The 144,179-nt window shown below is 38.7% G+C and overlaps 7 protein-coding genes across 16 annotated transcripts in view; 4 read left to right on the top strand and 3 right to left on the bottom strand.

Annotated features, from left to right (window-relative positions):
* Window positions 1-3,872, top strand: part of LOC103710179 (trafficking protein particle complex subunit 6b-like) — a 3,956-nt gene extending 84 nt beyond the window's left edge. The window contains exons 1-5 of one of the 3 annotated variants that reach the window (XM_008795815.3): window positions 1-123; window positions 210-397; window positions 2,751-2,868; window positions 2,963-3,197; window positions 3,677-3,705. The exon at window positions 1-123 is cut by the window's left edge and continues 84 nt beyond it. In XM_008795815.3, the coding sequence (XP_008794037.2) occupies window positions 246-397; window positions 2,751-2,868; window positions 2,963-3,197; window positions 3,677-3,705 (534 nt within the window). In that variant the 5' untranslated portion in view covers window positions 1-123; window positions 210-245. Of the gene's footprint in view, window positions 124-209; window positions 398-2,750; window positions 2,869-2,962; window positions 3,198-3,676 lie in introns of those variants that run through there. The other 2 variants (XM_008795817.3, XM_039114234.1) reach the window with 2 other exon arrangements.
* Window positions 3,873-6,183: 2,311 nt separating this feature from the next.
* On the bottom strand, window positions 6,184-12,292 carry LOC103710178 (GRF-interacting factor 1). Its single transcript, XM_008795814.2, has 4 exons — window positions 12,017-12,292; window positions 10,304-10,380; window positions 8,952-9,033; window positions 6,184-6,908 (listed from the first exon to the last, which is right to left on the bottom strand). Exons 1-4 carry the CDS (start codon window positions 12,098-12,100, stop codon window positions 6,504-6,506), a joined length of 648 nt encoding a protein of 215 aa, XP_008794036.1. The 5' UTR covers window positions 12,101-12,292; the 3' UTR covers window positions 6,184-6,503.
* Window positions 12,293-38,188: 25,896 nt separating this feature from the next.
* On the bottom strand, window positions 38,189-57,657 carry LOC103710177 (TNF receptor-associated factor homolog 1b). 3 transcript variants are annotated; one of them, XM_008795811.4, is made up of 13 exons: window positions 57,399-57,657; window positions 56,480-56,729; window positions 53,932-54,043; window positions 52,307-52,395; window positions 52,130-52,198; window positions 51,891-52,020; window positions 50,286-50,444; window positions 49,751-50,114; window positions 44,470-44,582; window positions 43,792-43,942; window positions 42,089-42,546; window positions 41,844-42,012; window positions 38,189-40,018 (listed from the first exon to the last, which is right to left on the bottom strand). In XM_008795811.4, the coding sequence occupies exons 2-13, from the start codon at window positions 56,664-56,666 to the stop codon at window positions 38,618-38,620; spliced, it is 3,402 nt and encodes a 1,133-aa protein (XP_008794033.2). In that variant the 5' UTR covers window positions 56,667-56,729; window positions 57,399-57,657; the 3' UTR covers window positions 38,189-38,617. The 3 variants fall into 3 exon arrangements, with proteins under 3 accessions (XP_008794033.2, XP_008794034.2, XP_038970160.1); XM_008795812.4 differs by having other exon boundaries at window positions 43,792-43,939; XM_039114232.1 differs by having other exon boundaries at window positions 53,932-54,060; window positions 57,399-57,656.
* Window positions 57,658-65,838: 8,181 nt separating this feature from the next.
* On the top strand, window positions 65,839-86,970 carry LOC103710176 (AUGMIN subunit 3). 2 transcript variants are annotated; one of them, XM_008795809.4, is made up of 18 exons: window positions 65,839-66,151; window positions 67,290-67,326; window positions 68,903-69,006; window positions 70,165-70,360; window positions 71,454-71,520; window positions 71,709-71,812; window positions 72,254-72,338; window positions 74,199-74,256; window positions 74,852-74,983; window positions 76,130-76,199; window positions 77,086-77,143; window positions 77,236-77,291; window positions 82,269-82,421; window positions 82,676-82,787; window positions 82,884-83,025; window positions 85,671-85,746; window positions 86,365-86,460; window positions 86,706-86,970. In XM_008795809.4, the coding sequence occupies exons 1-18, from the start codon at window positions 66,057-66,059 to the stop codon at window positions 86,832-86,834; spliced, it is 1,770 nt and encodes a 589-aa protein (XP_008794031.1). In that variant the 5' UTR covers window positions 65,839-66,056; the 3' UTR covers window positions 86,835-86,970. The 2 variants fall into 2 exon arrangements, with proteins under 2 accessions (XP_008794031.1, XP_008794030.2); XM_008795808.4 differs by having other exon boundaries at window positions 65,843-66,177.
* Window positions 86,971-94,188: 7,218 nt separating this feature from the next.
* Window positions 94,189-99,148, top strand: LOC103710175 (c-Myc-binding protein). Of its 2 annotated transcripts, XM_008795806.4 has the most exons (6): window positions 94,189-94,444; window positions 96,036-96,108; window positions 96,211-96,259; window positions 96,787-96,910; window positions 98,679-98,776; window positions 98,877-99,148. In XM_008795806.4, exons 1-5 carry the CDS (start codon window positions 94,442-94,444, stop codon window positions 98,754-98,756), a joined length of 327 nt encoding a protein of 108 aa, XP_008794028.1. In that variant the 5' UTR covers window positions 94,189-94,441; the 3' UTR covers window positions 98,757-98,776; window positions 98,877-99,148. The 2 variants fall into 2 exon arrangements, with proteins under 2 accessions (XP_008794028.1, XP_008794027.1); XM_008795805.4 differs by having other exon boundaries at window positions 94,190-94,444; window positions 98,679-99,125.
* A 3,995-nt stretch (window positions 99,149-103,143) lies between these two features.
* Window positions 103,144-110,197, bottom strand: LOC103710174 (endoplasmic reticulum oxidoreductin-1-like). Its single transcript, XM_008795803.3, has 10 exons — window positions 109,718-110,197; window positions 109,405-109,536; window positions 108,907-109,162; window positions 108,677-108,787; window positions 107,314-107,432; window positions 107,099-107,203; window positions 104,817-105,019; window positions 104,615-104,738; window positions 103,596-103,770; window positions 103,144-103,501 (listed from the first exon to the last, which is right to left on the bottom strand). Exons 1-9 carry the CDS (start codon window positions 109,880-109,882, stop codon window positions 103,621-103,623), a joined length of 1,365 nt encoding a protein of 454 aa, XP_008794025.1. The 5' UTR covers window positions 109,883-110,197; the 3' UTR covers window positions 103,144-103,501; window positions 103,596-103,620.
* Window positions 110,198-133,126: 22,929 nt separating this feature from the next.
* LOC103710203 (protein CHROMATIN REMODELING 35-like) overlaps window positions 133,127-144,179 on the top strand; it is a 12,482-nt gene continuing 1,429 nt past the window's right edge. For 2 of the 4 annotated variants that reach the window (XM_039114229.1, XM_039114227.1), the window contains exons 1-5: window positions 133,128-133,411; window positions 134,931-135,817; window positions 139,614-139,850; window positions 142,054-142,209; window positions 143,216-144,179. The exon at window positions 143,216-144,179 is cut by the window's right edge and continues 796 nt beyond it. In XM_039114229.1, the coding sequence (XP_038970157.1) occupies window positions 133,366-133,411; window positions 134,931-135,817; window positions 139,614-139,850; window positions 142,054-142,209; window positions 143,216-144,179 (2,290 nt within the window). In that variant the 5' untranslated portion in view covers window positions 133,128-133,365. Of the gene's footprint in view, window positions 133,412-133,525; window positions 133,560-134,930; window positions 135,818-139,613; window positions 139,851-142,053; window positions 142,210-143,215 lie in introns of those variants that run through there. The other 2 variants (XM_039114228.1, XM_039114230.1) reach the window with 2 other exon arrangements.

Here is a 144,179-nt window from a genome sequence, read left to right as displayed (position 1 = left end):
GTTACGCCCTTCTTGATCCCCTCCTTCCCTGTCCCTTTCGTCTTCCTTCGCTCGCCGTCACCCCAACCCGCCGGCACCCTTCTCCGACGAACGGCGATCGAGTTGCGTCCGACGCCCTCTCAGGTATCCGCCGCCCTAATCCTAAATAAGGTGGGTAATTATATTCTATATATATATATTTTTATCTTGGATTTTTTTTTCCCTCCTAGAGCAGTGCATTGTTCCGCCGGAAACGGACGGTGGAGATGGGGAGGGAGGTGGCTGAGACCTGCATGGAAGGCATGATCTTGGAGATGGTGTCCGCGTACTCCACCCGCTTCTACGCCACGAAGCCCGACCTCGCCGCCCGCCGGATCGAGGCCATTGGCTACCAGGTCGGCCTCCAGCTCTCCGAGAGGTACGCTTACCACCCTACCTTTTCCTCTCCTCCTCCTTTTCCTTTCTAAATTCTATTTCTAATTCTATGTTAAATTTGCTTGTGCGGGCATCACGTTTTAGGAAGATAAAGTTTTAGAAATGTTTGTGTTTGCATATCTTATTCTCCCCAAGAAGAATAAATTTTATGGAGCAGCCAAGTGGAAGATATTAGATAGTGTGGATTTTAGTTGTGGACATTCTTGAGATGAGGACGCGGCAATGGCTTGTCTTTAGATATTAAATGCTAATAGCATATGATAATAATTGGTGCTTGTGTTTGTAGCATGGATTCTACGTTCAGCTAGGCTTGTGACTGAGGACCAGATTCTAATAGTTAAGCCTTCGTCTAGGTTCTGGAAAAGACCTCCTTATGATGAAGATACTAATCCCCTCTTTGTTTTGTGGAGACTTCCAAGTTTGGAGTGGATGAGGATCTCTTATGTCTCAAGTTTAGAATGGAGGTTTTTCAGCCCAGATGATAAAACAGAGGTTTAGTTTCCTTAAATTCTGTTAATTAGAGAGAATTCTAATTGATAGGGGGCGCTGGAGCAAAAAGCCTTATAAGCTCTGCAACAATAAAGGAGGACTTGATCCCACGAAAATGGACTGCCTCAAAACTACAAGCCTCGATGTTTGAAAGGAAAATTTAATTCATGAATGAATCTACAAAATTCTAGTTTTTGTAAAATGGACGCCCAACATGAGAGCCTTCATTCTCCAAGACTTAGGCGTGGGGCTTGGCTTTATGCACGTAAGATTGAATCTTACTAAAGAGGCTTACTCCCTATAAACTCAGCTTGGGTCTGATCCTTCTAAAGGCTGGAGTTTGGAGCTAAGCTCTTTAATATGCCTCATTTAAAAAAGCTGTCATCTTTGGAAATCAAAATTGATGATGGGACTCAACCTTCCTGAAATTAAAATACCTTCAAAGCAAAGAATACAGCTCGTTGAACTTTTAAAACTAGAAGTTGTTTGATTTAAGCCTCTTGAGCTTAAACCTAAATTCAGTTGGTTTCTAGAATGAACAGTTCAAACCTATGAACCTTGTTTTTGAATTCAGATGTAACTATATGACAATAGGCCCAACTCTATAGGCACAGAACATTAGTTTGTGCCAAGTTTTCTATGCCTACAAGGATGATTTGGGCCCGTCCCTGTAGGTCCAAAATGTTGGCTCAAGTTCATGGTTCTGACAAACATGAGTTCGGCCTTTGGTGCTTCATAATTTGAAAAGGATGCTGCAACATTTACCCCAAAATGTCCAACGAAAGGGTATTTTGGTGCAATAGCTGGGGGTTGGAGTGTTGATTTTGGGGATCAAAATGCCCATTTGGTTTATGGTGGTTCCCTAGAAAAACCAGGGTTTATAGCTTTCTACGGTAACCTTTTTGAGGACACAGCATTTTCCTTCAAGATACATACGGACTTACCTCGTCAGGTTCAAGATTAATGGACTTAATCTTTCTTTAACAAAACTAATCTTATGTTTCTCAAAAAAGATAAGTGGACAATTCTGATAATCAAATTAATATATTTGAACTTAGCCCTGTAAGTCTATTGTAGGTGAGTTCAGCTTTCTAAGTTTATTTACTAGTCAGATTCACCTGGCTTACTCCTCTAAGCTAATTAACATGAGTCTAATTCTTAGAACTTAAACACTCTTGTAATGATTACAACTCAATTTCTTAAGCCCTAGAATGTGACCAGCTGACCATCTCCCAAATATAGTTTGGTCCTTTGAGCCTGACTGAATTAGGATCAAATTCATTCCTCCAGATCCAATCACGTAAGTATGCTCGGTCCTCTAATCTTGGTCCCTTCAACCCTTGTATCATTGAATCTGAATTAAGTTTCAGGCTCAGTTAAACATACAAGATACAACCACAGTTAGTCCTTTGGCCCTGGTCAATTAAAGTTGGGCCAAGCACTCCGAGTCCAATCAAACAATCCGAATAGGCTAGCCCTCTGACCCTTATGAAACTGAACATGGACTTATTTCTTGGAGTCCATTAAATATTGTAACCAGGGTTAGCCCTCTGACCTTGGTTGAACTAAACTTGGGTGCAGTCCTTAGTCCAATTATGCTAGAACCCAGTCCGCTGAATTTGAGTAAGTCATTTGATTATGGTTGGGGTAACTATCTGATGCTTAACAAATTTAATATAAATTTGATCCTTTGAGTCCAATTAAATATGTAAGGCTAGCTCTTACAATTCATATTTACTTTAGTCTGTATAAGAACTGGAGAATCCAGTTCTTCGTCCTCTGGTGATCATATCCTTTTTTATGCTTGAGACTGTTACATTCTTTCCTATCCCCTTTTTTCTTACCAGATATACAACAGAGCGCCCACGGTTTGGTGATCATCTAGAGGCAATCAAGTTCATCTGCAAAGATTTTTGGTCAGAGCTATTCAATAAGCAGATTGATAACCTGAGGACTAATCACCGAGTAATCCCAACAAGCAGATTGTTAAGCCTCAAAGATATATTTTATGTGCTTGTGTTTTCAAGGATATGCATGATTGTATTTTATCATCTTGCAGGGTACGTTTGTGCTTCAGGATAATCGGTTCCGTTGGCTTACACGCATACCAATCAATTCATTGCCCAATAAGATGGATGCATCCCAGCATGACCCTTCTGCACCAACCCCTGATAATAAAGCAGCTCAAGACACAAGCATGCATCTCTATTTCCCATGTGGAATTATAAGGGGGGCCCTCTCCAGCCTGGGAATTCCATGTGCTGTTTCTGCTGACATATCCAACCTGCCTGCATGTGAGAGTAATTACACCTCTGTTTTGGCATTTGGGACTAGTAGAATTTTTTCATTCTAGCTTGTTGCTTCATTGAACTTGTCAATAAAGCCTACTAAAGTGTTGGCTAAACAAAAGATTCTTGAGTAGATTAGCTGGCCTGCCTTGTTCACACTTAGGGTGATTTCACAGAGCATAGCTCAATAAGCAACCAATTTTTCCCTCAAAGATATGGTTTGATGAGCACCAACAGGTGCAGGCCTCTTCAAAGCTGGGAAGGTCAGGTATATATCTGTGAATAGGGTATTTGCTGGTGGGCAGCTGATTGACTCTTGTAAAGTTCTATTATCTAGATGTTGATGATAAGCATAGTGCAGTATCCCTTTTTCTGGAATGTTGATCATAGGCATACCCTGTAGTCCATTTTCTAGAGTGTTACTGATAGGCGATAAGCATACATTATCTGAATCTAATGTGCTATGGTTTCTGACTGATTGACAGGTTCGTTTGTGGTACGCATAAAAGCTTAATGCATGCTGGTGGGAGAAGGTTCACCTATGGCTTGAAGGATTCAGAGAAATCTTTGTCTAATCTTCTTCCATGAAATTCAATAAAGTTAACTCCATTTTCGTTCTTGATCTCATAAATAAACCTATGATTTCAACAATAAATTTTGCTTTACCTTTTACTGGAATCAGCAATAACTTGTTTTGGTTTGAAAGAACAGGCTGCATTATTTTGTTTTTTTCATTTTTTGAGGCAATTTGAGTTACTTTATATTGAAATTCCTATCTGTAGCATATGCAGATGTTGCTGCACTAAGAGCTAGTGTTTTTTCTAATCTAGAATTTTAAAATTCTAGATTAAAGGGATAGAAGCTTTTTTGGATGATTTTAAGGTGTTTGGTAAAAATTTTAAAATAATTTTTTGGCTCCTCCAAAAACTAAAAAAAATATCTACTAGAAAAAACTTTTAACCAAAATAAATGAAGTGGATAAACAAACAATTAAATCAATGATCAGAAATACTGAATCTTTTCATTAAACTTGAAAAGAGAAATGCATAGGTTAGAAATAGACCAGAAATGCACTGCAGGCAATGAACAAAAATGTAATATTCTAAAAGAAAATTCTAGAGAAAACAACATAAAGCACATAGAAGCCCCTCGAAAAAAAACCCAATAAAAGTTTTAAAGTATATGGATGGTCACATAAAGTAATTTCATCCGAAGAACGCACAGGATGTTTTAGAACACTTTAGCACGCAATAAAGACAGGCAAAATCATGATTTAGCACAGGGAAAAGGAGAAATCCAAGCAGTCAAGAAGATTTTTTTTTCCTTCTCAATTAGAGATTAAAGTGTGAGCAATAAAGAATTATAATGAGCTTGCATGGTCCATAACTCCAGTGACCTAAGGGAGCCCTAATCCTGGAGCTATAAACTTTAGAAGATGGAGAAAGGGGAGAAAAGGAAGAAGAAGAAAAGAGGAATATATGCTATCATCGAAGACAATGATACATTGTATTCTTCATCTTCCTCAATGAAACCAGCAAAAAATTAAAAATTTATCTCCCTTTTGGCATTTAAGATTCCTGATGAACAATACAGACTTTGACACATTATTATATGATCAAAACTTTCTTTTTTTTAAAAAAAAGGGAACAAAAAGGTCCTAATAATGTATGCAAGTAATAGGTAATCATAACTAATGGATCCAACATCTGCTAGCTAGGTCAAAATCCAAATACACTCTTTCTGTAGACTTCATATATCAGAGTTACAAATGTCTGCAGAGTTCCAACTTCCACGAGCCAGAATTCTATGAGCAGACTGCAATCCTTTTTTCATAAGCTTTCACTAAATGCCCACCTTTCGATATTCTATATGTATTTTTATACCTTCTACAACACATACTAACCCACTAATTTACATTTCCATCACAGATTAAAAAAAAAATTAATAAAAAAAATCTTATATTATTTGAAACTTTTATTAAATTTCCATCAATTGTTAACATCAACAGCTTCCCATATAAAAGGCTGATGTGGACCAGTAAAGAAAACCACCAGGCCTCCACACAGGCGCACACTGCACACACACCATTGTGCATTAAAAAAACAAAATAATGAAATATATCAGAATATGGAAGAGGAAAGTTTTATGATCATAACTTTAAACATGAAAATGATTCAGAGATCATTTAATTGTTTATTTGATTAATACGAAAAAAGAACGTGAACATTCAGCTTCACGCAATACCAAACTCCAGACTCTGAAATTGACCTGAGAACTGATAGCTTGACTCTGCATTGAGTACAACACAAATTACTGTAAGAATGAGACCTTCTAAATCATAAACAGCTCAAACTACACGCCGAGCTACCAGATTTTGCAAGGTGCACCGACTACACCCCTTTTCTGTAAGCAAGTTAATGAGATAGACCATTCTCCCACATAACTAACTGCATGAAAGTATAATAACACAAATCAATTACAGCATGTCAGGTTCAGATAAATGTAGTCACCAGAGGATTGGTATAAAAGCATTAGCAAACATTTCAGAAATTATTATCCAAAAACTTCACCAAAACAAAATATTCCCTGATTTCTGTTCCGACTTCTTAAGGTCACATTTCTCATTTTGGTGATGGATACTATAAGCATCAGCTACCGCCGATCAGGTTGCTGATGATAGCCATATTTCCATCGAAGTGCTACTCTTGTACCTAGAAAATTTTCTGATACCCGTCACTTAGCTATCCTCTCACCCCAAAAAGCTTCCCCTGGTGCTCCTTGAACATTTAAGTTAATAAGCTGTGCACAGTACAATAATGGCTCCACAGTAAGCATATACATATTGCATCAGATTGTTTCTTCAATGATTACAGATCAACTGGTTAATAGCAATAAGTACCATGCGAAGAGGAAATATTTTCACAGAAGAGCATCCCCAAAGGAGGTTGCCTGTCATTTCTCCATGCATGACAGTGAGCATACCACAAAGCAATAGCCAAAGCAAAGCAAAGCAACATGGATTAATGAGATCACCACAGTACCCTACTTTAACAAAAGGTTCAATAGCCAAAGCAATAGCTATGATCCCTCAGCCTACAAATTTACAAATCTAATGCTTAGTGCATCTCACACTAAAGAAAGTCTGAAAGACAGGTTCATGGTCCTCATCAACATTAACATGCACCACTACCAAGATCAGGATGACATGCCAATCATCCAGATTGTTCCAACCAACATGAAAATTTTGCCTGTTAAGTCCGCAACCTTCCTGTGGAGTTTAAAACTCTCAACTACTTCCACCACGGAAACCAACTAGTTCCCTTCCTCTTCCGATCCCTTCAGGTACAGAGGCTCAGTGGCATCCCCGCTTTGGCCACCTGAGTTGCCACCATGTCCTTCGGTAGGCAATGCATTCCCCACTTCCTGCTTTGCAGATCCACTGCTGCGGCCAAAGTCAGGAAATACACCAGCAGCCAGTGTCCCATTACCTCCAATGCTGGTCTCGCCATGAAGCATGTTGTACCCGCTGTTCCCTCCAGAGCTCATTCCAAGCTGGCTATGCAGTGCTGCTTGCTGCTGTTGCTGCAATGCAGACATTGGTGACTGAGCATACAGCATGGCGGACCGAGCAGCCATGAGAGATTGGGGTGTCATCTGCTGGGCTTGCTGGTGCTGCATATACCGAGGGCCTGATTGCATCACAGCATTCGGAGGAAACTGTAGGAAAGAAGACAATAAACATTAGATATACGATCATCAGGTCACTTTTATTTTTTGTGGATGTTGAGGTCCTACGGGCCAAAACTGACTTGGATATTGTATCAAATTCTCAAAATTTAAAAATGCTATCATGGAAAACTGTGAATCCAGATATTGGAACTCCCAGAAGCATCACATACTGGTGCCTCCCAGCAGTCAGAATATGGCGTTTCTTTCCAAAAAAGTTTTTGAGAACAGTTTTTAGGTGTGAGCATAACATTTCTCCATCTCAAATTTCTTCCATGACCCCTCAATATCTACACACACATATAACATGTATGTATATACAGTGATGGGCCGAAAGCAGATTTTGCATAATTAAGATGGTTACAATCAAAAAATACAAGTTTCAACTCTTTAACAAATTCTCTTCCAACAGTCTAATTCTGAAAAACTGAGCTTAAACACTACTTATCTACTTCAGGTGCAGTTATAATGAGATGCATATGGTTATAACATTGTATGAATGGGTGTAGTAAATTTTATCCTCCATATCTTCCATCTTTCACATACCCTGATCCCTCTCACCCCTGCACACCTCTTGAAGCACCATGAGCCCCCTAGCAACTACAGAAGTCCCCAAGCAAAATATATCCAGGGGAACAATAGGCTCATTTCATTGGAGGGAAGCCATGCCCTTTGTTCAACCTTGGCATATGGTTGATGCTAATGAACCAATATTTGTCAACAAGCAATTGCCACTGAAGTATGCATCCCAAGATTAGGCAACATCATAAAAGGAGTTCTCCTTCAAGACATTTGTGGGATTCACTTATGCATACTTTTTCTAAACACCACATAAGGCATGGAGTGCACTTACATCAACTTTGTAGACAGCTGACAGTGTCATATCCATGCATTTGATTTGTCCAGTTTATGTTTACACTTTCTTTCATTACTTTGCTCCAAGTGTATATTGTCACTCGATAACGTGGCCTCCAGTTGTACATCAGTATTTCATCTTCATTGCTGTTTACCTATTTACAAGAACTAATGGTTATCTTTGCACCAATAGCAAAAGGTAGGTACGATGTCAATTTACAAGGTGGCAATGGCATGCAATACCAAATATAGTTTCCAACCAATCCATTTTTCAGCAATGAGCAAGGAATTGCCGCCTTTCCATTGGATTACCTAGGAACTCGTGAGTCAACTCGCTATAGCTTGCTCAGATAATGTGGTAGTCTTTATTGCCTAGGTCCATGGGGATCGTCAGGTTTTTCAATAAAGAAAGAACATGCGAACTGGCTAGTAACAATGAGGAAGAAAGAAAGCCACAGTTATATGAAAAGTGAACAGTATGAGATATTCAGTACACAAACCCATAGAGTTAAAAGTGTATTCTGGTGATGAACCATTTTTCTTTGTCATTATACTAGGCAAACAATATAAAGCACCAAAGATCATAATTGGAATTTATATATAACAAAGTTTAATGTACCGACCCATACCGCATAGTATTAGGTATATTGGTCAAGTATCAGCACAATAAGGAGGTTTAGTACGGTACTGTACCGAAACTTGGTATAACTGTATCTCACATCTAGCAACATCCCATGTTGGTACAGGGTTGCACCATACCGACCGGTACTGCACCGATAAGCTATTGGTTCGATACTTGGTGCTGGTAGAGCAAACTTCATACATAATAATTGCATATTTAAAGGAGATAGGCACGGTATACAAAAGAAAACATTCGACAATATCACTAACATAGTTTTACACCTTAGTGATATGCATATCACTAAGCATGTCTTCCTTCATAGCTGTACTAGGCAAGGAATTAACTTTAAAGCATCAAACATTACAAAAGGAGTTTATATATGAAAGTAAAGTAGTTCAGATACTCATGCTAGAAAACTATATATACCCATTTCCTGGAAGAAATAAATATTATAAGCCAAATATCATACTTAGGCTTCCAAAGAATCTCCTGATTCATGATTTATATGACAAGACGAAAAGAAGGATTCATGATTTAACATCGACAGTGATTTATACCTGGGCAATGGTGGGAACTTGGGGTTGACTATCTGCAATCGCAGCAAGGTACATCAGATTTCTTTGAAGCTTAGCTTGATTCCTGAAACAGTAAATAAATGAAAAAGTTTATTATTAGTACAAAATAACAATATACATGCATGTATCTAGTGGAAACATTTCAAAATATCTAATCTAGGATAGAAGATGGAGTATAGAGCATAGTTTTGTTTTCAAAATTATAAGCACTTGTAATAATTAAAAGATGACCAGAATATAGGATATAACTAGGTAATTTCATTTTTTTAACTCAACCAGCAGAAATGGAAGAAGAAAACAAGCATGTCATGTAAAGTTGATGCACGGCCTTGGGAATAAAACTGCTTCAGATACAACTCTGTCTACAAAGGACTGTAGAAAGATGTAGTATCTTCAACTCCAGCTAGGTAATGTACACTGTTCTCCAAAGATGAAAAAAGAAACATGACAATGTCATAAGAATTAAAAAATAAGAGATGAAAAAGGGAAGAATTTAGATTTAGTGAGAGAAATCTTAGCATGCATCCAGTTTCATTAACCCCAATCGAAAATCAGAGAGAGACTTCTCTGAAGTTGTTTCATTCTATATTTGTTCTCCTAGATCATGATCCAGGGGAAAAAAAAAGCCACAAAGTCTGCTTACATTGTTCGTTATTCTATTTATCTTTATGAAATACTGTAGAAACATAAAACAAAATTTAACTAACTATTTCATGTTATGCGCAAAAGGTAATCAGCTGTTGAAGAACAGAAGTGAATAACTTTGACAGCATCTAAGTCAATTCAAAACGAGCTATATTAATTTTAGTTACTTTAATATCACATTATGATAAATACTGGATATATGTAAGTTACGTGTCTGTCACAGCAATGATTACAAATCAGCCTTGAGTCATCGACTTGCAAATCAAATCAGGATTTACTGAATAGCTTAGTATCTTTGCAACATCTGCCTTCAAACTGATGTCAACCATCACGTTTTTCACTTAGATCGCATCAAGATCGGCAGGGTAATCGAAATCTCATCTATTGCTATTTATATATCACAGGATGTTTTTAAATGTTTAAACATCATTGTAGGAAACATTTAACGTCGAAGCTAAACTAGAAGACTTCCATCTGTCTCGGTAGACCATGAAATTGCTAGTATGTAGCAGAAGAAATTAACTATAAATTAAAAAAACCTTGCTTTCAGGATTAACGAAGCTTTCTATTTGGCAGGTTTGAATACTTCAAATAACTGATTGTGGGTGAGAACTTCAGATGGTCAGATTTGATTTTAACAATGTTATCTGCATGTGCCCCTATTGCATAACAAAGAGATCCAAACTTACTCAGCACATTCATCAGCTTTCCCTGAGTTCTGATTGTCAAGAATGGCCAGAATCAACTGCTTATTCTCATCCAAATACTGCAACAGAACCAAGCAAAAACAAGTCCTGATTGAGACTCAAAGGAAAAGTATATCACATTAGAATGCAGAAAGAGAGAACTCAATGGAAAAGTAGACCACATTAACACACACTCACACAGAGAGAGAGAGCTGAAGTGAACAGGCTACTTCAGAAAAGACAACTAATAGACGCAAAAGGTAATTGTGATCAGTGAAGCATTTTATGTTTAGACTTAACTAGAAGTTAACGAAAGAACAAAAATGAAACCAGATAGGCATATAGATTATAGGAGCATCATAGTAGCGCCAATCAATGCAAAACAGAAGCTCTTGCAGCAATAGATGGCACATCATATCTTTGTGCACTGCCAAACATCAGCGAAACATAAAATATTCTCTGAGAAGCAGAGCAAACTGATTCAAAATGCGCCAATCCACACGTGAGACTTATAGAATTCCCATAAAGGAAGAAAAAACAAAATGCACCGTACCTTATAAATTCGATGCTAATAACTACTGAATCTCATAAATAACCAAACTGGCGACTATATGATCCATTGATGATCATGTCGCACTCAGATGGCTGTGACAAAAATCTAATGGATAGGCTCAGTAAGAAAATATTTTCGATATGCAAGTCAGTTAAGATTTAGGAAAAGAACCAAAACTAAAACAGAAAGTTGCACAGAAAAGAAATCAAATAATATCAACCAGAAGTAGGCCCACTCGTGAAAAGAGCTCCAAAACTGACAAATTAAAAAAAAAAAGAGTTCAAAGTCACCAGTGCAAAGAAGCAACCAATGAACTGCCAAACTTCTATGATAAGTGAAAGGCACCCAAAAAGAAACAGAACTCAACCAATATGCACCATCCCAGGCAGAATGAACTAAAAATGCCAAAGAAAAAAAGAATGAAAGATGAAAGATGAAAGATGAAAGCACAACTCACTTCTTGTAAAAACAGGAATCCTACCTTCTCCACACCAGCAAAAACCCGCTGATATTTTGCAAAAATAACACTAATCGATTTATAAAAAAAAAAAATTCTATTATGGCAACAAAGATTAATCATCGGCAATCTAACCAAGAAAAAGGGCACACATCTACCAAACAACCAAAGAATCCGCTATTGGCTTACAAACAGTCGATAAACAGACCAACTCATCTGAAACGCAAAGAGTAAAGCAACTAATGGAAAAACAGAAAAAATAAAAAGAAATAAAAAAACAAAACATCCCCGTATGACAATGAACCACCAAAGAACCCCCTGTACCCAAAAATCGCACGAATCACCAATGAGAAGCTCAACCAAGCACCCAAGAAAAAGCGACCTATTTGCCAATGAATCAGCCAAAAAAAAAACAACTTTTCCTAAACATCCAAACATCAACAATCAACAAGAAAAAAAAAAAGAAACAAAAAGAAAATGATCTGCAAAAGAAAAAAATATATCTCTAAAAGCAATACCACCCAACCCACCTGAAATGCATCACCAGATACATCTCATCACACCCCAAAAATCCGATCAAAACCGGAACACCGCCACAAACCAAAACAGAAAACCAGATAAACATTCAAACAACAAACAGATTAAAAGAAAAGAGGAGACTTTTTTCCCTCTAAAAAGAGAAATGGAAAGTGGAAACGAAGAGGACCTGCTGGATGATATCAGTGGTGATCTGATTCGGCGAGGCGTAGGCGGCCATCATCGGCTGCATCTGCATAAGGTGCTGCTGCATTCTCTCTCTAAAAAGCACACGCAATCTCTCTCTCTCTCTCTCTCTCTCTCCCTCCCTCCCTCCCTCCCTCCTTCTCGCGTTCGCGTCGCAAAGAAAGAGGCAATAAAATGAGATGAGAGCAGGTGGCGAAGCAGAGGGCCGGGTGGTGGTTTTTTGGGCTTTGGGAGGGTTTTTTCTTCTTTTTTTTTTTGGGAGGTTTTGCTCCCCTCCCCCGTCTAGTTGCTTTCACGCTCCCCTCACCGCGTAACGCCACTCCTTCGCATTCCGATGCACTATTTCTTTATACTTCCGTTAGCTTTATAGCCGTTGCCGCTACTTATTATACGGTGGATGCTGGCAGGTGAGCTCACCTGAGGTGCTGGGGATTCAATGCTTTCTATTTTTGTCTCCCTCTCCGACCATCACGTGCGAGGGGGAGGGGGGGAGGAAACCTACGACCGTAATCTTGGATCACATGCCTGTTCGGTCGGTCGGACCGCTCGGTCGGGGATGGGGTTTCCATAATTTTTCGTCATGCCCGTTCTGCCGCTACTTCTGCTGCAGTTTCTAGGGGGCGTATTCATTGCTCTGGGCGCAAGATGTAATACTGTAGAAGGGAAGGTGCCTTGTGATTTAGTTTTCTAATTGCTGAAAATAAAAAAGAGCATAGTTGGTGGTAAATGTGGAGCTAGAGTGGAGATGAAGAGCATGCGACATGCACTTTGTTGAAAGAGGAAAGGTGTGGCATGGAGATACCATGCCAGGGTTTTGTATGTGTCGGTCCATACTGGTCGAAGCAAATTGATGCAAATTAATGCAAATCTGTAGAACATCTTGCTCTGTAAATTTTTTGTTGCATATACCTAGACGTATGATCGGCATGATGTTGATGATTCAATACTGTACATGCTATTTCAGGACCGGCACGACAAATAGTATAGTGCAGCATTATGCTATGTTAATTGCTGATCGTCTAGTGTGAATTTCTTGTTAATTAATAGCAAAGCTAGGGCAACAAGTGCTATATTAAGAAGCATTTCTCATAATTCTCAACTTAGAAAAAAGAAATGCAAAAAACTTACTTGTGGTAGTAGGTAGGATGGTTAGCATGCGCTACATCTTTTTTCCAAAAAAAAAAATCAATATTTAACCGAGCATGACCATATCCAAGATACAAAGCTCATGGTCTTTAGGTTTATTCATCATTTCTTTATGTTAGTCGACAACAATTGATGTCAATTTGGAATCTATGGGCTAAAAGCATAAATTGTAAGATTTGAAAAAATAAACTATGAATTTGATGGAGGCCTAATTTTCCAAAAAAATGCATTGAGCTTTTTCTATAAAAACACAAAGTGTTAAATAAAAAAGACATGCAATAAACTTGCTTGTGGTAGGTAGGATGGTGAGCATATGCTACATCTTTTTTTCAAAAAAAAAATAATATTATTTTCCATTATTTGACCAGACATTTTCATATTCAAGGTCCAAAGTTCATGGTCTTCAATTTTATTTATCATTTCTTTAAACTAGTCGACAACAATTGATATCAATTTGGAATCTATGTGCTGAAAGCATGAATTGCAAGATTTGAAAAAATAATCTACGAATCTGAGGGAGGTCTAATTTTCCAAAGATTTGCACTGGGATTTTTCTATAAAAAAGCGAAGTATTAAATAAAAACACAAATGCCAAGTCATTGTTATCTTCATATATGATTGTCTTTGTTGTTCATAGTTCTCATGAATTTCAAAGAACCATTCAACTGAATAATTGGGAGGATAAAACATGCTGCTATCTTAGGAAACCAAATCAAGGTGGTTTCATGACCATGTTTTATAGAACATACTCATGACTCCTTCAATACATGGATATAGGTGATATTTCATAGATAAATCCTGAACCATAGGAGGCAGCCATTCTGATATTTGAGTATAAGGCTGCCTCTATTCTTTCATGTCTTCTTTCCTCAACAACTTGATAAGCTAGTTGACAGATTGAATTTTATTTCAAAAACAGAGACAACAATATGTAGATTTTACAGCAAAAAACATGTATAAGCTTGCACCATGAAATTTAATTAACTTTCGCTCTTCCTTGTCAACTCTACTCAGGCAAACAGATGCTGTCACAGAGCATGTTGTCACCCATCTCCTACGATAAATAACCAGTTCGTATGACTGTTTGGTGATTCATGAAGGCTTCAGGGGGCAATTGCAAAGCTACCCCAAGGCAAAGCGGGGTCTCTTTGCAGGAAAAGAAAGAAGTGGAGGAAGCTTGCTGCAACTAAAGCACCAGGCTATAACGACTCATCATGGTTGCAACTTTTGGGGTTGCCTCCAAGCTCTGCTACTCGATTGGTGAAGTGCTCTTTCTGCATCGCTTTATATGCCGGTCGGATCATTCAGAAGAGCAAGAGAGCAAAAGGAGGAAGCAAGAGAGATGCTCCCGGTTCCCAAACATGATGGAGTTGTTAGGCTGGATAAAGGCTGGCCGGATGAGATGGGGATGGGATGGGATGGATGGGATTGGAATCTTTTTATCCCATGCATGGAAAGCAACATTTGCCAGCGACTGGACTTGTCCTTTTGCCCGGCCTTCTTAACTAATAACAACATGCTTCAAATCTTCTCTCTCACCGTCCCACCCTGTTCTGTATCTTTTTTCTTTTTTACCTTCTCTTTTTTACTTTGTCTTCCATGTTTTACTGGAAGTAAAAACACAGAGGGTCCCGCGACCCCGAGACAGACATATGGCACTTCCCAACTCAATAGGCTTTCACATGAGACTCTACTGTTTAGGGAGCAGCTCTGCTGTCTCCATTCATACCGGGTACAGCTTTGATGGCTGATGCATCAAAATATTATTTGGACGGTATACAAGAAAAACTCCGAGTCATATGGCACCAATGTCAGATGACCATGCCAAGATTGGAGTTGAAAAATAGTTGGTCCCACTGATATGGCTAACAAGCCCCATTATTCCATGTCTGCATGAAGACTCTACAATTACACCGGACTTTTGAAGGCTTCATCAAGGCAAGTAATCTTTCTGCTCGTTAAATGTGTGAGAATGGTATGGGCGCATATCACTGAGTAGAACTTGGGTATTTAAAAAGAATTAAGAAACCCAAATGATATCTTCTAACTAGCATTTTGGATGAAATCTTAGGTTGTTACAAATAGTATCAGAGCGGATCCGGCCCATAACCTATGTGGAATAGAAGACACTGCAACACGGATTCATTGAGACTGACTATGGGCCAATCATAGTGCTTATGATTAAATTTGAATAGATTTAAATCCTTAGGCTGACGTGGACGTCAGACCTTAAACGGAAGGAGTACGTGAGAATCCATATGGGTGTATGTTTAGTCTCGGCTAGTCTTTTTGGATGAGATACTGGGTTGTTGCAAAATGCCCTACTTCAAAGGCTCTTCTTGGTCGTTACAAAATGCATTGGCCTTGGTTGCCTGATCCTTGTTGACTTTGGTTCTGTCACGAACAAAATAATATGGTTGTGCACCAATGATATCTAGATTGACTATAAGTTGCTACAACAATATAATAAATGGACACCTATGATGTCTAGAGTCTCATGACACTCTTCTACATCTCAACTAAGAATTAAGGATTCCACTCAAAATCCTGAACTCCTCATTGGAAGCTGGAGGTGAGTGCTGCAATTTCTGACCTAGTCCTCGTGGCATCAAAGTCTTTGCTCTACTAGTCTAAACAAAGGTCTCAGGAACATGTGATTGCATAGTTATGTGAATGGATACTACAGGGGCACCGAACAGTAACGTATGGGCCCCACTGAAATGCGTCCCCCCCCCCTCCCCCTCAATTTTCCTACAAGGGAGCAATTGATGGCCAAGTAGCACGGTTAAACCAAGCTCTGAAACGTGAAACACTTCACCGGTCCCAAGTGGAACCTCCTTTGAGTAATCCACAAATTTCTCGGTCTCCTAAGAGCTTTTATTCTGAAGAAAAAATTAAAAAATAAATAAAAATTAATGTAGACAATCATGGACAGTTTTGTGAGGGTCCTTATGCATCTTGTTTGCCTCTGTTATCCGTTGAGAAGATCTTACATACTTATATAGAAATAAAAAATTTAAAAAATATATTTTAGATAACTTTTTTTGGACGAGATTCTAAACTATAATAAATAGTATCAGAGCAAACCTAGTCTATAGCCTATATAAATTTAAGAACATTACAGCACAAGTTCATTGAGGCTGATCACAGGCATCGAACAATAACTTACGGACCCTACTTAACTATATTCCCTACGCAATTTTCCTAAACGGGAGCAATTGATGGCGAAGTGGTATGGTTAAACCAAACTCCGAAACGTGAAACACTTCAGCGGTCTCAAGTGGGACCTCCTATGAGTAATCCACAACTTTCTCGATCTCCTAAAAGCATTTATTCTGAAGAAAAAATTAAAAAAAATAAAAATTAATGTAGGTAATCATGGACAGTTTTGTGAGGATCCTTATGTATCTTGTGCTGCCTTTGTTATCCGTCGAGAAGATCTTACATACTTATATAGAAATAAAAATTTAAAAAATATATTTTCGATAACTTTTTTTTGGACGAGATTCTAGACTGTAATAAATAGTATCAGAGCAAACCTAGTCTATAGCCTATATGAATTTAGGAACATTACTGTACAAGCTCATTGAGGCTGATCACAGGCGCGGAACAGTAACTTACGAGCCCTACTTAACTATATTCCCTACGCTATTTTCCTACATAGGAGCAATTGATGGCGAAGTGGTACGGTTAAACCAAACTCTGAAATGTGAAACACTTCACGGATCTCAAGTGGGACCTCCTATGAGTAATCCCCAACTTTCTAGATCTCCTAAAAGCATTTATTCCGAAGAAAAAAATTAAAAAATAAATAAAAAATAATGTAGGCAATCATGGACACTTTTGTGAGGATCCTTATGTATCTTGTTCTGCCTCTATTATTCGTCGAAAAAATCTTAGATGCTTATATAGAAATAAAAAATTTAAAATATATATTTTGGATAACTTTTTTCGGATGAGATTCTAGGCTATAATAAATAATATCAGAGCGAACCTAGTCCATAGCCTATATGAATTTAGGAACATTACAGTACAAGCTCATTGAGGCTGATCACAGGGCGCCGAACAGTAAGTTAGGGCCTTACTTAACTGTATTCCCTACACAATTTTCCTACAAGGGAGCAGTTGTTGGCGAAGTGGTACGCTTAAACCAAACTCTAAAATGTGAAACACTTCAGTCTCAAGTGGGACCTCCTAAGAGTAATCCACAACTTTCTCGGTCTCTAAAAAGCATTTATTATGAAGAAATTAAAAAATAAATAAAAATTAATGTAGGCAATCCTGATAGTTTTGTGGGGATCTACCTCCCTCCGTTATTCGTCGAAAGGATCTTGGATGCTTATAAAGAACTAAAAAAATCTAAAAAATATATTTTGAATAATTTTTTGAATAAGGTTCTAGGCTGTGATAAATTGTATCGGAGCGGACCTAACCCATAACTTATATGAATTTGGAGACATTGCAATACAAGCTTATTGGGGCTGACCACAAATCGATCGTAGTTCTTATCTTTAGATTTGAATAGATTTGGATGTTAGAGCTTAAACGAGAGAGCATGTGAAAACCCGTGTGGCGTATGTTTAGTTCTACATTGGTTATTCATCGCAAAACTTTTGGGTACTTATACTGGATTAAGGAACCCAAAAAATATATTCTCACTAGCCTTTTTGAATGCTAGCTAACTAGCTGGGTCCTAAGACACCTTTCAATGATTTCTGGCTGAAAAATGCTAGCTAGGACATTGTTTCTTCTCTGATTTTTTGGAGAGAAGCGGCAATAATGAGTATTTGGTGGAGATTCGCTCTTCTTTTTTGAACATTCAGCATACTTGCTATTGGTTTCAAGCTCTACCACAATTGACAACCAGTGTAATTGACATTTGTGGCAATGATAGAAAATGTCTCGGACTATAGCACTAATAGGAAATTAAAAACCAACATCTTTGGTTATTATAGCAGTACAGGTTAGGGCATGTGTAACTCGAACTAGGAGATGGATTGGATACAATTTAGCTGACTGGAATCTGCTAGAGAATTGGTAAGCTGAATGGAGTATGCTATGGATTGGTGCAACACACAAGGAGTTGGTGAGTATTAGCTAGTGATTTATCTACTCCTTGAGCACCATATCAATACCTGTTGACTGCCACCTCCGAAGCAAAGAATGGAGTGATGGCTTTTAGCATTTTCCATCTAACCGGGGCTTAATCCAAGTGATTATAATCTCCTATATTTAAAGAGTGCCATTGCTTTAAATCCAATTAAGGTACTCCAAAGCTTGAGAGAAAAAGTTCAACACTAGAGATATCTTTGCTAAGAAGCTGGAGATTGAGAAATTTTTGCAAATCAGCCCAACCGGTCATCCTAATGTTGCTTGAGGCTGTGGCATGGGCGTGTTGGAAGGAAAGAAACTTGAGGATTCTTCTTAACAAGCAATCTTCCGTTGCTTCTATTGCTACAGAAGGCCTTCGTCTTTTCAACGATATGAATTAGTCCACGCTATGTGATCACAAGCTTCTTGCCTGCATTTGCAGAAATTTGGACTATGTGATCACAAGCTTCTTGCTGCACTTGTGGAAATTTGGCACAAGGTCAAAAAGTTCGGATCCTCTGTGGCGTGATTTTTGCAGCGCAAGGTCCCGTGCCATTATGGATAGCCACCATGTCATCTATCTCGGAGATGAAAAAGATGCCCATGCATTTGTCAATACGATTACAGAGCATCGTGGAGACAAAGAAGAGCAGTTTGTCTCAAAGATGGACGATGCGGCAGCTATCCATGATGGTACCAAGCTCTGCGGTGCAAAAGTCAAGTGCACTTTCCAATATTTTGGCTGATGTCTGAAACTTTGCAATGCCAAGTTCAGGGCACCTTAAACTGAACCATGGAACTCTCTATCTGGCTGAATCCTTTTTCTGTTTACACCTCGGCCAGAGATCCACCTACGGTTTGTCTAACAGAAGCATCAGTGTCTGGAAGTTCAAAAGAAACAGCAACCAATCTACCTTAAATGCTGAGTCTCAATTCAGAACAGTGTATGCTGCTGCCGCCATCTCTTGGGATCGGTTTTCCACCTTCAGAACGAAAAGAGAACGAGGCGTCTTCCACTGCTACTTGACTCGGACGAGCCACTGAATGCCCGATCCCTCCTCCTTCCTTTGTTTCTACAGGTTTGGCGTGTGTTTACTGTAGAACAAAGCAGCAAATTGTCCTCTGTTTTCTTTTGGCTGCAGCCTCTTTCTTTTGGCAGCGACAGACACTGTTGTATTCTCTCCCTTGCATCTTTTCTCAAATTTGTACTTCATACAGCCCGGGTGGAATCACCTCCCTTATCATCCAAAAAAAAAAAAAAAATTAATTATATCTGTTGCTGGAAATTGGACCTGAAGGCGACCGCAGACCGAGGGGGAGGAGCTCCGGCTGATGGTGCGGCGGCGGACGGCTGTCTCCAGCGGACCTGCAAGAAGCCAGTGGCCGGGGGTTCCGGCGCCGGCCCTCCGATGCTTAAATCAAAGAGGGTTTTAAATGAAGAAAAGTAGTGGAGAAGTAATCGAGAAAAGTAATGGTCGGGGCCGAAGGGAAAAAAGATCTTTTGTCTCGAGTTCTCCCCCCTTTTTATAGGAGGGGGTGTAGGGGTTACCTGTGATTGGACGTGATCGTGCGAATTAATGAGCTACCATAAACGACCCGAGATTTTAGGCTGGCTGGCGATCCGTTGAGATCGTGTGCATTTAAATGTTGACAGTCATTGAGGCGGAAATCGCGGTATTTGATCCCGGATGAGGAGGAGGTGGACTTGATTTTCGGTGGAGTGGGGAGGTCTGCTTCCCCCTTTGACGGGGTTTTTCTTGGCCTTGAGGTCGATCGGTCTTAACTCAGCCGAGATCAAGGTTGTGAGCTCTGGGGTCCTTGGTGCCGAGACCGAGTGTTTTGAGATCGGACACTCTGAGGTCGGACGCCCTAAGATCAGGCGCACGGAAAGTATGCTTGCTGTCATCACGTTCGTCATCAAGTGCCGGCGATTTGACCACGTGCTTTGAGTAATCCATTTTTCCCCCAACATTACCCTCCGACTTCCGAGTTCGAGCCGTTTACGAGCTCGAGCAAAGGAAGTAGTTATTTTCATCATGCTGGCGAGATCAGGCGGCTTTAAATTGTTCCATCGTTTTGAGCGCTTTAGGGGTGTCTTCAATGAGAGCACGAGGCGACGGCTTTTTGCCTTTCGAGGCGGTTTCGAGCTGCAGGTTCATGATAAGGCTCCAGTATTTGACAGGACACCGCTTCGATTCTGCCTTTATAGCGATGATCTGAGTTGATACGCTGGTTCGGTTTCTGAGATCGACATGTGGCGTGATCTGGATAAGAGGCGCGGCTTGTCCTTGTCGATCTGAACCGTTGGGAGGGTCTATATAAACCCTGGCCTGGCCCTAAAAGCTTTCATTTGGCCGTCGTAGCTCTTGTCTTCTCCTTTTTTCGCTTTCTTCTTCTCCCGATCGTTATTTAGTTTTCTCCGGGGGTGCCTCAAGGTGTTTTTTGGCGATTCCTCTTGATTCCCCTGACCGTTAGCCTTTTCAGCGAGGTCCACAGTAGGTTTTTCTTTTCACGTTCGCTCAGAGGACTGTCAGTCTTCTTTTTTCTGTTGTTCCTTCATTTTTCTTCTTTTCTTCTTTTTGAACACTGTGAGTGAGACAATGTCGGACGGCGCTTCTTCCTCTCGCAGGACGGAGCTTGAGCCAGAGGTGAGCCACGGTCTAGACGAAGTCGGGTCGAGCCTGACTAGAAAAGAATTGGGCACGATTCGGACCCAATTCTTCTTTCCGCATGAGTTCGAGCTCGAATTCGCAGGGCTATGGGACCGAGTTACTAGGCCCCCTCCAGGTCGGATCGCAGTGTATATGGAGACACTTTGGGTCGGCCTGAGATGTCCCTTGCACGAGTTCATGAGCGAGCTCCTAGAGAGGTATCGCCTCGTCCCAGCATAGCTCGCTCCGAACTCGTGGAGGATAATAATCAGTTTTTTATCTCTCTGCCTTGCTCACGGCATACCGACCTCAGTCAATGCCTTCCACGGGTGTTATATGTTAAAATCTAACCCCGCGGATAGAGGGTGGTTGTACTTTGCCCTTTGGGGAGGAAGGCCGCTGTTCCGAGATGCTCCTACCTCCATTCGTGGATGGAAGGAGAAATTCTTCTTTCTTTCCTCCGAGCATCCGGGGGGGTTTAACCCGTCGTGGGGCCAGCCTATAGTTAAGGCCAACAATAGGGTCCCTGAACTGACCGTGAGCGAGCAGAAAATCCTCGCAGCTTTTCGCGGTATGAAGGGGGATATCTCCCTGAATGACCTCCTGAGCGAGGAGGCCCTGGTAAATGTCGGCCTGAGCTCGGCACGCCCTGAGGGTAAGAGCAGTTGTACCGCTTCTTCCTTATTTCGTTGTCCTTCATTTTATTTATTTTCTCTTATTGTTTTTCTTTCCTCCCTTTTTTTGGCGTCGGTCTGACACCTGAGTTCTTTCTTCTTTTCAGACATTGCAGGGATGGTGACCAATAACGCGGCCCTCCTCGCCAGATATAAGAAGAGGGCAGCCGAAGCCGGGGGGGCTCACCCCGTGCCCAAGAAGAGGGCTAGGCCGGCCTCGACCTCTGCTCCTATCGAGGTTGAGGACCTCGAAGCTGAGACTTCCGAGCTCGTTCGGAAGAACAGCAAGAAGAAGACCGGGAACGTAGACCGGAGGAAGCTCCCCTCATCGAGCGCGCGACTTCTTTCGGGGCCGCAAGAGATCCAGCGGCCGAAGCATGCCCGACCCCGATTTTCTAGCGACCCGCCAGGTCGTCCGGTTGCAGCACTCGGGTCCCGAGCCAGCCAGCGGTCTCGAGGTCCCGAGCTCCTCTCATCATTCTTTGTCGAGCTCTTCAAGGCCCAGCCTCCCGAGCTCTTCAAGGGTCGACGTCCCGAGCTCGTCGGGGCTGGAGGCCGCTCCGAAGGGAGGCCCTTTTGCCTGGAGTGGTCGGTCTTTGAGGATGACTCGGCCCTCCACAACAGTGACGTCGCTAGCGAAGTAGTTCGCTGCGTGTTGCTCCCCACCGACCGAGCCGAGCTTGAAGCTGGCGATGTTGGCAGTTTTGTCGATCAGGCCTGCTGCTCCGCCGTCCGAGTAAGTTGCCTTCTTGCTTTGATTTTCTTATCCTCTTAAGTTTTCGATCTCGGCTCACTTCCATTTTCCTTCCCCACAGCACCTTCACGAAATCGACATGTTGGTCGCCGTGGTGGCCGAGTGTCAAAACAAGGCTCAAAGGATCCAGAAAGGGCAGGAGGACGCCGAGAGAAATCTGGGTGAGGCCGAGGCTGGGCGGAGGAAGGCCACCGCGAGGATGGAGGCTGCCGAGGCCGAGCTTCAGTCTATGGCCGAGCGTCTCGAGGAGGAGGAGGCGTCGCATGCCCTTGCCAGGTCGATGCTTCGTGCCCCAGTCCGAGCTTATGGGCCAGAAGTACGAGGTGGGAATCCTTCGACTGAAGATCGAGCAACTTGAAGCTTGAGAGAGGAAGGTGCTGGAGCAAGCTCGGAACACGGTGTAGATCTTCCGCAAGTCGGCCGAGTTTCGGGAGCTGATGGAGGAAGAAGCAGTTGACGGGCTCATCCGCGGCTTTGAAGATTTTCGGAGGCAGATGCTGAGGATTTGCCCCAAGCTCGACCTCCACAATCTTCAGCCTCGTTTAGGGGCCGTTGTGGATGACGATGCGCTCGGAAGCCCCGAGGATGATGGTGCGCTCGATAGTGTGCTCGAGGGCCCTAAAGCCGAGACCGAGGTGGTTGAGTAGGCTACTCAGGAGGCCCTGTCCGGAGAGGCTGCTGGGGGTCCTCCTGAAGAAGCTTCTAAAGCTGCTCCCGAGGATGCTCACGAAGCTTCACCTAAGGCTACTACGGATGCTCGCAGTTTGCTTCCACTTGTGCATTCAATGAACCCTTATCTTTGATCGTTTGAGTTGAACTTCGCGCATTATTCGTTTTCACAGGCGATTCTGATACTTTTTGGAGAATTCCACTAAGTCTTTGGGGTTGACTTTTGTTGTAGTGCAAGTCAAGGCTGGGCTATCATTCAGCCATTAAAGCTTGAGCACTCTTCGACCCGTAGTTCCTGCCTTAGGTGTTTCGGATTATAGCTTCGATTTTCGTTCAGTGGTACCCAAGGTCGAGGGAGCTCGGGCTAATAGTTGACTTGACGGGGCGTCTCGAACTTGGTCGGGACGTCATTAGGTTGCGCTCGAGGTTGTTGCGGCAGGTCATCTTGAACTTGGTCGAGACATTCCAAACTGGCCGAGGCATCCCGAACTTGGTCGAGGCATCCCGAGCTTGGTCGAGGCATCCCGAGCTTGGTTGGGCATCGTTTAACAGGACCTGAGGTTAAGGGAGACTAAGCTCGCGGTTGGCACAGCAAAACATCCCGAACTTGGTTGAGGCATCCCGAGCTTGGTTGAGGCATCTCATGCTTGGTCGAGGCATCCGAGCTTGGTCGGGCATCCGAGCTTGGTCGGGCATCCGAACTTGATTAGGGCATCGCTAGATTTTTCCTAAGGACTCGAATCATCTCAAGGACATCCTAGAGTTCATAAACAGATTATCATTAGAAGAAGCATTGAATAATTAAGAGAAAATCTTGAGAAATGCCTTATTGGTTGCGTTTTCAGACATCGAAGACCCTTAAAAGGGCTTCACTAGTAGTACATTCGGAGGTTCTCGGAGTGCCAACTTCGAGGAATGGGGGTCCCATCAAGGGACTCCAACTTGTACGCTTCAGGCCGTTGGACCCGAGCAACTTGATAGGTCCTTCCCAATTCGGGGCAAGCTTTCCTCGCTCGGTAGGTTGAGAAGCCTCAGCTTTCCTCAGGACAAGATCTCCTGCTTTGAATAACTTGATCTTCACCCTGAAATTGTAGTATTACGCCGCTTTCTGTTGGTACCTAGCCATGCAGATTCGAGGTGGTTCTCGCAGATCCCTTCATGAACCTCTCGCATGGCATAATCCGCCTCCGAATGATGGAGGCATCGGAGAGAGGTATCGAAAAGCCTGATGCTTGATTCGACGAGCTTCGAGCTCGTCGTCGGGGAGGATTTCACTCCACAGGTAGCTGACGAACGCATCCATCCAGCTCGGTTCAGTTTCAACGTAGAGAACCGATTCAGGCTCCTCGGTGCTTGGCGCTTGGAGATACTCGAGCGTCGTGGTCTTTGGGTGCTCGCTCATGTAGAAAGTTGCCAACTTTGACAGCTGGTCCGCCCTCGCGTTCTCTGCCCTGGGGATGTACTGGATGTCGAAGGCGCTTAATGTGGAGGTGATATCTCGCACCTTTTGGAGGTATTTCTGCATTGACAGCTTTCTTGCCTCAAAATCTCCCAAGATCTGGCTCACGACCAGTTAGAAGTCGCTGAAGACCTTCAAGCTTTTGACCTCGAGCTCTTTTGCCAACTTGAGCCCGGCAATGAGCGCCTTGTACTCTACTTCGTTGTTAGAGGCAGGAAACTCGAACCATAGGGCCTGTTCCGCGACCACCCCATCCAGGCTGGTGAGGATGAGGCCCATACCGCTACCCCCCCCCCCCCCCCCCCGAGGTTGAGGAGTCGTCCACATATAGAACCCATGGTTGCCTCGGGGCCTCCTCTCTTGATGTGAGCTCGGGCTCGGGGTAATCTAGTAAGGTGCACTCTACTATGAAGTCAGCGAACACCTGTGCCTTGATTGCTGGGCTCAGACGGTACTCAAGGTCGAATTTTCCGAGCTCGACTGCCCACTTTGCAATTCTCCCCGCGCGATCCGGACGTTGTAGGACTTGCTTTATGGGTTGGTCGGTTAATATGGCCACAGTGTGGGCCTGGAAGTAGGATCGGAGCCTCCGAGCTGAGGTAAGCAGTACATAGATTGTCTTCTCCAGCTTGGAGTATCGGATCTCGACGTCCCTCAGAACTCGGCTGGTATAGTATATTGATCTTTGAGACTTGTCTTTTTCTCGGACCAGGACCGAGCTTATTGCCACTAGGGAGACGGTCAAGTATAGATAAAGGTGCTCACCTGCCGAGGCTTTGTAAGTAATGGAGGGGAGGCAAGATGGCGTCTGAGCTCTTCAAAGGCTTGTTGATATTCTTCGGTCCACACAAAGTTCTTCGGTTGCTTAAGGATATTGACAAAAGGGAGGCACCGTTCCGCTGACTTCGAGACAAACCTTTCCAAGGCCGCAACTCGTCCAGCGAGCTGTTGTACTTCTTTGACCATCCTCGGTGATGTCATCTCCTGCAGTGCTTGAATCTTTTCAGGATTAGCTTCGATTCTGCATTGAGTCACCATGAAATCGAGGAATTTGTCTGAGGTAACTCCGAAAGCACACTTTGTGGGGTTGAGCTTCATCTGATACCTCTAGAAGGTTGAGAATGCTTCGTCGAGGTCAGCTATGTGACATTCGGCAGTCTGGATTTTTACCAACATGTCGTCCACATAGACCTCCATGTTCCGACCTATCTGATTTTTGAAGACCTTGTTGACCAACCTCTAGTAGGTAGCCCTGGCATTTTTCAATCCGAATGACATTACTTTGTAGCAATAGAGGCCCTTGTCGGTGATGAATGTCGTCTTCTCTTCGTCCTCGGATGCCATTCGAATCTGATTGTACTCAAAGAAGGCGTTCACAAAGGTCAGCAGCTAGTGTCCCGAGGTGGAATCGACGAGCTGGTCGATCATAGGAAGAGAAAAGCTATCCTTTGGACAGGCTTTGTTCAGGTCGGTGTAGTCCACGCACATACGCCATTTTTTATTAGCTTTCTTTACGAGGACTACGTTGGCGAGCCAATTTGGGTAGGAGACTTCTCAGACAAAGTCAGCCTCGAAGAGCTTGTCAACCTCCTCGGCCGCTGCTCGCTGTCGTTCCGGTGCGGAGCTCCATTTCTTCTGCCTCACGGGCTTGTAGGTTGGTTTCATCTGGAGTTGGTAGACCATGACCTCGGGATCTATTCCTAGCATATCAGTGGGCAACCAGACGAAGACATCCATGTTGGATTGGAAGAACTCGATCAAGCGATCCTACTCGCGAGGGCTCAGGCTAGAGCCGATCTGTACGGTCTACCCCGGACAGTCTTTTCTCAAGGGGATTTGAATGAGGAGCTCACCAGGTTCTGCCCATTCCCTCTTAGGCTCATCTCTTACCTCTAGAGTTTCGATGGTCAGTGCCTGGTCCGAAACTTGGGCTGATACGTCAGTCGATTGTTCTGCTCGTCTTGGTGTTTTGATTGGTTGCTTCGCTTTGAGGGTCGCCATATAGCATTGCTTGGCTATCACCTGATCCCCTAGAACTTTGCCGACTGCTCGTTCGGTAGGAAACTGCACGAGCAGATGGTATGTCGAGACTATGGCTCGGAGGGCATTGAGTCCTGATCAGCCAAGGATGGCGTTGTAGACCGAAGACAGACGGATCACAAGAAAGTCCGTTCTCACCGTGCTCTCTCGAGGAGCGAGCCCGGCTGTGATAGGTAAGTTGATCACACCTTCAATCGGGACTGAATCTCTGGTGAATCCGACCAGTGAAACATTCATTCTTCGGAGCTGGCCCTCTGTTATTCCCATTTTTTGGAAAGCATCGTAATATAAAACTTTTGCCGAGCTTCCATTATCAACTAAAATACATTTTAAATCAAATTTATTTACGACCATGAAGATGACTACAGTGTCATCACGAGAAGTTTCAACTCCTTTTAGGTCCTCGTTCAAGAACGAGATGGCTTCAGAGGTGCGTTGACGCTTCGGAGAGACTTTCCTCTCGGTCAGTTCTTCAGCTGAGCTCCCTTCGGTTGGGCCTCTCCCTATGGTGTTGATGGTACCAGCGAGGGGTCTATTGTCGTTTTGACCTTCAGGCGGTGCAGCATTCTCCGCTGGCCTTCCTTCGTCATGCCGGTTCTGCACAAACTGGTTGAGTATCCCACGACAGATGAGTGCTTCAATCTCATCTTGGAGTCGGAAGCACTCCTCTATGTCGTGGCCGTGGTCTTAATGGAAGCGGCAATACTTTCTAAAACGCTGCCGAGTTTCTGACTCCCGCATCGGAGGTGGAGGTTGGAAATAGTCTCGGCCTTCTATTTCCATGATGATCTATGCCCGATTTGCATTGAGGGGAGTATAGTTTCCGTACCTCCTTAGAAGCATCTTTGGTCGAGGCGGGGATCTCAGCCAAGGTGGGGATCATTACTTTCCATTTTTTTCTGGATAAGCACGACATCTCTAACCCACCTCTTATCCGCTCCCTACGCTTGCGAACTCTAAAAGAGTGCTCGACCACCACCCTTCCGTGACGGGGCTGTGCCCGCTGACGAGGCGGACTCGTCAAATGAGGCAGGTTCTTCTCTCGGCGGGAAGACCGACTTCTTGGGCGGCCGCGCTCCTCGCAATGCCTTTTCTGCCCCTTTGAGGCTTGCTCAGGTGCATCCCACTGGGAGGCGATAGCCTCCTCAATCTTTGCATATTTTCGAGCTCGGGCCAGCATCTCAATGAATTCAGCGGGGAAATTATTGTCAATGGAGAAAAAGAACCTATAGGACCGAGTTCCTATTTTCAGCACGGACATGGTAATCGACTAATCGAGCTCGCGGACCTCCTAGGTTGCAGCGGTGAAACGGTCGATGTAGTCTTTGAGGGACTCTTCTTCCTTTTGCTTGATATCGAGGATAGAATCCGACGTTCACGCTGGCATCGGCTGGCGGTAAAGTTGGTAGCAAACTGCCTGCCAAGATGCTCGAAGGAAGACGTGGTGCTCGACTTTAGATCAGAGAACCAAAGCCGAGCCGTTCTTCGGAGGGTTGCGGGAAAAGCCTTACAGAGTACAGCCTCCGAGAATTCCTGCAGCGCCATGAGGGCTCAGTAACTCTCCAAGTGGTCCAGGAGGTCGGTGGTCCTGTTGTAGGGCTATATTTAAGGCATTTTGAACCTCGGTGGGACCGATTCGTCCTCAATCTGGCGGGAGAAAGGCGACTTGGTGGTGAACTCAAGGTCGCCCTCGCGCCTTTCCCTCTAGTCTTGGAGTGCCTCGATCTGTCGCTCGAGTTTCTCGACCTTCTTGTCGAGTTCTCCACCTTGGGAAGTCGCCATGATGGTATGTCCCGGTACTGACTGATCCGGGATCGATTCGGCTTCCGAAGGCTATGATCTTTTATCCTAGTTCTTCCCTAGCGGCTCTCTCCGGGGAGACACTCGAGTTGAAACCTGATGGCAGCGCCGTTCTCCATTGTTGACTCTTGAAGAGTCATGGAGATCTCGGCCTTAGGACACAGGTCCGTCTGGAAGGAGCGCCGATCGGACCTGAACCTGTGGAGGCGGCATAGGAGGGGCCTTCACGCATTGCATGCTTTGGACTGCTGCTGCCAGGGCCTAGACTTGCTGCACCAGCGTGTTGAATTGCTCAGGCTCGATCTGAGGGACTTGATCTGCCAAAGGCCTTGGTTGCAGGTTCTGGACTGAGTGGGGCTTGGTGCGCGATGTTGAGAGGCACCAGAGGCTCCTCTGCTCCTCAATCTCATAGTCATGACTCGTCCCTTCCTCTAGCACCAACTGTTGCTGAAAATTGGACCCGGGGGCAACCGTGGACCGAGGGGGAGGAGCTCCGGCTGATGGTGCGGCGGCGGACGGCTGTCTCCGGTAGACCTGCAAGATGCCAGTGGCCGGGGGTTCCGGCACCGGCCCTCTGATGCTTAAGTCAAAGGGGGGTTTTAATAGAGAAGTAGTGGAGAAATAATCGAGAAAAGTAATGCCGAGGCCGAAGGAAAAAAAGGTCTTTTGCCTCGAGTTCTCCCCTCTTTTTATGGGGGGTGTAGGGGTTACCTATAATTGGACGTGATTGTGCGAATTAATGAGCTACCGTAAACGGTCCGAGATTTTGGGCTGGCTGGCGATCCATTGAGATCGTATGCATTTAAATGTTGACAGTCGTTGAGGCGGAGATTGCGGGATTTGATCCCGGATGAGGAGGAGGTGGACTTGATTCTCGGTGGAGTGGGAAGGTCTTCTTCTCCCTTTGATTGGGTCTTTCTTGGCCTTGAGGTCGATCGAGCTTAACTCGGCCGAGATCGAGGTTGTGAGCTCAAGGATCGTTGGTGCCGAGACCGAGTGTTCTGAGGTCGGGCGCTCTGAGGTCGGACGCCCTGAAATTGGGCACTCGGAGAGTATGCTTGCTGTCGTCACGTTCGTCATCAAATGCCGGTGATTTAACCACGTGCTTTGAGTGATCCATTTTTCCCCCAACAATACCCATTACAAAACTAGGTGATGCGATGTGTGCCAAGGCCGAGGGAAACTACTTTGGATAAATCATAATGCCCATGCATTGCAAGTGACTCGCATGTACGTTGGAGAGCTTGGAAAATTGAAGAGAACGAGAAGAAGTTAGGTTGAGATGGGATCTATTGTCAATGGCCATCTGGTTGGAAAGCGATCAAAGATTGAAATTGCTCTTTTAACAGAAGCTGAACATCATTGAATTTTATGAGTTTGCCTAGCATCGGGAAAAATCGACTAAAATCTTTGATTTTAACTTTGTTTTTCTTTCTTTGTCCATCATTGTTCACCTCATATTCTTATAAAAATCATAAATGCAATGAATCCAATGAACTTTCCCATCGTTTTGCCTAAAAAACATAAAGAAATAACATATGGTTTAGCTTCTCATTTATCCTCAATTTTTAAAAACAGAAACCAGGTCAAGCGTGTTAGGCCTCGTACATGATGCAAAATGAAAATGACAACGGCTTCCGGATACGATTGAGGATGGTGGCATTTCACGGGTCGGACAACGAAGCTTTTTCTCCTTTCATGGCATGCACCCATCCATTTTCCGACGTGGAAAGGATGAGGCAAGCAAGCATTCGTGATTCCAGCCCCTGGTCAAAAGAAAACACAACTCTTCCAATGGGTCGGCATTGACAGCGTCACCATGTTTTGTCCAAATCAATCCAAACATGCGTCGAAATCCCGAACTCACGTTGGAAAGCTAAGCTTCTAACAATTCTTTCCCTCTTTTCAGTCCATTATTGCATGCGGTTTGATCGAACAGCTGCTGCACTTCAAACTCCATGGAACGCTTTGCCGTTTGCATGCTTCTCCTATAATAAACTAAAAATACCATTATCTTCAAACTCCACGTAACCTCGTTACCTCGATGCTTCGCTAGCTTCTTTGACAGTCACAGCTTGGCCCGACCAGATTGCCCAACTCCTCAGGTCAAAACCTTGGACGTTACGACTCTAATCGAAAGGCCATTTCTATATATATATATGTATGTATATGAACTCCTCTCTATCTTTAACCATCCTTTTCCACCACCTTCTCTCAGTAGCCTCTAACCATGAGACCTGTCAGCAGAAATCTCTTCAGGGTGATAGCCATTGCTGGCATCTTGTTGCTTCTTAGCTTCCAAGCCCCGGCGGAGGCCCGGCTATTGGTGGAAGAAAGGAAGCTAGTAAACGATGTGTTCATGATCCAGTCCCTGTCGAAGGGGGCAGATTCATCTTCTTCGTCTTCGGGTTGCACCAGTGGGTCGACCAACAATGGCGGACCGTGCCCAATTCCTTGAGCGAATCTTTTGTTGTGCGTGTCTTCATGTCGATCATATTCGTTGGTAATTTGGATCACTTTTTTTTTTGCTTCTTATTCTTTGAAATTATTAAACATGTATTGAGAAGACCAGAGGCTTTCTCGGCGCTGCAGGCCTTTAGGAGGATATATAGCTGGTGCAATGGAGAGTCTGAGTTTGATGATCCTTTCAATCTTGGATTGATTACTTGTAAATATATTTTTTTAGAGAAAAAAGCACTGTAAATGACATTAATTAATATATTGATTTATTATGTATAGCATTCTATCCGTGCACGGGACGACAACTCTCAAACCAAAAAAAGTTGGGTCAGTGGTTGTAGATTGCCATGGGATGCAATTTAATATAATATATTTAGATGGATATGATGATTTTTTTTTTATTATAAGAAACGTGGATGAATATTGGGCCTGCCAATGTACGTGATTTTGGCCCATCGCCACGGCCACGACTTTCCATCCAAATCCAAAGTCAAAACCATTTGATATCAAAAATGATTTCTTTTTTTTTTGTTTACAAGGAAAGAACATACGATTTCAGGCTCCCAAAATTTTTGCCTGACCAGGCTCAAGTTGACCTGTAAATTGATAGTAAGCTTCTTTTTTTTTTTTGATAAAAATGGCAATTTATATAGCTCTAACGTGAGTTCATCCTATCAAATCATGAGAAAGTAAAGAGTACAAAGGAAAGAGAACGTCTCCTATAGATGTCCAAAAGAATTCTCCAAAATGCCGGGTGACGAAGGAGGCGACCCAGTCTGTTGCCCTGTTCGCCTTCCGAAACATATGTGTTGTCTGGAAGCCGCCCATCTCCTAAATCAGTCTACAAGACTCTCTGATGAGAGGATGGCCATCACTATACTTATCCACACCTCGGATCCAGTCAATCGCCACAGAGGAATCCTCCTCAAGATACACTCGCTCGGCCCCAAGGAACCTCCTCGCATATGACAACCCCTCCCATGCAGCCCGAAGCTCTGCCCCTACAACAGTGAGCCGAGGTATATGCCGACATCCGGCTGCTACCAACCTGCCAAAAGAATCTTTGATAACAAATCCAACACCCCCACATATATCGTCCACCGTTATACTACCATCTAGTAAAGTCTTTGATAGCTGGACGCTGGACTTAGTGGCTCCGGATTGAATTCCACTTTCGTGTAGATCCGAGAGATTGAGGATATTTGGAAGAAGGCTAACATTGGCCATCAAAAAAAGAAAAAGAACGAGTAGAAGAAGAAAATCTAAGGCCAAGTCATGGTCCAAATTCAGATACATGCATAAGAAAAATCTACAAAATCTTTGCATACATGCACTATCAATAATAATCCAAGCAAGAAAATTTGAACCGATGAGTCGCAAAGGATCCTAGATTGCTTGCATGTTTGCTATATAATCAATTGTTGGCTATAAGAAAAGGAACCAGCAAGAGAGGGTAAGAAGGAACAAAAATGGGTCGTATCATGGCACAATTCTAGCTACCATCTATGTGGTTGTGGCTCTGGATTCATTTGTGTTGAAAAGCTTTGCAATTGATGCCTCTGAGGCTTGAAGTTTGATCCCATCTCACGCACCAATAGGAAAGGAGTGGCGCTGCAGGCCCTTCTTAATTTCCTTACCATCACCTTCAGCATTTCTGCGTCCAGTTTCCCAGAGAAAAGTCACCAAGGGCGGGTGGCTTTGGCTCTTTTTGCCCTCCCATTTTTTCTTCTTTTTTTCATTTTTTTCCCACCTCTCTGTTCGGATCCAAGAAGTCGTAAATTGGTCGTCCCATCTTTTCCTTTAAATCATTGATTTCAAATATTCAACTCTTCTGTCATACGTAATGGTCATGATCTTTTTTATCTTGAGTAAACTATCAGGCGTCACAATTTTTTAACAAAAGGGAGGTGTTAGCCACATTAAACTATATGGGACAGCAGTAAAATTTATATGAAGATATTTATTGAATTAGATTAGATATATACTACCACCTTGGTTATTATAAGTTTATATGTTTGTACGTACGTATATATGTATGTATTTATGTATGCATGCAACATGGGACAATATTAAAATTTATATGAAGATATTTATGGAATTAGATTAGATATATATTACCACCTTAATTATTATAAGTTTATATGTATATATGTATGTATGTATGGATGCATGCATGTCGTACCAATAAAAATTTTATGTAGGAAGCTTCCTATGTGACACGTTAATTTGTTTGATAAACGTCGGTGTGGATGCTTGGATACCGTTCACCAACTAAAGTATAAAAAGTTCTCTCGGAGAACCCAACGTGACGCCATCTGGGGAATAGGTTCTAATGGGACCAGCCAAAGTGCACGTTAACAGTTCCTGGAAAGACTCGCAATGAACGCCATGAGATCATGAGTGATGAGTGAGCGCACAAGGTTGTCAATGGGATTTTACTCTTAAAAGTTGAATATTTAACAAGTCTTCACCCCATGAGGATTCCCTGCCGAATATTTTAAAGAAATGATGCAAAACTTATCCATAGCAACCACAAAGGAAGAGATTACTCGAGGTTTGGATAGAAGACTTGCTCCAAAACGATGCCCACTGGCAAATACAACAAAGCACCATGTGTTCTTTTTGAAATATCAAAGGATAATCAAGGTCGAACCTAAACCAGCTGTCAAATTCAGATGCGATAAAAATTAGTAAAATAAATTGAAGAAATCTCTCTCAATCTCCATCTCAAATGCTTAATGGTCCCTAACTAACTTAATTGAGTGGTGTCATCGGTGATGTCTTATGAGAATAAAAAAAACGATCTCTTTATGTTTCTCCTTAAGATAAGGCATGTGCATAGAATTTTAAAAGAGGAAAGAGAAATAAAGATTAAATTACTCTTTATCCATTAAAAAATTGTAGTTATTTGGATATCTAAGATAAGATTTTATATTGAGTAGGTTTTATTTAGTTTAATATCCAATATGAGACTATTCTTAAAACCTCAAAATTTTGAATTAAATATATTATTAAACCAACAATCACCAATGTAGAGTTCACAACAGAAGGAATTCTTCTAGGCGAGTTTATGCATATCCATAGATTATAGTCTCCATTTAAATTGAGACATCATTCAACGCACTAGAGAGGATAACCATGCCTTACACTAGTTTGGGTGATCCATCTTAATTAACATAAATGATAATGGTGATGATGTCATGTGCATGCCGAGTCTATATATATTGAACGCATTATACTTCTTGTTACCGTCCCTTAATTTAAGTTGTTACCTGCAAAGGCTCAAATGATAATGTAAAATTTAGGACCATGTTCTTCAAAAGATTACCTTTTTTTTCCAATCCAACCTACATAGAATGAAGACATCAAGTCAATGAAAATTATTTTAATGCAATAGTCAAAAGAGTAACGCGAACACTGCAGCTTACACGAGAACATTCCTTACCCCATCCAATTAGAACTCAGAAGGCCAACACCGAGGCCAATAGAATCCAAATAATTAGGTACAGCATTCCTTGCTCGCCCCATCCCAAGTCAAAGCCTTTTAAATCCAAACCAATTATTTAAGTAGAGCCTCAGCCCATCCAATTAGAACTCAGAACTCAGAAGGCCAATGCCGATGGCAGTAGAATCCAAATCGTTAAATACAACATTCTTTACTTACCCCATCCCAATTCAAAGCCAAATAAAAATTCAAACCAATTGTTTATGTAGAACCTTAGTCGTCGGTTCTCTCACGCCATTGACAATCCCACCTTGGAGCCCGCCAGCTTAGTCTCGGGTCAAATCCTTGGCGATTACGACTCCATTACTAGCGGCATCTCCATCTTGTATATATGTGTGTGTATATATATATATCCTTCCGGCAGCTGCAACCATCGCTTCCACCGTGAGCTTCTTTATAGTCTCCTGCAATGGGTTTTGCCAGGAGAACTGTCTTCAGAGTGGCGTTCATCTTTGCCATCTTCTTGGTGATGCTTAGTTTCCAAGCCCCGGTGGAGTCGCGGCTTCCGCGAGGAGATCAATGGAGGTTGGCGAATGAATGGTGGGTCGTGTTCCAAGCCCTGCCAAAAGGCTCTGATACGTCTTCTCGGGCTTCGGGTTGCAACATGGGGTCAAGCAACAACGGCGGTTCTTGTCCGATTCCTTGAGCGAATTCTGTGTTCGACTTCATTTTTTTGTCACTTCTTTCTTCTTCTTTTTTTTTTTTTTTGGCGATTGTCATTTCTTTCATTGCTATACAAAATATGTGTTATTGTTCTTTTTATGGCTTTTAGATTATTATTGGGTGGCTCTCGGAGATGCTGCTTACAGCATTGGAGGTGGAGAGAATTATTACAATTCATCCCATTTAGTTTGACTTGTTGCTTGTACATGTACTGGAAAACGTCTTTATATAGAGGCAGCTTGTATAATTAAAGTATTGCATTTTTCTCCCTTTTTTCGTGCACGGGACGATACTCTTGAGAAAGATCGAGTCGCGAAGTCTTGTATTTGAATATAATAATCTGCAACTTTGCATGCATTTCATGAATTAAACTTGCAAGCACTAAAGATTTTTTTTTTTTAGTATCAAAAAAAAAAACTCTTTAGTCCATGCAAGTTGACCTACCTTTTATTCTCACAATTCATTAACAAAATATACATCATCAAAGATCTTGGTAAGTAGTTTGGAAGCTTATCCAAGATCTTGGCTCACATTTTTGTCTCCTAGCTGGCAAACAACCTAATATCTAGGATCCTTTTTGGTTTACATTTTTGTCTCCTAGCTAATTCCACATGTTACATTGCCTCTTCATCTTGAGGAGATGATGTATAAATTCTGTAAACGTATCCAAGATCTACCAAACAAATAACTAATCATGTGGGACTAAACACACGGATCCTCACATACTCTCTCCATTTCAGCTCTAACGTCCTCATCAGACTAAAAGTTCAAATCCATTCAAATTTAATCATAAGTACCATGATCGGCTTATAATCAGCCCCAATAAATCCGTGCTAAAGTGTCCCCTAGTCCATAAAGGTCAGGACTTAATTCAAAATGGCTAGCCATAAAGTATTATTTGAGTTCTTTGATCCTATATAAGTATCCAAGATCTACCTAGTGAATAACCGATTTGGGACTAAACACATGCTCGCACAGTCCTCACAGAATGAATCCAATCCTCACTAAGGCCAGTCCTACCTTTAGGCGTAGAACAATCGCCTTTTCTTTTATCTTAATATTGCAAATAACATCTCTATAAATAACCATTTACATCAAAGAAAACAAAATACACAGCATCTTCGTATTTCTGCGACACCATTCGTCGAGATATCTCCATCATAAAGCCCGCTTGATTGAGAAAATTTGTCTATAAATGGTGAAAGATCTCGTCGATTCTTCCCATACCTCCGTTACAATAAATAAGCAGCTAAAAGAAGACAGCTAAGAAAGAGCGAAGAAGAGGTCGCCGTGTTGGTGTGCACCGCAGGCACCGTGTCATCTTCATGTGCTTGTTTTGAGGAAGTTTCATTTCGGACACGGACACTGCTTTCGTCTCACTTCTCTCCATCGGTCTTTTTGCCACTTGATCCCCAATACATGCCATTAAGATTGGATCCTCCTTAGCTCCCTTGGAGTCATCAAATATCTGTTTGGTATATACTGGTGCTGCCATGGCATTTAATCTCAGTATTTAGCCATTTTAGTACAAGTAGCAAGTCAGCATTCAGTTTTGAAGAATAAATCGTCCTCTACTTGTCTACCTTGCTGAGGGCTACGAATGCAGTCTTACTATGTTCTCCATTATATTTACAAAAATCAAATCCAACATAGAATGGATTACAACAATTCTCTCCATCATGGCAGCTAACAGCTGCAAAAACACCATCTTGGTCATCAGAGGGATGAATGATCGTCGGCTGCTCAACATTCATGTTTTGGCATGCAGTGGATCAGAACCTTATCTGGATTTGAAGGCTTTGCCATGAAAGTAGAGACAAATATATCCTGTACACCTTTTCTTTGCTTATTTATTCATCCATTTCTTCACTCATTCATCCATTTTTAATAGGGTTTTTTGCAAGAATACCCTCCTAAATATCGGATTTTGCATGAATACCCTTCCAAAATTGATATTTGCATGTATACCCTCATAAAACACTTATTTTGTCATTCTATCCTTTTTTTTATTTTTGTTTTTGCATATGTACGACCCATACTATCTAATGACGTTAAAAAATTAACGGTTTCAAATTAAAATGACTAAAATACCTTTAATGAGTAGACATGCAAATAGATTGTGATCCTGATAGAGGAAGAAGACAGGGACAATAGCGTAATTTTAAAATTTTATTTTATTTTTAATTAATATAAATATAATTTTTCTTAACACCGTTAGAACAACTGTTATATTATGGGCATTTGTACAATAACAAAATTTGACGAGGGTATACATGCAAATATCAATTTTGGAAGGATATTCATACAAAATTCGATATTTAGAAGGGTATCCATGCAAAAAAATTCTTTTTAATATGGTGAGTATTAAGCTCGATTCCTTTCTTACAGCTAACTTGCCCTACGGAGGTCCAACTGAACTTGCCAAATAATCCATGACCCCCCGAATTCATCTGTACTTCAAAGAGAAATTATATATTGCATTTCAGAGAGGAAAATTATGCATCCCTGATTTTTTCGACAAACTTCGCTGCGTAATTCCTCAAGAAAAAAAAAGGAAAAAAAAAAAAGCAATATTCACTGTATCATGCACAAGTATTGTGGGGCATCTTATGAAGATAACGATGGATGGAAGGGGTTGGGGTACAGAGCAGAATATCAGTATTCCTTGGTTGTTAGCAAAATTTAGTTCTCTTCATTATTATGGGAGAAGCTCGCTTCTAACTTCTAATCTCCACAAGGTTTTTCACATGAGGGTCAAATTTTCTAGCATGCAATATAAATTTCATTATTTTCTAAGAAAAACCAATTCTCTCCTTCAACTTTGGTCTTTGGCCCTTTCCATCAAAAAAAAAAGACAAAACCTTTGGTCTTTGGTCATACACCGGAAACACATTGCTTTCCATACTAGAACTTCTTGTGTGCTGGGGGATCTCTTTGCACAGTGCAATGCTTATTAAATCCTTTTTGTTTTTTGGAAACCTCCCTGGAACCTTTCAAAGTACCAAGCCTTCAAGCTTTATATAAAGTTTGCTGTGAGGCTGCGACTATTGGCATTGATCCCGGATCTAATTCCTACCTCTTCTAATCCCACGCCAGTCAGCTCATATCATGAATAAAGGTGGTGAGTCGCTTGACTCGGGAGTGCTCTTACCCACATCCATTTCCATCTGCTATCTGATTATTTTGACATGTACTCTCCTGTAACATCCATAACTATTTGTCCAAAAGTTAACAAACATGATGGAACCCATGAAGAAAATTTTATTCATGAAAGTAAATTAAGAGTAGCCAAAGATAAGAACCCAGATGCCGACAAAAAGAAGAAAAATTTCACCTGTATTGGTAACGACCTCTGGGAAGCACACCCTTATCACCACAGTTACATCGATTAGCTCCATACTTGGGCAATTTCACGGCTTCTAACAAAATACAATCAGCTATCCTACCTCCGAAATAGAAAATATCAATACTTAGCTTTCTAGAAGGCAAGGAAAACTTCAGAAACACCTTAAAACAGCCCACAGCAGTAGGCACAAGTGAAGAAATGCGGAATCATTCTTTACAAAATGTCCTCTTATCAAAGGTAAGGATTACACCTCACTCCAAAGCTCAGCAAATTACCTCAATTACAAACATTATTACGATTGAAATGATGAATCCTTATATGTGCCCTCAATGCCCATTGGCAGGGCGGTACATGTTGTACCCGTTTACCCCACTTGCCAGATCAGAATATTCCGGGAGCTGGTATGAGTACCCATTGGCATCTCCAGTTCCCAAATTCAGCATTGACAGATCAGTGTGGCCATATGGCCACTGGTTCTGCATCACTCCATCAACATGGCCATTCGCATAGACTGAAAGGTCAACTTGTGAAAAATGTCCCTCCCTCAGCCCATGAAGAGAGCTATTAGAGGAGCCATAGACTCTCTGGAATCCCTCGTCATAATACTGCTCACTTTGGTCAAACCGACAAGAGCCATTTAACGAGCCAATGTCAGTTGCAGAAGGATTGACAGGGAAAGAGTATTGGCGGCTGAAAGAGTGGTGGTGATGTTGGTGGAGACCATTTGCTGCCTTTCCATTGCTTTGTTCCTCATCAAGCAAGTCATTGATGATATCAAGATGGGGGAATTCATATGCAACCATTGCTTGTGCGTGATATGAGGAAGTTCTGGAAGGAATCTCAGCTGAAAAATGTTTTGCTCGCATTTCCCCATGAATGTCAAACCTTTCAACGTCACTCACAGGATTTGAGCTGGACTGTGCATCGCTGCTGCTAGCTTCCTGACGTAAGGAGTCATCTTTCCATGGGGGCTGGCCATGGAGTGCTTCTGGCTTCACTGATCCAAAAGTAAATTCAGGTCTAACTGAGCTTCGGTCTTTCCTACCACCGTTCTGCGGAGGAAGCACAGATGAAGATGATACCACAGCTGAATAGGGCTGAGAGAACCCAGCACCTTGGCCAGTGGAAGTCAAGTGATGAGCAAAACCTGTCAGGCTTGCACCCATGGTGGTTTTACCCATTATGGCATTTCGGTATGATTGAGGAATGTAACTTGGGACAGATGGAGATGGATCAGTACCCAACCGACCCGCCGCACTTACAGAGCGTGAAAGTAAAGGCACTGTTTGAACTGTGGAAGCCATGGGGGCAGTTGGTCTTGGTGCTGGGATAAGAGGAGCACTGGAAGGCCTTGACAATGCAGTTACTTGGTTCGTACTACTGGTGTTCTTCAAGCGAATAATGTGTCTTGAAGCTTCAGATTTGGACGTGGAGGAAATTTGCGGTGACCTTGATGTTGGAGGAACTGGTTTATCATTCTGGGGTGTGCTACTTGATGGCGGCTCTTTACAAGAAACTGGCTCAACCATGGTTGTGGTGGAAGCAGTGGCAGATGTCCTGGCAGTTGTTTCAGAGGATTGCTTTGGCTGCTGTAGAATGTAGGGTGGCTTTTTCCCAGGACTGGATGAAGAAGAGGATGATTCTGCTATCCTTGTTTTAGAAGGCCTCTCAACATCAACTTGATCTTTGACGTTTAATTTCTTTTGTAGATATACAGCTTCCTCATCCTGAGATTAGTTAATGAAAGATCACAACGTTAAGTAGCTTCCAACGACAGTTGACTGCAGCAACATAACTGTACTTTCAAGTGTTAAAAGCTCATCTATGTGCCAGATAAAAAAGATGACTCTTGCAAAAGTACCCAAGATTAACAATATCTCCCTTCATTAGGGAATTATACAGAGGCTTATAAAATCTGAAATTGCCAACAAGAATGGGTAAACATGAGATCAGCCTTCAAGCGGGGGGAACTCCTAGTAGAGCCTTTTAAGTATGGCACGCCAATAATGTGCTAGGCCCTGCACTGGCACATTATGTACACGGCTGCTGTTGTGCCAGTACCATTAGGTATTTACACAATATATATTTAGAGTTAGGCTGGTATGCTTCCAAGAGCATTGTTATGCTTCCCAATGAAAATCAATGTAAGGGCCTCTCAAAATGAAATCGGCACCATTAATCATGATCTAATATGTATAGAGTACCTAGAAACTAAAAATTGCTTTTGGAGCTCTCTTACATATGCATCTAGCCAGCCAAGAATGAACGGCAATAATATAGCTAATGAACAAAAACACACCATAGAGTATTTAATTTGCAATTCCAAACTGATCTTGATCCAAATATTTTAAAACCAATAATGATTACATTTCATCTAATATGGATGTTTCTAAGCTATAGATCAAACTAAAACATGATATCATACTTTTGAAATTGTCAATTTTGTTTTCTTTTGATGCAGGAGAAAAGATCTTAAAAATTCATATTTTTTGGTTTCTAGCCATTTTATATATTGATCAATGTCAATTTTCATTTTGAGAGGCTCGTCATTGATTTTCATTGGGAAGCATTTAGAACCAAATGCTCCCAAAAGCATTCTATCTTCACACACACACACACATATACGCATGTGCGCGTGTATGCACTTAATGTATAATATGTAATGCATGAACTTTCCTTAAATTTAACCTGTTTCAGATAGAACAGCTTCTAGAAGACAAACAAGAGCTGGAAAAATGCATTGAAGGGCAGTTTTCAATTAAAACAAACTATGGACCATAATCTTTGTAAACAAAAAAGGATCAGAGCAATCACTTAATAATGAAGACCACATGATAAATATTCATTCCATAAAAAAGTGATTGGACGGCATGGCATGTTAATGAACATTGATGAAAATTAATGAAATTCTTGATTCTTGTGGTCAATATTTACTCCTCAAGGTAATAGTTTTATATTTGTCTCCCAGAGCCTCAATCAGAAAGAATCTCAAGATAGACAATCATCATGCAAAATCTTTGGGAAAAGAAAATGGAAAAATGGCACCATTGGTAAAAATTGAAGCAACATTGTCACCAATAACTCAGAATAATACTTGCTAGGAAACGGTGGAGAATATGAGTGGCTGCAGAGATTACAAATTTTACAATTCTACAAGTGTATTTGAACAGTCTTGCAAACAAAAAACTGGGAATAATCCACGTACATATTTGATATACCTGTTACTTCAATACTAATGCCTATGAAGCCTCCATTTTGCAAAAAGATAATAAGTTGGAACTTGGAACATTAGAAAATGCAATAAGCAGCTAATGTCATCCCCATGTAACTATAACATGAAAAAAAACACAATGCATGCATTCAGACTTCAATTTACATGTAAGGCTAATAAACACATGAAATTCAGACATTAGTGAAAGATATCTATGAAGGAACAAAAACCAAATCAGTAATTTTCTTTTATAATCAAGTTTATATTGATCATACGTCCCCTATAGATATAAGTAAAAACAAACTTGAATAAAAAACTTGATGCTGTTCAAGCCAATGTACCCGATTCTTCGAAGAAAGTACCACAGCCTCTGATTCAGGTTGGGAAGATCTACTGCTAGAGACATCACATGAACGACCAGCATCAACAGTGGTATTAGATGGTGGATTATTCCCACCATGAGTAAAACCTGTTCGCTCATGTATTTCTTTACCCCGCAGATTTTTGGCTCTGCAAAGTTGTTTTTCATAAATTAAGTTCTCCAAGGGTCACAGATCAACAAAACAAAACCAAAATTTGAAGTTACCTGCTGGGTGAGGCTTGGCTTTTGATTGGCAAAGTGCTTGCCTTGTATGGTCCATTCATGACAATTGAAGGGACTGAGTCAGTTGAACACGTTGAGGAGCTGTCATCCATTACAGAAGGGTTTCTCTTATCCGTTTGCCCATTTTGTACCTCACTACTAGTAGCTTCCATGGGAGGCCGGATTTCTGAAGCATCTGTGTCCCAATTGATAGTGCTGTTAGCTCTGTCATCTAAATCAGGCTGAAGGATCTCGGCAACTTCGTCTCCATTTGATACATCAGATGCATCTTCCAGTGTGTCGATCTTTTCAATCACCGATTCTGTCTTCTTAGAAGGGAAGTCATCCAGACCTCTTTCATCAGATGGGTTTTGCTGCTGGAGTTTTTCCTGCACTATTGCATCGGACTTCTCATCCCTTCCTCTATCTTTACCTTTGCGATTATTCCGCTTCTGTTTACCCTGGAAATATATATGGTAAAAGGAAGACAGGATTGTATTACAACTCCAAGATTCTCTATTGTCGTAATATAATAAAATAATATAAAAGGTAATTTAGAATGGAAGCTCGAAAGACAGGAGAAAACACATGCTACTCATTTACTGCAAAAAAGTTTCGCCAGCACATTAAAAAAAAGGATAATATGGGATCTAGAAGGAAATGGGGTCATATAACATAAGATTGAATTGTCAAAACAACAATTGCACATTTTGCTACTTACTGGTACCAGAACCTGTCTGAGTTTTTAAAGAAAGGAATGCCAGCAAAAGAAGAACAAGCTCAAAAGATGCAGTCATTGCAGGAACAAATCACAGAACAATCTGCTAGGCAGCTTAACAGCTGATATGTGAATTTTAATTTAACATCCAAAGTAACACAAAGAGGTAATCTGACTCCAAGAACAACCTAAACCTAGAAATGCCCTCATTGTTATCAAAAACCAGAAAAATGTAAAGTAATATGAAGCTAATTAAGATCACACAATCAACTACAATAATATGACGATACAGGTGGTTGGTTATCAATCTTAACTATGCAATATATATATATATATAGAGAGAGAGAGAGGAGAGAAAACCATAAAAGTGGTGAATTATTGTTGAGAAATGGGAAACACAAAACTAGAAAGCAGTAATAGTGACAACAAAAGGACAATTCCGGAGGCTGAGTGAAGTGGAAATATATACTTGAAAATCAATATCTGACTTTGTCTAACATAGATCTCAAAGAATAAGAATGTAAATAAACAGATATGTGCTATCTAATTATCACTCAGATCAAAGACAAGACAGATTTAAACTTGATAAAATGTAGAAATAAACATATATCATTCGAGAAAATCGTCAAACTACTTGGCTGTCATTGATAGACTATCAGACATATAAATAGCAGTTGAATTGTGAATGAATCATAAAAAAAAGCAGCTTTAGCAGTAAATTAGAAATTACGTATTCAGCCAGCTAAATTGAAAAATCTCCAGACTTGAGTGCATAGGTACATAAGGAATTTGATTGCAGAGTTTCCACATATCGGCCAATAATTGACCATGGAGTTGCAACATAACAAAAGCTTGTCCAGGATGCTCCAAACATCCAATCAATCGTAAATGCCAGAGATAGGTTTCTAGATTCATAACTAATACGGCTGTCAGCTGACTAGATCAGAGAGAAAAAGCAGCTCATAGGTTACGTAAAATGGGATGGAACCTGTTTTTTCTTTGCACGCTTTTCCTTCTCAACAGCACCACGTTTTGCCCTAAGCTCGTTTTCAGCTTGGCCAGCTGCTTCCTCCTCACGAATGAGCTCCTCCTGCCTTTTCAAAGCAACAGCCTCCTGATAGGCAACTTCAATTCTACTGCTGCCAGAAAATATATAAGAAACAAAAAGAATTTAAAAAAGAGAGCAACAAACTTGTACAGGTTTCGTTCATTGTTGTCCAGAACGAATAAACTGCCAATGTAATAGAGCAACTATAAAATTTTTCACTTTTCATTGGTGATTCAAGATTTAATTATAAATATGAAATGATGTATTAAGTATGAAACTTTGGATTTTCAAAACTTTGACAGGAGACCTTGTTGGATATCAAGAAAGATGGACAAATATTTGGAAGAAAATTCTGCAACATGAACAATTTGAACATGAAGCCACTATAAGTGTTGCTTTGTCAAAACTCAAATTAGTCCTGACCAATTTGGAGCTATAGTTCTGATCAACATGATAGGAACACACTCAAAAAGATCTCAAAGAGACAGTATCATAAGGTCTGATTTATCTGAACTTGTTCCAGCAGCATAGTCAGAAGATACTTATAATAGGTATTGCCGAAGTAAAAGGTTGATTTAAATTTATTAGAGCATATACCAAGGGAAGCCAGTTTATTACCTGAAGATATGTGCTAGAACAAAAATTTCCACAGTTCTGCGGCCCAGCTCTGTAAGGCGCCGTTCATCACGCTCAATGGAATCTTTGTTATATTCTTCTCCAGAATTTCCATCCTGCATATTTAAGTTGAAATATCATCAACAAAAAGAAATCAGAAAGACACTTTAAACAGATGAAATGTACTGAACAGAGAATTAAAGGTTTTGTTTTGTACAACTTGAACCACCTTGGAGCTAATGGATATCACATTCTATACATGCTATGTATGAAACACCAGGATGTAAGGATACAAAGGAAAAGTAAATTTTATAAACTTTCATGCATAAACGCATACATACATAGGTATATACATATGTGCATGCGTAAAGCCAGGTGCACCTGCTATGAATGATTATTTATATATATATATATATATATATATATATATATGATGGAAGTAATGTAGCAACTCAAAATATAACAAAGCACTCAAAACATCCCAGTGATAGCATTTTAAGAAGGAATGGGGTTTGAGCTGAATCATTACTTTGCATCACAACTATAATAAATGCAAGGTGGATTCAATGGTTAAGTCACTACTCAATGGCTCTCAATTTCCTTTTTGGGACAAAATCTAGAGCTAACTAATCTATACTATACTAGCAAAGCTACAGATGAACACATATCAAGGAAAGGTCTAGAAAAGTATGAATTGCATATAGAATCAAAATAATTAAACATAACAACAAAAAATATTAAATAAAAAAAAGTAAATATAACAAAGGCATAAAAATAAGAGAATAAATTAAAATGTATAAATATTATAAAAATGAGAAGACACTTGATAAATGAATGTTATCCTACAAAGCAACGATATATCTGGAATTATTCATTTAGCTATTTATATTTATGAATTGTTAAAAACGTTTTTTGTTGAGTTACATTTTTCTGTCTCTTTATGTACAGAAGAAAGTCAAAAGGCACACACATAGACAAAAGAGTGTGTACAAACAACAACAATCTTAGTCATTGTAACCAAAATTTAAGAAGAATAAGGTAGAGATATGTTTCTTTGAGATAAAAATGAGAAATTGATAGGCAAACAGGGCGGCACCTATATTAGTGCTAAAATGAGATGTAACACAATTTGATCAGCATAGAGGAGCAGCATCTATATTGTTTAATAAGATAAAATATTATCCCAATCTGATCAAAATAGAGGAGAGGTATTTTTATTCATAGGAACATGGGATATGAATGAAATCGTCTTGATTGGACATAGAGACACCATATAGTTTTTATTCTTCAAATTTTGAATGTTCATAACATGAGCGGATGCACATACACAGGGGGAAGGGGGGGTTCAAAAAATGGGGATGGCAATCAGGTGTTTGATGAAATTATAACATATCAACAATCAAAACTATGAGATTGGTCCATGAATATATAACTAAAAACAGAAAGAAAAAAAAACATGAAAAGAAAAAAAATGTGTACCCAATAGTTGGCAGCCGATCAGAAAAGGTTTGATTTTGTTCGTTCTTTTGTTTTATCTTTTCGGTCCGATTTCTGGATATCAAAAGTGTTGGTCATGCCGTTTCTTACCTTCCCCCTAGTAGAAAGCTAATACCTTATTTGCAGTGTTCCAAAAGCAGAGAATCAGTCAATAATTAGACCATGCAATGCAGGGGCCAGGCAATGATCTGAACAGAAGCTCTGTGCTATGCAGTTTCAACGTCAAAAAATAAAAGATATCTCGTGTATAAAAATACTTGCTAGATTTCTAGGCAGCTAGCATCCATAAACCTTGAAGCTGTGTTCTGAACCTTCAAGTGATAGAGAAGAAGGAAATATTTGTATGTGTGTGTGTCTGTGTGAGTGTGTGCGAGAGGGCGAGAGAAAGAGAGAGAGAGAGAGAGAGAGCATTGCCATGGTTGGGCTAGTACAAATGAAAGGTTTGTGGTGGAGGCATGAGGCGAGAGGAGAAATAAGAACTTGGAGGCGTGTGCAGCAACAACTCAAGGATGAGCCAGTTACATCCGCATGGTGGGGGAGCCTGGGAAAGCTAGGAGTGGATCCCTAGGTTTCCTCTTTCAACATAGGATGCAAGAGGATATGGACATTTCTATGAGCATTTTCGTATGCAAAAAATCCTCATGCAATCAGTATGAGCATTTTCGTCTATCAAACATTGCATCGATTTAACAAGTCTCCTTCTATCCTAATGGCATGGACATTCCAAAAATGTGAAGAATAAAGAAGATATCGTGCCTAAATATAGATGCTTAAATAAGATTCCTTTAATATCTCATCTTAGCACAAATATAGACACCTCTCTTGCATTTTGATCAAGTTCTAGTCCCATCACAAATATAGACACCTCATCTATTCTGCTCAAGTTGGGTTAATATCTATTCTGCTCAAGTTGGGTTAATATCCATTTTTAGCCTAAAAATGTCTCATCTCTATTCCAGAAAAAAAAAAGGTTTAATATCTCATCTGACCGGAGATAAACAGTTCTCCAGGGATGCCCATTAGGGTAGGGCAGCCCACAGGTATGCTCAGAATGCAAACTACTTTCAAGCAGGCTGGGTGCCAGGCAGATATTGTTTTATGTTGGACAAAGCTTGAATCAAAATTTCACTCCGAATAAAAAACAGATAAGGGATGGGCCACAGTCTGTAAGCCCAATATGTTGGCCAATTCCAACCAAAGTTTATATAGCATGTAGTATGCATATGGGTAAATATGGTATAAACACAACTCCCATAATTTGAGCAAAGGTTGGTCACAGTTTTAGGGGACTTCTCTTTCAACCTAGTAATGTATGTGGAACAAGATAGTAGCTTTTCGTATCACCCCATTGTGATTAAAAAGGGGGTCAGTCTTTGATATAAGAGAATTAATTTTCGGTATCATCCAGATTGGGCCAGCCTGATTGCAGCCTGACCTCACATGTACAACATTGGCTTGGGCCTGGACCAAGTATGTTGAACCAAGCACAGGCTGGGTAAGCTCGGTCCATGGGCTTGGAAAACAGGAGCTACGTCCAACATCGTTAGTGGTCTGTCCAATCAGCACAATTTGCAGCCCAATGCCTCCCTTCTATTGCATTAATATCTCATCTTTTTTATTGATAGCATAGATGCCTCCACCCCATACCATTAAATTTTAATTTTATCATAAATATAGATGCCTCTCTTCTTTATCACTCAAATTGGTACCAAGACCATACATTAAGATTTTATATAAGGTAGATGGATATATAAAATTCTTGTTTGCAAGCTCATCTTAAGACAGATACAATATGCCTATTTAATATCAAGTTTTTCTCTCCTTACTTCACAGACATGAAAAATTATAAAAACAAAAGAAGATGCACCTTATTTTTTTCTGTTTTATTTTATATTTGTATTTAACATAAATTCTTTCTTATTTTCCACTATTTTCTACTTTCTATTTTTGTATTTTTAATTGGCATCTGTTAATCCTTTATTTTGTATGTTTATTTCTTGTATTGTTTTCTAAATTGCATTTTGGGTTCTGCATTTTTATTTTTATTTTTGTTCTATAATAATTTTCTTTATTCAAATTATTTCTTCTTAGGTCATATTTCATCATTCTTAACAAAAGCTATAATTTTATCATTTTTCCTCACTTAGAATTATATACATTCATTTGCTAGTAACTTTGACAATTAAAAATTACTCCAGTTTCTTTTTGAACTGGTTTTCACTTAATAGAATGATGTGGTTTTGCATATGAAGGTATTCCTTGATGAAAAAGCTTTTGATCATCATGAACATCTTATGTTTTTTTTAGGAAGAATGCAGTATCTATAACTAATTTAACTTTTATTAGGAAATTATAGCATGAATATCTGAACTAGTGAAAATATGAAAGGGCCATGTTATGCACGCTTACTTTTATTAACACCAACATAAATCTAAAAATTAATTGGAAAATTATTAATCTAGTCTAACCGAATTTGTCCAAATTCTAATAAGAAAAAGTTGGCATATAATCACCTAAATAAATTTTAAGGCTGTCCTGGATTATCCTATATTACATAAATTCAAGAATGTATCCCCTATTGTTTAGTTTTGCTTTCACTTGACTTTGTCTGATTTGATCATCAAGTTTTACTAAAATGATTTAATATGAATCTTAAAACGAATATGTTATAAAAAACACTTGTTTGGTTTCCCTTCATGAAACTATTATGTAAAAATTGCAGGCTGCAAAACCTGAAAAAAAATAAGTTGTATGGAATGCAGGTCTCCCCCTATTTTTCATAAAGCCTGCTTCACAAAAATTAGGTTTCATGATTATCTGTTTTAAGAGATCTTACAAATAACCAAAGCCCCTTAAAACTGACTCAGTGATCTTGTTGCTATGGACCATCACTTCAATACAGAACTTGAAGATCTCGATCCACTTCCCCATCAGCATTTTAAAGGAGGATCCTAGAAATGCCTTCAACAAGCAATTGGGCAAGTGTAACACATGAGACAAGTAAAGAAGAGCATAAAGAACCAGACAAGGTGACAGGTTCATATCTCAAACATAAACATGGCATCTGTGGATGATCTGAGTGACATAAAGCAGGTCAGCTTTAATCATGTGAAGACGAATACATTTCAAGAGTAAGGGTCAAGCCTTTCACATACTCAACAAAAGTCCTATACGGCAATGCCAATTGTAGTTTGAGAACAGTTTGGAAAGGAAATAATCAGAAGTGGTGTAACCAGATCTGCTGACAGGTTCATATATCAAACATGGTATACATGGATGATTTAAGTGACATAAAGCATGCCAGCTTTGATCGCTATTTTACTTTACAGCATGAAGATGGATTCATTTCAACCGTAAGGATCAAGCCATTGATATACTTGACCAAAGACCTGTATTCTAAGGCTAAAGACCAAAGGCAATCCTTGCAAAGGAAGTGATCAATAGTAGATAAAGACATATAGTATTGTCAATAAATAACTTTTTAGTCAAAAAATATCTCAGATGCAACAGGTAGCCTAAACAAGACACAAGTTACAATAGGTAGCACAAAATCATGCAGAAACAACAGAAGTAGCAGATAACGAAATGAGCAAAAAGCTAACTAAATCTTTTTTAACATGGGAATCCTAGCACAAGTGCCTAAGGACAACATTTCATAGAAGCATTTGGAATTTTATTTGGCTGAGATTAATCCATTTCAGCTGTAACAAATTAGTTTTGGCCCAAAATAGTTTGAAACTGACAGTCATTCAACTGTAAAAGAAGATCATATAGATGGTGTACCAACCTTTGCACGGTTCTGTGCACACTTTTCATCTTTAGGAGGCAAAGGCTGATTAGGTAAGGGCTCTGAAACTGCTCTTTCTAGCAATAGTAACACATCATCAGCCAGCACAAACATATCTTTATCGATGAGGACCATTGGAGCTGGTAATTCCTCCATATCTATCAGCTTTGCTCTCCCTTTCTTGCTCTTGCTCTGGCACTCTAGATACTTCAGCCCACTGTAGAGAGAATCCATAACTAAGGTAGATGTGACTTCTTTCTCTATGAAAAAATGCTTAACAACTATTTTCAATATGGCATCTGTTTTGTCTCTTGACATGCGTCGCCTCGCATGTGGGTCAATTCCTAACCAGAAAGCACGAAAACTGCAACACCCCAAGCAACAAATCATAAGCATGCACCGATTTTAAGAAATACCCAACATCAGTTACAAGTAGAAAAACCAGATGTAGCTACTTATCTATATTAACTAAATGGCGGCTGTCAGAGTTCAGACCGTTTATATAGAAAATTGAGTATATGGGATATGAGCCTACCTTGACCACCTCACTTTATCTTCCATCAACTTGCTGAGCTTGCCTCTCCTCTCTTCAACAAATCGTCGACAGATTTGTTCTACATTTGACAAATATACTCGAACCAGTTCTCTTCGGTATTGACGATCTAGGCAACGAAATGGGCGGTGTGCTTTCTCCCTCAAATACCAAAATGCAGAGACACAGTTATGAAAAGGCACAGTGGTAGATTGCACATATTCAAAAAGAATGAATCTAAGATAAAAAAAAGGTAGACAATGCAGTACCCTCCAACTGAGTTCCGATACTGATAAGTTGATGCCCACTGTTTTATTTGCACATCCATTTCTCATGAAATATTGGGCATAAAGATTTTTTTTCTAATAAAAGCGATATGAAGTTAGATATCAATACAGTATTTAAGCTCTTCAGCAGCTCTGGATTGTCCAATCCTACAAGATGTTAGTTTCTTTTAATCAGGGTAACAATTTCTTCAAATTATGACATACATTATTATTAAGTTGCTCCACGATATCATGATCCATGTTTGACTTCTTTTCTTCACCTGCCACAGGCATGATACAAATACTTGAATCCTTCAACTTGATTGTCCTCAGCCTTAATCAAAATTAAGATACTAACCAACTTGACTATCTCAATGGCACTGCCAATCAACAGCACTGATCTTTCTCATGCTACCCCATTCCTCTTATTACTCCCAGCCACCAAGAGGCCTCACTATTAGGCATGTACCGTAGATTGCAAGAGAACAACCATGCAACCTTAAACACAGCCAAAATATTGAGAGCTAAATCCTCAATTTTGTAGCAGATGTTCCTATCCACACCATAGTAGAAAATTTCACCAAACAAATATCCAAAATTTAAGATCATGCAGTAAAATACCAAAGGTTTGAAAGAGCCCAAAGATTGCGAATAAGAAAACATAAAATAAGGAAAAGGTGAATGATAAAATATTATGTTACAAGTGCATGCTGAGCAAGAAGAACGGAAGCAACAGAAACAACAAGTGAGACTAATTATTAAATAATAAGATCTTAAGATTTGACGCAAAATCATTTAAGAAACCATACATCAATTCTATATTTCGCAGAAAATAAGCTTAACTGGATCCTTTATTAGAATAAGCTATCATACAAATTTCGAAACTAAATGACCGCATTTATCAAATTTCCAAGTAGACTATATATAAAGTTTGTATAAAAGTAAAATGATGCATTTTGTTATAATTTTGGCAACCATTTGCTACTCCCTTTTGCCTTCCTCCACATGATGATTTTATGCCATTTAATATTAACCATTCCAAAATGATCTATGTCGTATAAGATTTGATGTGATATGTGGATCACATGTTATGTTTCAATTGAATATAAAGACCAACTTAAAAAATAATAATAATACATATCAATTGATATAATATGTGAATTGGGACTTTGTCCCAACAGTCACACCACTCTGCTTAGCTACCAGAGGTTCAAGGTTCGATCTGGGGTGCATCCCTAGGTATTTGGACTTGGCTAGTTAAAGTGTGGGTGGGTGTCCCTCCCTTTCTCCAGAAAGCAACAACAACGGAGTAGCAAATTTAAAATTAAATTAAATTAAATACCTAATAACTTGAACTTGAGCTTTGATAACAAGAGTGTCAGCAACAATAAAGCCATCATATACTTTCGACAACTCCATAAATTTTTTCCATCCCCAATCATGCTCTTTCTTCCAGAATCGATGCAATGTATCTGCAAGACATCTTTACTAGCATAAGCTCCTCAAACAATTAAATGAAACCGGCAAGAACAAATTAGCAACATTAACCATTAGTAAATATGTCTCTAATATTTGACTAACCTGAGTATTTAGATTTCTTTGGATCCTTATTCACTACAGCTATCGTGAATTGTGCAAAATGAGACCATCCTGTCAATATACATAAACAGAAAGCAGAACATTTTAACATAGCATAGGAGAATTTCAGAACTCAGTCTGCAATGACAAATAAGAATAACACTGAACATGCTGCAAAACCTGGCAGAAGTTTGTCATGATTAGCAACACAAAGAAACAATGATAGATGATTGCAGACATCACATCCCTGTGGGTAAATTAAAATGTACCTGAAAAGGCAATTCAGAAATTTCCAACTGTCAATAGCCCATCAGTATGATACAAAACACTGCATGCTAAGATACCCCCTAAGAAGTATGCATGCATATAGAACGCTTGACCTAATCGCTGAATTGCTAAATACCCCAGATATCATAATCAACAATGGTCCTTTTGCAAATGGGGACGTTACACAATATGCAACTATTACAAGAGCCTTAAAGTGCTCAGCTCAGCGTAAATGAACTTTAGTGCTCTTATATGACAAATATCCCATTAAGTTCACATACATGCCCATGCAATAAATAGGTCATCCAAAAACCAACAAAATGTGTGGTGGATTCCTAGGAATTCATCCATTATATAGATTTTTCTCCATGCACATTGACTACAAAGATTGATCAAAATATGATGGCATGGTTACTACAAACTATAAAGCAAAATTTTTAAAAGTTTTAGTTGCTTTAAAAATTGACCAAAAACATCTTAGTTTTTTAATCTAAGAACTGAAACTAGCATTGTCATATTCCAACCTGGAGCAGCATGATCTCAAACAAACCATGAAATGTGTAGCATTTTTATGTGATCATTATGTCTGGCATATTCGATTATCCCATGAGGAATATTCATGATTAATTTGAACTATACTTTGTCATACTTTAAATAACCAATAGGATGTTATCGTCAGAGTGTCTTTCAGTTATTAAATAGTGTTCCCTATTAATTTTACATGAAAAATTTTCTTGAATGATGTCCAAAAACAACATACAAGATTTCATCCAATACTGCCCAGAGAGTACTCGTGCACAGGTAAGATTGAACCTTCATTTCCAATGTGCAGTCTTCTGCTGTAAGACATGTGCATGACATACTTTATTGAAGAAATATGTCCTATAAAGAAAAAATCTGTTTATAGAATTAAGCAAGAAGGATAGAGAAGAGTACGATGCTGGTGGTCTTTTGAGGTTACATATGGCATGCTTGTAGTAGTGACATGAAAACTGACAAGAAGGATAAGCAATACGGAGGAGTTAACGGTCTTATGCTCCTTACACAATTTCACTATGACTTGAAGTGAGGTGCAATCACAACTCACAAGAATACTAAGGTGATCTGAGAATACTGCTAGATTGGTGAGGCCTTGGAAACAAGGACTAGCTGTATCAGGGTATAATGGCAGCACTTACAATATATGGATTGTCAAAAAAAAGCCTAAACCATATAAACTACCAAGTGTAGAAAAATTGTGCTTTCTGGATAATGAGATTATGATGTACATGTAGAAAATAGGAGTGAAATCAAATTAGCATCATAGCATGTGTTGAAAGTCTGACACAAGATCTATAAGGGTGAGTTTGTTGATTACTAACATTTAGGCTACCAAACAGCCTACAAATTACAATACATAGATTCATATTAGGACTACATACATCAACAAAAATACAAGTCTGCAAACTAGGTGGGTCAACACAGACCTAGTTGCATGTCTGTACATGGCAGGAAAGTAAAGGATCGCAAAATTAGAATGACTAAAAAGCATCTCATACCATTTGTAACCACCAACTTCAAATGCATTACTCCGCAATTCTCTTTTGTTGATTGTTGAAAAATTTTCTATCTTCCATGTAAATCTTCCATACAACTCAGAAGGCTTTGGTCCTGAAATAGAAGTTCACCTAAATAATGTTGACCACATCACAAACCTCAACCAAAGAAAGAAGGCAGAATTACAGCATCCTATTTATTTTTATTCTCACAAAAGAAAAGAGCTTAGCCTCAGCTGCAATTCTCTTGTAGTATGTCAAGTTTTACGATAAATGCTCTAAGAACTGAATTACAAGCTATTTATGGCGTCCGTTAGAGCAAATATATGCCAACAGAAGCAGCATTACGCTATAGGATAGTAGAAGAAAGTTGTCAGGTAGTAAAGGTTGGCCACAGTAATTGTATTATATGTAGATTAGCTAGGCCAATTACATGGAGCATGCTAAAGCTATAGTACACGAAATCATTGAACATATTAGTTGATAATAATGCAAGCTTCATCAACATATGTTCGGCCATATCTCAAGCATCAGTCATTTTACCTCATGTTCTGGGTGTCGAATTGCATGTATCAATACAAACAGCAGGATACAACAAGACCCAGGCAAAATCAACAAAAAGGTTCGCATATAAGCTAAGAGATCATGTAAGATTTTGTTTTTATATAAAAAGTGGGCTGGACTCTGTTTAAACCCTAATTTGATATTAGACTTCATGGTATCATTCAGGTCATGGCTCATCCTAACTAACTATTTTTGACCAACTACGACTTTATCTCCTTATTCTTATGAGTCTAAACCAAAATTCAGGAACCTTCCAGATTTTCAACTTTTCAATAAATCTAATCATAAGTTTAAAACTAACTTGAAATGATCTTCACTTAAGAAGTGAAATGGACTCTACTCAGAAAGGACAGCCTGCACCTTCATACCATTCAAGCCCTAATTTAATAATAACACTGATGATATCATTCCAGTTATGGTTTATTCTCATTAAAACTATTTGCTGACCAACTAGAACTGTATGTCCTTGTTCTTATGAGTCTAAACCAAGACTCTGAGGGGGGGCTCCAACTTTCAACCTTCTAACAGATCAAATCATAAGTTTAAAAACTAACTTGAAAAGATCTTAATTCACAGCAAAAGTTTTGCTCTTTGATGTTTAGGAGGTTTAAATTATATTAAATTTAAAATTACGCAAAATAACTATCATCTTTCCCAATATTACCAATTTATTAAGTAGCAAGTTTATAATTTTTTATGGCATCTATAATGGACTCCCTGATCTTTTGACATGTATTAATCAAAAACATTTCTTGGACAATTGGCAATCCCATGGTTGATAGTTCCCAGTTACAATGCATACATTTTCAACCAGGTCAATACTTTGTTGACTCCATTTGCCTTTAATCAGTGGCTCGAAAAATTTTCCAAATATAAATCCTATTTTTAGCTTAACAGTTGGCATATAAACCCAATATTACTAAAAAAATCCAGACCACCAAAGGATATAACCTGAAGAACACCTAGTTAACTCCACCATTTTCGAAACTTACTTTTCGTTTTTATGGAACATTTGAAGTTTATGGTGTTAGGTTTCTAATTTGGCACTCGGATTATTTTTTGCAGACAGTAAATGATGCAATTTGCTACATCAAAACATACTTCTTCACTCTTAGTTTGCTCTTTTAAGGTACTGGTAATCTCAAAATGTTGATCCCCATTTGAATGAGCTTATGTGAAACTTACATACCATATAAATGTTTTTTTTTTGTTTGGTGTGAGAGAAAAGATGCTCTCTAAATGTTGTCTTATGTTTTAGAATGCCAAGAATTCAAGACCAATTCATAAGTGACTGAGATCAAGTTGACTTCCGCTCCACAGCTACTGAATCTTTTGCACAAAAAGCTACTTAATCCTTTCAAATGCCCTTCTTCGTGTTGATTATTGACTTGTGCTCCATAACGAAGCCCCTTTTCTACGGAAAAGGCTTGGTTAGGTAATGATTTGATTTGATTGTTAATTTTGAAGTTTATGACAACATGAAAGCGATGGAGAACCATCTGGCTTTCTAGAAAACTCGTAGACTGTGTGCCTAGTACATCAACTAAGAGATAGCCAAATCTTCAGGTATCACCTAGAAAAAGGAAAACAAATATAGAATCATTTACAAATTATAGCAATGCATTTTCATGATTAGCTTAAGTACAATGAATATCCAAGTAAACGTTTCCTTCTAGTGCATTATAACCACACCAATGAGTTTGCGCAAGCAAACAGCTCCATTTGTTCAGGCTATTCTTCAGTTAGAGCGGCATAGGAAAATCCTATATGGCATTCCACGCTCCCATGCAATATCACTATGAGGTGCCTAGGGTGCACCTATCACTACATCCAACCTATGGATAGACCAATGAAACTCAGACCAGAAGCATCCATAATCTAGATTCACAAGAAACTGTGTACACAAGATGACCTCGTGCAAGGAAGACTCATATACAAAGATATATACGAAAATTACCATGAACAACACTGGAGTCGGATAACTCACCACAGTCATCCTCGTCATCAGTATCCCAGTAAGGAGGTGAAGTCGAAGGTGTTCCATTCTCGACCTGCTCACAAGACCGCCATTCTGCAAGAGAATCCCCAGACTGGCAACGCTGCTCGCTTAACATCTCCTCTGTTGATGAAGACCTGCCAGCCGTCTCATAGTCCTCAACTATTGCACCGGACATTTCCCAATCAATTATTTTAACTAAACCTAAATTATTCCCCCCCCCCCCCTCTTTCTTCTTCACCTGCACAGATCAAAACTAGAATGAGATTCGAACCACCTCGTAAGAGGGAAACAAAGAGCGAGGCCAAAAGAGATCACAGAACGGGCACGGGCCATTTTTCACAAAGATATTATTTTCTCCTGTAAGATGCCCGTTACACCATGAACCATCATCTCAGATAACAGGCGAAACGAATTATGAAATCACCAATTTTCCAATTAAATCAGCCATCCGAGCTCAAAATCTCCCAAAAAAACAAATTGGATGCCAAAACCCCATCGAACGCAGAATTCCCTCACACTCGAATCAAAACATTAGGAACTCAGCAGTGAAAGAAAGAAGGACCTTTAAAGAGAACAAAAAACGAATCGTGAATCCAATCCAAAAACCCTCAGCTCCTCTTCCAATCTCCAATCAAGAACAACTTCTAGACCCAAAACCCCAAGGACCAGACGCAAAACAGAAATCAACGGAAGCAGACATCTTTCAACACATCGTCCGATCAAGGGAAAAAAAACGCGATTTTGGAAAAACCCACGAGCCGAATCCCCAAAAAATCCCACGGTTTCTTGAAATCGACGACCAAAACCAACCGAACCGCAGCAAAAGAAGCACCCGGTGAATCCGAGACGAGCCGATGGGGGAGACGGCAGGCCCGGGCGAGGCAGGGATCTGGGAATCGAGAAGAACCTTGGATGGCGCACGGCGACGCAGCGGAAGCAGCAGGGAATGGCGTGAGAGAAAGAGACAAAGGGAAGCCTCCTCCCCCTTCTTCCGTGCGACGGAAGGCGAGCGAAAAATACGGGAGACGGGGAGAGGCGAGAGAAGGAAGAAGAGGAGGAGACAAGATTGGGGCCGGTGAGGGGCGAGGAAGCGCGGAGAAAAGAGGAAAATGGCTGCTGCAACGAAATTATATGAAAGATATCGAGGCGAGGGCTTCCTTTCCTTTCGCTATTTGGGAAATTACAAATAGGGCAAGGGAGAGGAACGAAAATCGTTATATATATATATATAATATACGAGACAGCGGTAGGTAATTCTTTTTCTTGTGTACTATTATGATTTATGACTGGTCATGGGCGGAACGAAAAGGAGAGAGAAAAAGTTGGCACCTTCCTTAAAATTCAGAAAAGCTTGAAATAATTATAAATTAAAATTAAAAAAAAGGATATCATATAAAAAATATTAAAAAAATTCAAAAGGGTTAGAATTTTATTTTCAAATTTAAGAAAATTTATTAAAACGAAAAAAAGATAGAGAAATGCATACATCATCAAAAAAAAGTGAAAGAAATTAGTAAAAAAACTGAAAAAAAAATAAGTAGACTCCCAAAAAAAATAAAGAGTATTTAAATAAATTTAATATATTAAAAAAATTCAAGCTAAAGGATTAAAATTTTATTGGGACTCTTCAAACTTAAAAAAAAAATATGTTAAGAAGGAAAAGAGCAAAAAAAAACCCATATCTCACCAATAAAATAGAATCTAATAAAAAATTTAATTAAAATTAAAGGTTTAGCAAAAAATGAGTATTGGTACTTAATTATAGGGTGTGTTTCAAAAATATTCTATCGGGTTTTTATTAGTTTTGGATTTGGAGTTTAACTAGAGATAAGTACTAGTAGTTGGATTTTTCTTCTTTTAATTTCATAAAAATTATAGGTGATAGATTTTAGGTAGCTTTTTTCTAATTTCTCTTTATGTCTCCATCATTGCAAAATTGTTTCTAAATTTTTGCATCATTGTTCTAATTCTGGAAAAGTTGGATAGTTTGCTCTAATTTCTAATTATATTATTTAAGTGCACTTATATATGTTACAATGGCTTACTATTCCTTCATTTCTATTTTTTTCATGTACTTTAGGCGATAGAATATTGAAATTATAAGATTTGGCTATCTGTCCCATAGGAAGTCCTGATTATGGTTAACTTAGATTTTTCATTGGTATTTGGGTTTGTCTTTGAGGGCTTTAGTATTCATTGTATTTGTTTTTTAGCCTTTTTCTCTGCTAATTTATTAATGTCATTGTAGTTTTGAATTAGATATTTGATTCTTAAAGATTCCATTCACCATCTGTGGTAATATGGTTTTTAAATTTGATTCCTAAGCCCTATGGGACATATGGCATTAATTGTATAATTAGATGATTTAGATCTTTTACAATTGATTTTCTTAGTTCTCAACGTTATCGATTATGAGTTATTATTTTTAGTTTATTGCATTAGCTATCATTCCAAGATTTTGAAGCTGCATTCAAGTGTTATGCACTCTTTAGTTCTAACTAGATTTTTTTAAAAAAAAAACATGTGTGTTGTTTTTTATAGGTTTAAATCTCTATTTCTATGCCTATTAAATAGAAAGGAGAGAAAAAGTTAGAGCCCTCTTCAAAATTCAAAGAAATAAAAATATTTGCAAAAGATAAGGGAAATAGGAAGAATCTATGGAAAACAAAAATATTTTCAAAAAATAAGTATCCAAGGAGTTAGAATTTTGTCTAGACTCTTCAAACTTAAGAAAATCCATTAAGAAGGAAGAGAGATTAAAAAAAGACATACATAGCCAAAAATTGAAAGAAATTCATTGAAAAAACTAGGAAAAAAAGAAAACATAAAAATACTACATTAAAAAAATTACAAAAAGATGTCCATGGAGTTAGAATTTTATTTGGACTCTTCAAACATAAGAAAATCCTTTAGCAAGGAGTAAGAATTTTTCTTTGATTATTTTTAATATTTTTATATATTGTTTTTTTGTTTAAATATCAACTTCTATTGGGGACCAGGAGGGGTGATGAGAAGAAGAGGGATTAGGGTTAAGGGTAGTGGGATTATTGGAATTTTGGCGGGTATAAATAAGGCTGCAAATGGGTCGGGTCGACCCGTGACCCGATCCGACCCGACCCGCGTAGACCCGACCCGACCCGAATTTTAAGACCCGCGGGTCCGAGTCAGGTCCTAAAATTGGACCCGAATCATTTTCTGGATCCGGTCTGGGTTTACCAAACGGACCCGACCCGACCCGAATGGACCCGAAAAGAGAGAGAGAGGAAAAGCAAAAGAAAGTCTTTTCTTTTTCTTTTTCTTTTTTTTTTGGCGTGGGTTGTGGTACTGTTGGTCAGTGTGGGAGGATAGCAAGTTAGCAACAAGCATAGGTTCACAGAATCCAAAGGAACGTCGGCCCGTCAGGATTCTCTCTCGATCTATTACACTGTTGAGACCTCTGGTGTCTCGGTAGCTGCCTTTTTTTTTTTTTCCTTCTGTTTTTTGGTTTTTGTTTCTTTTAACTTTTGAACTTTGAAGGGAGAAAGTGAGGGAACACTGCAACTGAATATGGGTCATGTGCCAGTTTTCTGTAATGGAATTGGATTTTGGAAGAAGGTCTAGGATTTTTTTTGTCCTCGTGAGAGGGGAGCTGGGAGACACCGAGTTCCGTCCAATCAGTCATACAGATAAAAAATAGTGTGATATGAAATTTGGCTTGTAGACCGACTTAGTTAGTAAGTCATGGGTCATCTGTTCTGACTGGAGCTCAATTGCAAGTCTTTCAAGTCATGGGTCACCCAGCACCTCATAATTATGATATGACCAAATTAGATTTGCCCAAATTTTTTCCCAAAAGCACAAAAAAATTAGACCCGATCGGACCCGAACCCGACCCGAATCAGACCCGAACCCGACCCGAACCCGACTCGGACCCGACCCGACCCAACCCGATCTTCAACCGGGTCGGGTCCGGGTCCAAAATTGGGACCCGAACAAAAAACCGGGTCGGATCGGGGTCACCTAGGACCCGACCCGACCCGACCCATTTGCACCCCTAGGTATAAAGTAGGGGTTGAGGCCAAAAAGATGCGAGAGGAAGAGGATGCGGTCAGTGAGGCTAGAAGAGATGAAGACCTAAGATCGGAGTTAGGGAACGAGGATGGAGTGCGATCGATGTAGGGTGGCCAGGCTTAACGACCATGTTGCAGGTTGGGGTAAGGAATATATCATCCCTCGAATCTCAGTATATATTTTGAAATATGACTCTTCAAAATCCTTCAAATCTACTTGATATTTTTCACACACGAAAAATCATTGCTTATTTACTATTCTTTGCACTCGAATATTTACCATCACGGCAATCAAAATTAAAATATATATATATACTATTTTTCTACTTATTTATTTAAATCCTATACATATTGCTAATTTTTCTTATCTATTTTTTTTGTAAGTTAAACAATCATAACATGAACATTTCGAGCAAAACAAAACAACTGCTTAAGTTTAAAAGAGAAGAAATTGAAATCTCCTGCATCAAATTAATAAGGATCGGATGTCTCAATATAAGCATACATGTTTTCTATCCTGTTATGAACATTCACCTATTATATTAGCAATCTTTCTTTTCCATTATTGTTGATCTTTTTATTAGTGAGATGTTGGGAATAACATTATTAAATATTTTTATTTATAATATTTTTAATTTTTAGATTATTTTTATTCTTCTATTATCATCAAATTATATTTCAATTTTCATTATCTTCCCCTGCATCTCATGGTATCATTCTTGTTTTATGTATTTTACTCTTTTCTGATTTCCAAATATATCTTTAGAAATAAACTATTTTATTTAAATATATATAAATTTATAAATATTATTTTAAAATATAAAGAATTTATTATAAAGTCCATTATATTATAACATACAAGCCAAAAATTCCAAGAGCCATGTTATTGTATTACTAATCCTACAAATATATTCTCTTATGCAAGTCATTATAAGAAAAATTTTCATTACATTAGTACACATATCGCACTTAGCGCGTAAAGTAAAAGAGGACCATGCAACAAAGCATTAGGAGTTACTAATTAATTTATCATGCAAAAAATAAATTTAAATAAAAATAGAAACAAATATAAAATTAAATTGTGATATGAACAAATCTCATAATTTTAGTATTCGACTAAACTTGTTTGATATGGAAGATTATCTTCGAAGAGATCCAATTTAAAATCTACTTTCAGAAAGTAATGCCCTATACATAAACCATTTTAAGTTTTTTAAAAAAATGTATTATCATCATTATTGAAAAGGAAATACTTATTATTCAAACATAAATATTATCGAGCTTAATAGTCAACATCAAATGAAAAACATCATGTTACATTGTTCACCAAGAACAAATTCATAACAAGATAATTGATAACAAAATCTAATGATATTATTTTATTTTTTTAAAACTAAAGCCAAGAGAAATATTGTAAACTAAAAAACTTAGTAATTTTCAAATATGTTTATTAACACATCCCATGCTTGATAGAGAGCTAGTCCTAGCTTAAAGTTAGATCATTCTATAATTGAGTCAACCTTAAACTAAATCATGTAATTTTGAGCCAAACTCAAGCAATATATGAGTTAGCTTGCGAATAATTCTCTAGTTTGTTAGCCCTATTAAAGACATGGCAATTAGTAAATCAACAACAAGTCATATTTTTTTAAGAAAATATAAAATAAAAAATATATTGTATTTAATATTACTTTGATGTGCTTAAATTGTTATACCACGGATTCAAGAAATATGAACTTGACAAAACAATTACAAGAGGGACAAAACAACTTGACCCAAAAAGATGAAATGATGGATAAGGGGTACGAACAATTCATGTTTAGAAGTATCTAAATTCAATACAAAACCTATTTTTTAAAATGTTCAAAAAACATATAAACCCTTTGGAAAATAAAAAATATATATTGATATTATTTTCATGATTAAGACCTATAGTCAATGGGAATACATCATTGCAAGCACCCACTTCCGGCCTCTTGCATGCCATTTGGAAGTATCATATAATGAAATACCCTTAAACTCCATAGTACTACATCCCTAAAGCATAATCATATCCAAAACATGCACTTTGTGCTCTCCTCTTATTTTGCCCATCCTAAATATTTGGACACCTCGAGTTTTAATATTAGAATCCTCAAATGCCAAAATCTGAACCCTCTAAATAAAAGATTATGATTTCCTGATTATGCAATTTTGATGCCATGTTTCTGGAGTCTAAAAGCTTCAGTGTGCCACATCATTAGCATCAATATCAAATTTCAAGTTTTGACATTCTTGAAAACATCCACAATCTTGTGCAAAACAATATAACAACAATCTAGTTATCAAATGCTAGAAGTTAGGTATCTAAAGGTTCCGGTGCTAACTATTTGGCATCTGATATTGGATTAAAATTTTAAATTTTGGTGCTCTTGAATTATCCACAATCGCACAGAACAACCCTGGCATTTTAGAGAAACCAAAAGTTGGGCATTTGGTTGTTCTGACACCGAATTTTGACATCTAGACTCTCAAATGCTACTTTGTTTGGTGTCAAAACTTCTTTTAATCCATGTACGTTAATTGTGTCAGAATTTTAAATTTGTTGGAATTTTAATTTGAATAGCAGATGAGGTGAGCTTATAGATTCCTTTAAGCTTTTATAAATCGCCCTCTGCTCTTCTCTCAACACATAATGCGATAAAGGAGAGATGGTCAATCATTGGTTTTTGACTCAAATTCTTGAGTGATGGGAGGCTTCGAGATGGTTGTGCGGTATTGAGAGGAGGTGGTAGCTAGAGGAGGTACGCTTTGCGGAGGCGCTCTAAGATTTTTTAAAATTCAACACCTGCACTATACTCTTTGTCTATTCTTTTATCCTATCCCTTTTCCTTTTAATCTTTCTTTTTATATATATCTTTCATTCATGACTCCCATGTGTGCACGAGGATGGGACATTTAGCCTACCTATTATTTTTTTCCTTTTGTTAAAGGAAGGTGAAAGTGTCTCAAACTTCGTTCCTTTTCCACCATCCTTTATGTACATGTTGATACATAGTAGTTATTTTCTCTTCTATATACATTTACCATTTTACTACATCCTTGTAGTTTTATATTGAATAACTTTTTCAGCCATTTTTAAAAAGATCCTTGGGTTGAGCATACTTCGACTTATGAAGGAAGAACCTACATCCATAACTCCCGTGATTAAAGAAGGCATCTCACCGACTAATGGCTAGACGACGATTTCACAACTCTAATAGGGAGTAAGGCCCTGAATCAATATTGGGTTTGGGTATCGCATAAATGGCAACCCTCTATCTTGAGTGGAGAGTGATTAGCTAGTTGAAGGAAAAATAGAACTCATTGTCGGACATAGATACCACTAGCACTTGACATAAAAAAAACTCAACGAAATATTTCAAAAATGCATCTAGATGGTTAGATAAATAAACATTCCAGGTGAATCCTTGAAAGTTTTTTTGTTTTTTTACAATCAAAGTCGACTCGACAATATTAGATGAAAAAAGGCTAATTAATGTTTGAAATAAGACTATTGCTATAACACCTTGCAAGTAAAATTTTAATCAAAGTGAAATTTACAGTGCATTAATTTGAATGACTTATAGCCACACTATAAATCAAGCAAACTAGAGATTCTTCGAGCCTAGCTAATGTCTTAGTTGGCTCACCAACTTATATAATATGTATTAAGTTAAGGGAGCACCTAAGATAGCAATCTTAAAATAATCATTTGTTATAGATAATGGCTAGTGATAATAATCACACTCTTATACTTGGTATTCGAAGGTTTCTTGTTTGGTGCATCCTTAACATATCTATATATTGGCAATCATGGCATGGGTTGTTCTCCCTCTTTTGCTTTTAAATATAAAAAATCATGTATTACCAATTAATTAGGTTTGGTTGATGTGTTTCTTTAAGTATGTTATGTGCAATGGCTTCCTCAATTTCTTTGCATAGTTGTTTCACACAGCATGAATTAATTTTCACTTCTTTTATTTTATCAAAACTCCTAGCATGCAACCAAAACACACCTAAAAGCAATGTCATTTGAACAATCTATCAATTAATATCATTACTAATTGAACATCTTTAGTGGTGCTATATTGTGGTCATCTTTCATTTATTTATTTTACTAGTTGCTAGTTCTACATGGAATTAGCAAATAATTTGCTGTCTTTGTATGCCTTATACATAAGCATATACATGCATGCATAAATACATACATATACACATATATGCATGTATCAATATATACATATATAATAGTGTTATGATAGATAAGAAGTAGTGTTATGCACAAATTAGGGCATAGGCTAAGGATAATTAGAGTACTAGTTAAGTCTTGCATCATAACTTAGCCTTCACATTGTAAAACTTTGCTTGCGAGTTAGCCTAGGTAACATGATACGAAAAATGATATTTTCCTTCCCCTTTTTTTTTGTATCTCCTCCTTTTATTCTTGTATTTCCTTCCCAAGACATGCATCGTAAAGATGAATAAATACTGTCTCACATATTTTCTCATTTCTTTCCCGATTTAACTCATGGATAAAATTTATATTTTTTCATACAATTTTTCTTTTTAATCTTAGTCTTGAATGCAAGGAGTTCAAGTCTATGCAAAGAGAAAAACCAGAGTAATTGGATGTAATTATTAGAAAAGAGTGCATATAGAACTATGACTTAAAACTCATTTGTTGTGTGTAGATGTGCATACTTCCACTTTCATGGTTTCAATTGTAGATGCATAGTTGTACTATATGCAATAGAATACAAGCAGATGAGACCTTCCTATAAACAATACTATCTATATATGTAATCTCATAAATACATTATCATATTAGCCAGTATTTTCATTTCCAACAAAAGAAAATCTAAGAAGAAAGGAAGGGCGGGGCTAGCCGTCCTATACTACATAGGGCGGTATGTGATTAGATATTTGCCAAACTATTTAGCTTGGAAAATAATTTGTTTATCTTAGCAACAAGCTTTGTTTGGCATCTCAATGCGATGGTTTCTATTCATAAGATAAGCATAGCTATTCATCTTCTGAGATAAATGATGTGGTGGCTATCTAAGTAAATAATGCCCTATATGGTGCACAATAAGCACAAAATAAAAAAATGCCTCCATTAATCCCAACTCAAAATTTTATTATAAAATAATTATATGTTACCGGGGCTTAATTGGGAGAAACTTGAAATGAATCCGGCGGATCATATGCCGACATAAATTCGAAACTCTATTTAACCACATAACCCCGGTTAGAACGTTAGCATCACAAACAATTCTCTATTAACTTCGTCGGCAAGCGACGACGGCACGAGCCCTTTCCCAAGAACGAAGAGATCGGCGCTGGCCGGCATTCCCGGTTCCCTTCTGCAGTGCCGAGAGCGAGGAAAGAGAGAGAAGAGAGGGAGCTTGACGGCCGGAGTCTCGGGTGAGGCTGAGAGGCGATGAGCGGCGCCCAGCTGTGCGCCGTCCTTGGGGAGTTGGGGTTCGACGGCCACGATGCGCTGGACCCGGACAGCTTCGAGTGGCCCTTCCAGTACGAGGAGGTCCGCCCTCTCCTCGATTGGATCTGCTCCAGCCTCCGCCCTTCCAATGTCCTCTCCCCCTCCGAGCTCGCCCAGTACCTCCTTCGCCTCTTTCCCCCATTCAAAATAAAAGGAAAAAGAATCATCTTTTCCTTGTTCTTTAGTATTCTTCTGGAGTTTTTAGTATTTTTCGTATCGTGCATCAAGATTTCCTGTTTCTTGGGTAATTGCGGTTGTGTGTAGGGAACTTTGGTAAAAAGATGTAATCTTTACGAGTCCTCTTGATTTAAACCGATGGAATAGTTCGCTATTGAATTTTTTTTATCTGTTTTCCCAAAATTAAGAAAAATGGATGGTCTTTTCTTTTCTCTTTAGAATTCTCATTTAGTTATTATTATTAAAGTATATGATTTCTTGCTTCTAGGGTATTTGGGGTTGTAGTACATTGAAACTTTGCGGAAAAAGTTGTTTCTTTAAAGTTTCTTTTATTTCGAATGGTGCAATTGGTAGGTTCTTGAGGTTTTTTTTACACGATTTATGAAATAAAAAAATAGATCATCATTTCTTTTCTCTTAGTGGTCTCATTTAGTTTTTATTATTTCAGAACAAGATTTCTTTTTTCTAGAGATTGTGGTTGTCCTATATAGTGTAATTTTGAAAATAAAAAATTGAAAATTCCGTCATTGCTTTTTATTTAGATGAATTAAATAGTTGGTTTTTGAATTCTTTATTATATTTTCATTTATGCTTTAGCATGTGGTGATAAAGAATCCAAGTTTGTAGGGCACTTGTAGACTGGATGATGGTGAAAGTAGAATCCTTAGAGAAGAGTTAAAATTTCCAAGGAGGAATATCTGGTTTCTTGATTTTTCCCCGTATTCTTAAGCAAGAAAGAACTTTTTATTTGTAGATTTCCAATGTTTCTGTGGTTTATCATGTTAAATATTTTTTTGTGTTCTCATATTATTTTTAATATGCAAAGATAAACATGTTTTTTTCTAGGGATTTGTAGAATGAGAAACAGTGGAAGTAGAAGCTTTAAGAAATATTGGAACTTTGAGATTAAATAGCTGATTTCTTGTTTTCTTTTTTCTTTTCTTTCATCAGTAGGAAACTCTTCATTTTAATATTTGCTAGAATGCTTTTGTACTTTGGCCTTGTTTTTACTTACATTTTCTAATAAATGTCATCATGATTCACATTGCAGGTATGAACAATTTCTACAGGATGGAAAGTTGCTGGAGGTACTGCATTGCCTTTCTTTCTGATCCTGAAAATATTCAGCTGGGATTGTTCTTTCTTAGTTTTTTTTATCTTGAGTTGGAAGTTTCTTCATTTTTTACATTTCAATAATTGAATTCTACATCATTGTGCTGGTCTTCTTTAAAATTGCATAGCAAGCAGGGAACACATTGAATATGCATGCATCATTTTTGTTGAATTGTAAAATTGATGAATCTGAATATTTGAATGTTTATTAAATGAGAAGTCCATCGAACTAATCGACATCTTTCATATTCACATCTCAGATGTTATAAACGGGCCATGTATGATGGTCTAGGGGTCTGCTCTGTACCTACTCTCGTTTATTAAATTCACCCTTCAACTGTATGATGCTACCAAAATACACACATATATTTTGTAAACTGAATTATAGAGTTATGAGATATGATGTATTATCTCTCTGCATATCTATATTCATATCTCTTTTATATTTTCCAAGCCATTTCCTTTAATTTAGCTTGAGCTATCTTTTTGGGCTTTAGATCATCAGGGTGTAAAGTGGACAATTGTGATGACTTCACTACTTAAAGGAAGAATTTACTTTCTTCATCAAGGCTATCTCAACATCCGAGAGGAGCATTTGCTAAACTATAACACTAATTCTACTGCATGTAAGGTCATGCAATTTTTCAAATGAACAAAATCTCACTTTAAAACTATGATAGGTTTTTGACCATTATTTGTTATCCAATATGATATTTCTGGACCCATCATGAATCTTCGATAATATGTATTGCCCGATATTTGGATACCTTAATGGCTGGTCTGTAGGCCAATTTTTAATCCAAGTAGGATTATATGATGGCCCATTAGGGTTGTTAACACATCCAAACAGTTGGACATGTATTCGACTTTAAAAATTATTCCTGTTTGACCTTTTTAACTTGAAGTTATCTTGGCCATGTAGGATTCCTATGCCATAAGTCGCTTCAGAGTTGACAACATTGTGTATACTCTTAATGTTAAGGCACTGATAAGAACTTCATACAACCCTCTGTCCTTTGCAAATTGTTGAACTTTTATCATGTCTTCACTTATTTCTTTATTTGTCAAAACTTGAAGAATGCATGAGGAAGCCATAGGGATTTATAGACTGATGATAAATAGTGACTTGACTGAGATAGTACGAACATGTTTGATGAATACCTAAGGAGCTTGTAATGCAAGTGGTTGGGATCTGTTTCAAGGCAAAAGAAGAAGATGATATGACCTTATGACTTGAATGGACATTTTGAAAAGGTTTCATAGATTTTGGTATTGAAATTGATGACACAATTATTAGGAATGAATGGCTAACATGGATTCATAGAGTTAACCCCAAATAGTTGGAATAAGCCGAGTCGCTTAAGGTCATAATGGTTTATGTTTCTCATTTGCCTTTTTTTTCGAATTGATGCCTCTTTATTTATATATTTGTTTATTATTTGTTTATATTTTTTAAAGCTAAACATATGTTATGTTCCGTATCAGTTCCATTTGTCCAAGATGCAACATTTCATGCACTATCTTGTCATATGATATGGACTCTTTTCCCAGGGAGAGGACTTGGATTCTGCTTTTGATAGCATTTCAGCCTTTTCAAGTAGGAGAGACAATCAGGAAGCAGTATTTGGTGCTGAGGAGAGACTAATAGATATCCGGTAACGTTCCAGTGCTTTGTCCTTTCTCCAATTAATTGCCTAAATTATATAAATTACCACTATGCCATGTTCCTAGTGCTCTCAAGTCTGCTTTGTTGACAAAGCTCCTTTTTCCATAGATTTTATGCATCACTGAATTTTCTTTTACTACTTTGTAGGTCAAATTTGTTGTTTAGTTTATATAAGTTCCATGCGGTTAAAATGTTTATGTCATCATACGGATATTTGTAGTTTGTAATGATTTTTTTGGAGGGCGATATTTGTGTCATATGCTGTCTTCCACTGTGATTGCATACTGAGTTTTCAGCAAAGCTTGATTCAGTAGACAGTTGAATACTGCATATGTAAAGCTTTACTCTTTTCCTGGAGTGGTTTTGAGGCTTTTCTATGAAATTATAAGTTTTCAGAGTTGTTGTTATTTTTGTTGTATGTTTGCAGCGTACTGGTGCAAGCTGGTGCATATTGGGCATACCCTACTGTAGCGGTACCCAACCAGTATGCTGTGCGCGTGGGGTGGGGTGGTACTGAATATCAGCATGCTAAACCGACCCCATACTGCGCATAACGACATTATAAGAAGATGGCACCAGTATAAGGTCCGTTACCGAGATTGCGAACCTTGTATTTAAAGATTCATCTCTTATATGTTGGCCTATTGCACAGTCCATGCTTGTGATATACCAGATATCGTTATTCCATGATTGTGATATACCAGACATCGTTAGAATTTGGAATAGTTGCTTCGCATTTTAAACAAGAAGGTCTTAAAGATTGTTAATGTCAAAATATGGTTTTCCTGATTAATGCACATCAAGACCTCATATTTATATTAACTTGAGGTGCCACAGCTATACAAGAAAACTATAAAAAATGGAGTTACTTAAGATATATAAGCAGAGGATTTTTTTTTAAAGAAGTATGCATTTCAAGTTTCTTATTTAAATATGCATTTTTTAAGCATAAAAGGTATTTTTGTAGCTGCTCTTCATCTATTTGATGTACTATATGTTGAGCTAACAATAAGTTGCAGGACTCAATCTATAGTTGAAAATATTTTTTCTAACTTCGTTTTCATCAACTAGCTCCTTGTCCTTTGCACACATAGTTCTAGTTTTTTTGGTAACAATAATCCGAAATCTTCTTTTATAATTTCTATAGGGAGGCAAAACTAGCTTACAAGGCAGAAGTTTTAGAATTGCAAAAGCAGCTTGCACGCCAGCAGTCGCAGTTTGATTTGCTAGCAGGCCAAGCTTCTGCTCTGATCCAGGGAAGAAGGGCTCGAGTAGCTGCAACATCTGCAGTTAATGGACAACTTATGGTGTTGGATGAGAAGCTTTCTGCTAGAAATTTGGAGGTAAACAATATCTTTTGTTAAAGATGTTTGCTTGTACCAAAATATGTTTTTTGTATTAATATTGTTGATGAATAAGTGGAGAACATTGCAAGAAATTCCGTTAAAACTTTATACAATTCGCAGCAACAGGAACAAATGGAAATGAACTTGATATGTTTTAATGTGGGAAGGTATCCAGGTCTAAATTAAGATGTTGAAGGATCACTGCAGGCTGGTATTGCTCTTGATGCAGTAGATCCATTACAAATACTTGTTGTTTAGCACCTGAAATCAAATATCTGCTATTATTTCAAAGAGTCTAATGCCATTGGAAATAGATCTTTTTACATCATCAAATGCTTAGAATTTGCATTAGTACAATGACTTCTTATCTAAAGTTATTGTCCTATGTTTATGCAAATTTATTTGTAATTTACTCTTCGTTAAATTCTTCAGGAAAGCATAAAGTATGTTCATTGAGTTTTTTCATGAATATTTTAAACTTTGGTAATTGGACATGCATTATTTCGTATCAAAATTTTATACTTTTGTTTCTTAGGCTGCGGTTGGATGCTGGTTAAGTGGTGGGTAAGGGGTGTTACTTGTTTAACCAGCCACACACCACTCAAAAAATGGTGGGTAACTTTATTTGGCTTAAAAAGGTACTTAACCTGGGCAACTTCAGGTCTGAGGGTGAAATAAAGTTAACCACACAGAGCTCTCTCTCTCTCTCTCTCTCTCTCTCTCTCTCTCTCTCTCTCTCTCTCTCTCTCCTTTTTCACTTTTTTCTGCAACTTTATCCCACTAACAATGGGAGCACCAACCAAATAATGAAAAACTTTATTCGCTGGTTAGCTCGTTAGGAAGTAGATACACATGGTTAAATCTGTTTGGGGAGTGGTTAGCTATACAACATCCAAACACAGCCTTAATGTTTTTAAATATTTTACTTTGGACTGAAACTTTCATGTTTCTGTTTCTTTTTGATGCACTGGGACCATGTTTCTTTGTTTAGCTTTGCATTTATGGATATAATTTGGATAGATTGTAAGATGCATGCTTTAACTTCTTGAATGCTTTATGAAAATCTTTTCCTCTTTCTTCTAATTTTCAGATGAATGCAGTTCTTGGAAAAATTGCCTCCACTGCTCAGGAGCTGGCTCACTATCATAGAGGGGATGGTATGCTTCTTCAAATCTGTCATGGATGTTGGACCTGATGCTACAACATGGATGCTTATTGACTGTCTTTTTTTAAAAGATCGAATTCTGTCATTTATCTTTTTGCAGAAATTTGCTAAAATAACATATGACTTGTAGAGGTTCATATATAGGCTTCTGATGAATCTTTAGTATGACCTCATATGCAGAGGATGGGATCTACTTAGCTTATTCTGATTTCCATACTTACTTAATTGGAGATTTAGCTTGCACAAAAGAGCTGAACCAGTGGTTTTCAAAGCAGTTTGACAAGGTATACTTCTTTTTCTTTTAAAATGATTCTTTTAAGCATTAATTTTTGATTAATTAAATCTTAACTTTCTCTAGGACACTAGAGATTTTATCTGTGGTCTTTTACTTACCTTATTTATTATCTGATTTGGCTGGGAGTGATTGGTAGTTAAGAAGCTCGATTTGCTGGGAGTGGTCTTTTCTTTATCTGAGAGTATAATATCAGATGGCTGCTAAAGTGAGGGATTGCTAAATTTGCATCCATAAGTGGAAATAATGGTTACAAATGTTGGAAGATAATCAATAGAAGATAGGATAGGCAACTGTGCTGGGATATGTGAAGATAAAAGATTTCTAATTAGAACTTTCACATCCTATTTGGAGGTTTCACTGCATTGTTTGAGTTTCTTGCAGAGTCGGCTACAAGTAACTTCATTGGGAATTGATATGTTTTTTCTAGCAGGGACCACTCCGACTTGTTGCTGAAGAGGGTAAATCTAAGTGTTCATGGGTGAGCCTTGATGATATTACTAATTGCTTGATACGAGGTATATATCCAGTCCCTTCTTACATGTTTTGCACAATCTTTTTTATTTGTTCTTTTATTTTTAATGAATTTTATACAACCATTATGAATTCTTCAGTTGTAATTATTTTGCAACTAGAAAAAAGACCACTTTGGCTGGTACAACTGTGTCGAAAATTAAACTTTTGGATTTTCTTTGAATTTGTGTCATGTCTTACTTTTTACATCTGCAAAAGAATTATTAGGAAGACATTACAAAGCTATAGGTGCAAGGTTACTGGTTATGCTGGGACATTTCCTTCAGCGGATATCTGTGTTGAGGAGGGTGCATGCAAGTAATTGAGGATCTGCTGTAGCAATCCTAACAAGAGCCAGTGATTGTGATTAGTCAATTAGTACCAACAAAATTACAATAACACTACTTTCACGAAGTTTTGGATACTACCATCAGAACTTCTCTTACTAGCATATGACAAAGTGCTAGGAGACAGCGTTAGTCTGCACTAATGGATGTCCACTTCAAGCAATACATGGGATATGTGCAAGTTTGAGGAGCGTGGGTATTCTTCAGTTTTCCCCCGAGACCTCTCTTGAGTTTTTTTGGGGATATCGCACAACTTTAACATCTCCTCATATTATCCTATGATCTTTAATATTTAGGTAGTGAAAAAGTAAGATAAATCTCTGCACAGATTGCCCTGAAATATTCTTTGTATACAGGCTGATTCTTGCCAATAGTCTTTTCCATTTAATTTAATGGATTTATAGCTGCTCTGCATCAGAAATCAATATTGTATTACCTTGAAGCTGAAATCAACTGCCAATATCTACACCATGAGTAGATGCAATGAAACCAAATCTTGGAAAAAAATACATACCCTTGCTAATTTGAACAGCACATGGTCACCTTCTTCATTGATGGCAAGAAATGAAATATTATTGCACTTTTAGATTTTTCTGCTAAATAAAATCATATAGAATGAATTTCAAACAACATCAATACTTTGACCTCTCCATATTCTCCTTTGACTTTTAACAAGAAATCTTCAACACAAGTAGTGCTGACATGGAACAGAATCATATCACTTAAAACATAAAAAATGAAAAAGGAAAAAGAAATCAGCTTCTGAATTGGTCTTCAGTGATATCCTAGATTTTTTTTGGTGGGGGCAGGGGGAGAGGATGAAAAGATGATGCAAAATGCGAAAATAATGCGGACTGAAAGTAATCAATTATGTCATGAGATTAATTTCTGAGAGGTCTCAAAGGTGGCAACAAGCCAGACATGTTTAGTCTTGCAAAAATCAGATAACTGTATGTTTGCAGTCCTTTGAAGATAAAAATAAATACAACATTAAGGATGAATTTGTACAGATGTTAGAAGGAGGAAGAATATATTGGTGAGGGAAAGAAAGAGGCACACATGGTGGATTGGGAGGTGGGGGCTGCATGCCTGCATGGTTTAACTTCACATATCCTATGCTCCTCTCTTTTGATATATCGATTAGCATTGCTGCACTTGGTGTCCCGATGAACACAAGGGTTTTTCCACTAAGTTTATATTACAATGAGTATTGTGCCATGAAACTAGTAGCAAAAGCACATATTAGGGTCCAATTACATGTTAGAAGATAAGTAGGCTCTTCCAGATAAAGAAAATGAAAATGCCATTTGATTAATTGCTAGATCTTCATCAAAACTCAATTGTTTATTCACCTTATTTGTTTTTAAATTTGACCAGAATGCATCTAACTTGGTTAATGGACTTCTGCACATATACCATATGTGGTCTATACCAAATTATACATGTTTTACTTGCATTTTTTTGAGCTTTTAAAGATCCTGGATATCACTTATCTTTTTCTTTGATGCTGCAATACAGGAGATTCTGAAAAATCTCATCATCATCGTGTAGCTGAGCTGCAACGGCTTCGCTCCATGTAAATACATTCTAGGGTTTCATTTCTTTTTTTTGCAGGGGCTAAAGTTGGCGTCACTATGTATAATCATTGAATGCTACATATGCAATATAACTATACAGTAAACATTGATATGGAAGATTGAAAGATGTGTGGATGTTTCACTTTTTTCTGTTTCTAGACATTGTAAAAACTGGATTCTAATATTTTTCCGTGAATTTTAGGAATCTGTCTTTTGATTGTTAAAAAAATTTCAGAGCTCAAAGTGCTTTATTTTTTCACTAGTTTTTGTTTCAGTTTTCTCTGAAATTAGTAAGTATTACTGTTCAACCTTTGAAAATATAACCAACATAATATTCCTGATAATAGGAGACAAGTGCAGATATTTATTTCAACATCTATATACTCTAGAACTTGCACTATAAAACTTGTTCCTTGGCGCCTGATGATAGCAATTTTGAGATGAAAATTATTCGGCTTTTGCTATTTTCGATCCCTCTCACAAAACAACCACAACTTGTTTATGATGCATTTGTTTTCTGCACTTCTTTTGTTTGACGTTTCATGACTGAAGCTGGTTATGTTTATACGACTTATGTATTTATAAACTTAACAGATTCGCGACAAGTGAAAGACAGTGGGTGGAAGCCCAAGTTGAGAATGCTAAGCAGCAAGCTATCCTGTCTATGCTCAAGTCTCAAATATCATCTGACGAAGCACACATTCATCGAGATATTCATTCTCTTAGGTATTTCTTTCCATCATCAATCTCTTGCATATGCTTTTCTGTCATTTTGCATTGTTTTTAAAGAGAGAAGGGGTGGGGGCTACTGTTTTTGTTACTCGGATTTTAATTATATCATATTATCGTTTTCTTATGGTTTTCCAGTATACAATTCAAAATTTGCTCTCTTTTTGCTCAATAATTTTATTGCTTTCAAAACATATTTCATAGACTTGTCATTAAGGTTTTGTTTTCCCTTGTTTCAGTGGTGCAGGTGAACCAGTTGTTTGTATTTAAAAATGCAGTACCTGGTCACCAGTTAGACTATTATAACGTTGTTATTTGACAGGTTTTTAAATTTATATTGATTTATTATTGAATGAGTTTTGTGATTGGAATTAACAATGCATAACATTTGGCTATAGACCTGGGTCAGTCTTTTTGCCAATGCTGATAGGCATGTCCATTTGATGCTAAAGATAAGCATACTAAAAAACACATTCTTGCCATCTTTGAATATATTGGATATGATATTGTGCAACAGATGCTGATCTGCATGTTTGTTTGTGGGAAGCTGCTATTCCTTTTTCTATGGCGGCGTTTTGGATCTTTATAATGTAATTTTTATAAGCTGGTAACCATATTGTCCATCAATCCCTATGTTGTAAAATCTATATTCTTGATAGTATCAGTTTGTGGTCCAAGGATTATGGACTGCCTTAACATAGTACTGGAGCAAGCCTCAAAATGTGAGGTTTCGGCAACTTTTGATCTTTTCGTGATTTGTATGTGCTTGTTGAACCTTTTTTAGTTCAGTTTACTTGCTCTTGATAGGATAGATGGTGAAAGGGTAGTGATAAGTCACCTTAAATGGGAAATGTTATCCTTTATTCTCCTCAGGGTTGTCAAGGGTAACGGCTGATATGTCAGTTTTTTGTACCCCTATAGCTGCAAAGTAAAATGGAACTCATGGTGTATAATGAAGAAACCTTTTTTCCCATTTCATTGGGATCTAAAGCTTGTGCTTATCTCGACAAGCTTTAAAACATATCTACAAGGAAAATCTTATTAAAAAAATCGATATTTTTGTGGAAGTTATGATTATTCTCTGCAGTAATATTATAGTCCCCCATATTGTTCTATTTACATGCATCTCCATCCACCCTGCAGGAGAAAACTTAATGAACTGGCAGCAGAACTATCTAATCTTTCCCGAAAAGAGCAGAAGTTCTTATCTGAGGTATACAGTTGACACTTGTCCATACTGCATATGGTGTATATGTGAACCATCATTATGACAATTAATTACTAAAAATATTTTAGATATGAGTTGTATATTTTTAATTTGGTGTATACTGCATATGGTGTATATGTGAAGCCTTCTAATATTTTTAATTTGCAAAAATGAGTTGTTTTTTATTGGAGCTTTTTCTTGTATATATAACAATTCTCTTTTTGTTTCATATTTCTTATACATTATGAAGTGTTGTTCCTTTAAAAAAAAGAAAGAGATACAGGCCACGGTGGTGTTAAAATCATTAGTTTTCAGTTTATTGTTGTACTTGCGAAGAGGATGCCAATCGATTACTATGATAATTTAATCCAATATTACATGCTAGCAGACTATAGGGCCAGCTGTTTCCTCTTTTAGGAAGTTGGGCGGGTCTGAAACTATTATCAATACTCCTGAATTGGACATAATAAAAAAAATTAATTTCCATTGAAACCTTGCATGCCTTAAAAGGATATTTTCTTTCAAATTGTACATTATCCTGATGTGCTTATTAAGCCGTGTATCGTATCTAGCTCCAAAGAACTGAAAATAGGCAACTACTTTGTCTTCTATTAGAAAAAAATCTTAGAATTTGCAATCTAAATGTAGCAAATTCATGTGAACAATGTTTTCTGTTTTTCAATTAGCCACTATCACTCTGAGCTGTTGCACTGTAAAAATACAATGTCATCTAGATGCATTTGTAAAAAGATGATGGAACTGGTGTTCCAGTTATACCATTGTTCATGCTTCTGGATGTGGAAGACTTGCTTTACATTTGCTATGCCCTTTGTTCTGGCTGTGTTTAATGTTTGTGAGTTCTAATCCCTTGTTGAATCCTTTTCCTTTCCAGACTATTCCAAGCCTCTGCTCAGAGCTTGCTCAACTCCAAGACACATATATTTTGCAGGGTATGCTGATAAGAGTTTCAGATCCAATATTAGCAGAAAAGCAAGGTTCAACATAATATTAGTATAACGTTTTTCTTATTTTGGACTTCTAGGGGATTACGATTTAAAGGTTATGCGTCAGGAGTATTACATTAATCGGCTGAAAACGGTATGCCTATTGACTACCTTACTTTGCAACTGGTGCCATGAAGTGAAAAACTTCACATTCTTTTAGATGAATATATTAAGCAATAATACCGTCATTTTGGCTTGTTATGGACAGTGACTTTTTACATTTAAATCTCTGGGTAGCTGTTATGACTTTTCACAAAATATTCTATGTTTAATCATTTGTGTTTGCAAACAATGCCTTCAAGGGCACTGTTGGTTGTTGTCATTTTGACAACATGCATATTGCCTTGTAATTTTGCATCCTATGTGCAGTTTCTTAGAGAATTGCTAGTCACCTATAAAGGATACCAACATTTTGCCTTCATTCTACAAGATCCTATGTTGTTATTCATATTTTGAAGGATTTAGGTGCTACGGTCATATGGCAAGAGGCAAGGTATGCCATCTCGGCACCGAGCCTCGTACTGGTGCTATCCTATCACCGTGTCTGCATGCTTGGTATGGGGGCTGGATTGATGTACCGAGTGTCGGTGCGCTCCTCATACCGTGTACTGGTACCGAACTGGTACAGTACGGTATGTTCCGTACTGCTCGGTTCGGTACGGTATATCTCGTACTGCTCGGTTCGGTACGATATATCTCATACTGCTCAGTTCGGTATGGTATGGCGTACCATGGTAAGAGGGAAACACAATTGCTGAATTAGAGTACTAATTTAGCTAGAAGACATTTGAAGAAACCAGCATAAGGGCCTGCAATCCCTAGTGAGCTGGTCAGCAAGTCAATTTGGATATGTCAGGTTTGGTTTTTCTAGGAAGGTGATGTATCTTAGCCTATGGGCTAAACAACCTCTACCTCCACCAAAAAAGAAAAAAATATGCTAAGCTGCTTCTTGTCATTTGCCTGTTGAACGTAGAATCTTGTAAAGTTGCAGACTATATCATAGAGATGGAATTTCTTTATTAATAAATAATATGACATTTTAATCGTGCGAACTTTTGTAGATATTGCTATCGAACTTTTTGAACCTTCCAAGGAACCTGTAATCTGGAGTTCTGTTCCACACAAGGAATGTTGAACCGGCCCGTACTGGCCGGTTCAGCCTGTACCAAACTGGTCCGGTCTCTGATCGGTCCGTTTCGGCGTTAAAAACGGTACTGGCCCGTACCGGTCCGTATTGACTTCCGTACCGGCCGGTACCGACTAGACCAATTTTTTTTTTGGATTTTTGGAGGCCGAACTAGTGGTACCGGTTTGATCCGGTACCAAACCGGTCCGGTGGCTGACCGATACGCCTACCGATATCGATTTGGCAATCCTTGGTTCCACATTGTCAACAATAATCTAATTGCTCTTTTTACTTTAAAAAGAAAAGAAAAAAATTCTATTAAAACATCTTAATTTTTAACATCTGCATAATTCTTCAAACTCCAGTTAGCTTTTCTGATGAAGTCTATATCTTGGAAGTTTTTGATACATTATATTTTATAGTAGTGTTCCTGAACTTATGTTGTAGAAATCTTTCTTGAAATCATTTGTTGATCTTCTTTGTTTTAACACAACAGATGGATCATCAATTTTTAATTTCATGATCTAGCAACACAAAATGCAAAATACTTTAAAACTTGCTTCTTGATCGCCATAAAACCGCTATACCTCCTAGATGAATTGTTACGCTTCGAACCCAGAGCATAACAGACGCCGCATACCTGTATGGCAGACCATACAGACATACAAAGCTACCGATCATATTAAAGCAATAATTCTTGAAAATTAATTTAATCAAGATTTTATACAAATAATTCTTACAATCAATTATTCCAAAGTGACATAAGTCAACATATGCTCAACTATTTATTCAAATAAAATGTTCTAACTAGTCTAAATAGTCTAACTAGAACTGAGAATATCTTCAGAAGATTTAGCGCACTCTCGCAAGTCCCGAGCAATCGTGAATCTGGATCTGAAAAATAGAGAAAGAAGAAATAATGAGCTACACTAGCCTAGTAAGCAACATAACACCCCAAAGTGTGATCTAAGCATGCCAAATAATTAGTTAAAAAGTAAGATATAGACTGAAAATAAATCAATTCTCGAATAATATATACATCTCTTTTGAAGTTTGCTATTATTTTCATAAACTGATATTAGAAACCCAACATCAGGCTATGGCCACATAACCCAGTGGTATGGGTCAGAATGCGCAAAGTGCCAAATACCACTAGTGGTTCGGTATTCAAATACTACTATTCTAATCACCAGTGGTTCGGTATCGAAACTAATTTCTTAGAATACAAGTCGATAGGACCAATGAATAATTTCCATTGTCGAAGTCAGATCATAGCTGTGCTGAAAATACATACATATGAAACAATTTTCATAATTTATCCAGTTATATTTTTCAAATTTTATGGCATAACACACAATATAGTTAAAAAAAGATTTACTATTATAACAAAAACATGCCTGACCTGTTTAACCAAGTATAAAATAGATATAACAATCGTATTCAATAAACTAATTATCATTTAACCAAAATTCGGAAAGCACACTTTGAAGCATTAGGCTACTTACCTCTTCTTGCTTCAAAATTCTACTTCAGGTAGGCGGGTCAGGTTCACCTATTTTAATATCATTAAAATACAATTAATTCTATTATTATCTTAGAAGCCAAGTGAAGTCAAAAATTAAAATACTATTGGAGAATACGATCTCATACCCAAATCAAGGCAAAGGAAAGGCAAGGTCGGTCAGGGGCGACTGCATGGGTTGGTCTGAACAAGGTGAACTAAACTGATCAAGGTGAGCTCTGATTAAAGTGGCTCAATAAAAGTCAAGGGTAACCAATTTTTAGGGGGTACCTGACAAGACTGAGGCACTGGGTCGGTATGTTGTTCGGGTATCGGGCCGGTTCAGGGCCTCCACCCAGGGTTCAACTTGAATCTGAGCAAAGAGAGTCAAGACTTTAAACTAAGATTTCTAGGTCTGGCTTAGAGAGAGAAAGAGGAAGGAGAGAGAGAGTCTTAGTCTGGGTTCAATCAGGGGTCTGGGTTTGGTCTATCATAGCGGCATAAATCATCACTACATATGGCCTATGGGCTAGAAAAGAGGAATTAACAACTAGACAAGAAAATCATTTTTTTTCTTCCCTCTCAGCCCAAAATGGGGATGAACGGGGAAGGTGGTTGATGGCTCGACGGTGGTGTGGCCTGCAGCGCAGTGGCGCAGCCGGCAACGAGGTGTCGTGGTGGTTCAAGTATGCACAAGGAGAAAACAAAAAAGGAAGAAAGGGAAGGGCATCGCCCCTAGCTGCCTAAGGTGGCAGCTCCCTCGGCCGAGCAAGAAGCAAGTCAAGGCGAGGGGCTTACCAGCAGACGAAGGCGGCGGTGGATCTTGCGACCGTGGCGGCTTCCGATGGGAAGAACATGATAGACCTCAGAATTGGGAAACAAAGCACACAAGGAGTTAGGGAGAGGAAGATGAGGTTTTGGGGCGGCGATCAACTGAGGTGGCGCGACGGCCACTGGAGACAAGGAAGAGAAAGGGAGGGAGGCTCGACAGTGATCAATCACCGAAAAAGAGGAAATTTAAAGGTGGGCTTTTGGAAAGATGAACTCGGCTTAACAGGAAGATAAGCACGATGAACCACGAATCTAGTGGCAGTTAGGAGTGGCTCGAACGGCCGAGCAGCCGCTCCGTGCCGGACTCCTGAAGTCCCCACCGACCACGGTTATCGTGGCCTTAACGATTCAACATAAGGGGGGATATTAGAGGATCGTGATTGTGTCCTCTGCTTGAGCCCCTTTTTTTTTGGAATCACAGATAGAATTCGGTTGGGCCTGCCGACTTCAGTCCAAAATGGCTTAATTGGGCCTGGTCTTACATGAACACATCCACTTAATGGTTTCAGCTCTCAGATCCAAATTTCACCTGACATATAAGCCTCTAAGAATGACATTAAGTTTGATATAGTGCAATGCAAAATCCACACTTCCATCAGTCCATGTTTGCCTTATAGCACTTAAAATTACCTATCTATTGGGCCTTACAGAATTGTATTCATATGATGCAGACATTGTCAGATTTTTGTATGATTTATGGTATCCTTCAAGTTTGTGATGAATTCTACACATTGCAATTGCTTGATGGACATCATTAAGCTTATTCTTAGCATTATAAGGAGGGCTTGTACTCTAACAAGTAGCTGAACTTCCTGACGTATTCTTAATGTTATGATCAGAACATATTTCAGTTTCCAAATCATGATCTGATTCATTTCACCATGTCCTTAGTTTTTTTTTGAGGGAATTACTAGGGCTTTCTCCGTGATCGGTATGTCATCAATGGGAAGGCAGCTAGTATTTTCTTTCATTCAGTTTTTTTTTTTTTTTTTGAGGAGGACTAACATAGTCATGTTAGAAGGCACTTGCCTATGTCCATTTATCCCTTTTTTGTTATATAGAGATGCAAAGTTTACATATTTTTTAGATATTAATCAGTGATGCAGATGGTTGGATGCAAATGGGTTGTATACAGTAGTATGAAAATATGTACGTTTTGTCAGACTTGTTAGCACGTCAAAGCAGAGACTGTCCAATATAAAATTGCATAGTTATGTGCACGCTGGATGAAGGGGTTACTTGTTAGTTTTCTTCTATCTTCTTGATAAATTATATATGGTTTTTGTCAGTTATTCTAAGCTCAGAAATGTCAAAATTGAGATGCAACATCTTCAGAGCTTTGAATTGCTTTTTGTGGATTGTCTTTTTGCAATTTTAACCAATATTTTAGTGTATACCACACTAGTTTCACCAATCCACCTCTTTTATTTTCTCATTGGTTTTGGAATGAGATTATCTTTCTTGGTTTGCCTTCTGTTCTCTTCTAATGCCATTTCATTCTTTTATCTTGAAATAGATATTCTACCAGTTATGTTTGTCATGAGTGTCATAATACTAGTTCAGCAAAAAAAAAAAAACTGTGGAACTTACTGCAGCATTCTCTTCTTGTGCAGTTCATTAATCATCTAGTTCATCAGCTAGCTAGACATCAGTTTTTGAATATAGCTTGCCAACTGGAACGTAAAACCATACTTGGTGCACACTCCTTGCTTAAGGTGATTGAATCTGAGCTGCAGGGCTATCTTTCAGCAGCCAATGCTCGTGTGGTATGCACCTATCTGGTTAAGACTTGTAGCATCAATGTTTTACTGTGCCTCCTCATGTTTCATGCATCATATCTTGAAGAAGGCCTTTTTCTCTTCTTATATGATTGCCTTTTGTTTTTCCTAAAAGCCTGCTGATCTTCTTTCATGGGCATCACTTTGTTATTGTCTTCTATTTTCACATAGTTGCATCATGTAACATCTTCATCCAGAAGGAAGCTCTTAGTGACCGGAAGAGTCTTTTGTTAACATCATAGGGTCATTGTCTATCACTCATTCAAGCTGCATCTGAGGTACAAGAACAAGGGGCAGTTGACGACCGCGATACTTTTCTGCATGGTGTCCGAGATCTTCTGAGCATTCATTCTAGTAAGTGCATGATATTATGATAGTCTTTACTGACTTGAAGCATGTTTATTTGGTTGTGCACCTTTCTTTAAGTTGGTTCGTACATTTTCTTTGCAGATGCTCAAGCTGCATTACCAACATATGTGTCAGCACATGGAATAGTTCAGCAGATATCAGTGTTGCAGTCTGACTTGCTATCTCTTCAATTGGAGCTTGAAAATTCTCTTCCAGAAGACCGAAGAAGATGTATCAATGAACTGTGAGTGATCATTATAGATCTCGTGCGGATGACCTTAATTATTGTCATTCTTTTGTGAAATACCCCTTACAGAGTAATGATCGTTTTCCCCAATTTTCCTTATTTCAGTTCTATGAGTTCCATTGTTTGAAATTTTTTGTTTGCCAGTTTTGTTGTTGCACACTTTACAAGAATTGTTTCTACACAGTCTTATTTCCACTGCTATGATCAGACACTATGTACTTTCTCACATGGTTGTTTTTTTTGGTTAAATGCCATATGGTTGTTTAATTATAGATTTTGTTTATTTCATCTTCTTTCATATTCCTCTCTGGAGGACTAATGCTGCCCATGGATCCTAGTTTATCATTGTTGTGTGTTTGGGCTTCTTTGTCCACCATATCTAGAATATTGTAGAACAATATTATATTAGAATCATGTTCCCAGAGCATCACTCATACCAAAAACATATGCCCCTGCCATCCACCCCCACCACCAGAACTTGCAGAAAACTTGGATTTTTTTTTAAGATGACAACTCTCTCCAAATAACAGCAGGTTGTGTATTGACAGGCTGAATTCCTATATTCTCTTACCTTTACCCTATTCCTTCTATGACAGTCTTAATAGCTTAGATTTCTGCTCCCCGAGGTTCCAGTCTCACAGCCACCTGACTGCACAAGTTTGTTCATACTTTAAGAACTATGATGGTCAAACTTCCATTCTTTTTAAGTCATATAGACTCTTCTTCATTGAACTGTCAATCTTCTTCCATTCCTCTAAAAGAAGTTTCTTTAAAGCTTTTCTCTCTACACCATTTGAAACCTTTAGATAGAATTACATGCAATTATAATTTGAAGCAACAATATTAAAGTTAAACATACCTCCAGACAAGCGAAATTTGCTTGTCTGCATCAATTATTTTGGTTCATATTTTTATTACGATACAGGGTTCCAAGCCAGTTCAAATTCTAAAGACCGAAATTCAGATTGGACAACCAATGAAGTTCGTTCTCATTAATCCCTCAGTCCTCAGGCTTAGACATGTTGGCGTCAATTATCGAACTTTGAAAACTGTAGAGCACAGTTTGAGCTCCAAATTGGGTTACATCCTACATGTGCACGTGATTAATGTGTTATCTATTAACTTCTAGGATCATATGGATGGGAGGGAATCATGTGATGAGCACCAACTCATTAGTTCTGTTTAGCAATTTATTATGATCTGACTGACCAGCTGGAAAAGAAAAAGGACAGAAGATAACAGAATGGGTGTCTATAGGAGGCACCATAACATGCAATTCTCAAGCAAGGCCCTTTTAATTAAAATTATTTCTGCTCGCTCAATGCATTTTCTTGATATTACCACCATATGGATAAGAAACCCTGTGGTGCCTTACTATAAGCATTTGCGAAGTCCGGCTTACATCTTATGCCAGCTTCCTTGTGAAAGAAGATGCAAATATTCATGAGGTTTTGCAGATCCTTCTAAATGTTTTTCCTTTTGAATGAGTATTTTGATTCAGGCTCATAATTTCATCAAGAACCATGAAAGATATGACTCTTATACACTATAATTGGCCTTAGGCCACACACTGTCAACATTATTCTTTTTCAATTGGTTAAACGCCTCACTAAACTGCTTGCATTCATGCCATCCAGCTTATATACTTAATTTGGTCTAACATAATCTGATAACATAAATGATAAATTAAAACTAGCTGGCAGATTTGCTGGTGCTCGCCTGTGTTGGACCTTGCCATCGCATCTAAGCAGACTACATCGACAAAACTGCTTAGAATATACTAACTCAAGAAATTTCATGCCCTCATCCTTTATCATGACTGTATTTTCGTTTTTGCCCCCAACCAACAACAATCAATTGTTTAAATCAGGCTTTCCACTATTTGCTAGCTTAATTTTGAAAAATCCAGCATTGACTTCCTTCACACGTGATTCTGGCTCTCTGTTTTCACAAGACTTATTATGGTCATTTCTTTTTATCCTTTGGACTCTATCCTCCCTCAAAGCGAGCTTTTGAATTATTTCGAATATGTTCACTTATTTCCTCAATATTGTTAGAAATTGCTTTAGCACTGCATTTCTCTGTGCTTAGGAGTTTTTAACCACAATCTTTACCGACTTTTTAACAAACCTCACCACTAACAACCCCCCCCCCCCTCTTCTTTTTTTTTTTTCTTTTGGCTTGAAGTTGCCTTGACCCACAAGTCACTCAGCAATAGATAACAGGAATATGACATGAACCAGGCTAAAAAACTAGAAAACATGCCGATCTTAGAAAAAGCATATTTAGCCTTAGTTTTGACTTGTTACAAAGTCATGCAAAGGTGCATCAGCAATTTGTATTTGTTAAGGCAATTGTCATGTCTTTGCCACGTTAAATCGATCTAGTTATATACAGCTCTTATGTTTTGGTCATAATTTTGTAGAATATTGGGTTAGAAACTTTTTCAGCAGTAGATTTTTCTTTGTCATCATAACAGCATTTGCCTCCTTGTGTGTTTCATTTAGCCATCACACCTGCTAAGTGGTTAGGTTCAATTTAAATTGTTGAATATATATTTTGGTTTTGTACTTGCTAGTGATGTTTACTAAATTCACATTCAAAGCAAACATGTAATTTCTCCTTTTCATTTTATGTGACAGGTGCGCACTTATTCAAACTCTAGAGCAGCTTTTATATGCATCATCAGCAACAGCAGAACCATTATTGACACCTTGGGTACGTGCTTTGCTTACTAATTTGCGTGTTGTATCCTTTGTCCTTTTATTGTTATTAACCCTTCATTTATAAAATAGAGGTCATTATTTCTTGACTGTGAAGTATTTCTTTCCTATTAATTTGATATTTGTGGAGTTCTAGAGATGAGATTTAGTCTCCTTATGATAATAAGCCATGATTAACATGGCAGCAGGTTTAACAGCCAACATCGCAGTAGCAAAAAAAAAAAAAATCATTACTACTAGTATGATAAAATCATTAGATTTTAATTAGCCTTATACTGGTCTTGTTGCTAGTAGACAAGAAGTTTCTTGGGTGTGGGCATTACTGTGGCTAATGAAGCTGAGATTACATGTGCTGCCTCTGGTTGTTCTGACAACATATACTTGCAGTATACATAAGTTTTAAGATGTGCAACCTATTTAGCATGTTTATTACATTTTCTAAAGTCTTAATTTATCGGCTTCCTTCTGTTATATTTGGTTATGTTTCTATGTTTGCTATGACTATGTTTCTGTTTGGTATTCTGGCTTAAACATTACCAATCAGCTTCTTGTATCGGTCCTTCTCAAAGAATTTCATTCTAACCTGATGGATATGCTTCTTTTTGCATGGCAGCCTCTAATACGAGCACTGGATGATATGGAAAAGGTCAACTCACAAGTCTCTGCTTTTGTTGAAGAAGTAACAGAGGCTCATCGTCAGAAGGCTGAGGTGATTCACTTTGCTTTAGTTTGTTTCTGCACATGCTTTACATCTTCTAATCGATCTTTTAAAACTTGATATCATGAATCCATATATCTTAACCCGGTTGCTCCAGAACTTCTGAGAGAGCTATTGAAGAATTTTTAATAGAAAAGAGAAGTAAATATTGCAGTTAGTGCAGTTTGTTCCTCCCTAGTTTTATGCTCTCAATGCTCAACATCTCATAAGTATTTGACATTTTTTCAATCATCTAGATTGTGAAACATCACCCGCATGAGGTGGGGCGGGAGAGGCAGGTATTTGTTGATTTTTTCTGCAACCCTGACCGGCTAAGGAATCAAGTCAGAGAACTCACTGCTCGCGTCAAAGCTCTCCAAGATTAAGCGTTTGTATATGGCATCCAAACAGCTTTTCCATGTTACAGATCTATGCTTTGCACATCATGGGAGTAAACCTAAGACATTATCTATTACTAATTGATGTTGTTACCAGGTTTATCCATTCCTTTTCAACTGTTAATCAATCTGTGTTGCAGGCCTGGCTGGTTAGTTGATAATTATGGAGAAATTTCTGCAATGCATATAATGGATCATTCTGCAAAGGGTATTGTTAATTTGTTTTCTAGGAATGACTCTAGATAGGTAAGTTCATGATTGTACATGATGTAGAATAGTGTTGGGCATCGGGCCGTGCCGGGCCGGCCCGGCCCAGGCCCACCGGGCCCAAGGTCTAAACGGGCTGTGCCTGGCCCGGCCCGCTTATGAAGCGGGCCGTGCCGGCACGGCCCGTCGCGGGCGCAAAAGGAAGCCCGGCCCGGCCCCCGGCCCGTCTATTGGCGGGCCGGGCCGGGCACGGCACGCCACGGGCCGTGCCAGGCACGGCCCGTAACGGGTGCAAACGGGCCGTGCCAGGCACGGCCCACAACGGCTCCAAACGGGCCGTGCCAGGCACGGCCCGCAACGGTGAGGGGTGAGGAAAATAGCCGTTTCCAACGGCTATTTTGGGAAAAAGTCGGTTTTACTTAAATCTTTCTGTTCAAGCTGGCATGGGTATGATTCAAGATGTGATTGGTAAAATTAGAAATGCAGTTTCTTTTATTCATGCTTCAAGATCAAGACTTCAAGAATTTAAGGAACTATGTATAAATCATGGTAAACATTTTAAAAAAATTTAAACTTGATGTAATTACTCGTTGGAACTCAACATATAGCATGATACATGATGCATACCCATATAGAAACTTATTAAGTGCATATATTAATGATCGTGGATTAGGCTTTACATTGACTGAAACTGATTGGAATAAAGAAAAAATTTTGGAAGATTTTTTGCATAGTTTTTATAATGCTACCAATGTTCTTTCTGGTATTTATTATCCAACTTCATGTTCATTTTTACAACAAGCATATATAATTAGTCAAAAATTTGCAGAACATAGATATGATGATGTTTTAATGCCTATTATTGACCTAATGGAATCTAAATGGAATGAGTATTGGGACAAGATATGTCCTATGCATAACTTAGCTGCTGTATTTGATCCTAGAGTTAAATTAAATGGCGTGCTAATTTTATAATTGTACATTTTTATTGTATTCTGGAGGTCAGACCAAGGTCCAAACCTCGGCCCTTTCTTATTGTATTCTGGAGGTCAGACCAAGGTCCAAACCTCCCTTCATGTACCATTTTGATTTAAATTAATAAACTGGTAGGGGTCTATGCCAAACCCCCCACCATTAAGATGGCTTTATATTCATAAATCCTTAGTTTTCAATATTTATTAATTTATTAAAAAAATTTATGAAGCATTAATTTTTATCGGGCCAGGCCGGGCCCAGGCCCGCGGGCCAGCCCGGCCCAGGCCCTGATGGGCCGTGCCGTGCCTGGCCCGCGGGCCTAGAGCGGGCCGTGCCGGCCCAGGCCCGAAGCGGGCCGTGCCTGGGTCGGCCCGCGGGCCAGTAACCTGTGACCCGGCACAGCCTCTTTAAATGGGCCGTGCCAGGCACGGCCCTCTTCGTGCCGGGCCGTGGGCGGCCCGGCCCAGTGCCCAACTCTAATGTAGAAGATGCTATATGAACATCACTTTTTTTTTTGTTGGCTAAATTTATATGCTTTTAAGTTTGCCAGTACATTATACGTCCTTGCATGCGGCGAGCTCGTGATCAGTTTTTACATCCAAAACAAATTATTAATTGTGGTATTCACACGAACATCATATTTTTTTTTAATACATCTTACTATAGGCATGAGAGTTGGGTTGTACTTGCATTTGCTTTTACTTCTTTACTTAAATAGCTACACAATGGATGGTAGCCTCTATTCGAAAATACTAAACTCACCCCACCCTAATCAGTGGCGACATGTGATTTTAGATTGATTTTAGGTCACCCGATGTGATATTAAGGTGTAATGAGGCATGGATAAGTAGTTGAAAAACTTCTTAACCTGTCCCAATCACCCAACTATAAGCAAACAAAATCTTTAAGAATATGATATTCAATGGTAGTGTTAAGATTAATTATAATTTTAAAAAAAATAAATGAATTTTGAATCATGTAAAGGTTTGCTTGATTTCCAAAAGTAACTTCTCCTAAAATCAAGATTTTAGGTAAGTATTTTTCACCCTTCATCAAGTGCTTAATAGAAAAAAGGGAAAAATAAAAGGAAACAAAACTATTAAAATAAATGGCCATGGAAAGCGTTGCAGGAGTTTGAAGAAATTCAGGAAAACAAGCTAACACTTGCTTACTCTATATGAAATTATATGGCTCGACCTTGCTTTTATGAAACTATAGCAGTTGTATTATTGGACTGCATCTGCATGGCAGATCAATAAAATATACCGCAAACTACCACAATAGTTATCCTTAGACATATCTGTTAGCCTATGATATTGTGTGCAGGACTTGAAATTAAAGTCTTTCTGGGAGATGCTGTAGACAATTTTATGCTTTCTAGATCATAAGTGAAAATGGATAAATTTAAATTTATCACTGGATGATAACCATAAGAATTTTATTTTTCCTGCACTTATATGACTTTTGACCCTTTTGGATAGATTTAAATCTTAGACAATTTTCTTCCTAAATTTTGTGTCAAGCAGAATGTCACATTATTTCATGTTATATTACCAACAAAAATTAGAGTAACTGATGACGATGATAATATGCTTGGAGAGGAAGAAAGTCTTGTTAGGTTATTTACTCACCAAATACACAGTATAAAGCATGCTGACAAAAAACAACAATGGAAGCCACAACAACCAAAAAAAAAAAAAAAAAAAAAAAAAAAAACAATGGAATAGAATGTGCACTTCGCTACATCATTGCTGACCTTTTTAAGATCACCCTCTATTAACATCAACCCTGCAATTCTTTGCATCAAACAAGCAATAGAACACATTTAAGGAAAAAAAAAGATTTTGATTAACAACAAAACAAGCATTGAAGTGACTAATATTTGTAGTCAAAGCTAAAAGAATGTGTACTTGCTCCCATCATTGCTAACTGTTTTAAGATCTTCCTCTATTAACATCAATCCTGCACTTCGACGGATCTGTCTTGGACGGAGGTACGAGGGGCAGTGCGGGTTTTTATTATTTGGAATCTGTTTGCCAGAGTCGTGGCTGCAGGGAGCAGTCAACTTTTCGACATATTGGTTTCAGTTGTGGAGTTGTGGGCCGCTTAGACGAGCCTTCGTCACACTCGATGTGTTTTACGAGTCAGATCCATCATCGTGGAGGGGTACTTGGCTGCTGTCATTAGTTGGATCCGGGGGACCAGGGGATAATGGTTGCGTTTATCCTTTGCTCCGAGATATCTGGGCAATGGTGGGGAATGGAGGGGCCTTTCAGGCCAAGCATGTGTTCCGTGAAGCTAATGAGGCTGCGGACTGGGTGGCTGCTTACGTAGCCAGTCACTTCGGTAGTATCTTATGGACTGGTGATGGGGAGTTGCCCAACACTCCGATGTATTTTATTTTTTGATTTTATTAAGTGTATCCGTACTCGTCAGGTATGATCTACCTGCCCTAGCAACAAAAAAAAAAAATACATAAAACAAAAAAAAGACTTTGATTAACAGCAACATAAGCATTGAAGTGACTAATATTTGTAGTCAAGGCTCAAAAACTCTCTCTAAAAAACCCCTCTAATCATTTGAATATCTCTTTAATCTCCAAGTGTTGGAAGCACGCAAGAGGTGGAGGGGAGAAGCAGGACCCAGGGGTAGGAGGAGAGGGTGCAATGATGAGGATGAGGCGATGATCTCACTCATTAAATTATCAGTATTTTCGAATTTTCACTGGCTTGATGTTTCAAGCATGGGGATTTGTTTCTGCTTGCCCGTAGCTTTTATGGGGCCCGCATGACTAATAAGAAAGAAGGTGAAATGTATAAAGCTGGAGTGAGAGTTCGGTAGATCCATTACAATAAACAAGAAAATCAAAAGTTGGAAAATATCAAGATATGATAACCAGATTTAAATACATTCAAAAGTTTGATGGGCAAAATGGTAATGTAAAATACAATAGGGGAGAGATTTATTCAGGTATGCATCCATATAGCTAGAAAGATTTTTGTTGTGGTTATGTAATATTTTAGTCTAATAGCAGTCTCTCTCGTATGCATGCGTACATACATACGTATCTACATTATACATTACATATATATTTTATGTATGTGTGTGTGTCTACACACACATATATATAGTATGTATATATATGAAAACATCCCGTTTTTATTAGCATTGATATCTATTTATAATAAGCTAAATATTTGTAATGGTAGAATGAATATTTATTGAATAAATGGTTGAAAGAATTTGTACATCAGTTACTTTAATTGTTTATTCCGAGCATATTTATTTGCGGGGGGGAGTGGACATTTGAGACATTATGCAATGGATGACCAAGGAAGACCAAACACTCCTGTTACTATAGATTATTTAAGTATGTCCCCAAGTTCTCATGAATACCACTCATAGGCAAAATCTATGCCAAGGACCGGCAACTATGGATTTTTGTGGATGTTTATTTTTCTACGTCATTTTAATTTTCGTTTTCTACGTTATTGTTGGCACGGTATAGTTACTCCTCAAAGGTACACATTCTATACGATATAGAGGCTTTTAATTTTTTTAACTTCCAACCATAGTATTGCTGGTGCCAAGTGTTTTTTTTTTTTGTTGTTGCTGCTAAGACGGGCGAGTTAAGCTACACGAGTATGATCACACCCAATAAAATCAGAAAATAGAATATTACGTAATGCCCTAGGCAAATCCTCTTCTTGGGTCTACAAGGTGCCATCGGAGCGATTGGCTATATAAGCGGCCACTCAGTCCGCCGCACTGTTGGCCTCCCTAATGACTTGTTTAGCCTAAAAAACCATCCAATCCCCGCCCATAGACCAAATGTCTCGAAGCAGGGGGACGCTTGGGCCACTCGAGCCCCCTGGATCCAATTTATTACAGTGACCGAGTCATCCTCCATGATGATAAAGTCGGCCAACAGCATCCGTCGAGCATAACGAATGCTCGCCCAAGCCGCTCGCAGCTCAGTTCCGAGCACAGTGGTGTCCGATAGCTGACAACCACCAGCCGCCACCATCCTCGAGCGCGAGTCCCTAATAACGAAGTCTGCACCCCCGAATAAGCTTCGCTGCTTGTGCTTAGCCCCGCTCCATCGCGAACGGTGAAGACAGACTGCATTCGCCGAAAGTTCGAATATTTCTGGTCAACTAGATCTGGCGAGCAATGTAGATCATTCTAAAAGCCATATGCTGGTACCAAGTGGTATAGATCGCTGCCCAGCGACATCAGGTGGTTTTGCCCGATTCGAAACAAAACATGATCAGAGCTATATGAAATGACTGAAAGCCATGTTGGATTTTGACATAGTTTCATATGATATGAAATGACTAATCTTATTGAATCATATCAGACATCAAGTCCATACGATGCCCTTGTGCTGGGAAATAACCACCACCAAAGCACCCAGCCACCAGGGTGGGGTTGGTGAAGCGAATCTACAACATGGCTTCCACGATTGAAGCGAGTGGACTCTTGTAACAGAACTCTAGTATATAAAGTTCTGGCCAAGATTCGTAATATCAGTGCATACCATCTTGTATTCCATGTATCATACCGATATCAAATTGATACTTAATACAAAAAGATATATCAAATGTCAATATGTTGAATCAATTTTATTATTAGTCCGGTGCTGAGATTGCAAACTTTCACACCGAAATTTGATACCATTGGATCAAGTTTATTGCATACGATCAATTATCCCTTTTCTGTGGGTGAAAAAGAAAATTAAGGTACCAAAGAGCAATCAAAATAAATTATTTAGAAATAAGAATAAAACACCCATACTCTATTTGTCATGAGCTATGGCTCCCGCTGCATTGCACCTGCGAAGCCAAGCTATGTCATAAACAGACTCTGGAAGGAGAGACTGACTCCCTTACTAAGAGGAAAGTTTTCCAAGAGACCCGAGCTATAGATTATATGAATAATGATACCAACTCGAGATAATTATCCGATTCCGAACCGTCCGTGGAGAATTATGTAGACTTTATTAGATCAAGTTAGACTTCATTTACTAATTGAGAACCAAGTCATGACTGATTAATTGGATAGGATAAAGAATGTGGGTAACATAAGAATTGAAATGCTTTGGTGAGAGTTCATAACGTGTGGGCTGCATAAGGGAAAAGAAATAGGAAAGCCACGGAACCATTTTATGCAATGATATATTTGACATTGCTTTTATTTCTAATAATTTATTTTATAAAAATACATCATATATTTTAAAATAATATGTAATTTTTATATATTTGGCATTTGAGAATTATATATTATAAAACTACTTTGAACCTACACTGCAAAACAAAATATAAAATTTAGATTATAGTTATATAAAAGAAATTACAATTTTTACTTGTTTGGAGAAATTATTTGTACTTTTCATATATTTATCTATCTTTTTTTTTTTTTTTTTTGCTTAGGAAAAAAAGGGAAGGGGGGAGGAAGGGACAAGCCCACCTCCGCATAGCAGCCCCCACTGGACCTCCACCCTGCTAGGAGAATGTTCGATGCGAGCAGAACTGACCGTGTGTGGGGCACGCCGGCCGTTTTTACTTATATCCTCTTCATCAGTGAGTCCGACTCGGTTACCCTTCTGGGCTGCAGCACGACTCCTTCATGTGAATACGTCACACTCGGCACCACTGAGGCTATCATCGGACCAATAAGCTCTCTCACCCCATATGTCCGAGCGAAAATCTCCACATTTAATCGACGCCCGCACGTTTCGAACTTGAACCGTGCGGGTGGAAGTAAACTTTCAGTTCTACTGAGCTACCACCTCAGTGGCTACAAAATTGTATTCAAATAATTTCTTACCTATCTAACTAGTATTTCTAATTCATTTCTAATTTATTTACTCTTTTATTTTTTTGCTATAATAAATTTTCTATTTGTTTGGAAAAGAATAATTGGGAGTGGGCTGCATGTCTGTGGGCCCTGCGTGACACCGACCGCCGAGCCAACCTTCCTTCCCGTTCCGTCTTTCCGAGTCAACGTCAACGTCTCCAAAAAAGAATCAACTCATCCGACGGCCCAGAATCGCCCTAACAAACCAAGCACTGGGCCCCAGGAGGGTATTTTCGTAATTTTATTTCCTAAATCGTGTAAGAAGGCTCCGCTCTTGCTCACGCTACTCTGCACTGAGGAAAAAAAAATATTCAAGAAATATTATGAGAATTTAAGGAACCAGAGCCTACTTTAATAAATTCTTTGCTTTCTCGAGCTCTCACCTTTTATTGGGTTGCGGTCACCGTCGCGGGTAGTGACCGCTCAAACTCTTTCTCCAAGCCTCAATCGCCTCCCATCCTTTTCCTGACACTAGCCCTAACCCTAATTCCAGTTCTTGATTCCGGATCTTACTTCTTCTCCGTTGAACACTGTCAGGGATTGATGCACCAAAGATGGTATGCTCCTCAAATCACACTTCATCTTCTTTTTGACATCCTGCATTTTGTCTTTTTTGACTCTGTCCTTCCTCGATGTTGTTTTCCATGTTTATGATGTTGATCCGCATGCAATCGGGCGTATTTCTTGCATTTGTTTTAGGTGTTTTGGGTTTTATTGGTTGTGTTCTACGTGTTGTTTTTTCGATGTGTCTTCTGTCTGGCTGATGTCGAAAGGTCACATTTATTTACTCAAATTAAGAAATTGTTGTGTTTAGGGTTATGTTTTGGTGGATGGAATCAGATTGCTTATGTTTTTTTATGCCATTAGGTCTGACAAGATATTAAGCTTTGCATGGGCTTACAATGTACCTATAAGAGGATTTCTGGCTAAGGTATATGTAAGATTGCGCTAAGGTATAAGTAAAATCGCAACTTGCAAGCGCCTCTATATGGAATTTTTTTTTGAACTTGGCAAAAGAATATCCTGTAACTTACTCATCAGATATAGATAGTGTACCACATTGATGTAGATCTGGGCCAAAAGGATACTGTTGGCATTTAATAACAAGTTTTGCAGATAATGTTAACAGAATTGTTGTAGTAAATTACTCATTCGAGCTTTCTGGAGGGAAAAAAAAAACTCATTTGAGCTTCCCTAGTTACAATCATCCTGTTAACATAGAATATGACCTGTCTTTCTAATATAAAACCCCGAGCCGAGTGGTAAAGAATTTCTTCAAATCTGACTTACTAAAGATTTCTTATGATTGCAAATATTTTGATCAAGAATTTTATAGAATGCTGCCTTTATATTCTTAGGAAGAAATAACTATTATCTGACCAGCAGCCTTTGTTTGTGTTTTTTTTTTCTCCCGCTGTATTGCCATATTTAATGACAGACAAGAACAAAAGACCTTTAAATAAAGAAACACTGGTTCCTCAAACCTTGGAAGCAAAGTACATAAAATGAGCGAAATGAGAATTTAGTCTGATGGAGTGAACAATGAATTCATTGCCCTTCAAAGTTAACAGTGGAACAGGAAATAAGAGTGCAGTTTGACAATGAGTTCAACTCTTTGATTTTAACAGCCTCTGCTTAAGTTCCTAATTGATTTTGACAAGTGATTGATTATAAAAGTAAATATAATCCTTCATGAGGGAAAACGAGTTTAGTAAAAAGCTACAACTGAAGCTTCCTCCTGGAAAAAAAAGGAGAAAAACTTATATCTCATTAGATCACAGAGAGAGAGAGAGAGAGAGAGAGAGATCCATTTGCATAGAGAGAAACTCAACCCTTTATTTGACAGCCATGTTATGTTTAGCCGATCTACAGTTAACATTTTCTGTTTCGCCCCCCTATAAATAGTTTTGTTTTTTCTCCATGGTTTTCCCAATTTTTTACACACTTACAAACAGGCCAGGGATTAAATGTAAGTAGAAATAAATCCAGGGGGTGGATTTACAAGATTAACTGCTATATCATAGACCACATAGTATATATTGTCTATTAGGATGGTACCCTTTTCTAAATCTAAATCTGTTTGTATGAATCATTATCTTAAATAATTCGTTTCAAAGTGTGTGCCTAAGTAGATGATGTTTTGTGCAGGAAAGGGAAGCAAAGAAGGAGGCTTTCAGGAAGTATCTAGAGTCCAGTGGTGTTCTTGATGCTCTGACTAAAGGTTTTCAACTGGCTTCCTTGGGTCTGTTTTGTTTTGGTAAATCAGTTCAGATATTTGGTAATCACTGTTATTGTTAATTTCCATTCTGTATTTTCCTTGCAGTTCTAGTTGCACTATATGAAGAAAATGACAAGCCTCACTCTGCAGTTGAGTAAGTTCTCTGATTATGTCATTCTGAACATTAAATTCACAAAAATCATGCTTCTGTGGAGATCCTGGCTTGAGTAGTTTTGGTAAGGAAGGTCTATAACAACATTCAGCTACCTAGCTTAAGGGAGCAAACAATGTACCTTGATGGAGCAGCATGAGTGTGATTTTGGGACACCAAACCGCGGTTTTTTTTTGTCTTGAAGGAAATATAGAGAAGCTTCTTTCTGACGTGACAAAAAAAATATTTCCTAGGGAAAAAAATCTCAATCCAATGTGGCCAGTTGCCTGAGGAAATGGATATTGAACCATCGAGAGAGTTCTTTCTAATTCCACACGAGGAAAGCCTATATCTTAAGAAAACCTCAAGTTTCACTTATACCTTCAGGAAAATGCTTCCATGTTTTATTTTCTACAGATTTGTACTGCAGCATTTATTTCTTATCTTTTTTTTTTCCCCTTCAAAAAGAGTGGTAAAGTTAGATTTCTTAGTTCTGGTGCAATGAGAGTGAAAATTTTTTCATTTGCCAGGTATGTTCAACAGAAATTAGGAGGCCCATCAATTTCTGAATATGAAAAGCTACAAGCTGAGAAGGCAGATTTGCAATTAAAGTATGATGAACTCGTGGCAGCTCATAAAGAAACATGCGGAGAGGTAAATTGTTATGCCTACGAATAATAATATATTTCTATTTACCTAAAGCAACTGGGAAGATAGTAAGATAGACCTGCATATCTTATATTAGAACATACATAATTTTAGCATTTATTTAGTGTGGATGCATGGCAGTAAATTCTTTCATATTTATTGCTGAATGCTTCATCAGTTCTTGTAGCTGTTACAATGTATGGCTGACTAACTGTTTTCTCTACCAATTGTCATTCACAATTATACCCAACTGATTTTGCTAATGTCTGAAATGGTCCTTTCAGTTTTCTCCCAAAAAAGAAATGGTCCTCTCAATTCCATATGTACATGCAATACATATAACATGTATGCATGTAATTTTGTCTCAAAAATTCGACATTGTTAAATTTGTCGAATTCCCAAGAAATGTTGTTGTGATGTAGAAATAGTTAGTCCTATGATGTTACTTTGAATTCTGCTCTATGATGGTCGGTAATGTCATTTGGAGGATCCTGTCTTCGTGTCAAATTGGTCTGTTAACATTAGGAAATTTTCATTTTCTTGATGCAAATATCCAGATTTCCGAATGTTCTGATGCTGCATTTTTTGGCATCGGGTAACTCTTCTATGTTTCTTGTTCGGCTGCTGATGTTGGGCCTGATGCAATGCTAACTCAAGCATTGGATTTTGTCTACTGGTGTCAATATCTGACACTTGGGCTTGGGCATTGAACATCTTCCAACTGTTATTAGCGTGATTTGACTATCATGCTTCATCCAACGGACCTTTTGACAAATCCAATGCTAGTTTGACCAGTTCATGGGTCCTCCTGGGTGCTTGGCAGTCTCGTTCATCTGTTTTCACCACCAGATCTCTCATGCCCTGGCTCCATTGAGAAAGATGGAACTTGCTTGGACTTTAGACCACCGTGAAGTTGGAAGTTATACATTGCAAAACCTATTGGAAGTTCTTTAGGATTTGTTCAACAATGCATGTTACTATAGTGGTTCTCAAGATTCCTGGTGGTTGGTCTACTAAAACAGAGGCAAGTGGATGGATCTTCACATTGGGAGAAGCCACATAAATCATGAAAATTAATTAAGAGGACACCTGTTAGGCTTGTAATTTCTGTTGGTTTTTCTTATGATTTTGTGTTGATGGGCCATCTTATGCAGGCAAAGTCAGATCCAATGTTGGCAATGAGTCATGCTATTAGAAGTTAACTACAAGTGAATTAAGAGTTCAATTCGTTGCTCAATGTTAATTGCTTTAAGTCATCTAAAAATTTGATAGATATTTGCTGTAAGATTCACAAGAGGTTGATGCAAGATTTACCAAGTTGGATAGGGGATGAATCCTCTTTTCTTTCCTCTTTCCCCTTTCTGATGCTAGAAAACCTGCATATTATTCATTCATTTTCGAAAGCTGATACCTCTATGATCAGCATACTAGGTCCAAACTGGGGAATATCCAAACCTTAGGCATGGTGTGGAGCAGATGGTGTTAGGGAATATCCAAACCCTAGGCATGGTATAGAGCAGAGGGCGTTCTGTGTTGCAAGTGTGTTTGATTGTTTTCCTTCCCAAACTATGACCTGATACAGTGGTTGTAAGATTTTAACTGGAAATTCTTGAGTGTCATGAGTTGTGCTGTTGTAGACCTTTAGATAATAGAGAACAGTTGAAGAAAGATAAAAAATAAAAAGAAATTTGTGTTTTTTTTTCTTTAAATGATTAACCATGCATTGTCTTTACAATTTGGATATCCTTATTTTTTTTGTCTAATCTTACTGCAGCTTGAGGAACTTAAGAACTCAAAGCTCATAGCAACTGGCAAGGAGACCGAAGATGGAGACAGCATAAAGGGTGACTAGTAAAGAAGCTTCAAGAAATAGTACACACTGCATCTCAACAAATTCATCATTTGTTTGAAAAAAATTAATTTGCATTCCACTGATCCTGAGAATGGCTAATTATCTGCCGGTCTATTACAGCTAATGGTCGTTTTCCTCATGTTTATTCTGCTCCATCCATCGTTTCAACTACATATTGTCGTTTGACTAAACAGGCTACGGATACGAGTGTTGTTTCATCATCAGCTTGAGCATTGAACGCATTGTCTCGATCTAGAAGCTAGTTTCCTTTGCTGTATATAGATGATCTTGACTCCCAGTGAGATGATGAAATGCAGTCCCAGACTTTTTCATTTTCCCCCTCGGTCAAAAGCAAGTATAATTTTGTTATCCAGTCTTTTTTTCTTAAAAAATATTTTCCCCAAACTACGTTTTTTTTCCTTCACTGAACTCAGTCTTCCTGTTGAAAATTACAAAAGATGTTTATTTGGGTTCCCCAAGGCCTCCACATAAATTACCTCTCAGTGAGACTATTTATCAGAAATATATCATTCAAGAAGTAGCAATACCAGTCTGATCCCTGTCCGACCAATATGCATCAAGGTCAAATTTGCAACCATGTTATCCGAGAATGGATACCCTCAGCAGAACGTGAATGATATAGGCATGCCAAAAGCTCCAAAGCCAAAACTCTGAATTGCTGAGCTTTTCGTTGCATTCTATTTGACCATCCAATCTTTCATTGCGCTGTTTTCCAATCCATAATGCCCATAAATTCACCATTTGCGCTCAACCACCTCAATAAGCTTCCTTCTCTTTTTTCCAAAACACCAAGCGACCAAAAGCATTCAACGGAGAACCTTTTCTTTTAGATAGGAAAAAGTCGCGGTGTTTATATTAGTACATTAAGTAACGGCCACCCCAGAGCTATAAACGGCAGCTTAATTTGCAGATCTAAACGAGATAAAGAACAACGCAAAAGTACACGCTAAAACAGAAAACAGAAAACAGAAACAGGAATAGCACTCCGAAAGTAAGAAACCGACCCAACCTTAGGTCCACGGCGACTCCATGCCGGCTGCCATGGCAATGAGTAGAGAAGCCGTGAGGTGGCAATGGGCAAAATAGAGGGTTGAAAGGAGATAGGCCTGTTAACGGGCCGAGCTGCTTGGGCTCGGCCTGGTAAAAGTTTGGCTCGGGCTCGTTTGACCAAAATGAGGCTCCTTTAAATCCGAGCCCGAGCAGCTCACGAGTCCAAACAGAGCCCATGATTTAACATGACCAAATAAGGGGGTGGCTTTGGAATCCGCCTGTCGAGATTGCGCCACCAACAGAACTATGCATGGTTAGATCTGGATCTCATCTCACTACTTGGAAACCCTGCATCCAATGATTCCAACCCAAGGGGCAAGGCCCTCCCTCTCATTCGCATCCATGGCTCGTCCCTCCGTTCTTGTTATCATCTCTCTCGTCCTCTCTGTTCTCCTCCTTGTCCCCTGCCAAGCCCGATCCCGATCCACCTCCAAAACCGGCGGTAGCCTTCCATTATTAGGAAAGGAGGAAGTCACCGTCGTAAAGGAAGAAGAGGCGCAGCGGCAGACGGAGTGCGAAAGGCGGTGGATCCACATCTGCGACCTCCCGTCGCGGTTCAATACTGACCTCCTCCAATCCTGCAACGCCTTTTCCTTCTACGACGACCACAACTTCTGCCCCTATCCCTATCTCGCCAATCACGGCCTTGGCCCCTGCACCCACAACCGCTCCCGGAGTTGGTACTGCACTGACCCCTACATGCTCGAGCCCTTCTTCCACCGCTGCCTCCTCGAGTACCCCTGCCTCACCCTCGTATTACACCGCCCTCGACGCCCTCCCTTTCCTCTACCATCCGCCCCTTTTCAACTCTAGTGCCCTCCACGGCTGTGACCTCGCCGACTTCCTCCGCCGCGACCGCCCTATCATCTGAGGTTGGTGCGGCGGCCACGACCACTTCCTCGTCCTCGCCCGCCCCGCCTGGGATTTCTCCCAGGACCCCACCTCACCGTCCTCTCTCTCAGGGGTATCGAGCTCTGTATTGGGCTCGGGCTTGAGCTCGTAAACCGTCCTCTCTCTCAGGGGTATCGAGCTCTATATTGGGCTCGGGCTTGAGCTCGTAATTGAAACGAGCTTTACGAGCTCAAGCCCGAGCCTGCCAAGCAAGCCCGAGCTCGAGAACAATACAGAGCTCGGTACCGAGCCCGAGCCCGAGCTTCTGTGAAACGAGCCGAGCCTAAGCCTCCCAGGCTCGGGCTCGGCTCAGCTCGTTAACAGGCCTAAAAGGAGAGGCCTTCAAAGGCAAGCCCACCCCGGGACACGACAAGCCTTGCTGGCTTGACACCTAGCATCACTACTGTTACCGCCGAATCCAAACTAAGGTCGGAGTACAACTTGATCGACCTTGAGATTGGCTGGAGGCGATTTGAGGAGACCGGTTGATGTGTTGGGTGCTGGTCTCTTCTGTTGGTGGCAAGATTCGTCGTACCGGGTGCCACACTAGCATAGTATTGGTATGGTACAATACGGATTTTTTTTGGCGTACCGAAGATCGGTATGCTATTTGTACCGATACTGAACCAGTATGTAACACTTGGTATCGTCCGGTATGGTACGACATACCATGGCTAGTGGTTTGCAAGGAATCCGCTTGTCGAAGCATTTCCGGCAGGGATGCTCCGATGCCTAAATCAAAATAACGAGGCAACGATGTGGAAGGAAGAGAATTTCAACAGAGAGTAACTTATAAATAATATTGCATGTGTAACTATGGTTTTTCGGACTACCTTTTTATATAGGTGGTAAGATTTGTCGTTACATGGGCTGACATAGCGTGCACTAATGGCCAGGTAACGATCGGTAGTATGGTCGCGATGTGGAAATCAGTTCATGCGGGCGGCATGCAACGCAGGTTTGATACAGAGCATGGTGCTACCACGATTGTTGGCTGCCAAGGCCGTCGGTTGTTAGAAATGTCAACCCTTATCGACACGTGCTAATTGTTCTCTTCGGCTGATCAGCTCCTTGATGCGGGGGCTGAATCATTTACATCAGTTTATCTCCGAGGTCAAGTAGGTCGGTCTGGCCCAAGGTTGAGGTGTCCGATATTTTCCTCATCACTTGTTCCCCACTTTCAAGGTCGAACTGCATTTCGGTTCAGGCGACGGAAGTCAAATCGCCACTTCAATCGAGGGTGAGACTTTTGTCATGGGCCATAAATGCATTGATCTATATTCTCGAAGCGTCGTCGTATCCGAGTTGTCTCAAGGCATCATTATTGCAGGGTTTCCCTCGAGGCGTCATTACTTCCCAAAATATCTGACTTCAGTTTTCATCCTTTTTGTTTGCTTTTGCTTGTGTTCTGGTCGTCGCCCCAAACTTTGACCTTTTATGCAGTTCTTTTCGTTCGAGCTCGGCCGAGCTCAAAGTATACATCGAAAGATAATAGTAAAAGAAAAGGAATTCTCAAAGTATCTAACTTCGGCCTTTACTTATGTTCGACCACTTCTTGATTTGAGCTTAGGTCGTTGCACCGAGCTTTTCCCCTTGTGGGGCTTCAACCTGTCTTGGGCTTCTCCATCGATCTTCTTGGAGTTCAACTCCTAAGGAATTCTGAGTGATCTCGGCTAAAGGAGGTCCTAAGTCAGCCAAAGGTATCTCCTTTCATCTCTGGACTATGGTCTTAGAGGCATTCCTGGATTGAGATCCAAGAGGAATTCCGAGTAGGCTCAGTCCTCCACTCGGGCCGTTTCCAACTTAGAGAGGTTAGATGGCACACCAAGTCTTTGGCATGAGGGTCGGTCTTCTGTTGGAGCTATTCTCAACCTAGGAAGGTCAATAGGCACGCCAAGCTTTCGATGCAGGATCTGGTTTTCTGCTCGGGCGATTCTCGACCTAGGGAGGTCAGTAGGCCGCCGGCTCGCCCAAATGTGGAGCATGTCCTGCTTTGACACAAACCGAAATCCGACGATCTCTCCTGATGCCAGCAGCAACTGGAAGTCCTTGCCGAGGCCCCACTTAGCGGTTAACTCTTGAACCGTTATAACCTTCGGCTGAGGTCGCCGGCCGAGAAATTTGCCCGCCAGGTAGAGTTGCCATGGCTGGCGCAGGCACTTCGGCTCATCCTTCGTCAAACATCACTGCCTTGCTGAACTTCGCTCGTAGCCTATCGAGAGAGGCATTGTCTCCCACCTCCTTCTCTAGCGATATGTGCCCGCATCCTCTTCTCCTGTTCGCTTTCATAAGCTGCCATCAACAAATAACACCTGCCTTTCCACCCTTTCCAAACCAAGGCACAGACACCTTTCGAAAACCGAGTCTTATTCGGAAAACATTTCAAGGATATGCCATCAACATTCTGTGTCCGAACTCTGAAGGATGAAAAATAAATTAGACAGGTATCAGCAAAGATTTTTCTCAATAAATCAAAAGTTGCAACTCTCCAAGTACAGTACAATTGTGACTGATGCGCAGTTCTATTTGCAACTCATACAATCAGATGCAGGTAGCATTATTTGGTTAAGTTAGCCGTGATGCCATTTGAGCGAGCTTCAAAGCTGAAGGGTAGTCACTGAAAGAACTTTTGCATCTTCATCTGTTGATCTAATTTGGAGTATAATAGGGGATTTATTCAGGTCCCCAGTAATTCCACAGCCCACTGGCTCTCTATACCACTTCGATGCTGTGCTTAATAATACATGCCGTTTACACAGGTCAGACTATAATGTTCTCGGCCCCTGGTTGTTCAGAAGACAGAAGATGTTAGGATGCGAGAGGTTCAAGTCTAATACAATTTGACTCAAAACAAGATGAAGGATAACGAAGTCTTACAAGAATGACTAGAGATTATTCTTTGCTACGAACTACTCTTGCGTGTAGGTGGAGAAAACTGTCCTTCCATGATTTTCTCAATAGAAGGTCCCATTTCATGAACAAGTTTAACAGATTCTGAAAGTCTATTTAGAAGGTTCACCAAAGCAATAACTTCATTTCGTTGCAGCTGCAGCTGAAAGGCCAAAAACAAATTCTGGTATCAGATACAGATCCATGATTGCAAGAATATATGGGAATTCACAAAAATGTTACCGACTGATGTATCATTTCCTTCACAGGATGCCTAAGCAACTTCATTAGTCACCTCAAAGGAACCAGAAACATGAAGGAAGCACATGCGCGCATGCACGCACACACACAAAAAGAATAGAATAGAATAGAATAGAATAGAGAGAGAGAGAGACTTACAGACCAAAAAGAATTTGGAGGAATGGAGAACTGAAAAACTAAAAATTTAGGCCCAGTATAAAGGCATATAAGGACATGACATTGCTCCACACAAGAACATGGCATGGCTTTTATATCCATAGAGAGTATTTGAATATATATCTAGAGCTTTTGGAATCTGACGTGAACAATGGCTACCATCCTCTCAAATAAGAAACGAAATTCACTTAAACATCCATATAAGTAAATGGTAATGCATAAAAAAAAATGAAAAACATACAAAAGTGAACCTACCCAAGCCTCCTTGACAGCTTGACCCTACCAGCATCACACAAGATCTACTGATATCTACTTAATAAGGATGGAAGGCCCTTGCAGCATGCTTCATAGAGTAACTAAACAAGTGGCACTAGATGTGTATAGAATTCTTTCAATAGCTGATTGTGCAGGCAGATACTTTAGCAATAGATAATGTCAAGGGACATAAGTCAAGCTTGCTATATCATATCCTAGTTTCTGGGCTGAAAAGTGATGATGCAGAACTAATGTTATGCTTACTTTTGCTTGTGAAAGAAATATAAACATCCTCCTACTGTAAGAAGTACAGCAATAACAAGAAAGTGACATACATGCTGATTCATGAGGTTTTGGCCATTGACTGAAAAGAGAATCTTCAGTGCTGTGCCAAGACCAAGAACTTGAAGCTTTCCCCAAAGGCGGCATTTCTCACATCCAACACAATCCATCAATGCACTACAATTTACTAGGAAACTGGTTAGATTAACATGGTCTAAGCTTCAGGGACGCTGATATGGAGTTCAAGATTTGAACCTTATATTTCTAAATTGCTTCTTGATCTGCTGCTTCAGTTCAGGCCCACTTTCACCTTGCCAGAGTTTGGCTTCATCAAATGGTAGTGGGCAAGCAGCTTGTAACTTGGGATTATAGACTAGCTGCCTCACGAATGATTGCGTTCTCAGATCTTCTTGTAAGTTGCCCGTGTTATATTCAGCCTGCTCCATATAATCTGCAGCCTGAAACACATAAAGAAAAGAACAACATTGTAAGGATAGAAAGCAAACCTCTACCCAAAAGGACTGGGTGGCCTCCTATGCAGCCCACCACTCCGGTGGTTTTGTTTGGGTTGGGAGTGGGTCTGTTCTAGGGCCATTACGTAGTGTTTTATTTTCTGATTTTGTTGGCCGCATTCACACCCGCAGTGTGTGAGCCGCCGTTGCACCAAAAAAAAAAAGAGAAGCAAACCTCTACCCAAAAGGACAGATAAAGTATGAATAAGTTTATTAAGTATGAAAAACTGATGTGGCATAAAAGTAAAATCATGTCACTCATATTCAGATCACCTCCTCCATCTATCTGACCTGACACCACCTTTTAACTTCCCCATATATACCCTATATCGAGCAGCAAGTTTTACTTTGGGAGGAAAATATGATAAAACAACACAGGCACACAAATCTTTATAACGAAAACATTAATGCCCTCTTGCTTTCAAGCAAGAGGTCAGGTCTTGAGTCTCGAAGTGGTGTTATCCCTCAAGACTTCAACCCTGCCCCACAGGGGATATTCCTGGAGTAAGAAAATCCTGATCTCACAAGCACTAGTCTCAAGTCTGTCCAGGTACCTAGTAGGGTAGTAGTGGGTGGCACTGGCCTCCCTGATCTCAATAAATAATGATGATATAATCATACAAACATTCTATAGAAGCATGACACCTACCCTGCCTATATGCATGACACCTGCATCTAATATGCACTAGAAGCATGGCATGTTTCCATGTCCAAGCTGGCAGCCAGCTGTTTTCTCTTCATTCTAACAGAATGGGCATGAGTGGTGAATCTAGCACAAATCAGGTAGAGGTGTTGTGCATACAGTAGCAGATAGTAGCATCACAATCATCCTGAAACTTTTCCCATCATCAAAATTCCATCTTGACAATTCAAACTTCGTCTTTCTTGGTCTCATATTCCACTCAAACTGAATGGAAAACTCTCCTCACTACAGCTGCATAAAGCCATGTCACATGCATGCCCATAACATTTATTATTTTTTGCCAGCTTTATATAATATAAGTGCCTCGTTTTAGCTTTATCAAATGCTTTCATTTCTAACTCTATCATTAGCATCCTCTTCTAATGCTATTCTCATCTTGTCTTCATGTACATTCTTCATTGACACTTCAATCCATAAGTTAATGTATAACTGCCTCACAAAATTTCAAGTCTTAATAGTATTTAGTGACCACATAACATGGCAGGCGCACATTTTGGTTCTTATCACATAACATCCTATGCATGTCCCCAAAATCTTGCTTGTAAAGGACCACACAAATAAGCTAAAAATCTAAATTATATTGCAATTGAATGGTCTAATCTCTACTATTATAACACAGAGACCCTGACTGAGCTGTTAGCCTCCTTCCACATGAAAAATCTGCCACCTGTCAAGGCTCTCTATACCTACCCCATGTGTTAATAAAAGAATGCGCCTTTGTTCAGCTTTTTCTAAAGAGAGAGGAACTAAAGGACTGCACCAACTAAACGAGAGAGTGCATTTATCAGATAGGGATCACAGCCGCTAATGCTTCCTTTCATATTATCACAGCCATCCATGCTTACCCCTACATGCACGCGCCCAATACCAGCAATTTGTAACTTAAACATGAAGGCAACTCCATACACACAACTTTGGACTTCCCCTATTTATCTAAACTTTATCAAAGTATAGGGAAATCATAGAGTACTTCTCATTAGCTTCATGATCTTATATATAGCAGATCTCTCTCTTGATCAAAGTTCCTTTCACCAGAAATTCAACACTGATTCGCAGATAGCTGGCATCATGTTTTGAGTGAGTAGTTAAAATTTATGAAAATTTGAAAAATAAGGCCAACCGCTGGGATAAGGCTCACAAGTCAAGACTAAGCTTACAGAAAAATCCAAAACCAATATGTGAAAAATAAGGGGTAAGACATTAAACAGATAGACATTTTTAAAATCATGAATGCTATGGTAGAAGGTGATCAGATACAAGCACTAATATCATATAAACATCCCAAAGATGAAAAGGAAACTGCAGTGATTAACCAAATTTACCTTTGTAACTGCCCGGAGAACAAAAAGAAAGGTGAAGTACAAGTTTCTGACACGATCTGGGTGTCTCAAAACACGTTCATAAAACACGTCAAGATTTTGGCCCCACTGAAATCATGCAAGGAAAGAAAGATGACAGAAAAAACCATCAAAAAATATTTAATACAAGCAACTTTATTATGATTAGAAAATGCTGCGACAAGTTCAAGAGACATAACCATATTGCTAGCTTCATCAAGAAGATAATCAGATGCTATATGAACTGAAATTGAGGAATGCAGTCCTGAAATCAGCTTGTATAACACTCTTTTCTCCTGGCAAAATTCTCCTGAAGGATCTGAAGAAGTAGAAGGAAATAAGATCTTGAACAGCCTATTCCAGTAAACCATCTAGCAGACTAGCAAGTAGCAACCATCCTATGCTGATTCAAGTTTTGCATGGTCATTTTTCAGTATCATAATTTTCATACATATAACATGTCCCTAGATTCAGCCATGGGCATCATGAACATATCACGTTCTTTACATAAAGCACACCACCTAGTTGCATGAAGAATGTAACCCTAAGATAGTTTGGAGTTGCCCCACATGAAGCTAATTCATAATTACCCAGTACCTGAAACTGCTCTGACACATGTTCCTTAAGAAAATTTAAAAGCCTTTTATCTTTTCAGTTTTTTTACAGTAGAATATCAGTTACCTTGTATAAGTTATGATCCTCAGCATTTAAAAGATGCTAAATCAAAAAAAAAAAAAAGAGCATAAGGGTGATAGTGCACGACCATGACAAATGTCCTACAATCATGGCACTTCACAATTATCAACAAGGTGCTCTCTCTCTCTCTCCCCCCCCCCCCCCCCCTCCCTCCCTACGACAAACTGCCGGACTGAGTATTAATTAAATAGGCTCGTAATCCATAATCTAAACCATTAACCATTTTCAGTGTTCCAGATGTTAGAAACATCCCACAAAGAAATCAAGAGAAGATATCAGTTATCAAATCCAGGTACCTGCATCCACCATTCACAGACAAATGAGAAATTTCTTATGTAATATCGTGCTACAATGTCCTAACTTGCAATTCGCATTATGTCCAGCATAAGTTGGTACTGTATGCATGGGTTTCTTTTCATTACAGTGGGCAAGGAGGACAGCTTAAACGAGCATCATACTTCACTCTCAAAGAGTGACTTTATTACTTGGACATTGAGGGATCACATATTGTGAACAATAGTGTGAAGAAGACAGAAAACAAATTAATTACAAGATCATTTAAATATTAATATTGCCTAACTCCAAACACTAGGTAGGCTCTTATTGAAACAATCAACTCAAATATTAGTTCCTTGTTCCACACATTTCTTTAGAATCTACATTAATTAACATAGTTTCGACTTCTCTAGACCCTCCAGTATGCACTTTAAATATCCAAACTTTTGGTGTATCTCATGTGCACTAGGGTATTTCTCTCTCAAGTAATCAAAAATCTTTTAGTTCCAACAACATGCCACATACAGAATAAAATAGACTATAACTCAACTGAGAAGAGAACACCAGTATAGACATGTTAATTGAACTAACATTTTGGACAATTTTCAGTGTAAATAGCTTGCCATATCCGCCTAGCTGATGGACCTGCATAACCAGTGTAGCGCTCAGGGTTTAGCTGAAGGTTCACATATGTCATCTCCTCTGCAAAAAGAAACTGGGGCATAAATTACCATTCGTTATGGCAAACCAACTGCAAAAATATAACAAGCATTGCAAACAACATAAGGCAAACAAGACATCATGCGGTACTAAAACTCTACCATTATCAGTTTCATCATCATATGTCCATGGGTTGTCAATTTCAATCCACCCTCTGAAAACTTTTCTATCTAGTGTACGATCGACAGAAGCCTGTGGTTTTCCCTCCTGACAGATCAGATCATCGGCAGAAAGCCCTTGAAAGGGCTTCTTAAATGGCTCTGGAAACTCACTATCTGGACACTCACAGACACTGCAATCCCGAAGACGGCACATCCCGTCATCAAGCCAGAATGGGCAGTCACACCACAGTTTAACCTACCACATCATACACTAATCAGAAAACAGGAAAAGAAAAGACCATAAGCTTCAACATAACATATTATCCTACTGTGTAGAACAGCACTACTACAATACCAGAATATAGGATATTGAAAGCTACAACAAGTATCGAAAGAATGGGGAGGCAACAAGTTAAACAGAAAAGAATGCAAGTAAATTGAGAATGGAATCTCAAATTACTAATACAACTTATAAAATAAAATACATTGACCATTTACCTTAAAGTATCGAAAGAATGGGGAGGCAACAAGTTCCTGTAGTATAGGATGCAGCACTTCATTGTTCAGAGAATCCACAGTTTCGTAATCACAACAACAATCCTCCACCATTCCCGTGTATTTCCTCGATTCCTGAGAAGAATTCATAGTTTAATTCACCAGGAAAAAAATCGCAACAAGCACCGTTCTGCAATCCCATTCCCAAGACTCCAATTAAACCCCTCCCCGTCGATCCCACTTCAACTGAGTCCCAATTAGATGCAAACATCATCAAGATTCAATCTTGACGGAGGAAACAAGAAAAGAGGCTTACGGAACATTCGCAGGGCTTGTCGGTGATCCCGAAGAGGGTGATCTTGGGGGAGGTCCTCGACGTCACGGCCGTGGCGAGGAGGACGGCGATCAGAGCCCCCACCGCCCAGCCACACCTCCGCCCCCTCCCACCGCCAGCTCCGCCGCCGCCATCTCCGCTCGCCATCCGAAAAATCGAACCCTAGTCTTCGATTTGTTCTCGAGAACGAAACCGTAGAAACCTCTAAATGGGGGTGGAAACGATCGCCGGACTGGGGCTTTTAATTCTCGAGGAAGTTTCCACGGAGAGAGCGAGAGGGAGACCGAGACGCGGACGAGGGAAAGAAGAATTTCCGTTGACGGAAACAAATAAAAAAAAAAGGCAGTTACCATGGACTGTAACAAAACTTTATTTTCCAAAGTCAACTGCAAACTTGTTCATCTCCCTGGAGATTCTGATAATACAATTACTTGCAAATATTCTCAAGAATTGGCTTCGAAAATATTTTATATTCTTGTTCTTGCTTGCTTCTGGATTTCCGCACTTTTTTTCCAGACTCATACGGACAAAATTATTTTTATTTTTCCTAAAACACCACGCGTGAACTTGGGCTCCACATTTGTACCAACTTAATTTTAAATTAAATTAAATATTTTTGAAAATCGAGCACATTGGGCTATTACCAATCAAGCATAAACTTGGTCAACAACCAAGTGTCAAGCATCCGCGCGGAAGCAAGGAAGCAAATATAGAAACATGACGTAGGATTAAAGAAGCACAAGAAGACATGTCATCAAACTGCGGAAAGAGATTATGTTTTTTTTGGCCTGCGTCTACTTTAACTTGGTCAACGGCCAAGTGTCAAGCATCCGCGCACAAGCAAGAGAACAAATGTGAAAACAAGCCGCCGGATCAAAGAGCACAAGAAGACATGTCATCAATCCACCGAAGGAGATTCTGCTTCATTTGGCCCACGTCTGCTTTGACTTGGTCAACGCCTGTTACTTTTTTTGGGTGGCCCACGAGCCCATATAAAGAGCTCTAGAGATCATTTCAAACACAAAGAAAAATTCATTTTCTCCCTCTTGTTCTTATTCACTTCTTCTCTATTTTTTAATTATTTTTCAAAGTTTCTTTTGAGCTATCTACAAGCGTAAACGTGATCTTCTTTCTTCTCTGGAGGCGCACTGACGGGGAAGACGTGGTTCTATACTAGGTCGTCGTATCTCTAAGGTATCTGTGCCAGCGAACCCGTATGTGGAAGCATAAACTTTATTAGGACAGCGCATCAGCGTGCTTCCATCCATATGCCATTTTCTTTCACTTCTCCATTTTATTATTCTATTGTCAAGTAAATAATTTGCCAGTTTATTTTTCTTATTTACTCTTTATAAATATTAGAAATATTGAATTATTGATTTCTTAATTATATTTGTGCATCTAGGCTAACAATATAAGAAAGTTTATATATTGTTAACACTAGATTTTAAATTGCAATATTTATTATACATTTTACTACTTAATTACAAATTTTTATATTTTAGCTGTTACATATTTTTGCTAGCTTCACTTTAGTGCTTAATTCTTCAAGCAAAATATTAGATTGCCTAACCTCCAAGAGGTTTATTAATACCTCCATTTGGACTCCTTATGGAGTATTTTTAGATTCCATTCAATCGAAAATTCAAAAATTGGTTAATTTATAGGAGCTAGCTTAATATTGCACTTAGGATGAAATTGAATAATATCTAGTGAAATTATCTATTGAATAACAATGTCTAAGAAAAGCTTTTCAAAAAGACCTACATGCCTAAGAAAGGTTGATACTTAAGTGAGCCAAGTTGTTTTGTGATGGCTCTGGGCTCTCTCACAGCCGAGTGTAGTGAGAAGCCATTTCACCAAAAAAAAAAAGTGAGTCAAGTGTACCACCACCTATCTGGAGCTGATCTGGCTGTTATTTTTTTGATTTTTCAACTAGACATCTAAAGTTCAAATTAGATATCATTGTAATAATTTGTCATAAACCTTTTTTTTTTTACTGGTATCAAAATTGTGTTAAGCTACAAATCAATCTCTTTCTTCTCTTCTAATCAATGGGTTCCCACACATTTAAAAACCTTAGTGCTAAACCTGAAAAGTTTGATGGTCAAAACTTTAGGAGATGACAGAATCAAATACGGTTCTGGCTTACCACTCTAGGCTTGATCTCAGCCATTGGTGAGATTACTACTGAAGTTAGTAATGGGTCTAACTCATCTGCTTCATGACCTGCTACTTGCCGCAACCCAAACCCTGCTCCTTCCTCTCCCCAAACTACTGCTGCTTTCTCCACCTCCTTCACTAAGACTTCAGAAGAAACCAACTACCACTGTTTTCATAGAATCCTAGGAGCCCTTTCTGATAGACTTTATGATATTTATTATATAGGTAAGAGTGTCAAAGATCTCTGGGACACCTTAGAAAATAAATATGGACTTGATGATGCCGAGGTAAAGAGATTCAAGGTCTCTGACTTTAGCAAGTTTAAATTTGTTGATTCCAAATCTATGAATGATCAAATCTATTAATATGAAATCCGAATTCTTCAACTCCAAGCAAATGGAACCCACCTAGATGAGTCTTTCCAAGTTGCCTGTATCATAGACAAACTTTCCTCTACCTGGTTAGACTTTGCCAAGACTTTGAGCCACATCCAAGGTGATCTGTCTCTAACTCAAGTCCTAAATTCTATTAAGATTGAAGAACATCGCGTTAGGAAAAAGTTACACTCCTTTAATCCTTTGTCGGAAGTCAACAATGTTGAACCCAAGCCCTAAATCCAAAAATCAAAATTATTCTTTCCGTCCCAACCACAACAAGTCCTTCAAGAAGAAATCATTTAACCATAGAAACTTCTTCCAGCCCAACAATAGAAGACCCAACTTTTCTCAGAACCAGAAGAAAGAGAAAGGAGAATTTGTTTGTTGCTATTTTGTCTGTGGTCAAACCAAGTATATGGCCAACCAAAGCTTCTACAAGATTACTACTCCTTGTCGACCTAGAAGTAAGGGTCCTACCACTTCTGGCGCCCAGGCCAACATGGTGACCTGTGGGGCTGACTTCTCTGAGACTGCTATCAAGTCTGTTTCCTTCATACCTAAAGTTAACATGACTCAATTAGCACTTGACTGATGGATTGATATCGGAGCTAGTATAAATGTTTGTTATGATCGCTCCTGATTTTCATTTTATCAGGTCTCATGTGGAAGAACTGTGACCATGGGTAATAATGTTGTGGCACGCATGCTTGGAGTGGGGCGAGTGGATCTAACACTTACCTTTGGAAAGATTCTCACTCTGCAAGGCGTGCACCACGTTCCAGACATCCGTAGAAAACTAGTTAGTAGATCCTTGCTTGTCCAGCAAGGATACCAAATTATTTTTGAATCAAATAAAGTTGTAGTAACCCATGGTGTATCTTTCATCGAAAAAGGTTTTCTTTGTGATGGGTTATTCAAACTTAATGTAATTATTCCATTTATGAATGAAAATTCTATTGTTCTTCATATTGACTCTCCTGTTATCTGGCATGGTAGGTTAGGACATGTAAACTACAGTTTAATTAAAAGATTAATGCACTTGAACTTAATCCTAAAATCAGAACTTAAAAATAATGACAAATGTGAAATATGTGTAGAGGCCAAAGTACCTAAAAAATCTTTTCACTATGCAAGTAGAGATTCTGATCTTCTTGAACTCATATATAGTAATGTATGTGACTCAGGAAGAACCTCAAGGGGTGGAAACAATTATTTTGTAACTTTCATAAATAACTTTTTTAGATACTATCACCTTTATCTTATTAAAGCTAAAAATGAGGTCTTAAATAAATTTAAAGTCTATAAAGCAGAGGCTAAAAACCAACTAGTAAAAAGATTAAAACCTTAAGGTTTGATAGAGGAAGTGAATATACCTCATTTGAGCTGACCTAGTTTTGTGAAGAACATGAGATAATTCATGAAGTTATAGCTCCCTATTCACCCCAATCTAATAGAGTAGTTGAAAGAAAGAATAGAATCTTAATGGATATGGTTAACTCTATACTAATTAGTTTAGGTGCACCAAAAAATCTTTGGGAAGAGGCACTAGTAATTGCATCTTATATCTTAAATAGAATTCCATTTTAACATAATGATAAAACCCCATATGAAATATGAAAACATAGAAAACCTAACTTAAAAAAGAAGGATGCTTAGCTAAAGTAAAAAATTTCAGAAAAAAAAAATTAGACCCAAAACAGTAGATGCAATATTTATAGGATATGCAATTGAGAGTAATGCTAATAGATTTTTAGTGTTTAACTCTCAAATAAATAAAATTATAATAACACCATAATGGAAGCAAGAGATGCAATCTACTTTGAAAGTATATTTTTTATTAAAATAAGGATAAATGATCAAATAAATATCAATAATAATCTAGGGACTAGTTTAAGCAGAACAAAATTTAGAGAGGATGAAGAAGAAGAAACTGAACCTAGGAGAAGTAAAAGAACTAGAGTTAAAAAGAACTTTTGAGAAGACTACTACATGAGGGTTCTGCAGACTCTAGAGGAGAGCTATTGGAGATGGAGTGATGTGGCAGAGTGGCGAAGGAGCAGCAGCGGGACAACCAGACGACAAAAACCAAGGCAAACGGGGGGAAGGAAACTCAACAGCACCAGGTAGCAGCGAAGAAGCCTCAATGGTCGTTTGTGGCCTAGGCACTCTCTCGGCGACCCCAATGGACCTCATTCGAGATCTTCCAAGTAGAACTCCGGCAGACCTAGAGGATCTTCTCTGAGATCTTGGAGCTACCGCTGGAAAGGATTAACAGGGCCCAGAGAACCTGGGCGACGACGACCCTCCTAGCCCGAAGCCTCGGCCGCCCCGTCCCGACTGATCAGATTGTGAAGGAGATCCGGATTAGGGCTTGGATTGGCTGAGGTCGAAGGATTCCCATTAGCGGCCGAGCATCTGGCCATTTGCTTCAAGAAGGAGGAGGACAAGGATGCGATGCTTCAAAGTGGACCGTGGTTGATAGCCGGACAGCTTCTGGCTATGGAGAGATGGCGCTTTGATTTCGTTCTCGACGTCCACGAGGTCACCAGGGTGGTGGCGTGGGTTCGACTGCCAGCGCTTCCTCTCGAATTTTGGGATAGGGAATTGATTCTTCACATAGCTGGGGTGGCCGGATGCCCGTTGGCAATGGATGCAACGACATATGGCAGGCGTCGACTAGGGTTTGCTAGGGTTAAAATCAAACTAGAAGGCCTAAAACCTTTGAGGTTGGGGATATACCTCCAAGGAGAATTGGAGAAGATTTGGCAGGGTTTTACCTCTGAAAACCTGTCGGGAGTCTGCTACAAGTGCGGGTGTCTCGGCCACGGCAGGGAGAAATGTGGCCTTTCACCTCCGGCTACGAGGGGGGACCTGAGGCAAAGTGGCAAGAAAGAGGCAACCCCAACAATTCCAGTCGAGGACTGCCCCGACCAGAACAACCGGCAGCCTATGGGCCATGGCTGGCCATTAGTTGGAACCGCAAGTCGGAGCATTTCGGCTTGGAGCTGAGGAAGAAGACGACCGGGTTGGGGATTGAGTCAACTCGTGATCCACCCGCTGTCAACCAGGGTCCCTAGACCTCGCCAACCAAGCCGGGGCCGGTCAAGCAGTTGGTGGAGGTCAATGAGCAAAGGATTGGGGCAATGCCAGACTGGGGGAAAGCGCCGACAGTGGATGGTCACGGCAATGACTCGGGCTTTCCGGTGGAGGTTAGTTCTTTTGACTCACTTTCTACCTTTGAGTCTGAGCCGTGTCAACTCAACATGGAGGATATGGATCCTGTGCGGGCCCAATCAGGCCGAGCAATGGGAGCCCAGAAGGGATCGAGCCAGCAATGGGCCTTCAACGAACCAGGCCCGTCCAAATGGGCCAAAAGTTCACTGAAGGGCCGCGGCTGGAATAGGCCTGAAGGATCGGGAGGCCTAGCCTGACCCACGGGGGCAGTGGTGAGTTCGGCCAGCCAACAGCCCACCATGGACCTGGCTTGCCTAAACCGGCCCAAAACCCAGTGAAAGGCCAAGGCAGGTCCGGGTTAGCGAGTCAGTGTATGGTGGGTGGACTGGAAGGCGGATCTGCATCCGGGACCCATTCACCTGAGACCAACCGAGCCCCATCTGATACCAGGAAGCAGACTTCATCAGATTCCACCGGGCTCTTCACCAAATCTTCGGCCACCCCAACACCGGTGGCAGAGGAACGATCGATGGTGAAGAATCCACCGGTGGCGGAGGACTTGCAAGGAGCAATTGGGGATCGTGATTCCTTGCGGGGCTGCATTCAGGGAGATGAATTGGGGGTAACCTCTGGGAACCCAGGTTGCACCAGAGGCTGCTGACATGGGTTCTAATGGCTAGCGAGGGGTGGTCATCACGATTGAGGAACGACATGGCAAGGATCAGGGTGATCCGAGGGTTGGCCCCATTAGGCGGCAGCCTAGTGACCAAATAAGGAGAGGTAGGCGGCAGACTCAAAGAATGGTGGGGGAGAAGAAGGCGACTAGCATGGATGCAGATGGCAGGGTGTCTCTTAGTGTGAAGGAAAAGGGGAGGCAAGCAATGGGTATGCAGGTCAGCCACCCACAGAGGATGCTAACAGACATATTGTGACCAAGCTGAAGAAGGCCATCCAAGGTTGGGAAGGGTCTTAAAGTGTGAAGGGCAGAATCTCCCCCTCAAATCACTAGTCATGAAGATGCTCCTATGGAATTGCCGGGGTGTGGATAAACCGTCCTTTATCCCGACTTTTCGGAGGCTAGTGCACATGCATGAGCTAACCATTTGTGTACTTCTAGAGACCAGACTTTTGGATACAGGCTTACAACAAACAAGAAGGAGGCTACCCAGATTGTGGGGCTAAGATAAAGGTGACAGTATCAAGAAAAGTCATCTATGAAAGTTACAAAATATTTGTTCCACCCCTTGAGGTTTTCTCTGAGTCATATACATCACTATGTATGAGTTCAAGGAGATCAGAATCTCTACTTACAGAGTGGAAGGATCTTTTAGGTAATTTGGCCTCTACACATATCTCACATTTGTCATTATTCTTAAGTTATGATTTTAGAATTAAGTTCAAGTGCATTAATTTTTTAATTGAACTGTAGTTTACATATCTCAGCCTACCATGCCAGACAACAGGAGAGTCAATATAAAGAATAATAGAATTTTCGTTCATAGATGAAATAATTATATTGAGTTTGAACAACCCATCACAAAGAAAATCTTTTTCGATGAAAGAGACACCATGGGTTACTACAGCTTTATTTGATTCAAAAATAATTCAGTATCCTTGCTGGACAAGCAAGGATCCACTAACTAGATTCCTACGGATGTCCGAACAGAGTAAGGATCTTTCCAGAGATAAGTGTCAGATCCACTCGCCCTACTCCAAGCACGCGCGCCACAGCATTATTACCCATGGTCACATTTCTTCCACATAAGACCTGATAAGATGAAAACCAGGAACAATCAGAACAAACATGTATACTAGCTCGCTAATTGGGTCATGTTAACTTCAGGTATGAAGGAAACAGACCTGATAGCAGTCCCAGAGGAGTCAGCCCCATAGGTTACCATGTTGGCCTGGGCGCTAGAAGTGGCAAGACCCTTACTTCTAGGTTGACGAGGAGTAGTGATCTTGTAGAAGCATCGGTTGGCCAAATGGTTGGTCCGACCACAGACAAAACAGCAACGAACAAACTCTCATTTCTCTTTCTTCTGGTTCTAAAAGAAGTTGGGTCTTCTGTTGTTGGGCTGGAAGGAGTTTTTATGGTTGAATGATTTCTTCTTGAAGGACTTGTTGTGGTTGGAACGAAAAGAACAATTCTGATTTTTGGATTTGGGCTTGGGTTCAACATTGTTAACTTTGGGCAAAGGATTGGAGGAGTAAGATATTTTTCTAACGCGATGTTGTTTTTCAATCCTAATAGAATTTAGGACTTGAGTTAGAGACAGATCACCTTGAGTGGGAAGAGGAAGGAGCAAGGTTTGGGTTGCAGCAAGTAGCAGGTCGTGAAGCAGATGGGTTAGACCCATTACTGACTTTAGTAGTAATCTCACCAATGGCTGAGATTAAGCCTAGAGTGATGAGCTAGAACTGCATTTGATTCTGCTACCTCCTAAAGTTTTGACCATTAAATTTTTCAAATTTAGCACTAAGATTTTCAGATACGTGGGAATCCATTGATTAGAAAAGAAGAAAGAGATTGATTTATAGCTTAACACAGTTTCGACACCTGTGAAAATAAAAAGATTTATGACAAATTATTGTGTTGATATCTAATTTAAACTTTAGATGTCTAGTTGAAAAATTCAAAGAATAATAGCCAGATCAGCTCCAGATCAGTGGTGGTACTCTTGGCTCACTTAAGTACTTACCTCTTTTAGGCATGTAGGCCTTTTTGACAAGCTTTTCTTAGACACCGTTATTCAATAGATAATTTTACTAGATATCGTTCAATTTCATCCTAAGTGTAATATTAAGTTAGCTCTTAAGAATTAACCAATTTACAAATTTTCGTTTGAATGGAATCTGAAAATTACTCCGCAAGGAGTCCAAATAGAGGTATTAATAAACCTCTTGGAGGTTAGGCAATCTAATATTTTGCTTGAAAACTTAAGTACTAAAGTGAAGCTAGCAAAAATGTATAACTGTTATGGATCCACCATATTTGGATGGATGACCACTTAGCCTTCACCTCTTGAGTTTTTCCACCTTTTGGGTTTTCCATCTTTTGTAACTCCTAGATGTGCCCCTTATCCCTAGGGGATATCTACATTCATCCATCTTTTCACCTTCTCTTGTCCTTTAGGTATCTTGTGATTATGACTATTATGTCTCCTCATTATCATCATTATATCTCCTCATTATAACCCTAGGCCTATAAAAGGGTACCTTGAGGAGGATGAAATGTACACAAGTGAAAAGAGAAAGAAAGACATAAGGAAGAAATGAAAAATACTATTAGTTCCTAAAGAACTAATTTTCTATAATTTCTATGTCTTATTTATTTTCTTGTCTTCAATCTCTTTACTTTTTATTTTATAACACATTATCAGCACGAAGGCTTTACCAATTGTGGAAGTACGTAGTGTTCTTTTTACAAAAAAATTTTTTGTGCCATTCTCCAATCTCTAGAATGTCGAATCTTACCAAACTTGAATTCATTGCTCTTGATATTTCTGGCAAGAATTACTTATCTTGGATCCTTGATGCTGAGATCCATCTTCATGCGATGAACCTTGGAAATACTATAAAGGAAGAAAATCAAACGTCTCTGCAAGATCGTGCTAAAGCAATGATTTTTCTTCGGCACCATCTTCATGAAGACTTGAAAACTAAGTATCTAACGGTAAAAGACCCCCTCATTTTGTGGAATAATTTAAAGAAGAGATATGAGCACCAGAAGTGCGTAATCCTCCCAAAAGCTCGATATGATTGGATGCACCTGAGGTTGCAAGATTTTAAGAGTGTTAGTGAATATAATTCTGCACTCTTTAAAATCAGCTCACTTTTGAAATTATGTGGTGAGAAAGTCACCGATGAGGATATGTTAAAGAAGACATTTACTACTTTTCATACCTCAAATATGCTCTTGCAGCAATAATATCGGGAGCGGAAGTTCACAAAGTATTCTCAGCTTATATCTTGTCTTCTAGTAGCTGAGCAAAATAATGAGCTTTTGTTGAAAAATCACCAATCTCGTCCCACTAGTTCCACACCATTTCCTGAAGCAAATGACACATCATTCCCTGAAGCGAATGATAAATCATTCTAAAAGAATCATGGATATGAGAGAGGACGTGGTAGAAAATATTATCATGGTGGCACCAGAAGTGAACTCACCAAAAGGAAAAATAACAAGCGTGACGTACCATACCACCAGAAGTGGAATAACTCAGATAAGCGCAAAGGCTCTCAAAATAAAAAGAAATATGAAGATGTGTATTATAGATGTCGTATGAATGGACATTGGTCGTGTACCTGTCGTACGCCTAGGCATTTGGCAGATCTCTACCAAGCCTCTTTGAAAAAAAAAGAAAAAGAAATTGAAACAAATTTTGCTGAACAATTAACATATTTCGAAAACTCTGATGGGGTTGATATTACTCATCTTGATGTTTCTGATTTCTTTGAGGATCCTAGTGGTGGAATTGATCATTTAATTGGTGATGGAAGTGTTTCCTTTAATTAGTGCATTTTTCTTTATCATGTTGTAAGACTTTATGTTATGTTTTAAGTAATAAAGTTTTATATATGTTTTGTATATAGAGGCATGGGTCTTACTGATGAATTGAATGGTAATGATGTTTGTCTGGTAGACAGTGCTACAACTCACACAATTCTTACAAATAAAAAGTATTTTCAATGTTTGAAATTAGGCAATGCCAATGTCAAAACCATATCGGGTTCATCGAATTTAATTGAAGGTTCTGGAAGAGCATATATCATGTTACCAAAAGGTACAACATTTTATATTGATGATGCTCTATTTTCTTCGAAGTCTAGAAGAAATTTATTGAGTTTTAAAGATATACATCATAATGGTTATCATATTGAAACCATCGACGAAGGCAACAAAGACCTTCTTCTTATTATTCAAATGAATTCGGGTCGGAAGCTCGTTTTAGAAAAGTTGCCTACTTTCTCATCTGGGTTGTATTATACACCAATGAGAATGATTGAATCAAATATTGTAATGCACCAAAAGTGCATTAATCCAAAGATTTTTATGATTTGGCATGATCGCCTTGGACATCCAGGTTCTATAATGATGAGGAGAATTATTGAGAATTCATTTGGGCATCCATTAAAGAACCAAAAAATTCTTTTACCAAGTGATTATCCATACTCTGCTTGTTCTCAAGGTAAATTGATTGTTAGGCCATCTCCCTTAAAACTTGTTGTTAAATCTCCTTCATTTTTATAAAGAATTCATGGAGATATTTGTGGGCCTATACATCCATCATGTTGACCATTTAGATATTTCATGGTTTTGATTGATGCATCAACTAGATGGTCACATGTTTCTCTTCTTTCTACTAGAAATGTTGTATTTGCTAGACCTCTTGCTCAAATAATCAGATTGAGAGCACAATTCCTTGATGATCTAATTAAGACAATCCGGTTGGATAATGCAGGTGAATTTACATCTCAAGCTTTTAATAACTATTGCATGTCAATTAGAATTAATATTGAATATCTTGTTGCTCATACACATACTCAAAATGGTTTAGCTGAATCATTTATCAAAAGACTTCAGTTGATTGCTAGACCTTTGCTTATGAAATTAAAATTACCTGTTTCTGCTTGGGGACATGCTATATTGCATGCAACATCATTAGTTTGGGTTAGACCATCTGCTTATCATAAATATTCTCCCTCGCAACTTGCATTTGGTCAACCACCAAATATTGCTCATCTTTGCACTTTTGGTTCTGTTGTATATGCTCCAATTGCACCCCCACAACGCACTAAGATGGGTCCTCAACGTAGACTTGGTATATATGTTGGTTTTGATTCTCCATCTATTATTAGATACATTGTGCCTCTTACAGGAGATTTGTTTAAGACACGTTTTGAGGATTGTTATTTTAATAAAACAGTCTTCCCATCATTAGGGGGAGAAAAGTCGGTGCCTGAAGCACGACGTAAAATCACTTGGAATAATTTGCCCTTATCTCAATTTGATCCTCATACAAATCAATGTGAACTAGAAGTTTAGAGATTATACACGTGCAAAGTATTGCAAATCAATTACCGGATATATTTACTGACACCAGAAGTGTAGTAAAATCTAATATTCCTGCTGTTAATGCTCCAATAAGGATTGAAGTCCCTGAAGAACAACTTGCTAATAAAGCAGCGAATGAGTCTGAAGCACACCTGAAGCGTGGAAGACCTATTGGATCGAAAGATAAGAATTTCTGGAAGAGAAAAGTACAAAGAAAAGAAACTGATGCTCCTGAAGAGGCCATACCTACAAAACAGACCATAAAATTTGGTGCTCTTAAAGAGACCATAACTTCGACTCTACAATCTCCAGAAATACAACCTCCTGAAAAGGAACATATATCTAAAAATAATGAGATCTCAATACATTATATAAGTACAGGAGAAATATGGGATAGAAACAAAATCGTTGTCGATAACATATTTTCATTTAAAGTGGCTCTTGACATTACTAGAAGTAATATTGGCATTACCAAAGGTAATGAGGAAAGTGAGCCAAAGACCGTCAAAGAATGCCGATGTAGAAATGATTGGCCAAAATGGAAAGAAGCTATTAAGGATGAATTAAGCTCATTAGCAAAACGAAAAGTTTTTGGACCTGTAGTCCAAACACCTGAAGGTGTAATGCCTGCTGGATATAAGTGGGTATTTGTACGGAAGCGCAATAAAAATAATAAAATTGTGCGATATAAAGCACAACTTGTTGCATAAGGTTTTCTGCAGAAACCTGGGGTTGATTTTGAAGAAACTTATTCCCCCGTTATGGATGCAATTACATTCAGATTTTTGATTAGCTTGGTAGTTACAGAAAAATTAGATGTGCGGCTGATGGATGTGGTCACTGCATATTTATATGGATCATTGGATCATGATATATACATAAAAATCTCTGAAGGATATAAAATGCCTAAAGCATGTAATTCAAGTACATCTCGAAGCATGTACTCTATTAAGCTTCAAAGATCTTTATATGGGTTGAAGCAATCTGGGTGCATGTGATATAATCGCCTCAACAAATATTTATTGAAGGAGGAATTTGAGAATAATCCTATATGCCCAGGTGTTTTCATTAAGAAATCAGAATTTGGATTTGCTATTGTTGCGGTTTATGTTGATGATCTTAATCTTGTTGGAACTCCTGAAGAGCTCACAAGAACCGCTACTTATTTAAAAAATGAGTTTGAAATGAAAGAACTTGGAAAAACAAAATTTTGTCTTGGTCTGCAACTCGAGCATTTTCCAAGTGGAATTTTTGTTCATCAGTCAACATATACAAAAAAAGTTCTGAAGCACTTTTATATGGATAAAGCTCATCCTTTGAGTACCCCAATGGTTGTTCGATCACTTGATGTGAAGAAGGATCCATTTTGTCCTTCTGAAGGGGATGAAAAAATTCTTGATCCTGAAGTACCATATTTGAGTGCAATTGGTGTACTAATGTATCTCGCAAATTGCACTCGATATAATATAGCCTTTACAGTTAACTTATTGGCAGGACTCAGTTTTACTCCAATCCGAAGACATTGGAATGGGGTCAAGCATATACTTCGTTACCTCTATGGAACAACTAAAATGGGATTGTTTTATCTTAATAGATCAAACTCACAGTTAATTGGATATGTAGATGCTGGCTATCTATCTAATCCACATAAGGGTCGATCACAAACATGATATCTATTTACTTGTGGAGGTATTGCTATATCATGAAAATTTGTGAAGCAAACATTATTTGCTACTTCTTCGAATCACTCGGAGATTATTGCTATCCATGAGGCAAGTCGGAAATTTGTTTGGCTGAGATCAGTAATTCAGAATATTCGAGAAAAGTGTGGTCTATCCACAATCAATGATAGTCCAACAGTTTTGTATGAAGATAATGCTGCTTGAATTACCCATATTAGAGGAGGCTATATTAAAGATGACAGAACGAAGCATATTTCACCTAAGTTCTTTTATACTCATGAACTCCAAGAGAAAGGTGATATTGACATCAAACAGATACGGTCAAGTGAAAATCTAACAGATTTATTCACTAAGGCATTGCCAACTGCAATATTTAAGAAGATTGTGCATAACATTGGAATGCGGCAACTTAAAGAGCTTGGATCATGCACTTTTCAGGGGGAGTCAAGGACTTAAAGTTTTGTGCCAATTATACTCTTTTTCCTTCGCTAAGATTTTATCCTACTGGATTTACCTTTGTAAGGTTTTAATGAGGCAATCCTAAAGCACTTGATGGTACACAAGAATACTATACTCTTTTTCATTCGCTACTAGTTTTTTCCTACTAGGTTTTTCCTTGGCAAGGTTTTAATGAGGCATGTTCTTTGTATGTGGTCATCCAAGGGGGAGTGTTATGGATCCACCATATTTGTATGGATGACCACATAGCCTCACCTCTTGAGTTTCCCCACCTTTTGGGTTTTCCATCTTTTGTAACTCTTAGATGTGCCCCTTATCCTTTGGGAATATCTATATTCATCCACATTTTCACCTTCTCTTATCCTTAGGTGTCTTGTGATTATGACTATTATATCTCCTTATTATCACCATTATATCTCCTCATTATAACCCTAGACCTATAAAAGGGTACCTTGAAGAGGATGAAATGTACACAAGTGAAATGAGAAAGAAATGAGAAATACTATTAGTTCTTGAAGAACTAATTTTCTACAATTTCTGTGTCTTATTTAGTTTCTTGTCTCCAATCTCTTTATCTTTTATTTTATAACAATAACAGCTAAAATATAACAATTTGCAATTATGCAGCAAAATGTATAATAAATATTGTAATTTAAAATCTAGTGCTAACAGTACATAAACTTTCCTATATTATTAGCCTAGATGCACATATATAATTGATAAATCAATAATTTAATGTTTCTAATATTTATAAACAGTAAATAAGAAGAATAAACTAGCAAATTATTTACTTGACAATAGAATAATAAAATGATGAAGTGAAAGAAGATGGCCTGTAGATCAAAGCACGCTGATGTGCTATTCTAGAAAAGTTTATGCCTCCCATGTACAGGTCCGCTAACACAGATCTTTTAGAGATACGATGATCCAATACAGAACCACGTCTTCCCCGTCAGTGTGCCTCCAGAAAAGAAAGAAGAGCACGTTTACGCTTGCAAATAGCTCAAAAGAAACTTAGAAAAATAATTAAAAAATAGAGGAGAAGTGAATAAGAACAAGAGGGAGAAGAAGAATTTTTCTTGTATTTGAAATAATCCCTAGAGCCCTTTATATAGGCTCGTAGGCCACCCAAAATAGTAACAGGCATTGACCAAGTCAAAGCAGACGCGGGCCAAGAGAAGCAGAATCTCCTCTCGCGGATTGATGATATGTCTTCTTGTGCTCCTTTGATCATATTATCTGTATCCACGTTTGCTCCTTTGCTTGTGTGCGGATGCTTGACACTTGGCCGTTGACTAAGTCAAAGCAGACGCAGGCCAAAAGAAGCATAATCTCCTCCCACGGATTGATGACATGTCTTCTTGTGCTCCCCTGTTTCCATATTTACTCTCTTGCTTGCGTGCATATGCTTGACACTTAGCTAATGATATCTGTTATAATTGGCCAAATTTTGTCAACATAGTTTTCCTAAATTCATTATACTATTTACTGTTCTTTAAATGATTAAAAGAAAACAGCCATGAGTGTTGTACATTAAACTATTCCATCCTTTATCTCGACGAAATCTTTTAGATCTATTGCATGCCGATGTTAGTGCCAATATATATATTTCCTGAATCGGATTTATTTTTCCGAAAAGAGTGCAGTAACTGAAGCTAAATAGTTGTTCTCTGAAGGTCAGTTTAGTCCATGTTTCAATCAATTATTCATGTTACAACTTTGTTACAAGTTAATCAGGTTGATCCAAGAAGTTGACACTATAACCAGCTTCAAGAACTTAACAGCGCCGAGGCAAAACAGACCTTGGGTCTGTCCATGACCATCACCACCTCTACTATCTGATAGCCTTTTTGAAGTCTATAAACCATCTATTACTGAAAGCAAAAGGATTCTCCTGATTTTCTTTTTTGACAGAAAATTGTTATATAAAGCATAAAAATATAGTGCATTTGACCCTACGAAGCATAAATTACTCACTATCCCATCCTGGATACCCTGGTGGATAGAGGGATGTAGAAATTAGAAATCAATTATGGATAGTCTACATGTTAAGTCTACCACTATGTGTATTCATACACCTAAAGAAAATAATGACTATTTGAGTTTTCCTTTTTCCATTTTTTTGGTTAAGGTGATTCCTCATGCAGTGCATGGTCCTAACATTGTTAAGAATCACCAACAGAATCAATGTTATCTTTAGAAGGATAATCAGATTGAGCTCAAAGCTCTGCGCTGAACCTTCGCAGATTTTGAACAAATTTTGCTTGTAAATGTCTGCATGCACACGCGTGCATTTATGTGGTTTGTTTCAAGCACGCATCCCATGCATCAATGCGTGTTTGCATGTGTTATTGGGCCTTAATCAGGATTCTTTTTGACTATTTCCTTTAGCTGTTCTCTTTCACCTTTCTGCAGACTGTTTTAGTTTCTTCATGTGGACATGTGCATGGAGAATGCATAAGAACTTACGTTTTTTGACTCTGACATAATAGCCTGTTCTCTTCCTTTTCCCCAGATAATCTATTAATCATAACTATGCTACATTAGTATGCTAATCTGTTGATTATAACTCTGACTCCACTAGTTTAAAGAATTACAAGAAAATCTTCAGACCGTGGTAGCAAATTTTGCAGTTTTAGCACTAGTGTCCCATGGTTGATGGCCATCTTGACTCCAGAAATAAATCTCAGGTCGTTGGCACACACAATCCTAATCTTTTTGGGTTTGGAGTTCCCATTTTAATAATTTATAAAGTAACTAGCATTAGATATGCAGGGAGTGTATAGGACAAAATTCTGCAACTTTAAGGATTTAATGACTTCAGGCTGAACCTGAATCGATACTAATCATTCCATTGGTCACCTATTTTTAGACCATTTGTATCATTTTAATCAGTTCTGAATTATTTGATGGTTTCCTTGCCTTGTCATGAAGGCACTGACTCAAGCTTCATTTTTCTTTCTATGTTTCTGACTAGATTACAGGCAACAGTAAGAGAGGTCGCACTTCATTTCCCAGAGAGTTTTGCGAAAAAAATACTTGTGAAAGTTCCTAGAGAGACCCATCACAGGCGGAAGCTTTCACACACGCAATGTTACAGCATGCTCCTCAGTCACTTCTCCATTAAAGCTCATCAAGAAGTTCATGAGCCTGGTTTCAGGTCTTCTAACATCTACAACACCAAGAATTCCATCCAAAATGGGACAGTGATAAATGATTTAGCCACAAATGTTTCAGCTCTAATATGTTTCTTATTTATGGGCAGTGACCCACAAGATTTCGAAATGAAAAGCAGACTTTAGTTACATTAGTGACATGGTCTCTGTTATGCAATGATTTGGTTTGCCTTGAAAGCTTGCAGCAGAAGGGCAAGCTTTATATTCCTATTCTAATGATAGAGAAATGGATACCTCTTCCTCAGACTAATTGTCATTACTCTAAGCTTCCGGTGGTTTCGATTTTGATCAATCAAGGAAGTGCTATAAGGTGGTGACCATCAAAACAAAACAGACTTGAAAAGGTTGGTGGCAAGATGGCTCTGAAATCTTAACAGCAGGCTCAAATACTTGGAAAACCAAGGACTGAGATGTATCCTTTTTCAGTAGATGGAGCCTACTGGAGGGACGCACCATATTTTAGCAAAAGCTACCCACGGTTGCATGTATCTATATAATCTCACTGGAACTAAGCAGCGAAGTGTTTCAAAGGACATGGACATGGGGTGGGACATAATTTTTAAGATAGAGAATCCTGTTGCTCATGTTGATGCCACTTCCATGGAAGCCAGTTGCAAATATGGACCTTAAAAGACTATGATGGAGAAGTTTGGACGAGGGAGTACAGCATCACCATGGACATGAATTACACAAAGAGCTAGGTTTCACAAATGGCCTTTGGCCTCGGCAGCTTTGTTTCTTCCATGCATGTTATCCTTTAATGGGTGAGCTCAACATGTAAAATTTTTAATAATAAGGTTAAAGAGTGTGGGAGACAAGGTTGGAACTCAGGACTTCTGCTCTGATACCATGTTAAAATCACCAATTATCCTAGAAGCTTAAACTGATAAGATGAGGTAGATTTATTTATATATTTTATATTTTCTTACACTGTTCTTTTCTCACCTTATGATCTAAGTCGAGTAATGGAATATGAGAATAATTGCTTGTTGATAGGTTTAACTTTTCTTAGTTTCTTTCATGTCTAGTATTAATTTACTGATTGCATATGACGTGATGAATGCTTGCAAGAAGTTAATTGTTCTTTCTTTTATGCAGGTAAGGCAAAATGATCATGAAATCAACATCAAGTGCGTCCACATCTGCAGCAAGTTATGGTTAGTTCAGAAATCTATTTAGGGCTCGTTTGGTTCGCAGGAAGCATTTTTTCTTCTAGAGATATGATTTCCGGAAAGTAGATTCCTAGGAAGAAGATGCCAAGGAAAGTACTTTTGGTATGTTTAGTTGACTATGGGAAAGTAACAGATTTCCAAATTGCTTATGTTTGGTTGACTATCCACTTTCATGGAAAAGTTATGTATAATTTCTATTATACCCTTAATAAAAATTAGGTCTTTAATGCTTCTTTAATGCTGAAGAATTTTTTTGGAAAAAAAATAAAAATAGAATAATTTCCACCTCATGGAAAAGTAACTTTTTCATGTTTCTCATGGGAAAGACTTTTCCATGAAATGTAGGAATCATATTCCCATGGGAATACAACTTTTTCATCTCTCTCTTTTAAAAATTACAACCAAACAAGAGGCATCTCATTATTTTTCCGTGGACAACACTTTCTTCTCTTCTTTTCCTGCGAACCAAACGAGCCCTTACTGAAAAGCGAGGAGCTTGGTTTAGATTGTGGTTGAAGCTGTTGAAGGTGATTAAGTCCAGGTGTTTGGCATTCAAAACTTAATTAGGTTTTTCATTGTTTTGGGTTAATAAAGTCATATTAGTATCACTCTAGCACTGTATCGATATGGTATGGTATAGTACAAAATCAGTTTGATATACCAAGTATTGATACACTTCTTTTACCAGTACCAAATTGGTATGGGACGACTTATCTTGCTTTCAAGCTTATTAAATCTATATTTATCCGCAAAAACTATGGAAACAAAAAAAAAAAAAAAACTAAGCAGCAACGGTGGGTTTAAGCCTAAATGTGGATTCGTGATTCATTTTAGCTGTGTTCCTGGTTGGAAGTTTATAATTGGCTGTAACGGAGCCATGAAATAACTGTTTGCTTTCCGCGTCTCGGTCTCCACTGCCATTAGTTTGGTTAAAAAGTTTAATTTTAAACAGTTGGTGGATGGCATAGACAGCGAGAAATTCTGATCAATCTAAATATATATGCCCCCACAATTGATACTAAAGAGCTGGCGATGTCTTTATAAAACATGGCCCTCTCGTGCATGTAAATGAACCAGGCAAGACTGTAGTTTATTTTGCATGGAAATTGACGAGGTGAAAACCATGAGAATATGTTCGTCTAAGAACTTCTTCCGCAGTCCTTGTTTCATCCAAGCTCTTTTGGGATCAGTTGCCTGGCTGCTTTAACCTGGATTAACCCATGTTTGAAGGATTCATTTTACTAAACTATCTGGGATGGAAGGCTAAAAAAATTGTAGGATTTATGAATTGGACTGCCTATTTAAGTATAGTCCTACATCAACCAAATATCATCTAATTTTATATCTATATAATTTTTTTTTTCTTACACTCTAGGATTAAGTTTTAGACAGACTCTTAAAAAATGCAAGATAGATGACCAACAGATCTAATTCTTATAGAATTTTTAGGTTAATTTCATAAAAATATTCAAATAGCCTCTAAAATATAACTCTAAATTTTTGACAAAATAAGTTCTTCGAAGAGAGCGAGAGGAAAATTATTGGACCCCATGTCCTCTTTGAAAAGATAGCATCTTCTACCATAACAGATTATCAAAAATTTAATAGTTAGTTATTTATATTGTTAACTTGTGAAAAAATTATGAGCAAGAATTCAAGCATTCATGCCAATAGGTGTGCCAGCCACGAACCTACCCAGCAGGCACATGTCATATTAAAATAAAAAATAAAAATAAAATTTAAATTTTTTTTGGTATCGGCAGCTCACCCACACCGTGTGAACACAACCCAAGATAAAGCTCAAATTTTAAATATAAAATACTTAAAAAGTGTTGACAGGTGTTGTATAAAGTTTTTATTGCTATTTTTGCTTATTAGCCAACAAAACCAACATCTGGCAAGTGCTATGATGTTTCTTAACTATGGTAAATAATAAAAGAGCTAGGATTTTTTTTAATTAGAATATTTTATTTTTTCAACACTATAGTGGGAAACCCATCATCTAGGTTCACAAGAATCTCTCCCTCTCTCTCTACACTTAGAGAAGGGATTAAGGAGTTCCAACCAGTGAATTGAAGTCCAATTGTCAATTTGAGAAAACAAATTACTTTATATAGATATGAAACTAGATGATATATATATATATATATATATATATATATATATATATATATATATATATTGCTGGAGCGGGTGCATCATACCTGGCCTGTACGAATACATCTAAAAAAGTTAAAAGATAACAGAGCCCGAAGTGCTCCGGGTAGGTCCTCCGCTTCCAGCCATAGGGTCTCACCAAAATGGTTAGCCACATATGAGGCTACTCAGTCGGCTGCCCGTTGGCCCTTCGGTACACATGCTTAGCCTGAACGGCTAACCACCCCATACTATAGCCCTAATGTCTTTGAGTAACGGGTGGCTCTCGCCTCTGCCTGTACTAATTGGTAAAACAAATTCTGGAAAGAGTTCATCACCCACCCAAAGTTGACATTCAACCATATATGTGGGAAAGGAAATTAGATGAGGATTTGTATGTTATTGCTCATCTCAAAGTGAGAATTTTACTTGCAATGAATACAATTTTTTTTAAAAAAAATAATTTGCTTCGGTTTCAAATTTTAATCAAGCAAAACGGCCTAGAAAATCATAGTGTTTTTTTTTTTGTTTTTGAAAATTATAGTTTTTTTGTGATTACTCTCATATGCATTGCATCAAGATCCAAGCCATATGCAAAACAAATCATCAACTGACCATCCATCACCTACTGGTGGAGGTTCAATAGTCTCAATAATTGATGTCATATATAGAAACCATTCATAAGATGGAAAGCATATAGAAAAACAATCTCTGGAGTGAGAAAGCAGAGATTATAAGAATAAGAAGAGAAATTGAGAGGAAAATGCTATGTGCCCCTAGAAGATCTCTAAAAAGATTTTATACTATAAAGTTTTAAAGATTAAAGAACCACTAAGGGCAGAGTTGATATTTTGGCCCCAAATTAACACATAATCCTTATGAATTGTATCAAAAACCTTGTATAGATACTTTTCAAGCGTGCTTTCGAGGAAATGTTGTATAACAATGAGAAAAAAAGAAAGGAAACGAGACTGCTGAAAGAAGATTTCAGATAAACAATGAATATAGTTTCAAAGAACAATCCATAGAAAAAAAATACTGAATATAAATTTAGAAAAATTCAACTACCAGCAGCTCCCCAGTCCCCACTGGCTATTTGTTGCCTCCACACGAAGGTTCAACCATCAAGCTCAAGTGGTCTCTAACATCAAAAGGCTGAGAACCTAACACTTGATAAGAAACACTGATTGGGGCCGTTCTTGGAGAAATGTAGAAACACTGAATTGAGAAAAATAAAAGGAGCATGACTTTGACCCTAAGTTTGATAGGGCCCCATCCATTATTTAGTTTAAATTTTTTTTAAAAGGATGGTTGAAAAAAAGTAATTGCTCACTCATTCTAGCCCACCAATTTGCATCCTTCCAATTTTGGAGAATACAAAGAAAGATAGATAAAATATGTGAAAGATAGATTTTTATATTGATAAAATTATTTCTTATTATCCATATCGAAAGATAATTAATTAAAATATCATATAAATATCATCCATCATTTTTTTTGTTCTTCTTATACCAATCAGAGAAAGAAATTATTTATCTCCATACTTTTTATGTTTCACCAAACACATAGAAAGATGGACGACCCATTCACGTCTTTCTTCATCCATCCTACCTCCTTTATATATTAATAATGTTATTAGGATCGACTATCCCATATAACAGGCATGACACAAAGATGAGACTTGAGAAGGAAAAAGTATAAAATAAAAAATATAAATTAATAGTCTCACACCTCAAAAGGCTGAGATCACATACATGAGTTAAGAAATTGGAGGGAAAATTGTGGGTCCCGGAGCAGGCCACTAAAAAGTTAAAAGAGCCATAATATTTTAAGAATCACCAAGGGCACATTTGACATTTTGGTCCCAAATTAACGCCTTGACGCTTATAGAAACAGAAAAAATGGAGAAAAGAAAAAAAACATCGCTTTGAAAGAAGAATCCAAGAAAAGATTATAAAAAATAAATTTAGAAAAAATTGACTGTCACGACAATTGACTGGAGGGTTTAACCATTTCATATGACGTACATCTCACAAAGACTTCAGAAAGGGCAAAAAAAAAAAAAAAACATGAACAAAAGCAATCTCCAAATCAGTAGGCTGAGATCATAAACTTGATATAAAAAAAAAAGAAAAAGAGGGGGGGGGGGGGGGGGGGGGGGGGGGGGGGGGGGGGGGGGGGGGGGGGGGGGGGGGGGGGGGGCACTGAATTTTCTTCCTATTAAAGAATATTCGATGCGGGTAAAACATTTTTTACTCATATTCTCTCCATTTGTGGCAGAGCTCCACTAGCGTGGCAGCTCTATTTTTATGTGAGTACGTCACACTAGCACCATCTAAATAACGATAGACTAGGTAGCAACTTCATCGAGCAAATCAGGCGGAAGGTATTCGGTTTCCATATTTAATCGATGCCTGTGAGTTACGATCCTGATCCATTTTCGTAAAATCAAAGCTTCGTTTCCCGTGCTACCACCTTGATGGTGCAAAGCTGATATTTCGGTCACTCTCTGGGGCAATCTTGCAAATTGAGAAAGAATGGTAAATAAGACCGTTCCAGAAAAAGGAAAATACCAACTTCGAAGAAAGAATCGAGAAACAGTAATAACATAAATAATACCAAAATAATGCAAAAATTTATCCTTTCATCTCTCTTTTTTTTTTTCGCCACACGTTCATCCACTAAATTACGTACATTACACATGCCAAATTACAGTCCATTTAATATTAAAGTAACCTAGCCTAAAAAAAGGTCACGAATCCACCGTCTTTATGGATCATCCACGATCGCTTTGAGAAATGTGCAGAGGATGAGTGAGAGTAAGGAATGCTTTGCGATATGTGCGATGGATGATCCAACGGCGGATTCGTGAGAAACTTCTTTCGGGCGCAAGATTCAATCCCGTCCGCCTTGGGAATGGAAACGGAAGCGCAACCTGCCGGAGTTATTTACAACGTCCTCTTTATTCCTACTTTCTTTATAGCCCCTTTTGATGTCACAGGTAACCTACACTCCGGAAAACTAAAAAAGAGAATTTTGGGGGGCGAGGTGTCACTCTCACCCCTCTCTCCGGCTCCAACTCCTCTTTTTTCGTTCCATGGGCGCCGGGGCAGGGGGGGGGGGGCAGAGGAGAGGATGGGAGAAAGAACCCTTTGATCTCCCCAGAGGGACTGCGTAGGAAAATCCCGTATGAGAAATTGGTGGCTCGTTTCTTCCTCCCAGAACGGTTCTTGATGGAAACCCCCAAGAAGCACAGCTCGTCGGAAATCTTGAAGCGGGGTATTGTTTCGTCTCACCAATTTTTCTAGGGTTTTACGGCTATTCGCTTAGTCTCTTCTTTTTTCTTTCTCCTTTCAGCGCTTTCACCTGGTCATCATTTTCTTGGGATTTTATCTTGGTGGTAGAATGATGCCTGATTGTCGACAATGTCGGTGGTTTCGATCTTGGTTTCTTGGAGGGATGTTTGATTGGCATTGTGGTTTTCATTGATTTGTTGTTTCTTATTTAAGAAGATTGCTTGCTTGGTTAAGGGCTTGTTTGGTATTGTTGTTGATTTTGTGTTTTTGTTTCTCTGCAAACTGGTGAAAGACTTCATGGATATTGATGTCGAAGATAGCTTTTGCGCAGAACTTCTGCTGTTCCTTGCTTTTATTTTCACTCTTTTCGAAAGCACTAAATCTTTGCTACCGAAAGCTCTAAAGATTTTAGAAACAATTAAGAAAACAAAAAAATGTTTCATCAGACATGTTGTTCAGTCTAGTTAATTTTTCTTCTTGAGTTTTCAGAAACAAAAATGGAAAACTAAGGCAATGCCAGGGCCCTAAGTTTTCAGAGATTGCCGTAGATTTCTTTCTGTTGGTCAGTTGTCCAACGGGCTTAAGGTGAGAGCTTTTTATTTTTTATTTTTTTATTTTGGTCAATGAGGGGGAAAGTTTTCCCAACAGATGAAACAACAAAAGAAAAGTGGGGTTTTGTACTAAAAAAATAAAAGAAAAGTGGGGTTAACTATTCTCTGATAAAAAGAACTCCATAAGCATCCGCCAACAACAGGGATCCCACTTCATGTTGCATCAAGGAAGTAGCTTCAAAATCTGCATTAACTCCAATACTCGCTAGTTTTTCCAACCTCGACATAGGCAGCGAGTTGTTTCAATGGCATCAAAGCACCCTTTTATTGGAGTTAATGCAGATTTTGAAAAACTAAGGCAATGCCAGGGCCCTAAGTTTTCAGATTTTGAAAAACTAAGGCAATGCCAGGGCCCTAAGTTTCCTGAAATAGCCTCTCCATATGTCGGGGTAAGGCTACTTACATTTGTCCCTCTCCATACCCTGCAATGATGAGAGCTGTGCACTCATGTACGGGGCTGCCTCTTCTTTTTCTCTTTTCGTACTTGTAGTATTCTCTGTGTCCTTTTGTTTATTGACTTGAATTCTTTGAACTTGGAAATCCTAAAAACTTCTCATGTTCCAGTGCCCTGTCCGGTTAGAAGGTCATACGTTGAATTTGCTCATGAGCTACTTGAAAGAATAGTCCATTACATTATGTGCACATGTGGGTGTATGTCTGTGGCTGAGTGTGTGTGTGGTGTTGGCGTATGTCTTCACACTTGCATATCTACCATGGTTCGTTGGAACTTTAACATTATATGCATGTTAGTTTGTGTGCAATATTTTTGTTGCTCTATTGATTTGGAAATAGTGAGGCAAAACTTTACTGATTTTGTCTTACGTCTTTACTTATGTAGTTCTTTGATATATTTTCTCTTATTGTTCGCTCACTATTATACTGTAATTGCAGATATGTATCGTCAGAGACATAAAAGAACAAAGTTAGACAATGAGGATAATAACTATCGCTACAAATCTGAGGTGACAGCTTTATGTTCTAGTTTTGAGAAAACCAAAGAAAAGTCTACCTCCAAAGTTAGAGATTATTCAAATCCACTTGCTTTGTCGAATCTTCTGGAGAGCTTGGATGATGGAATATATGGAAGTGTAACCAAAGAGTATGAAACTCTTCATGCTCAGAGGATGCAGGTCATCAAATTCTTGTCCACATTACAGCCATCTCTTGCAAATTCCTATCCAAGTCTATTATCCAGCTCTCATTGTGGGATAAATACTTGGTCAGACTTATCAACCAGAGGGAATCAGAATTCAGATCAACGCGTTGATAGTTCAATATCTTCAGATATAATTGATTTGGAGGCTGACTCCATTGGTGCTGCTGCCAATACATCCATGAGAATGTCTGCAGAAAAAACACCTGAGTCCAGTGTTCAGAATATTTTATATTGTGGTGAGGTGCATAGGAAAATGCCAGATGTTGCAAATGGTCCTTCAGATTCTTGCCCAAAATACAAAGAAGGGAAAGACAACACATCTGTCATAATTCTTGATTCAGATGATGAAGATGCAATCCATCAAACAGGAAGTCAACATGCTTCCCATTCTGGAAGGAAATATTCTGATTTACGAACACTGATAGGAACTCGAATTGAGAGCCTCCAAAGACAAGCCATGATAACGCAAGAAAATCATTTAAATCAGATAATTCCCTATGACTATGGAAGTAATAAGTTAGATGGTAGTGTTGCATTTAGAGCAAACTGGCAACCATCTGTTCAATATCAAAAAGTTGTCCTACAGAAAGTTCCTGAGAAGCAGCGATTTCAGGATCTTGTGGTAAGTGTTTCATCTTTCTTTTTGCTTTTTCCGTTTTGAGAAAGGAGCTATTATGTTGCTTAAAGTTTCAAATCTTAAGGTGCAGTAACATCAATATCTGAAACTTATGGTCTGTGATAGAATTGTTGCTTATATGCTCTTCCACAAAGGTGATTATATATTGAAAATAATATATAAGAATTCATAAGCTACATTTGTCTATCAGAAGTAATAGAAGCCTACTGTGTTATGAAGTCAGAGATGGATGAGTTTGAACTGGCTTGGGGGCATATTTGACTGATAACACTTATGTATGTGTTTGAAAATAAAAACTCCCTTTATTAGTGAAATGGATCTTACTTTAGCTGATCATGGCTGAGGAAAAGTGACATGTTTGAAATTGAATGCTCAAATATCTCTCGAGTTTTAATGTAGTTCATCTTGATAGCTGAGATTATTGAAGCTTGAGAAGCAAGTGTGAGATTGAATTCATGATATCATTAAGGGAATACCCAGTGAGACATAGATAGAAGTTACATAATAAACATGCTAGAACAAAATCAGCGCACATAACACTATATTGTCAACCATTTGTAAGCTCCTATGAAAAAGGAACATACCAATGAATAGCATATTATACATACGTATGCTACAATAACATGATTAGGCTAGGATGCTGCTATCTGGGGTGCCCATCTGTGGAATTCAAGGAGACCATCCACCAAAAATTTACCATGAGATGACCCACATATGAGTAGTTGATTTATAAATACAAGGATGGAAGAATCCTAGGATGGTAAAACTGGCAAAATTTGAACATGACTATGAGGGGTGGCCCTAGTGCAGAGTTGACAAGCAATTTTGATGCTAGAGGATATGTAGCCCTTAAGGTGGATCGTGAATCAACTATGTGCTAGGTTGAGGAATTGAGGTGGCAAAGGTGCAGTGTTGATAAGGTGGTACATGCATGGGTAAGTTTAGATTCAGATTCTTTATGGGCTTGGTTCTGACCTAATCTTATTGAGTAGGGCCTTATTTAAGTCAAGTTATGACCCGGTTCATGCACACATATACACTTGTATTCAAACATATATGCATTTATAGGGGTGTGTGTGTGTGTGTCTATATATATATATATATATATATATATATATATATATATATATATATATATATATATATATATGCATACATGTTGGTGCTGGGGGCCAAATGGTTTTAATGTTCCTAGGGCATAACTCAATTGTGCCCAAGGTTTTCTATTTGGGTGCCCGTCCTTATACTGGTACAGGTTGGGTTGATACAATATGTATCCATACTAACACATAGTACGCTGCTGGAGGCCAGACATTAGCTATACTTCAAGCTCTTGTACCATCCCGGTCCTTGTTCAGTTAGTACAATATCCAGGACCTCACCCAAAATGGCTAGCCGGAAGTTATTATTTGGGTTCCTTGATCCTGTATAAGTACCCAAGATCTACCCAGCGAATAACCGATGTGGGACTAAACACACGCCCGCACAGGTCCTCACATACTCCCCCCGTTCAAGCCCTGACGTCCTCGTCAGGCTAAGGGTTCAAATCCATTCAAATCTAATCACAAATACCACGATCGGTCCGTGGTCAACCTCAATGGATCTGTGCTGCAGTGTCTCCTAGTCCACATAAGTTATGGGCCGGGTCCGCTCTGATACCATTTGTAACAACCCAGGATCTCACCCAAAATGGCTAGCCGGAAGTTATTGTTTGGGTTCCTTGATTCTGAATAAGTACCCAAGATCTATCCAGCGAATAACCGATGTGGGACTAAACACACGCCCGCACACTAGGAGGTCGAGATCGGTGCAAAAACCTTGGTTGCGCCTTATGCCAAAATGTATAGTGCACTATCCAAGGTGATGATCCCTGCCATTTTTAAATAGGGTAATAGAGAATATTAACAAATCTTGTCTAGGCCTAAAGGGAATTTCACAATTTTGGCCAAAATCGACCAAAGCTGAATAACATTGGCTGAAATATGAAAGTGGGGATTTTTTAGCTTGAATGTTACTTAGTACCCTAATTTGAACAATCCTTAAAACTTCAAATGTTTAGATAATTTAGAAACTAAGATATCCCAAATCCAACGCAAAGTTGTTCTCATCCAAAAAGCTCCAATAAAATGGATGAACATATAGCATTTTAGCGTTCTTGTCTCATTGATATACTGAATATAATCATAATATTGAAATTCCCTATAATTTTCAATTTAGGCACGTGAATAAAAATCAAAATCAAAATCCTGTGAGAACAACCCATGGCCAAAATTCTTAGGTGCATTGTCTAAGTTCGATTGTCTCTAGCATTTTCCCCAAATTTAGACACTCACTGAAGTACTTCTTTTAAACTCATGTCAATTCCTCTGTCTCTACTGATCCATGGGTCTAGGTGCATCTGTTTTCTTAAGATAACTCAATAGTGGATGCACCTAGTATCAAATACTTGATGTAGGAGGTATTTCGGAGATACTTGTTGTCCCATGGCATGTAATTTATAAATCCGACATCGTGGTCATGCTTGTCACATTTTCTAACTAACTGATTTGCCCTTTGAGATGACATGAAGAAAAAAAGGAGGGAGTGCATGAAGTATATTTGGCATGTTATGACAAAATATCACCTATTCATGATATGGTTATGTATAGGTTCTTTTCCTCCTTTTGGCTTTTCAAGTTTGTTTGGGGCCCATATATGGCAGGATTTCATTTTAGGGCTCTGCAGCGGGTCGTTATAGCATCGTTTTTGTCAGTTTTATGATTGGAGCAAGTTTGGATCTTGTGGGTTGTGGCGCGATCAAAACTCTCTCTCTCTCTCTGCGTGTGTGTGTTTGTGTGTGTGCGTGTCTTTGTGCAAAGACCAAACATTTGCTTCGTCTTCTTTTTTCTCTGTAAACAAGAATTGGTCTGTAATTAGTTCACTAATGTGGTATTATGTAAATGTCTTGGTTGTTCTATTGCATGTCCATAAGTTGGACTCTAAATTTTATGTACTTCACATATAGTTTTGTATTGGTTATGTCAAGATATTATTTGAGCCTCTAATGATGGTGCAGTCCATATCGGACCATGGCATACATTGATCAGATCATGACTTTGTTTGGACTTGTTGGATTCCAATTTTTCTTGGCCTGGTTTAACAGAATTTATCCAATCTGACTAATTGAAGGGAGATACTATATGGTGTATGTGGCTTGACCTGCTTTAATGAAATAGGATCCATTTAAAATTTTAAATTTGACATGAACCCTACAGAATCTATGTAGGACCATCAGGGATGAAATTTAATCATGTTGGGTGATGAATTTTCTGGAGTTTGCATCAGCGTTGGGTGACAAGTCTTACTGGAGTCCGGACCAGAGCTTGGTTGAGCATATTCTACCTTTAGATTTCAACAAAAATCCTGCCTCATGTGAGGCATTAATAATAGGACATCCGATGCCTTCAGAAAGAACAAAAATCGTGAAATTTTTATCTTATAGTATTTCCCATGCTTTTCCCATCGGAGGTGTTCTTCATGCATGTAACTTTCTGAAGACATGATAATGTATTAAAAAATGGCTCTTTCTCAGCAACTGTTGTATATGTTTCTGGCTTCACTGTAGCAATGCCTATCTTTTTAGAATATCTCTTCTGACATCCCCATCTGAACTTATATTTAAAGTATAAGTGATTATTCTTGTATCGAGCTAGTTCATATGCTTCATACTAGAAATCACATTGGATTAAAAGATGAGAACATGTGGTTTTGAGGAAATAATTATTGCTCTTTCCATGTTTAGAACCAAGACTATGCAGAGAAGAGAGGTGAAAGACAAGGTGGAAAAGCTCTTGCTTTTGAAATGACTATGGAGGAAAAAACTGATGTAAACTCCATGCTTGGTTCATATGCGGCTGTGCAAGAGCATTCATCGGTCATGGGAATCTGCCAACAAGAGGAGGCAGAAAACTTAGAAAATGATGAGCATCAGCTAGATGATCTTTGGAAAGAAATGTCATTAGCTATGGAGTGCTCAAAGGTAAGTATCCGTCTTAAACTGCATTTTATACCATATTTAATTAGCTTTTCATTGTGTCCCTACCATTTTTTTGTACTATATGTGCTGTTTATTCTGCATCTTAAATAGAACCCTTTGTCACCTCATTTTTTTAGAATATTTACTATTTATCTTTTTTTTTGTAAAACAAAAACCTACATTCATATTATAGCTGGTCAATACAGTTATTCTGCCTAATCTTTTTTTCCTAGTTGCATTTATATGATGTGAACATGCCTTAATCTAGTCATCATGGGTGAGCAATGCTCATCCACATATGATGGTTTTTCAAATGATTCATGCAGCATCCAAAATAATTGTAGAATATAATCAAATCCAAAATTTCTCTTGCACAAGGAATACAAACTACCTCTCCCATATAGTTAGAACATCCAGAAGCAGGATAAAGATTTATAGGAAGCAGATTTTTTTTAAAAAAAAAATTCATGCAGGATAGGCCTGTTTTTTAGGTCCTTGACTTCCGATGGGATTGATATTTTCTTTTAATTTCTCCTGAGGTCATGGAACCTCTAATTAAATAACAACATTCATTGCATACATAAAAGCAAAAAATTGCAAAATAGTGTATTTGAAATTTATCTTTGAACTTGCACATTTCTGGGCTTAACAGGGGTTATAGCTATAATGGAGCATGAAAAGTATAGTGAGAAGAGTTGATCTAGAGGGATAGCAATGTGGTAATTAGGATTCCATTTTAAAGGCATAAAGCTTTCATCCGGTAAGGAACTTAGTAGTCAAGCTCAGTTTAGGAACTTGCTGGTCCCATGGGGGTTATGAACAAAAAGTATGGCTGATGTAGTTAAATAAGTCAAAACTAGCTCAAATTCAATTTAATTCAAAACTTGGACTTACAGACACGAGATTTTGTGCTCGATTGATTAATAACTAACAATAGGATCTAATTAAGTCAAGTCTAGTTGGATTTGTTAATTGGCATGTGTTGAATGTTGATCTAGGTTTATACAGCTAAATTTTCATTCCTCAATTGATTGGTGCTAATTGCAAGGCTTGGAGAATTGTAAGGTCTGTCTGAATGCCCAAATACCTAGTCAACGGATAGTATGTGCAGGCCTTGGAAAAGTTCTGGGAGTCAAGGTGCTGTAAAAGGAGAAATTTGGAGGAGCAGAATTTGTTGCCAATTATTTTACCTTGGATTTTAGAGAAAATTTAATCTATTTCGGAGTTTATTTATGTTATCTGTTCACACTCGGGTTTAGGGATCTTTGGACTGTCCCAATCTCCGCATTATTTGGTTGCGACTCTATGGGAAAGCACCATCCCTGCACTATGGCTGTGAACCATTGGATGGTAATCTGGGTATGTTAACTATAACTTAGAAGGCCTAAGACTTAGAAGTTTTAAGCATAGAATATACATTATGCAATATTGGTTGATTCAACCGTGACGCAAAAAATAGGGACCCAAGGTCATAACTTGTTGATTTGATGTTTCTAAGGGCTCAAATATATGTTGAATGCTACCCTATTGCTGGTAATTTCATCCTAGATCCTGAAAATTGTAGGGTCCTTGAAATATATATATATATACAACACACAAACGGAGAGAGAGGCATAAACTTGGCTGCACTCAAATGGATCTCCACTCAGTTTCAATCAAGTTTAATTTGAATGATCGGGGTCCCGCATCGACGATCTAAGTCATTAGATATAATCTACTACCTTTGAATTGCTTGCACATCAAAAGCATGCAATTTAGAGGCCTCTAGCCTGTGCATCAAATGGTCAAAAAAACTTGTATTGTTTTGTGTTATTTGAATTGTCCAATTTTTGACCACTTGATGTGTTAGGGTCTCCAAATCATTAGATTTTTGGTGTATAAGCAGCAAGATAGTAGATCGCATTCAACTGCTTGGATCATCCAAATGGGATCTATACCATCTGATCCACTCGAGTGTAACCAAATCCAACTCTTTCTCTCTCTCTCTCTCTCTCTCTCTCTCTATATATATATATATATATATATATATATATATATATATTATTTAAATGAATCATAAAATTTGCAGAATCATGAGTTCAATACGAACATATTTTTAGTATCTATATTTTTGGGCTTTGTGTAATTTCCATCAATATATGATTTTTTTCACTTCCACTTTAAATAAAAAAAAAATCCAATGATGCCATTTTTTTGCCAAATCCAGAGTCCTAAATATGATGAACCAGCTGCTGTACAAGAAGAAGAAGAAGAAGAATGCAAGCACTCCCCCGTACTTCAGGATGATCTAGGCATTGTTTGTCGTATCTGTGGAGTTATTCAAAGAAGTATAGACACAATATTTGAATACCAATGGGCAAAGGTACTGAACTGCTCTGTTTTTCTGCATGCATTTTACAGTTACTCCGTACATGTCAATATTTTGGTTTATGTTTATATGGAAATTTATCTTGTTCATTGACATCAGAACATCCTTAGTTCTACTGTTACTTGGACCTCTCATAGAGTAAGTGCACTGTTGCTCGCAATTACTTGCAAGTCCAAAATATTTTGGTCACAATGAAATTTCTAAAAGATTTTTTTGCTTATGCTATTGTATTTTAATTGGATTTCTTTTCTACTATACATGAAAAAAAAATGAAAAAAGATGTTAATCTTAGACAAAAATAATAAGAAAATGATGATGCGAATGAAGCTTTAGAGTTTGCTCCATACAAGCAGGCAAAGGTAAAAAAAAATGAAAGTAGAGGGAAAAAACTGTAAGGAGTACAATTGTTCCTTGTTAAGGAGTGTAGGAGGTTCTAATCTGATCGTCCTCCACTTTGATCCATGCATGAACAAATTTTTTGCTGTTGTTGGGTTGTGGAACCAAACTGCTCATTCTTGTAATTTGGAAGATGGGCCTACAAAGTCCAGCAGGTCAGGTCTTCACTTGGAGAACCAAGATCTGACTGATGATAATTGATAGGTTTAGTCAAAGTCAGGCAAGTAGACGTAGTATAGCCTGATTATTTACATCTTTGAGCATGTAAAGGGAGAGGTGTGAGTGGCAGTTGTTGATACCATTATTGTTTATTTGATGCCATTTCTTGGAATCTCCTGTTGTTTTTCATTATCAATTGCACCATGTATGTGACTCCTTGACCTCATGTTTAGTATTTACCTTCCCATTTATAGGTTGCTTCTTTATTATATTACGTTTGCTTGTTTCAGCATCTGATCTTATTTGGTTCATATATTGTGTTCACCAGTATATATTCTTGACCACTGAAAAAGTTATTTCAGAATAAGTCTATGTTGTCTTTTTCCTATTGCTTAATTTTTAAGGTGTTCTTTCATAAGCCATTCGGTTTTATTTGTATTTTCAGGCCCCACGGGCAGCAAGGACTCTCATGTCCAGATCAAGAAACACCAATGATGTAGATGAAACATTACAATATTCCGGACCTAAATTTTTGGAACATTTTATAGCAGCTGACGTTTCTATCCATCCAAGGCATTTGAAGCAAATGAAGCCACATCAGTTAGAAGGCTTTAATTTCTTGGTTAGAAATTTAGTAAATGATAAACCGGGGGGTTGCATTCTGGCTCACGCCCCAGGATCTGGTAAAACTTTTATGCTCATTAGTTTTGTCCAGAGCTTTTTGGCCAAGTATCCATTTGCCAGGCCCTTGGTTGTGCTTCCCAAGGGAATTCTGCCTATATGGAAGAAAGAATTTCAGCGATGGCAAGTTGAGGACATACCTCTTTATGATTTCTATTCCTCCAAGGCTGATAACAGATCACAGCAGTTAGAGATTTTGCATTCTTGGCAAGAAAACAACAGCATCCTCTTTCTGGGCTATAAGCAGTTTACGAATATCATCTGTGACAACGACACTAGCAAGATAGCATCTGCATGTCGGGAGTCATTGCTGAAGGTCCCAACCCTTCTCATACTGGATGAAGGTCACACTCCAAGAAATGAGAACACATATGTACTAGATTCACTAGCAAAAGTGCAGACTCATCGCAAAGTGGTACTCTCTGGAACCCTATTCCAAAATCATGTTAGGGAGGTATTTACTATTTTGAACCTCGTGCGTCCAAAGTTTCTGCGATTGGATACTTCTCGTGATGCTGTCAATCGGATCCTGAGCAGGGTAAACATTTCCTGTAAGAGGCTCTCTAAAAGTTCCAAGGAAAGGTTTTATGATTTAGTTGAGGAGACTCTCCAAAATGATGACAATTTTAAGAGGAAAGTTAGAGTGATACAAGATCTTAGGGAAATGACCAAGGATGTTCTTCATTATTATAAAGGTGATTTCTTGGATGAACTGCCTGGCGTTGTTG

Source organism: Phoenix dactylifera, chromosome 16 (assembly GCF_009389715.1).
Source record: "Phoenix dactylifera cultivar Barhee BC4 chromosome 16, palm_55x_up_171113_PBpolish2nd_filt_p, whole genome shotgun sequence".
In the NCBI taxonomy this organism is placed as follows: Eukaryota; Viridiplantae; Streptophyta; class Magnoliopsida; order Arecales; family Arecaceae; genus Phoenix; species Phoenix dactylifera.
Note: the sequence above shows the minus strand (reverse complement) of the source record. Positions and strands in the feature narration are given on the sequence as shown.

Bases quoted from the DNA above. Each gene is read 5' to 3' on its own strand.
- LOC103710177 (XM_008795811.4), bottom strand. From the start codon at position 56,666: ATGTCCGGTGCAATAGTTGAGGACTATGAGACGGCTGGCAGGTCTTCA. The intron at 50,115-50,285 runs GTAGGCTCATAT...GGGGTGTTGCAG, and splicing joins GATAAAGTGAGGTGGTCAAG to TTTTCGTGCTTTCTGGTTAG. The intron at 43,943-44,469 runs GTAATAAACTGG...ATTTTCTGGCAG, and splicing joins GTTCTAGCACATATCTTCAG to CAGTAGAATTGAAGTTGCCT.
- LOC103710176 (XM_008795808.4), top strand. From the start codon at position 66,002: ATGAGCGGCGCCCAGCTGTGCGCCGTCCTTGGGGAGTTGGGGTTCGAC. The intron at 70,361-71,453 runs GTAAACAATATC...TCTAATTTTCAG, and splicing joins TTTCTGCTAGAAATTTGGAG to ATGAATGCAGTTCTTGGAAA. The intron at 77,292-82,268 runs GTATGCCTATTG...CTTCTTGTGCAG, and splicing joins ACATTAATCGGCTGAAAACG to TTCATTAATCATCTAGTTCA.
- LOC103710178 (XM_008795814.2), bottom strand. From the start codon at position 12,100: ATGCAGCAGCACCTTATGCAGATGCAGCCGATGATGGCCGCCTACGCC. The intron at 9,034-10,303 runs GTAAGTTTGGAT...TTACTGTTTCAG, and splicing joins AAAGCTGATGAATGTGCTGA to GAATCAAGCTAAGCTTCAAA. The intron at 6,909-8,951 runs GTATAAATCACT...TCTTTCCTACAG, and splicing joins AAGTTCCCACCATTGCCCAG to TTTCCTCCGAATGCTGTGAT.
- LOC103710174 (XM_008795803.3), bottom strand. From the start codon at position 109,882: ATGGCGAGCGGAGATGGCGGCGGCGGAGCTGGCGGTGGGAGGGGGCGG. The intron at 108,788-108,906 runs GTAGAGTTTTAG...TTCTTTTTGCAG, and splicing joins TGATGATGAAACTGATAATG to AGGAGATGACATATGTGAAC. The intron at 104,739-104,816 runs GTTCAAATCTTG...AGTAAATTGTAG, and splicing joins AAGCAATTTAGAAATATAAG to TGCATTGATGGATTGTGTTG.
- LOC103710175 (XM_008795806.4), top strand. The intron at 96,109-96,210 runs GTTTTCAACTGG...TTTTCCTTGCAG, and splicing joins TCTTGATGCTCTGACTAAAG to TTCTAGTTGCACTATATGAA. The intron at 96,911-98,678 runs GTAAATTGTTAT...ATCTTACTGCAG, and splicing joins ATAAAGAAACATGCGGAGAG to CTTGAGGAACTTAAGAACTC.